Genomic DNA, 144,179 nt, shown 5'->3' on the forward strand with positions numbered 1-144,179 from the left:
AATACTAGTTGTACAGAACTGGAAAGGCTTCGAAGTTTTTGATGTATTAAGTTTAGACTTATCAGCTCTGTATTTTTGGAGTTTTGTTCCTATTTTATAATACAAAGTTGTGTGTTGACTGATGATCATTTGAAGGAGCATTTTGAATTAAGTTAGCAGCTCAACCCAGTCAGTTGTAGAGGGCCCTTGCACTGAAGGAGGTTTTCTTTTCATTTTTTTTTTTTTTTTCTGTTCAGTTTAATTTCATCATTTGCTTTTAGTAGTGTTTGTAACTTAGGTTGATTTCTTATAGTTTAATTTCTTTTAGTTCTGATCAGTTGCATAATGTTAGAATTCAATTGTGTAGTCTTGTTTCTCTGATCCATTACATAAAGTAAATGACTTTGTTTCTAAATAGATTAAGATTGAAAGTAATGAGGATGCATTGTTGATTAGTTTACTCACTGCTTTTGTTATTTATTTCCTAGTTCAAGTTGTTAATGCATTGTATTAGTGAATGTTTTTGGTCACCATTACAAGCTGATATCCATCCTAAACTAAATGGTTAAACATTCACTTTACATAAGGTTTGAAACGAATCAGTTACCTTCCGCATGTTTTTATTTAGTTTTTCTAGATCATGAAGTACAGAAGTTGCTTGAATTCCATCTCAAGGAGGTTATCTTTCAAAATTGAAGGTTAGAGTAACTAGAAGTACTTTAGTTAATTTCCTTCCCTCTATTTATTTCTACATGACTTGAAACTTTACCTTTTGGTTTTAAGAATTAGATTCATGAATTAGGATTAAATGACAAGATAGGATAGATGCTCTATTTTTCTCTTCTTTTAGCTTAGATTTTGACAAGTTTTAAGCTTGTGGGTTCACCTTTAGGAAGTTTAGATTCAGTTTCTCATAGTTCAAATTATACATCATTAGGAATCAAAGAACGGAAACCCCCAAAACAATATAAAATACAAAACAGTGAAGTAAGAAGGGTTAACTAAGAACATACAGTGCACTACACTTCATCAGCTTACGAACCTCGGTTGATAATTTATGCAAAGAAATTTAGGACACTAAATTTACTAAACATTTTGGCGCTGTTTCAGGGGAAGTGTAATTAGGTATCCTTATCTCTTACATTCAAAAAAAATGATGTGCATAGAGAAAGAGACTCTAGGGGTAGATTTATAGCTAGAGGCAGGAGTTCAATTCCTACAACACCACCTACGCCACCAAGAACAAGAATAGATACACCTCCATCTCAAGCTCATACTCCTAGCCATAGAACTCCTAAAATTCTAAGGTCGGAAATCGAATCAAAACAATCTCCTACTTGATCTACCAAGGTAGTCCTAGAGGAGAAAAATCCCGGGTCTCCAATAGCAGGAGTAGCCTTTCACCTCCATAGGGGAGCACATTTTAGTTGAAGAATTAGGAATACCTGGTGAGGAATAAGAAGTATAACCTCTCTCCCATATGCCATTAATAGAAGAACCAGAGGAAGAGAAAGTAAGTTAAGTAACCTTGCAGGTTGAACCTTATACGGACTCTGAAGAAACTATAATGGTAGAAGAAGGAGATGATGGAGAATTCAAACTGTTTGGAGGAGGGGTTAGAGGAAGAGGTAGAGGAAATAATGGAGGAGGTAGAGGAAATAGGGAAATAGATAATTATTTTGGATTCCCTATAGTGGATGAAGAAACAAATGCCACAATGAAAAATATCTCACCTTTTGTCCTCCCAAATTTCCATGGGTTAAAAAGTGAGGATCCTGAAACATTTTTATTTAAGTTTGAAGTCTTGTGCAAAACCTATGATTATTTATAAGACTCTAAAAAACTTAAGTTTCTCCCTTCAACACTGGAAGTAGTTGCTTTGAAGTGGTTCATGGGGTTAGTCACTCAGTCCATTAGAACATGGAATATGTTGAGTCCCTATAATACTAGTGATTACCCCATTACTATTGTGGTTGTACCCCTTATTAATATTGTTGTGTCCCTATTATCCCCATATTTTTATTACTGTGCCCCATAGAATCCCTCTATTGTTATTTTTGGTGCCTTTATATTATTATTGTTAGGTCGGCTGGGTTATATTGTGACTCCTTAGACTCCTATATATAGAAATGAGGTTTTGTCATTTGAATCATCCAAGAATTTTTCATTATGTAATGTAAAGGAGGTTTCCCCCTCGAAGAGGCTGAATTATAAGGCATTGATCTATCTTTTTCTTGAGCTGGTTTCATAACATTTGGTATCAAAGCTTTGGATTCTAGGGTTTCGCTGCTCCAAACAGGTCATCGTGGAATTTTCGCTATAACTTTTTTTCTACGACGTTTTAGAAGTTGCAAAACAAACCCATTTGAGAAAAAATCACGCTGCATCTCGGGTCCAAATTTCAGAGCTGTTCGCACTATATTTGTGGAGATATGATCTGAGGAAGTTGGTATTTTTGCAGACTCCTGAATTACATTCCAAACAGGTGACCTGGGGAAAAGCATCATAACTTTCTCTCTGGGGATCAGATTGAAATTTCATAAGAAGGTATAGAAAGAGGACGGACTTTAGTTTCTTGTATGCATTTTTCAGATCCAAAGGTCGAAATAGTGACTCGTGGCAAGTCGTACAAGTTCGCTCTACTGAACTAGTCTATAATCAAGTCACTGTGGGAGATTTCGCATAACTCTTCCTTGGAGAATCCAATTTGGGTCAAACTTGTGGCATTGGAAAGAGGACACAGAGGACTACTGCAGATCACAAATTCAGATCTAGATGATTGGAAAGTACAGAGATACATCAGAGGCAATATCGAGCTCCTACAAAGTGAAAAAGGGTGTGTAGATTTTCTTAAATTTTTGCTTAAGCTTGGTTTGAAAATTTATTTTGAAGGAATTCAAAGGGCATAGTAGAGCATTATTATCAGTAACTGATGTACCGAGGAAAGAAAATTCAAACACCTAGTAAGGAACCTGAAAGCTCTAGCATGACTCATGAAGAAGAGGAAGAAATGCAACATGATATATCGAAATTACAAGACCAAGTGCAACAACTGTCCCTTGCACAAAAAGGAAGAGAATCTAAGGTGGATGGTTTAAAGAAAGGCGTAGAAGCTAAGATGGATGATTTGAAGTTAGATTTGAAGACAAACATGGAAGAATTGAAGATAAATATGAATAAGTTGCTACAAGAAAGGGTCACTAATGGTGAAAGGGTAGTAAAGGAAACTCATGATGAGAACAAAAGAAATGTTAATCATGATTCCATAGACTCTAATGTTGGATCAAAGACCCACCATATTCCAAAAATCGATATGAGGAAGTTTGATGGCAAGGATCCCGCAACATGGATATTAAAGATGGAGCAATTTTTTGATCTCAATAATGTGCAAAACACACAAAAGATACGTATTGCAACTTTATATTTGGAACCAAATTAGTTTGTATGGTATCAATGGCTTTGCTCTCGTAAACAATTTATCACTTGGGCAATTTTTAGGGAAGAATTGATAGCACATTATGAGGATACAAAAAGCAACACTTTTTTTAGCCAATTGATAAGTCTCAAACAAAAGGGTTCAATAATGGAGCACATTGAGAAGTTCCAAAAATTGAACATAAGGGTAAAAGATATTCCAGAGGAGCATAGGATTGATGTGTTCATAGGGTCTTTAAAGGATAATATCCAACATGATTTTCGCTTGTGGTAACATGATTCATTAGAAAAGGCATTAAGGTTAGCAAGAAAAATGGAAAGAAAAATTATGGCAACCAGGAAGCATACCACTCACAACTATAAAGATGGAAGTGTTGTTGCCGCTAGTCTTCCACAACCTATAAGGTTGACACCACAACAATTGGAAGAAAAAAGAGCAAAAGGGCTTTGTTACAGTTGTGATAGCAAATACACTAAAGGTCATAAGTGTGCTGACAAGAAATTATTCTACATAGATTGTGAAGAGGAAGAAGAAAAGGAGCAATAAAAGTCAAAATAAGAGGATATACTCCAGGAACAAAGCCTAGATAAAGAATAAATGAATCTGACCATATCTTGTAATGCATTGGTAGGAATTACCACTCCTCAAACCATCAAGATAGAAAGACAAATCAAGAAGAAAAAGGTAATAGTGTTGATTGATTCGGGAAGTACCCACAATTTTATTCATTGTAAGGTAGCAAGAGAATTGAATTGCTTCTTATATCCAGCACCAGAGTGTCAAGTGATGGTTACAAATGGAGGAACAACAAATTGCTCGGGAAAGTGCCATAATATCAAACTATCCATGGGAGAATATGTATTGACTAGCCCAATGCTTTCCATTCCAATGGGAGGTGCTGATGTTGTACTGGGAGTCCAATGGCTACAATCCTTGGGTACAATAGCTTTCAATTTTCAAGAACTTTTCATGAATTTTTTGTGGAAGGAAAGGAAGTTGAATTAAGGGGTATTGCAGGGAAATCGGGAAAGATAATCATCTCTAACGGTATGACAAAGCTTCTAAAAAAGGAACAAAGAGGTGTAATTGCACAATTATGTTCGCTAGATATGTCCACAGTGGAATCATCTATTTCTCCAGATCTCCAAAAAGTCTTGGACAATCATTCCAAGGTATTTGAGACTGCCAAATGTCTCCCACCTATTCATGATCATGGTCATGCTATTCATCTGATTCCAGGAAGTGTTCCTCCAAACATCAGGCCGTACAGATATCCCTATGCCCAAAAGAGTGAAATTGAACGTATGGTTGCAGAAATGTTAGAGGCTGGTATAATTCAACCAAGTCAAAGTTCTTTCTCTGCTCTAGTCGTATTGGTGCACAAGAAGGATGGATCATTGCGCATGTGTCAGGATTATAGGGAGCTCAACAAGCTCACTATTAAAGATAAGTTTCCCATTCCTGTCATTGATGAATTACCAGATGAATTGCATGGATCAATTTACTTCACCAAGTTGGATCTTCGTTTAGGATATCATCAAATCAGAATGAAGATTGAAGACATTCCAAAAATAGCATTTAGAACTCATGAGGGTCATTATGAATGTTTGTTCATGCCTTTTGGCCTTACCAATGCACCTTCAACATTTCAAGGTTTGATGAATTCAATTTTTAAACCATTTCTTAGAAAATTTGTGTTAGTATTTTTTGATGATATACTAATCTATAGCAAGTCTTGGAAGGATCATGTTGAACATGTTGACAGGGTGCTACAACTATTGGAGGAGAAACAATTATATGCAAAAAGATCCAAATGTTTCTTTGGAGTACAAGAGGTGGAATATCTGGGTCATATTGTATCTCATGAAGGAGTTAAGGTAGACCCTAGCAAAATTAAAGCCATTAAGGAATGGAAAATTCCCACATCCATAAAGCATCTGCGAGGATTTCTCGGGTTGACAGGGTATTATTGCAAGTTTGTTAAGAATTATGGGAGAATAGTAGCACCTCTAACAACATTATTGAAGAAAGATGCATTTTCATGGACTCCAGAAGCAACAAAGGCATTTGAACATCTTAAAGAGGCAATGTGCCAAGCACCGGTCTTAGCTACACCGGACTTCACAAAAACCTTTATTATGGAATGTGATGCTTCAGGAAATGGAATTGGTGTTGTTTTAATGCAAGATGAAAGACCCATTTCTTTTGAAAGTCGTCAAATCAAGGGAAAGTTTTTACACAAAGCTATTTATGAGAAGGAAACGTTGGCAATACTCCATGCACTTAAGAAATGGCGACCCTACCTAATGGGAGGACACTTCAAGGTAAAAACAGATCATGATAGCCTTAAATACTTTTTAGAACAAAGATTATCCTCTGAAGAGCAACAAAAGTGGGTCACAAAGATGTTGGGTTATGACTTTGAAATCATCTACAAAAAAGGGAAGCAAAATGTGGTGGCAGATGCACTCTCAAGAAAGGATGAGGATGTGGAAGCATTGTTGTGTGCCATTTCTATTATCCAACCAGATTGGATAAACGAAGCAAGGGAGGAATGGAAGAATGATGAAGAAGTGTGGGCACTTATTCCAAAGTTACAACAAGATTCCAGTATGTCTAATACATTTAGTTGGAAAAATGATTCGTTATGGTACAAAGATCGTTTATACCTCTGTAAGAATTCCCAGCTAAAACAAAAGATTCTTATGGAATTGCACACTTCTCCCTTAGGAGGGCACTCAGGATTTTTAAAAACTTACCACAGGGTTAAGAAGGAATTTTTTTGGGATGGCCTTAAAGCAGATATTCAAAAGTTTGTGGCGGAATGTTTGGTTTTCCAAGAAAATAAAGTTGAAACAATTAAGACACCGGGTCTATTACAACCTTTATCCATTCCAAGCCAATGTTGGGAGGAGGTTTCAATGGATTTTATCACAGGTTTATCCAAGTCTGAGGGAAAGAGTGTCATCATGGTGGTAGTTGACAGACTTACCAAGTATGCACACTTTTGTGCATTATCATATCCATTTAAAGCCAGTACAGTTTCTACTACATCTATGGAAACAATTCAAAAGCTACATGGAATCCCAAAGATTATTGTAAGTGACAAAGATCCCATTTTCACTGGAAATTTTTGGACAGAATTATTTTCTTGTCTTGGTACTCAGTTAGCTCATAGCTCATCTTATAATCCTCAATCTGATGGGCAAACTGAGATAGTAAACAAATGTTTGGAAGGATATCTTCGTTGCTTTGTATCTGATAAACAAACACAATGGGTCAAACGGTTGCCTCTGGCTAAATGGTGGTATAACACTTCCTTCCATACAGCAACAAAAATGACCCCATTTATGGCACTTTATGGGTATCAGCCACCATCCATCACGTCATATTTAAGAGAAAATTCTAATGTTCAAGTAGTGGAACATCACATTGAACATCAACAACAAGTCCTCCAACTCTTAAAGGATAACATCGTGTTGGCACATAATAGAATGAAACAACAGGCAGATCAACATCGTAGAGAAAGAAGTTTTGATGTAGGTGATTGGGTATTCCTACGGCTACAACCATATAAGCAAATGTCCCTCAAGCAAGCTAAGAAGGATAATAAATTATCACCAAAGTATTATGGTCCATACAAGGTGTTGCAAAAGATTGGTACTATGGCATACAAATTGGAGCTTCCTGCAGCTTCTCGATTGCACCAAGTTTTCCATGTTTCATGTTTAAAGAAGGTTATAGGCGACAAGCTCCTAGTTCAAAAAATATTTCTAGAACTTGACGAGGAAGGAAAAATTATATTGGAACCAGAAGCAGTCACAGAAACAAGAACTCGACAGCTACGAAATCGATCAATTTCGGAGTATCTTATCAAGTGGAAGAACTTATCTGCTAAAGATTCCACATGGGAGGATGAGAATTTTATACAGAAGCATCTAGAACTTCTCAATCGTTGAGGACAACACTTTTTTGAAGGAGAGGGGCATGTTGGGTCCCTATAATACTAGTGATTACCCCATTACTATTATGTTTGTACCCCTTATTAATATTGTTGTGCCCCTATTATCCCCATATTGTTATTACTGTGCCCCATAGAATCCCTCTATTGTTATTTTTCGTGGCTTTATATTATTATTGTTAGGTAGGCTGGGCTATATTGTGACTCCTTAGACTCCTATATATATAAAGGAGGTTTTGTCAATTGAATCATCCAAGAATTGTTCATTTATGTAATGTAAAGGAGGTTGCCCCCTCGAAGAGGCTGAATTCTAAGGCATTGATCTATCTTTTCTATCTTTTTCTTGAGCTGGTTTCATAACAGAATGACATGAAAAAAGTGTTTTTGGATAGGTATTTGGATTATTGCATGCCTACCAATCACAAATATTAAGTGTTAAAAATGATGCAAACAGAGGATGAAATTTTAGAGGATTTAATTGAGAGATTCAACTATAATTTGAAAATAGCAAAGATGGATAATTTAGATGAAGAAACATTATAAGCTCTTTTATTAAAAGCCATTAGGGATGAGTGGATAGATATCCTTAACATGACGAGGAAGGGAGATATCTCTCAACTCCCATTAAATGTCATGGGAGAATTATGTGTTCATCTCTCAAAACTGGGAAAGGTCGAAGAGATCCTTCTCTTATTAGAGTAAATAAATCTGCAAATGGATCAGTGAGTAGGGCAGAAATTGGTAATATGCTTGATGAATTCAAAACAGATATTCTAGGGAGCCTTAGTGAGAAGATAGACACCCTTAAGTTGCAAAACAAGCAAAAAACTAAGGCTTTTGCTTCAGCGATTTTCTGTCCAAAATGCAGAAAAAACATGCTCTAAGAGAATGCCCTTTGGATGAAAAAATTATAGAGACTTGTATGATTTGCTTAGAAAACCATGAGACCAAGGGTTATCCTTTGATTCCAAGTCTTAAGTTTGTTTTTCAAGAAGAAACAATTCCAAATTCAGCAGAACTTCTTTGCTTTGTCTCTAGAAGACCTTAGCTGGGGCCACAAAATCAGGGATTTAACATTCAAATGTATCTTCAACCCCCACCAAATTGGAATTCTTGGTAGAAACCTTGGCCTCAACCTCAAACTCAATCTCAACCTTGGCCTCAACCTCAATCTCAATCTCAACCTTGGGCTCAAGGAGTAAAAAATCCTTATGGGAGATTTTCTCAATATTATCAATATCCTCCATCATATCAGAATTATCCTCCCTCACACATTCCACAACAAAATCAGCAGCCACAACTTCAAAATCAGAACCCTCAACTTTCATTACCATTTCAGTAACAAATTCCACAACAAAACCAAAATCCTCAACTCTTACTGCCATTTCAGCAAAGACCAAATCAGCTACTTGCCCAACCATTACCAAACTCCAACAATAAAAATCCTCAGAATACTTACATGGTGGAAGGACAACAATTTCCAACTTATATGATCACTCCTTTAGATCTCAATGATGTTCAACTAAGGTCTGGTAGGATATTAGAAAAGGAAAGGCCCTCTGTAGTTATTCAAAATAAGATAATTCTGAGGAAGATTCTCTACATCCCAATAAATGTTTTGAGGGAACATCTCTCCAAAACCAAAATACTGAAAACGAAAAATAGAAAGAACCAGTGAACTCAACTCCTATCATTGAGCAACCAGTATCTACTTCTGCACCTCCTTTTCCTAAAAGATTACAAGTTGATAAAGGAGTAGAAAAGCAGATCATGTTGCCTAATTATGATTTTCTAGATGAATTAAAAAAAGTTTGTATCAGAATCCCTTTGTTACAAGCCATTAAGGAGATTCCAATCCTAGCTAAAAAAATAAAGGAGTTGAGAATAAAGAAACCAAGAAGAAAAGCAAAGGAAACAAAAATAATTCACCTGGTAGGAAAAATAATAGATATAATGACGAGAAAAACTGCCATATAAAAATATGTAGATCCAGGAAGTCCAATTATGAAAACACATATAAATGGAGTTGAAATTCCAAATACATTGATTGATTTAGGAGCAGCAATGAACATGATGAGCAAACAAACCATGGAACAGCTCAAGCTTCCTAATCTTCTTTACACACCTACATTACTGCAATTAGTGGACAGGTCCATAATCAAACTAGATGGAGTGTTAGAAGATATTTCAGTATCCTTAGATTCTTGGGAATATCCTGTTGATTTATGATCTTGACCCCTAAGAACAATCTAGGACGACAACCACTCATATTAGGAAGACCTTGGTTGGTCATAGCTGATGCTTTCATTAGCTGTAGATCTAGTGATATGTATATTTCTGATGGGAATTCAACAAAGAAATTCACTCTATATCCTTCAGCAAGAACAATCATAGAAATAGATGACAAAGAATGGATTGATGATGAAAATGACATTCAGCCTCTCTTTTCTATTTCAGATATTAGTGAAGATAGTCAAATCTTAAATACAATGGAAAATTTTGAATCATCTCCAGAATATGAACATGATCAATTTCAAGAAAAATCCAATATTGAATATTTGTCATCTAGGCAGATGTAGCTTTATTCTATGGAATAATTTGGTAGCTCTATAATTGAAATCTTTCCAGTGAGAGCATTGAACATAAACAATAACTTGGAGAAATTACAATAGGAAAAGCTAATCAAGATATTACAACAACATTCTGCTACATATGCATGGGAATATACTGACATGAAAGGAATTAGTCCTAAGACTTGTATACATCACATCTACATTGAAGAAAATTGTAGACCTATCAAATAACCTCAGAGAAGGATGAATCAAAATATTAGGGTAATTGTGAAAGAAGAGCTGCAAAAACTACTAAATGTAAACTTCATTTACCCAATTTTAGACAGCCATTGGGTTTCTCCTTTAGTCATTGTGCCTAAAAATAATGGTAAATGGTGGGTGTGCATTGATTACTGAAAATTGAATAAATCTACACTTAAAGATCATTTTCCTTTGCCCTTTATAGATCAAGTGTTAGATACATTAACATGTAAGAAGTATTTCTCATTCTTGGATGGTTTTAGTGGTTATAATCAGATTCATGTGGCACCTCAAGATCAAGATAAAACTACATTTACCTGTCCATGGGGAACCTATGCCTACCAAGTACTTCCTTTTGGGTTATGTAATGCACCTGCAACATTCCAAAGAGAAGTACTAGGAGTTTTTTCTTATCTAATACATGATTTTGTAGAGGTATATATGGATGAATTTACAGTCTATGGGAATACATTTGAATAAGCTTTGGAAAATTTGGAAAAAGTTCTTAAAAGATGTAAGGAAACAAACGTTTCACTAAGACATGAAAAATGTTTTATGATGTTTACAGAAGGTAATGTTTTAGGGCATCACATTTCACGAGATGGAATTAAAGTTGATAAATCTAAAGTTGAAGTCATCTCTAAATATCAATTCCAAATTTCCAAAAGGATGTTCAAAGCTTTCTATGATTTACAGGATACTATAGACAATTTATAGAAAATTTCACTAAAATAGCATCCCCACTCTTCAAATTACTCACCAAGGATTGTGAATTCAATTGGAATCCTGACTACCAGTTAGCATTTGACACTTTAAAAACAAAAATTTCTGAAGCACCCATATTGAGAGGTCCAAATTGGAAACTACCTTTTCACATTTCAACAGATGCTTCAGATACAACTCTAGGAGCTGTATTAGGACAAAAATATTTGATTCCCTACGTTATCTACTATACGAGTAAGAATTTGACTCCCACTGAGTTGAATTATACTGTAACTGAAAAGGAATTTTTAGTTGTTGTTCATGCAATCTACAAGTTCAGACATTATATAATAGGCTATGAAACCTTTGTTTATATAGATCACTCTACAATTAGATACTTAATGAATAAACCTATTACTAATGGCAGAGTTACAAGATGGTTTTTACTCTTGCAATAATTCAATATTACTGTGCTAGATAGACCTGGAAAACAAAACACAGTTGCTGATTTCTTGTCCAGAATTCAAAATATCAAAGATGACACTCTGGTTGAAGATAAGTTTCTTGATGAATAGCCTTTTGTAGTGACCACTCAAACTCCTTGGTTTGCACATATTGCTAATTACTTAGTCACAGGGAAATTTCCTTCACATTTGTTTCCTAGAGAGAAAATAAAAATCATTCAGATAAGTGCAAGATACTCATGGATCACTAATGAATTGTATAAAACAGGCCTAGATCTTATGATCAGAAGATGTGTTAGGGAAGATGAAATGCCTAAGATTCTTAAGGCATGTCATTATGAGCCGAGTGGTGGACACTTTGCTGACAAGAGGACAACCTATAGAATCCTTTCTCTAGGATATTATTGGCTGTCCATCTTCAAAGATGCCAAAGAATATGTCAGGAGGTGTGATAGCTGCGAGAGAGTAGGTAAACCTGCTCCTTCAAATGAAATGCCACTACAAATTCAGGTACTCATTGAACCTTTTGAAAAATGGGCCTTTGATTTTTTTGGACCAATTAATTCTCCATCTAAAAAAAAAAGTATATATTGGTATGCATTGATTATGTAACTAAATGGGTAGAGGCCAAAGCATTACCTTTTGCTAATGAAAAATTTGTAGTTAATTTTCTTTTTGAGGACATCTTCAATCGTTTTGGTGTTCCAAGAGAAATTGTGATAGATCATGGATCTTAATTTACATATAAAATGGTGAAGGGTCTTGTGGAAGATTACAATGTGAAACATAGGAAATCTACTTCCTATCATCCACAAGAAAATGGTCAAGTTGAATCTACAAATAAGGTGATTAAAGGAATTCTCACTAAGACTGTGCATCTACATACAAGAGATTGGGCAGAAGGGCTTCCTCAAGCCTTATGGGCCTATAGAACTACATGAAGGAACAAAACAGGACATACACCCTATGAACTTGTTTATGGGAAACAATCCCTATTCCATATAGAGTTTCAAATCAAAACCTTCAAGATGGCAGTCCAATTGGGATTGGATTTATCATAGGCATGGAAACATAGAATGGAGCAACTCAATGAACTTGATGAAATCAGGCGAGATGTAGTTCAAAGAACCGGTATAGTCCAACAACAGAGGGCTAAATGGCATGATAAATATATTAAGGAGAAGAAGTTTCAAGCAGGAGATTGGGCACTGTTGTTCAATTCAAAGTTCAAGGATTTTCAAGAGAAGCTTCAAACTCATTAGCTTGGGCCATATGAGATTGAAGAAGTCTTTAATAACAAAGCAGTAAAGATAAGGACAATAGATGGAAGCACAATACCTCTTCTTGTGAATGGTCATCGGTTGAAGATATATCAGAAACCAATTTCAAGAGAGGAGTTCTTTAAGATTTTCTAGAATAACTCTGAAATGAAGCTAGTGAAGAAGAATTCTTCTTCTCCACTAACTTAGTCTTTATTTTTCCTAGAAAATGATCAATAAAATAATAATAATAATAAATAAATTGTTTGAGGTTGAAAACCAATCAATGATTGGCATACTTATACAGAAAATACAAGGTGAAAATTAGAGATTTCTGACATCCTATATTTTCCATTTCCTTTCTGTAATAAGTAGTGACAAAAATATACATTCATTTGTAGTTTAGAGTCTACAAATTCATCATCTTATTCCATCTCATTCTGTTTTCATTTTTTTACAGTTCCACTTCATTTCACTGTCATATTTCAATTACATTTTATCTTTTTATAGTTTTACCCCATTTCACCCTATTTTTCATTTTATCTTACATCTCATTCCATATCACTGTCATAACTCATTTCCATTTTATTTTTACACTCATATTCCATAGCCATATTTCACTTTTCCTTCTTTTCACATTCTGCAGCTAATTTGATTTTGTAAGCTACAACTTACTTATCAGCTCTGGCACAATTGTACAGCTCACAAATAAATCATGAATTTAGGGAAATTGGATAATCAAGTTTTGGAGATCAACCATGCTCAAAGTACCTACGGATCAACACCAAAAGAATTGTCAAGCAAAAGGTTAAGTTCTAAAGGTAAAATGCAAAATTTATTTCAAACAACAAGTTACAAACATAAGTCATGTATAATATGAATGATCGTATGTCTCCTTAACAAGTCATCATTTGATTTGACTACCACTTCATGATACCACATCTTTCACATTCGGTACCAAACAGTCTATAATAATTTCATCATACCACACCTTCGCTACGTTCTCCATACTCTATACTTAAATGGTCTCTAATAACTCCATCTGTTAACGGTCAAAACTACGATGTGACCAACGTATTCACGTCTCTCCAAACCCTCACCGTTTAGTTATTCCACGCAAACCCATAGTTATTTTCCACCATACCCGCAATAAATCCATTTCATAGAACAAGCGTGTAATTATGAAGGTTAGAAAATTCTACGAAACAGAGGCCATGGGACTCATTGTCAAGGCAGAGCTCGTAGAGGAAAAATATATGGAAGGATACCCACAACTCAAGGAGATGTTGCAAAAGGCTGGATGGCTCAATTTCATTGAAAAATTTGATGGCTATCATAAAGATATCACAAAATATTTTCCTAGATCATTCGATGGCACAGAAGTAGAAATTAGAGACATTAAGTTTGTAGTAACAGAATCTTACATAGTAGAGGCTACAGAACTACCAAGACTTGGTGAGAGATGGTTCAAAAATAAATAATTTCACAGTGAATCATGGAAGGTAATCCTCAGGAACCCAAGTATGGATGTCATTGTGTTTAGAAAAGGAATTCCTATTTTAGCACTTAAAAATAAATGGAGAAGCATGCTTTTGATATTACAAAAATTTATTACCTGTGAGGGAAGATTCAGATGCATGTATGTTTATCATATATGTTTATTGATGAACTTTCTAGGAAATGGGAACATCAACCTCCCTTTCTTCCTTCTAAATAGTTTAAGGAGGATGGCTTCAAATGTACAGAAGAAAATAGAATTCATAGACACAACTATGTACCATCATGGGCAGGTAAAAATACTGGTTGAGTTTCATTTGAAAAAAATAGGAGATACTTGGGAAAACTTCTTGATAAGAAACTATTTCCAAAAGGCACCAGAATCACCTAAAGAGGGTAATGTCAGAAGGAGTAAGAGGAAAAATACCATTATAACCATTCAAAACAAACATGAGTCCTCCACACAGAAAAATGATGAAGAGCCAGTCCCTGAGACAGAGATCAGGGAGAAGATCAAGCAAAAAGGAAGATAAAAAAGAAAGCTAGTGGAATTACTAGAAACAAGCTTGAATCTTCATTACAACAAGATGATGAACAATTAATCTCTGAAAATTTGACAGAGATTAGGAAACAAATCAAAAGAAAGGAAAAGATAGGAAAGGAGAAAAAGGGTACAAAGGAGGAAAACATAAGCCCTCTACAACTCAGAAGGAGCTCTAGACTCTGAGGTATGGTAAAGAAGATATCATCAAAGGGAATAGAATTCATAAATCTAGAAGAAGAAACCATAGTACCATCTGCTGATAATGTTCCATTTACACATAGTCCTCAAAACTCTCCTAAACATTATTTCGAAGGCATCCCCAGTAGAGGATCTCCAAGCATAGACCCAGTGCAACAACAAATTTATGATTACATAGAGTCACTGGAGAAGAAAAGTGCCTCAATGGATCCAGAATCCTCAACCAATCTAGAACAATCTGTCAATCCACAAGAACCTCTAACTGACTCTCTCAAACAGGAAATCTATGAGTTAGAGATATTGAACAAGAATATCAAGAAAGAAAATGAAACCCTAAAGGAACAAAGCAAATTGGATAAAGCCATTCATGATAATACAATACTGCACCTAGGGCTATGGTACAATAAGAAAAAGAAGTTGAAGAGGAAGAACAGAAACTTGAACAGAACAATCATCAACCTAAAATATAGACTTCTCATGAAGAAATTGAGGATGGCAATCACTTCAAAGAGAAACAAGAGAAGAAAGTTAGATGTACTAGTAGAGGTGTTTGAGCAGATGCAATAGGAAAGAAGAGTTCACATTTTTGGTAAAATTGCATGGGGAAATGCAATGATTTTGCAGTGGGGGTATGTTGAACCTCATAATTACCCTCTCCTTGACAAATTTTCTCACTTATTTCCCTTGTTTTCCATAAAAAGACAGATCCCCATCACTGATAAATGATAGATTTTGCCTCAAGGAGGACATTAAATGATTGACATGTTATACTTTTATGTTTTTTCTATTTGACTAAGTTTTTGCAAATTAGCTACGGAACACAGCCTATTCTGCAGATAACTGTGTGTTCCGTAGCTACTTCCATGGTTTAGTAGGGTACAGGTGTTAAATGAATAAATTGGCCACATGGGCATCTCTGGAATCATCTCAACATGGATCCTATCCTAGTCACCCAACCCAGATTGATAAAAAATCTAGCTCAAGACCACAGTGAAAGGTGGAGTCAAAATATGAAACCCAAAAGCAATAGGACTCTTTTTCTACCCTTTCGTGGTTAATTAATAAATCCAACAGTTCTGTTGAAGCATTAAATCAGATTAGCCACCTGTGTCAATGGTTCTGTGCAGCCACCTTGTTCAAATTCAAGTCACCTGTAGCTGATCAAACATTTACGCCATCCGGTTGTGATACATGTAGACCACCTATAGCTAATTTTCCTCAAAAGGGAGATATGAATTTTTTCTTTTAAATACTAGTTGTACAGAACCGGAAAGGGTTTGAAGTTTTTGATGTATTAAGTTTAGACTTATCAGCTTTGTAATTTTTTACTTTTATTCCTGTTTTATAATACAAAGTCATGTGTTGAATGATGATCATTTGAAGGAGTATTTTGAATTAAGTTAGCAGCTCAACCCAGTCAGTTGCAGAGGGCCCCTGCATTGAAGGAGGTTTTCTTTTCATTTGTTTTTCTGTTCAGTTTTAATTTCATCATTTGCTTTTAGCAATGTTTGTAACTTGGGTTGATTTCTTGTAGTTTAATTTCTTTTAGTTTTGATCAGTAGCGTAACGTTAGAATTCAATTGTGTAGTCTTGTTTCTCCAATCCATTTCATAAAGGAAACGACTTTGTTTCTAAACAGAGTAAGATTGAAAGTAATGAGGATGCATTGTTGATTAGTTTACTCACTGTTTTTGTTATTTATTTCCTAGTTCAAGTTGTCAATGCACTGTATTAGTGAATGTTTTTGGTCACCATTTCAAGATGATATCCATCCTAAACTAAATAGTTAAACATTCACTTTACATAAGGATTGAAACCAATCAGTTACCTTCTGCATGTTTTTATTTAGTTTTTCTAGATCATGAAGTACAAAAGTTGCTTGAATTCCATCTCAAGGAGGTTATCTTTCAAAATTTAAGGTTAGATTAACTAGAAGTACTTCAGTTAATTTCATTCCCTATATTTATTTCAACATGAATTACAACTTTACCTTTTGGTTTTAAGAATTAGATTCATGAATTAGGATTAGATGACAAGATAGGACAGATGCTCTGTTTTTTCCTTCTTTTAACTTAGATTTTGACTAGTTTTAAGCTCTTGGGTTCACCTTTAGGAAGTTAAGATTTAGTTTCTCATAGTTCAAATTATACATCATTAGGAATCAAAGAACAGAAACCCCCAAAACAATATAAAATACAAAACAATGAAGTAAGAAGGGTTAACTAAGCACATACAGTGCACTACACTTCATCAGCTTACAAACCTCAGTTGATAATTTATGCAAAGCAATTTAGACACTAAATTGACTAAACAACTCATACGAGGCATGAAATAAATATATTTTTTGTATTTTTATGAGTTTTCTCAAAACAAAATGCAAGACAGAAAGGAAAGAAAGAGTAACATCTATCTAGAAAATGAAAAATAGAAAGAAAAGAAAGGAAATTACATCTACTTAGAAACCTCCCTGGCAACGACGCCAAAAATTGATGAGCCTTAGTATTGCAGCAAGAATGCTACAACTAATAGGGCTACCAACTTTACTTTATCAACCCAGGGTTTCGTACAAACTTGAAGGTGACAGTGCTATATACGCAACAAATGCACCTTTCTACTCATGTCACTTCTCAATTGGGGCACTTGACTATTAGGTTTCTAGATAATTCCTCTATTGGACTAAAGGGAGTCTGACTACTGAAAGTGGAATGTAAAACTAGTTCTAGTGCAGGAAACGTAAATTATTCTCGATTCTGGAAATGGAATTTTGTAACATGTAAATGCTATGAAATGACATAAATAATCTAGATATGAAATGACACAAATCGCTTGTAGGAAGGAAACTATGCTAACCTTGCATTTGATCATATAGCTACCAGAATTTCTTTAAAATAGGAAGTTATTATATCATTTCAAAATCCAAACATGCATTCATTAATTATCTCATTCACACTTGTATAATAGATAAAAAGTCCTAATTGCTAAATTAAGAAGAAAAAAAGGTAATGTTATTTGATCCTGCAGGAGGAAGAGGAATGAAAATGATGGTCTATGTGGCACTTCTAGTCATGGAGTCCAATCTAAGGGGTTAACCTACTCCTACACTAGGCTATAATACCATTTTAGGTCAAAACAGGGTCAAAAATGGTAGCTACATGTTTTCTACAAGAAACTGCTACAGGATGTCCTGAAGTGCTATAGGATGTCATCTACTGCTATAGGATGTCCTGTACTACTACAGGAAGTTGGTTGAGAGATTTTGGAGGACAAGAATGGTGATATGAAGTGTTGGAAGGGAGCATGTTAAGTAACCAACTCACAAAAAGATAGAAAAGATAGATCAACGACTTAAGAATCAGCCTCTTCGAGGGGGAAAACTCCTTTACATTACACAAATGAAAAATTCTTGGATGATATAAATGAAAAAAACTCCTTCCTATATATAGGATTTGAAGGGGTCATAATATAATCAAAGCCAACATAACAATAATAATATAAGGGAACACAAGTAACAATAGTGGGCTTCTATGGGGCATAATAATAACAATGTGGGGACAAAAGGGGCACAACAATAACAATAAGGGCTACAATGAAAATAGTAATGGGGGAATCACTATCCTTCAAAGAACTATTGTTCTCAATGCTTGAGTAGTTTTAGATGCCTCTGTATAAAATTCTCATCCTCCCATGTGGAATCTTCAACAGGTAAGTTCTTCCACTTTACAAGATACTCTGAAATTGATCGATTCTATAGCTGTCAAGTTCTTGTTTCTATGACTGCTTTAGGTTCCAATATGATTTTTCCTTCCTCATCAAGTTTTGGCAATATTATTTGAACTGGTATCTTGTGACCAATAAGTTTCTTTAAGCATGAAACAGGGAAAACTAGGTGCACTTGGGAAGCTACAGGAAGCTCCAATTTGTATGCCATACTACCAATATTTTGCAACACCTTGTATGAACCATAATACTTTGGTGATAATTTATTATCCTTCTTAGATTTCTTGTTGGACATTTTTTTATATGGTTGTAGCTGTAGAAATACCCATTCACCTACATCAAAACTTCTTTCCCTACAATGTTGATCTGCCTGTTGTTTCATTCTATTTTATGCCAAAGTTAGGTTATCCTTTAAGAGTTAGAGAACTTGTTGTTGATGCTCAATGTGATTTTCCACTGCTTGAACCTTAGAATTTTCTCTTAAATATGATGTGATGGATGGTGGGTGATATCCATTAAGTGCCATAAATGGGGTGATTTCTGTTGTAGTATGGAAGGAAGTGTTATACCACCATTCAACCAGAGGCAAAAATTTGACCCATTGCATTTGTTCATCATATACAAAGCAACAAAGATATCCTTCCAAAAATTTGTTTACTATCTCAGTTTTCCCATCAGATTAAGGATGATGAGATGAGCTATGAGCTAACTCAGTACCAAGACAAGAAAATAATTCTATCCAAAAATTTCCAGTGAAAATGGGATCTCTGTCGCTTACAATAATCTTTGGGTTTCCATGTATATTTTGAACTGTCTCCATAAATTCAGTAGAAACTGTACTGGCTTTAAATGGATGAGATAATGCACAAAAGTGTGCATACTTGGTAAGTCTGTCAACTACCACCATGATGACAATAATTCCTTTGGACTTTATGTAAACTTGTGATAAAATCCATTGAAACCTCCTGCCAACATTGACTTGGAATGGATAAAGGTTTTAATAGACCATGGGTCTTAATTGTTTTCAACTTTATTTTATTGGAAGACCAAACATTCCACCACAAAATTTTGAATATTATATTTAAGGCCATCCCAAAAAAATTCCTTCTTAGCCATGTGCTAATTTTTTAAAAATCCTAAGTGCCCTCCTAAGGGAGAGGCGTGCAATTCCATAAGAATCTTTTGTTTGAGTTGGGAATTCTCACGTAGGTACTAGTGATCTTTGTACCATAAGGAATCATTTTTCCAGCTAAATGTATCAGATGTGCTGGGATATTTTTGTAACTTTTTAATGAGTGCCCACACTTCTTCGTCATTCTTCCATTCATCCCTTGCTTTGTTTATCCAAAGTGATTGGATAATAGAAATGGCACAAAGCAATGCTTCCACATCCTCATCCTTTCTTGAGAGTGCATCTGCCACAACATTTTGATTCCCTTTGTTGTAAATGATTTCAAAGTCACAACCCAACATCTTTGTGACCCATTTTTTCTGCTCTTCTGAAGATAATCTTTGTTCTAAAAAGTATTTAAGACTATCATGATCTGTTTTTACCTTGAACCGTCTTCTCATTAGGTAGGGCCACCATTTCCTAAGTGCATGTAGTATTGCCAACATTTCCTTCTCATAAATAGCTTTTTGTAAATAATTTCCTTTGGTTGGAAGACTTTCGAAAGAAATGGGACTTTCTTCTTGCATTAAAAAAATACCAATTCCATTTCCTGAGGCATCACAATCCACAATAAATGTTTTTGTGAAGTATGGTGTAGCTAAGATGGATGCTTGGCACATTTCCTCTTTAAGATGTTCAAAGGCCTTCGTTTCTTCTGGAGTCCATAAAAACGAATCTTTCTTCAATAATGGTGTTATAGGTGCTCCTATTCTCCCATAATTCTTAACAAACTTGTGATAATACTCTCTCAACCTGAGAAATCCTTTCAGATGAATTATGGATGTGGGTATTTTCCATTCATTAATGCCTTTAATTTTCTAGGGTTTACCTTAACACCTTCATGAGATACAATATGACCCAGATATTCAACCTCTTGTACTCCAAAGAAATATTTGGATCTTTTTGCATATAATTGTTTCTCCTCCAATAGTTTGAGCACCTTTTCAACATGTTGAACATGATCCTTCCAAGACTTGCTATAGATTAGTATATCATCAAAAATTACTAACACAAATTTTCTAAGGAAGGGTTTGAAAATGGAATTCATCAAAACTTGAAATGTAGAAGGTGCATCGGTAAGGCCAAAAGGCATGACCAAAAATTCATAACTACCCTCATTAGTTCTAAATATTATTTTTGGAATGTCTTCAGTCTTCATTATGATTTGATGATATCTTAAACGAAGATCCAACTTGGTGAAGTAAATTGATCCATGCAATTCATCCAATAGCTCATTAATGATAGGAATGGGAAATTTATCTTTAATAGTGAGCTTGTTGAGCTCCCTATAATCCGGACACATGTGTCATGATCCATCCTTCTCATGCACCAACACTATTGGAGAAGAGAAATAACTTTGACTAGGTTGAATTATACTAGCCTCTAGCATTTTTGCAACCATATGTTCAATTTCAGTATTTTGGGCATAGGGTATCTGTAGGGCCTGATATTTGGAGGAACACTTCCTGGAATCAAATGAATAGCATGATCATGATCATGAATAGGCGAGTGAGCTTTGGCAGTCTCAAATACCTTGGAATGATTGTCCAATACTTTTTGGATATCTAGAGAAATAGATTTTTTCAATGTGGGAACCTCTAGCAAACACAATTGTGCAATTACACCTCGTTGTTCCTTCTTTAGAAGCTTTGTCATTCCATTAGAGTTGATTATCTTTCCTAGTTTCCCTGCAATACCTCTTAATCAAACTTCCTTTCCTTCCGAAGAAAATTTCATGAAAATTTCTTGAAAATTAAAAGCTATTGTACCCAAGGATTGTAGCCATTGGAATCTTAGTACAACATTAGCACCACCCTTTGGAATGGAAAGCATTGAGCTATTCAGTACATATTCTCTCATGGATAGCTTGATATTATTCTACTTTCTAGAGAAATTTATGGTTCCTCCACTTGCAACCATCACTTGACACTCTGGTGTTGGATATAGGAAGCAATTCAATTCCTTGGCTATCTTACAATGAATAAAATTATGGGTAGTACCCGAATCAATCAACACTATTACCTTTTTCTCCTTGATATGTCTTTCTATCTTGATAGCTTGAGGAGTGGTAACTCCAACCAATTCATTACAAGATATGGTCAGATTCATTTATTATTTCTCTAGGGTTTGTTCCTGGTGTATATCCTCATCTTTGGACATTTCTTGTTCCTTTTCTTCCTCTTCTTCACAATCTATGTAAAATAATTCCTTCTCAACACACTTATGAACTTTAGTGTATTTTCTATCATAACTTTAACAAAGCCCTTTTTCTCTTTTTTCTTCCAATTGTTGGGGTGTCAACCTTGTAGGTTGTGGAAGGCTAGTGGAAACAACACTTCCATCATTATATTTGTGAATGGTAGGCTTCCTTGTTGCCGTAATTTTTCTTTCCATTTTTCTTGCCAACTTGAATGCCTTCTCCAATGAGTCAGGTTCCTAAAGGCTAACCTCATGTTGGATGCTATATTTTAAATTCCCTATGAACATATCAATCCTATGCTCCTCTGGAATATCTTTTACCCTTATATTCAATTTTTGGAAGTCCTCAATGTGCTCCATCACTGAACCCTTTTGTTTGAGGTTTATCAATTGGCTAAAAAAATTATTGCTTTTGTATCCTCATAATGTGCTACCATTTCTTTTGTAAAAACTGCCCAAGTGATAATTTTTTCCAAATATAAAGTTGCAATGCATACCTTTTGTGTGTTTTGCACATTATGGAGATCGAAATATTGCTCCATCTGTAGTATCCATGTTATAGGATCCTTGCCATCAAGCTTCCTCATATCAATCTTTGGAACATGGTGGGTCTTCAATCCAATATCAGATTCTATGAAATCATGATTAACATTTATTTTTTCTCATCATGAGTTTCCTTTACTACCCTTTCACCAGTAGTAAGCAATTCTTCTAGCAACGTAGTCAAATCTATATTCAAATATTCCATGTCGTCTTTCAGTTTTTCTTTTATACCATCCCTCTTAACATCCATGCCATTCATCTTAAATTCCATGCCATTAATCTTAGCATCCATGCCATTCATATTAGCTTCCACGCCTTTCTTTAAACCATCAACCTTAGGTTCTGTTAGTTGTTGTGAGAGTGAAATTTGTTGCACTTCGTCTCGTAATTTTGATATATCATGTTGCATTTCTTCCCCTTCTTCATGAATCATGCTAGAGCTTTCTGGTTGCTTACTAGGTGTTTCCATTTTCTTTCTTTGGGGCATCAATTAATGATAATTATGCTTCATTATTCGCTTTGAACTTAAATCTAATTTTTCAACCCAAACTTATGCAAAATTTTAGAAAGACTACACAACTTTTTTCGCTTTGTAGAAGCTTGATATTGAATCTATTGTATCTATTTAATTGTGGATCTCCAAGGTCTGAAATTTCTTTCTATGGTAGCCCTATGAGTCCTCTTTCCAGTACCACTAGTCTAATCAAAATTAGATTCTCCAATAAATAGTTATGCCCAATCTCCAAAGATGACCTAATTATATTTTTTTTTTTAGTAGAGAAAAATTGTATGACATTCCACATGTGACTGTTTCAACCTTCAGATATGAAAACGGTAGATAGAAAGCTATAGTCTGTCCTCTTTTTGTAACTTCTTACGAAATTTAAATTTGATGCTCAGAGAGAAAGTTATGACGATTTTCCCAAGGTCACCTGTTTTGAATGTAATTTGGGAATCTGCGAAAACCCTAACTTCCCCAAATCATATCTCCAAAAATATAGCGTGACAAGATCTAAAATTTGGACTCGATGTTCTGAACGATTTCGACTCAAATGGGTTTTTTTTTAGCTTCTGAAACTTTGTAGATAAAACTTATAGTGAAAATGACACGATGACCTGTTTGGAGTAGCGAAACCCTAGAATCCAAAGCTCTGATACCAAATGTTAAGAAACCAGCTCACAAAAAGATAGAAAAGATAGATCAATGACTTTAGAATCAACTTCTTTTAGGGTGAAATCTCCTTTAAATTACACAAATGAATAATTCTTGGATGATAAAAATGACAAAACCTCCTTTCTATATATAGGAGTCTAAGGGGTCACAATATAATCAAAGCCTACATAAAAATAATAATATAAGATCCCCAAGGGTTAGCTCAGTTGGTCAAAATTAGTGCCTCGCCATCGGGAGGTCACAGGGTCCAATCTCCCTGAAGCCCTTGGGGGCAGGCCTTGCTAGTCGGCCGTGAGGCTAGATTCCCTTTAGGGTTAATCACCCCATATTTTTCCATGGACGTAGTACCACCCATTGACCAGGGTTTTCGTGAACCACAACCTAAAAAAAAAGACAATAATGATATAAGGGCACAACAATAACAATAGTGGGCTTCTATGGGGAAAAATAATAACAATATGGGGACAATAGGGGCACAACAATAACAATAAGGACTACAATGACAATAGTAATGAAGGAATCACTAGTATTATAGGGACCTAACAGTGCATGATATGTTTGGAAGGTGTAGAGAAGGTGAACATCACCCAAGGTCAAGCCCAACACTTTTAGAAGCCCAGATTTTCCCAAGACGTCTTGCTCATGGTGGCTGGAAAACAGAGGTTCAGAATATGGCCTGGTATGCTTCAACAAAAGGTGGAGAATACCTAGGTGCAATTGGTTGGGGGTGTCCCTTCCTGTAGATCAAAAATCCCTGCAATAAAACTTTTTTTCCTTTTTATTTACAAATTATTACATGTCAACATGGAAAATATTAGTTGAATTTAGGAAGTCTGATTTAACTATTTTTAGAGACTAGATCTATGGAATGGACTACCTTCTAAGCTACAAAAATGTTAAGAAATGAGCTAACAACTGTAAACATTTCCAAGGAATCATAAACAGTTATCTAGATAAGAATGAAGCTTAACCTAGGCAATGAATAAAGGAGAAAATTTGTTTTTGGATTATGAGCATGGGGTCCCCTAATCATGATACCATAAGGGAGATGAGAGGGAGGTAATTGTCACAAGATTTTCTAGTATATCTTCCTTCACTAGTCTAGAACAATAATCTTCTCTTTAAGATAATGAAACCGTCGATAAGCAATAACTTAATCAAATTTCTAAGCTAAATAGAAACATAAATAAAATTCAGCAGTAAATCGGCATTCTATGCTAAGAAAATAGATATAAAGTTGAGGAAATTTTGCTTCTAGGTTTGGGCCCTAACCTAAGAGCTTCAACCCTTTGAGTCAACTCAGTTCTGGATCAAAACAAAATTTCTCATTATCATAAAAATGTCAAATACATCATAAAAATAACATTCAAATGTGTTTCAGCTTAACGGACTGTTGGCTACAATAAAACTTCAAATCTTAATGATTCCCTTAACTTTCTTATTTATACAAAACTAGAGATACCAAAAACCCCCTAGAAAATAGGGATGCTAGGCTCCCTAACTCAAGAATAAATGTTCCTTCACTGGCACTGGCTTGGCTACCATTGACACTGAGCTGATGAGATAGAGTGGGAGAATATTCAAATGATCTGAGGAGTTAAGGATGGAGACCACTTCCTATAATCTCTCTTTCTTGTCTACTCTGAGTCCCTACACTCAAGTCTACTCAAAACTTCTCCAATTTCCCACATTTAATAGACATTAGGCCATATGACATAGTAACTCACTTTTACTCTTCTCACTAAGCAAAACATAATAAAATATGTAAATAAATGTGAGAAAAGAAAATTTAATAAGCTAGAGAGTGTCATTGTGAACCATATAGTTTACCTATTGATGAACCTCATCACTTGGAACATTGCCTCTTTAAGATATTTAAAGGCCTTATTTTCTTCTAGAGTCCAATAAAATGCTAGTTCTTCAGTAATGATGTTAGAGGTGCCACTATTCTCCCATGATTATTAACAAAATTTCGATAACACCCTGCCAACCCGAGAAATCCTTGAATATCATTTATGGTTATGAGGATTTTCCATTCCTTAATGGATTTTCTTTTCTTAGGGTCTACCTTAAAACCCCCATGATATACAATATGACCACAATATTCCACCTCCTATACTCCAAAGAAACATTTGTAGGGTTTTTCATAGAATTGTTTCTGCTCCAATAGTTTCAACATCCTATCAACATGTTGAACATGATCCTTCCAAGACTTGTTTTATATTAGTATATCATCAAAAATACTAATAAAATTTTTCTAAGGAAGGGTTTGAAAATGGAATTCATCAAACCTTGAACTGTGAAAGGTGCATTAGTAAGGCCAAAACGCATGACCAAAAATTCATAATGACCCTCATGAGCTCTAAATGTTGTTTTCAGAATGTCCTTAATATTCATTCTAATTTGATGATATGATGAATGGAGATTCATCTTGGTGAAGTAAATTGCTCCATGTAATTCATCCAACAATTCATTAATGAAAGGGATGGGAAATTTATCTTTAATAGTGAACTTGTTGAGCTCCCTATAATTTGCATACATATGACATGATCTATCCTTGTGCACCAATACTAATGGAGTAGAGAAAGAACTTTGACTATTTTGAATTATACCTACCTCTAGAATTTATTTAACCATACGTTCAATTTCACTCTTTTGGGCATAAGGATATATGTATGGCCTAATGTTTGGAGGAACACTTCATGGAAACAAATGAATAGCATGATCATGATCAGGAATATGTGGGACATCTTTGGGAGTCTCAAACACCTTGGAATGACTTTTCAAGGATTTTTCGAGATCTTGAGAAATAGATGATTTCGATGTTTGAACCTCTAGTGAGCATAATTGTGGAATTATGTCCCATTGTTCTTTCTTCAAAAGATTTTTCATTCCATTAGAGCTGATTATCTTTCCTACTCCCTATGATACCCATTAATTCAATTTCCCTTCCTTCCCAAAACAATTTGATTATAACCATTGGAATCCTAGTACAACATCAACACCACCCATTGAAATGGAAATCTTTGGACTATTCAATACATATTCCCCCATGTTTAGCATGATATTGTGGCACTTTCCTGAGAAATTCATAATTCCTCAATTTGCGACCATCACTTGGCACTCTGGTGTTGGATATAGGAAGCAATTAAATTCATTTGATATCTTACAATGAATTAAATTATGGGTACTATCTGAAACAATAATCAACACTATTACCTTTTTATTCTTGATATATCCTTCTATATTGAGAGTTTGAGGAGTGGTAATTCATGCCAATGCATTAAAATATATGATCGGATTCATTTCTTCTTTATCTAGGGTTGGTTCCTAGTGTATATCCTCCACTTTTGATGTTTCTCATTCCTTTTCTTCTTCCTCTTCAAAATCTATGTAGAATAATTTATCCTCAACACGCTTATGAACTTTAGTGTATTTTCTATCAAAATTTAAAAAATACCTTTTTCTCTTTTTACTCCAACTGTTGTGGTGTCAACCTTGTAGGTTGTGGAAGACTAGGATCAGTAGCAACACTTGCATATTTATCATTGTGAGTGCTAGACTTCCTTGTTGCCATAATTTTTCTTACAACTTTTCTTGCCACCCTAGATGCCTTCTCCAATGAATCAATTTCCCAAAGGCGATCCTCATGTTGGATGTTATCTTTTAAATTCCCTATGAAGAAATCAATCCTATGCTCCTCTAGAATATCGATCACACTAATATTCAATTTTTGGAAGCCTTCAATGTGCTCTGCCATTGAACCCTTTTGTTTGAGATTTATCAATTGGCTAAAGAAGGTGTTTCTCTTTATATATTCATAATGTGCTATTATTTCCTTCTTAAAAGTTCATTAGGTGACAAGTGGTTTACGAGAAAGTATCCATATATACCATAGAAATTGATTAGGTTCTAAATATAAAGATGTAGTACATACCTTTTGTGAGGGTTGCACATCATGTAGATCAAAATAGTTCTCCATCTGTAGTATCCATGTTACCGGATCCTTGTCATCAAACTTCCTCATATCAATATTTGGAATTAGGTGGTTCTTAAACCCCACATTGGATTCTCTAAAGTGATAATTCATATTCCTTTTGTCCTCGTCATAATTTTCATGGATTACCTTGTCACCACCAGGAAGCCTTTCTTGCAAAAACTTTGTCAACGATTCCAAATTGACATTCATCGCATCGATGTCTACTTTAAAAACCTCAATGTTTCCTTTTATACAATCCATATCCCCTTTTAAGCCATCGATGTCCCCTTTTAGTTCATCTTTGGTTGCTCTGTATGAGAGAAAAATTTGTTGCACTTGGTCCTATAATTTTGATATATTATGTTGTAGTTCTTCCTCTTCATGCATCATTAAAGAGCCTTCTCAAGGCTTAATGGGTATAGAATTATTTTGTTTGGGAGGAATTTTAGAACCAAATACTAATATATATTCTTCAATATTCCCTTTGAACCACTTCAAACTGATTTTTGAAACAAATGATATGGAAAATTAAAAAATACACACTTTTTTATTGCATTTTAGGAGCTCGATATTGGAACTATTGTAACTATGTAATTTCATATTTCAAAGGTCTGAAATATGGTCCTATTGTAGATATTTGAGTCTTATTTACAATTCTGCAAGTCAAACCAAATTTTGATTCATCAAGATAAAGCTATGTCCAATCTCCCATGATGACTTGATTAAGGACTAGTTCAGTAGAGTGAACTTGTATGGAGTGCCACGTGTCACTATTTTTAATTTCAAACCTAAAATGATACAAAAGATACTAAAGTCCATGCAATTTTTTCCACCTTTTATGAAATTCAAATCTGATGGTGGTAGAGGAAGATATGATGATTTTCCCAAGGTCACCTATTTTGAATGAAATTATGGAGCATGCAAAAACCCTAAGTTCTTTGGATCATATCTCCAAATATATAGCGAACCAAGATCTAAAATGTTTACATGAAGTTCATTAGGATTTCGTCTCCTCGTGGTAAACATTTCATATTATGAACCTTCGTAGAAAAAACATTATAGTGAAAATTCCATGATGACCTTTTTGTAGTAGCAAAACCCTAGAATCCAAAGCTCTGATACCAAGTTTTATGCAATCATGTCACAGAAAAGATAGAAAAATGACTTAAAAATTATCCTCTTCGAGGGGGAAACCTCCTTTACATTACATAAATGAACAATTCTTGGATGATACAAATGACAAGACCTCCTTTGTATATAGAGGAGTCTAAGGGGTCACAATATAATCAGAGCCTACATAACAATAATAATGTAAGGGCACAACAATTATAACAATAATGGGCTTCTATGGGGAACACCAATAACAATATGGGGGCTACATGGGCAAAACCATAAGAATAAGGGGGCTACATCAAAAATAACAATAAGGGGGCTACATTAACAATAAAAATAAGGGGTCTACACTATTTTTATAGGGACCTAACATGTATCATGTACTTTGTTGCTCAGACCCACATTGTTGGGCACACCATTATTATTTGTACTTAGTTATCTTTGAAGGCATGTGTATGCCTCCCCCGCCTAATTTGAGGTCATGTAATCCAAAATAAAATGAGACTTATATCATATTAGTACATCTTGCCCCCTCCATTATCAATCCTTTATTGTCTTGCTTTATCTCTCTCTCTCTCTCTTTCTCTCTCTGACTCCCCTTCAGTGTCTCATAAAAGTGGAACCTATAATGTATTTCATTCATATGTTATTCTCCTGACAATCTTATGTTGGGAGGCAATCTGTTATCACCCAAAAAATCATCGTCAAGACATTTCTTACTAGGTTGATCGAAATACCCCATGTGGGATTAATTTTATGATGGTAAAGCCACTTTCACCATAGCAAAAATTATTTTTCTTAAATTATTTCTCATTAAAATTCAAAAAATCCATGAGAACAATTAAATAGATCTTTATTTATTTAGTTTTCTCTAGAAATAATTATTTCTTAATTAATTTTGACTCAATCACCATGGAATATTTAAATAAATTAGTATTTTTTTATTATTCCTTATTTATTTCATATTATCCTTATGAGATAATTTTTTTTTTTTGCTAAGTAAATTTAATCTATTATATACAAAAAAGAGAGTAATTACATCCTTGGATAACAGAGAGCCATCAAGCTTGTGGATTAGGCCATTTGTTCATGACAGATTCAGAAACAGAGATATTGAACCTTACTTCCCGCGCAGGGGCGACAGAGTGATACACATAACCGACACTAGACATTCCCTGTGAAGGGTATACAGACACAAGTAACATCGCCACATCAGACACTAGACAGTAGAAAATAGTACAGAAAACATGAAGAAAGATTGACAGACAGAACCATATATAACCAGAAAAAAAGGTGAGAGCTGGAGCCTGGATTACTCATCGGGCTCCTCCTCTACGATCCTACACCAACCCATTTCCGGTTCCTGCATGTCTGGCTGCACATGGGCCTCCATCATGGAGCTAATGGCGCTGGCTGGCTGGGGCTGCTCCTTTTGCATTTCTGAGGTGGGCTTTGGAGAGCTGGGATTATGGACCTCCTCAGAATGAGGAATTGGAGTGCTGGATTCTCCCTCGTGCTGAGCTTCCTCGATGAAGAGAACAGAGACATGAGCCATTATTCGAGGGCGCGTTAGAGAGCAGTTGAACGAGAAAGTGGCTAAACCAAATGAAGACGAATTGGCCGAGTCTGGAGAATTTGGGTCCAAGAAGTTGCTAGGGGTCAGAATGCGCTCTGTTCCCTGATGATGAGAAGGAATCCCCAAGGAACCTGAATCAGCAGGGGGCCGTGAGGGGGTTCCTCTTCCAGAGCCTCTGTGACTCAGCATACGCTAGCGTGGTCTCGGCATCACGCAATGACGAACACAAACAGCAGCAAGAAAGTCTCCAAAAGCCGAGCTACCTTGACCAGTAGTGACACAGGGGCTGTTGCTTGACTCTGTGAGAGAGTTACACCGCCAGAGCATAGCCTCAGGCTCAAATCGAAACCAGCCTCTGACGTCAGACCTTCCCCAGACCCATTCTTCCTCACAGCTCCGAACCTTGCCAAACTTAATGAAACACAGATGCAGATCACTGGCATTGAGGTCACTTAAAACGCAGGTGCCCTTCCCTTGATCCTCACCCGCCATTACTATCGAAATTAAGTTCGCTGCAGACCGATATTCTCCTGAGCAGGCGTGAATGGACAGTGTTGTAATTCCAATGCCGAACATTCGAGCTCCCGTATTGTTAATCAACCTTGCATTTATGGCCGCCCACCTGAAGTTCTGTCCAGCGTGCATGCTGGACATGTGCCAGCCATGCTCTGCCCTCCTCCATCCCATCGTGGGTATTGCGCTACAGGTCACCCGCATCCGGGGATCCTTATGAGATAATTATTAAACCATTATTTAATAATTATTTCATTCTAAATTCTCATAAAGTGATTAGGGAAAATTTTAAGAACCCCCCCTAAATTTACATGTATAATAAATGGGCGAATCTCCATGGTATATAGGAAAAATGGAAGGCAATTTTATCAATAATATGATATGTATATATAATTTTTTGGCGAATCTCTCACCAGGCATGGTGAATATTTTACTCAATTATAAAATCTTGTGTTTATTGAATACACAAATGAAATCATTGCATTTCCTTAAAATATTTGTTGAAATCAAAATTACCGAAATTACATATCGGTAACCTAGTGGGTGTAGGATAAAATTCACTCGTGCCATTCACAGAAAGCATGAGAAAAAACCTAATACTATACATAAAACCAAGAAAAATTCAAATTCATCACTTCTAGAGACCTCGTAACCACCCTACCAATACACAAGTATGTTGTTGTTTGCAATTAGAAAAATGACCCAAATTACAATATGTTTACTCCAACATATGTTGGAAAGTTATAGAAGGATGACTAGTGCAATCAATCCATTCCTTTTAGCACTGGATTTGTTTCCGTTTAAAACAGAAGTATACAAATATACTTGTCCAATGTTTATGCTTTAACCATTCAACTTAAGATGTTTTTACAATAGAAGTATACAAATATACTTGTCCAATGTCTATGCTTTAACCATTCACCTTAAGATGTTTTTACAATATAATTTCCTAAGTCTATTTAATATCTTCATTATCATAAAAACCAACCTATATCCATCTTAACTCCACATCTACCACTCTTAGGGGGATGAAATCTATTTATCCCTCTGAGCACTTCGTAGACCCAGAATTAAGATGGATCTAAGATGATAGAATTTCCCCTTTAAATAGTCTATGCTCACATGAATACCATGGTATTACCATGGGTTATCATAAACCTGGACCTTAAAAATTACTATCTTTAATTTATAAAAATTAATAAAATTAATAGTTGATTTTTATTTTATTTTTTATTTTAACCAAGCTAAAATGTTTAACATACATTAAATTACAAAATCCATTTTTACTCTTGATGGGATCAAATATTTTTTCACTCTATGCTAGTTTGCATATCACGATATTTGATACCTCTCGGGGGTTAGTAGATCCAGAGTAAAGATGGATCTATGCTGGTTTAATTCCCTCATTTAAATAGGCTACATTCCAAGTGAATACCATGGGTCAATACCATATGCCATTTTGGTGAATACCATGGGTCAATACCATGTGCCATTTTTATTTTTATTAATACTAATATTAGGGTTAATAATGTTTTTTTTGCATGGTATTAATAACAATCTAGTCCATGGTATTTGTCTCATAGTATTTTGCCCATAGGTTTCACCTAAATATAACACATTTTTTGAGTGTCCTTAAATATAAGGTGACTTATGGAGTAAATATAAAAAAATGTTTTATTTGTTTACCATACCTCTCGTTTATTTATATTTTTATTAATTTACCATACCTCTTTCACAAATATGGTATTTGGCCCATAGGATTCACTTAAATAAAACCTCTTTCTTGAGCCTTCATAAATAGAACGAGGGTTATGGACTAAATATAAAAAGAGGTTTTATTTATTTACCATGCGTCTAGTTTATTTATATTTTTATTTATTTACCATACCTCCACTTTACTTATATTTTTATTTGTTTACACCCTTCCATGCATATAAGGTGACTTATGGAGTAAATATAAAAAAATGTTTTATTTATTTAGCATACCTCTCATTTATTTATATTTTTATTGATTTACCATACCTCTTTTATAAATATGGTATTTGGGCCTTTGGCCCATAGGATTGGAAGGTTGTAACTCCTAATTTCAAGGGCTAAATTTACCTTTTTTACCCTCTCCCTTAAAATAAGGTGGGCTATTTGAGGTGATTTGTAAAAATGTACTATGATACAAAATATTCGCCCACTAAAAATTTAAAACCCCTTAATTTCGCCAAAGGGCTAACATTCGCCCCTAAACTTTTCTATGAAAGTGATTAATAAATCATTTTATTTTTTAATTACTTCAACCACTTGCTAAATAAAGAGATTTAACCATTTTGAATATCTTTTCCCTCTCTAAAAAATATAATAAAGTATTCTCAACGGCCAGATTTTGATTTTGTCAATAATATTTTATTATTTTCCAATTCCTAATTAAGCTCAACCCTTTGTTATAAATAAGAAGGTTTTACATTTATTATTCACCTTGATCATTCTCATCGTCACCACTATCATCACATCACATTTGAGCTCCCACTTGGGTTCAAGCTATTTTTGTTTTTACCCATTGCAAGCAGAAGGACATCAAAAGGACCCATCCCATAGAGGGGGATCTATATACCTAGGTTTATAAATTATCCTCACTAGGCGTATCATTTATATTAATAAAAATTGTTTATTCATATGATCAATTGGGTTGCTACACTTTCATCTTTGTTGTTATATGTTTCTGGTTGCATATGATCTTTTGCTGCGGGGTTTTCTTCTTTCTTCATTGTAGATATGAAGTGTAAACAACCACATTTTGTTGCTAGGGTCATTGTTGAAATATGGCAATAAGAATATTCCAATTTAATTTGTCCTTGAATTAAATTGTGAATTAAAATCGAATTTAGTCTTAACAGCTACTTGGAAATAATTAATTAATTTACTTTAAATTAATTAGTTGGAGAAATTCAAGTTAGAAGTCTTTCTAAAGTCAAGCAAGAGTTATACCTTAAATTAAGGAGATAAGATTGAGTTATATTTGAGTTGTAATTAGTTAACTCATTTTACTGAGTTAAGTCCAGTTAAATTAGTTCCAAACTGTTTGAGGAATTAATAGTCAGTTAACAGTCAGTCGATGCATTAATGCACTCAACTAGTGCTACTCCTATTAACTGAAGATTCCCTCATCAGAAACTCATGCATGTATATTCTGAGAAAGACCCAGTTGAGATTAATGTTCAAGGACAGTGTACTATCAGTTGCATGTGTTTTATCATGGAGAAAAATCATGCATGCAGTCAGGATTCATCCTTGAGGATTGCGTAGTTTTGAAGGCTTGTTTTTCCACTTGGTAATAGGCTAATCATCCACAAGGAACAGTGCAAAGAAATAGGAGCTTGGAGGGCAGAGAGGAAGGTTGCAGAGAAGCCAAGATTTCCTGTGAGCATCTGGTGAGGATTATACTGAGAGCTAGCTAGCTGTGAGAGCTAAGGCTTTGTATATTTCCTATGTATTTCCACCATGTATGATAATACAATAGTGTGGGGTTTTTATTTGAGACTTTCCCCAAAGTATTTTCATGTCTATTGTGCCATTGATTCTTCTTATGGTTATATTGTTCAACTTGATATTTAAGCTTCCGCAAATTGATAGTAGAAGTAGGTTATAGTATTCTGCTTTGATTTATATTGCATTATCGAGTTAACCTATCATAGATTTTCTACAGTCATGTTGTAGCGGCTGCAACACCCTCAAAAGTTTGGCTCGCACTCAAATTTCAGAGCCTTCCTTGGTATTTCCCTTTATTATGGCAAGCACTTGAGCTCATTTCATGATCTCTCTTAGAGTCTTTTCACCCGTTTCACTCGTTTAGCGAACTATCGTCTTTTGGCATGCTTGATTGTTTTATCAGACTTGCGGTCCTTTTCTGGTGAGTTTGAAGGTTCTTATTTGTGTGTTTGATTTTTCCTAGCTATGTGAATATTGGTCGCACTCATGCACAAAGTTTTACGCATTGTCGCACAAATGTTGTCATAGTTCTCCTAGGGTCTATCTCAATTGTCGCATTTGTCGCTTTTTGTTCTATACAGTCTCACAGTGGTTAATGCTTTGTGTTGTTTTTCTGGTGGCCTATGTTGTTGTGTCATCAAATATGCTAAGTGTGTGATCACAATTTCAATTTCCTCAAAATGTTCACTTGCCTCCCACACGTAGCCCTTTTTAAAGAAATCCTCCCAACCAAGTAACTCTCTTTCATTGGAACCCGACTGAAATGCACACTGTGCAGTATCAACCCTCTATGACACAACCTTGCTACTTGGAATTGTGGAGTGCACAGTCACTATCCTCTAGGGCACTTTCACTGCGAAATTCTCGAGTTGAACAAATTTCCGTCATCCCCAGAATTTCACAATAACTTCCTCAAGCTTGACTTGAACTGCACAATTCACAAGATCAATCACCAAGCTCCCTCCCTACCTGTTGGAACCCTAAAATGCGCAGAGACCAAAGCATCCCTTGCATCCTAGAACTACGTACAAATGTATCTCAATGTCCTCCCTTTGCCGGGACTCACTGATCCCTAAAAGTAAGCAGATTTGTCCTCCCAGGTCCCTCTACTACCCAATCCTGCCTTGTCTCTTAAAATTATACAAACCTTCCTTGCAAGGTCCCACCTTGGAACAACCACTAATGGTATCAACTGCACAATCTTGTCTCCTAGTGGCCTCTATGAAATTTTTCCCAATAGTGAAGTTTGTGCTCAGCAGTTTCTCAGCCAAGTCTAAGTTGCACTCTACGCAGTCTCAGTATATAGTCCCCCTCTTTTTCAGTCGGAATGACGCAATGCAAAGTTACTGGGCCCTCTTTCCAATCTTGTCACATGTCCCGGGCTGAGTTCACAAATAAAAATGCATCATATTAGACTAGGATATTTTTGGATTTGATGTTGTCCAATCATGAGTGAATTGCAGGAACTGTTGGCTTGAGGTTTCTTGGACCTAGGTTCATAGTTAGCTATGCTAACCAAAAAAACCCTACACTATCGGCCCTTTCGGAAATAATCCGTGTAGTGCAGGCTACAATCTCACCCAACGTAGTATTGGGGGATGCTAGAACCAAGTTTCTGCATCCAAAGGACTATGTGATGTGTTTCTGTTAAACTTAGGGCTTTATCCCGACCTTCGTGAACCCTAACCCTTAAAACACATAAATTACATCAACTAACAGTTAAAAGATCTAAACTCTTTGTCGATTGTGATAGATATTCATAAAATCATATAAACAAGTAGATTTACTTCTTTGCACATCTATTAAGTACTTTTCCAGATTAATTGCATTCAATCAAATCAGAAATATAGTAAATTCAAGGATAGACAATAATACATGGATATTCCAATAACTCTTCAAAATAACCTTTATTATGCTTAGATATTCTATTACAGACTCTTCCAACCTTGCGCACTCAGCTGCAGACGTACTAAGGTCTCTGTGCACATAACTGTAGGATCCTTCCCCTTCATCTAAGTACAAAAATCAAACCCAAACTTGCACTTCTTACTTGGATCACAGACTAATTCCTATAATTTTTCTATGACGCCTTTTTATATATTTCTTCATTACAATACCATGGTCTACGAACCATGGGCGGGTCACAAAACAACATGACTCTTAACAAACTAATGGGCTTTGATCTTCCTAAAGCTCTTTTAACCCCTATCTACCTGTGCTACACACACTCTTCTCCTAAAAATGAGGAGAATTTACAATATTAACAAAATTTTTACAAAATTTAACCCTATGGGACCTTGTCCCAACAGGCCCCCAACAAAAAGTCGTGACTCGTCTCAAGTCACTTTGTTGGTGTTTCCTTGATATTTTCCTGTAGATTACTAAACTCTGTCTTCAATGCTTGAAGATATGTTGCTCCCTGCACAACAGCCTGATGGAACTCTTCAATCAATTTCTTTGCGGTTGTAGCTTTGAATGTAAGGCCCATGGTTCTCTATGTTTGTTGCATTGCCTTCAACTTTCTCTCCATTGTCTGTGTCAACTCGCTTACCTCATCATCTCAGGGCTGCATCCTTAAGGATATGATGGAGACCTTATTACGTAGCTCATCAATTTGTAACTGGATGAACTTTCCCTCCTGTATTCTAGTGAAAATTTTCACTGGTACCAAGGTCTGCATTGTAGCCCTAATCTCGTTAAACTGCACCTACTTTTCTCGGATATTTGCTCCAATTTTCTACAAGTGTGTATCCTCTCGAAGCGAGGTCCACATCTCCATTGTTTAGTCAAACAATTGGATGAAATCCTTGACTGCAGCTTTGAGAGTAGCCATATCCTCTTTAATAGCAGTCTCACACTGTTCTCTGACTTCCAGAGGAGTGGTTGGCTGTAGCTTAAGTTGAAGCTTGGATATCTGCAGTTGCAGCTCAAAGCAAACCTTGTCAATTTCCTCCTTTGACTCCTTAAATACAATAGCTAACTTCTTGATTTTCTTTGTGAATGCCACTTCTGCTGGAATTTGGAGCTCAAGAAGCTCACTACAGGCCTACACTATCGTTGCTTCCAGCTATTGACTATGCACAACAACCTCTTCTCGTTGTTTGAGAACCTATGCCTTTTCCTCAAACATTTGTTGGTTGTTAGTCTTGACTTCACTAATAATGAGTAATGTACACTACTTCTGGACCTTGATCTCATATGATACTCCTTGATGCATCTCATGTAATGACTGAATGGGGAGCGCCACAATGTGAAGGCTCAAATTTTTCAGATGCAATAGCCGCGCCCTTTCCTCTTGAGTCTCAACATGCAAGGATCTATCTGGTAACTGCATTGTGCAGAGGTCTGTGGTGATCTCTGTTGTTGAGGTTGTCATGCTCACTTGCTTCAACCTCAGATGTCCTACGCTCGCTTGAATTACCCATGTCTAGACATGCAATTCCCTTAGGCCTTGTTGTACCTTGTCCAATGCCTGATGGTAACGGTCCTTAATGTGTCACCAAATATTTTGCGTGGCGTTGAAAACCACATAACTGATTTCATGCAGGTCCCCCTCTGTGAGGACCAATGGTGTCGCGCTCGCATACTTCTCGGACTTCTACTTCTTGTGAGGTCCCATGGAACTTCTTTTCTGCCTCTTCTTGGGTATGAAGGGGGACTCCAAGTCTGCTCCCCATTCCTCTTCATCTTGAGTCTCAACCTCTACACTGGTGCACTTTGTTTCTAGCTTGTCGAAGTCAATAGTGGCCTACAACATGGTTGTATCTTTCTCCTTCGACGCTTCTGTCTCTTTTGCACAAACCTTTTCTTTCAGTGCCACTTTCTCCTTGGTAGAGGCCTCTTTCTATTGCATGACCTTTTCTTTCTACGTGACCTTTTCATTCCCATAAACCTTTTGTGCTTCTTTCTTCTTGTCTTTCTCTGCTACTGTCGTAGCTGCTCCTTCTGCAGCCTTACTTGTTCCTTTGCCTCTGTCAGATGGGTTGAGCCATTTACTCGGCCACTTGATGATGACCCCCATAATGTCATCCTATGCAACTAAGTATGTAAAATTATGTGATGTGCTCGTGGAATCCATATTTGAGTGGATAGATAGATTATGAAAATCTGCCTTGAAATATGTAGTATTAGAATATTTTGCGTGTACACTTGGTGATAAATATGGTCATTGGTTGATCACTGCCCTCAATTCAGACTCAAACAACACCCAAAAGATCTTTGTTTCCATGATGCGCTCAAGAACCTTCATCGCCCATGACAACACGAATTTCGCAGCCTCGCATAAATCTAGATCATGTTGTGGGAACTGGCTTTCTCCAGGTGTCCACCATGCCACTAGCGCAATCGATAGAAGTAGTCACATGTAGTGGAATGCCTTGCCATCATCCTGGGATTCGTGACAATCCTCTAAGAACTCAGAATAGAGATACATATCCCAATTGTATTTAAGTCCTTTGCTACACTCTACATCCAAAAATACTATTAGTGCTGACACTTCATCAGTGTGACACTTGCGCATGATCTTTCCGGCCAAAATTTGTTCACCAAATTTCACAGGACCATACGATATGGAGTTGATCGCATAGCCATGCGACTTCTTCACCAACCTGAAGTTGCTCTTCATCTAATCTACCAGCTTCTTCTCCTGCGATTTCCCTACAAAATCATCTACAGGGTTTACACCCTAATAAGGAAACAAGTTTATTAAGTGGATCAACATGTTTGTAATTGGAATGGGCCCTCCCAACCAAAGGCACCCATAGTGAAATAACGTCAATAATTTACGCACACAAATACTGTTAGTGGTGTTGTGGGTAGAATGTGGCACCCAAAACATGTCGAGCAACCCTGCACACTCAATTTCGGTCACCCACTTCATTGGCTCAAGTCGTGTAACATCTAACTCCTCATAGTAGACCTTCTTTAGATATTTGCTCGGTTCCAAATATGGAAACTTCATGTGATCACCCAGTCCCAGTCCTACATCTTCAAAAACAGTATTCGGGCCAACAAATTTCCCTCAAAAGGTACATCCTCTAGCAACAATGGTGTAGAGACTTGGAATTTTACCGTATCTGGGTCCTTAATGACTTTGGATATTGATTTCGTAGGGGGTACATAAGGTGGTAGGTGAGTAATCAGGACTGCTTCGTCAGCATCAATCTCTTTAACCCCCATATTTAACTCTTCCTCATCTAAGTCCAAGAGTTTTGTCGACTACTTTCTCTTATCCATCCGACCCTTCTATCTAATCTCCATGGTATTTTTTCATGGTTATTGTCGCACCGACGCTTGTTGCAGATTCTTTTTCTTCTTCTCTCCTACCGTGGAGGCAGTGGGTTTAGGCCTCAGTGACCTCGGTGTTGTGGTAGGTACAAGATAGGCTACAGTCATTCTCTCCCAAAATATTTCTTTCTGCCACTCAGGTAAATCCACCTCCCACGCAAGTCCTTATTGTGAAAACTTCTCTTGTGTCTCTTTCCAATCTTCTTTAGACATGCAGTAATTTCCTTGGTGTAAACTAAAGCACAAAATCTCAAGGCAATTTCTCCCGAAGGAAAGTGTTTGAATGTGGAGCGGGATGCTATATTTATAGCCCATTTTGAATTCAAATTCATCTGTTTCCTCTAGATCTCCATCATTAATGCTCTTTTGGCTGTAGATTTCCAAAGATATGCTCCTTAAATTCTCTCCCCCTACTCCTTTTAATAGAAAAATCACCATCCAATCATCTACAACATTTCCAATGTTCACTTTTTGGCTAGGTTGTGCTGGACCTACCATGCTAGTGCAACTGCTCCATTGTAGCTCCCCTCTACGCCTTTCTCTTAATCATCACGCAGCCCCTTCACTTCACCAAACTCTCCTTCTGGTAGCGTAGCTTATAGTCCCATACTTCCTTGCAACTGCCTGAAGTACTTAGATGGTCCTACCACCATATAGTCATTTCACAAGGGTGGGATCAACCCTATATAGCTTCAATCCACTCCCATTTATTTTTTGTGGAAATAGCTCCCCGATCAACGTCGCAAGATGAACTACACCTCCATCGGTAATCTCCTTGATAATGTATGGCCCCAATGAATGCATCTAAAATTTTCCTGGGAACTTCGTAAACTTACTATCATATAGTAATACTAAATCTCCACTTTTAAAGTTGTGCTTCTTAATGTGGCAATCATGCCACACCTTTTTGTGAGCCTTCTGCACCTGCTGATGAAAACCCGTGAAGAAGTGATCTTTATCTAAATCAACTATTTGTGCGAGGAATTCTTCCATGGCATCATGATTTTCCTTCTCTGTGACTGCAATAATCCTTAATCTAGGCATGACGTACTCCATTGGCATCTCTACCTCTTGTCCATAAACCAGCCTAAACATGTCTATCCAATCAATTTTTACAGGAAGTTCTATATGCCCAAAGAACAGTTAGTATGCACACATCCCAATCATTCCTATTTTCATTACAAATCTTCGTCAAAGAACTTTCTAGGATTTGAATAAAGGGTTCCATTGTATCATTCGCTTGAGGATGATACAACGTGATTTTCTGATGATACATATGGAACTCTTCAAGCAGAGTAGCAATTGTTTAATTTAGGAAGTGAGAACCCCTCTCGCTCATCAAAATCTTAGGATAGTGAAATAGAGACAAAATATATTCAAATATGAACTTTGCAACTATAGCCATGCTGCAGTCCTTCATGGGGTGCACCTCAGCCCACCTAGTCAAGTGTTCGGTTACCGTAATGATGTATCATGCTCCTATCTTCTTTCCTGGTGGCTTAGTCAGTTCCATAAAGTCTACTGCCCATTTATCAAATGCATATAATGCCACTTGTGTGTTTAGAGGCAACTCATCCCTTCATGATGGTGTCCCTATCCTCTGACAAACATCACATGCCCTACAATATTCCTCGGAATCCTTGTGCACAGTGGTCCACCATAGCCCAGCTTGTAGGATCTTCTTCACAGTTTATCTTCCCACATAATGTCTTCCAACCACTCCTCCATGTGCTTCAACAAGGATACGTTGTCTTTCATAATCTGGTACATACCCACTTAGAAGTTCATCTGATCCCATTTTATATGAATACCCTACAATAACAGAAAAATCCGCAGCCCTAACCACCAATTCGTTCTTCTGCTATGTCGTATACCCTTCAAGAGCTATACCTGTAGACAAAAATTGGATTATTAATGCAAAATGTCCATCTGCAACGCACACAACAAAGAGTTGTGCATTACGAAATTCTTCAAAAAGACTTTTAGGCTTGTAGCCATTCCCAATGCGCGAAAGGTGATCTGGTCTACCATTTAATCTCCCCGGCTTCACAACTACTTCAAATTGGTATTCCTAAAATAACAGTAACCACCTACAAATTTTCACCCCAAATACACGCTTGTTGACTAGATACTTCAAAGCTAAATGGTATGTGTACATTTTGAATTGAGCTCCCAACAAATAATACCTGAACATCTAGAGCACATAGACCATCACCAACCCTTCGCGCTTCGTGGTTGAATAAGTCTTCTACACATTAGACAAATTCTTGCCAGTGAATGCAATCAGATGTTTGATATTGCCTGCGCAGTTGATATTGCTTCAGGAAATCATCATCCCAGCAAAATGTCGTGTCCTTCTTCAATAAATTATCCATTGGCGCAATGATCTACGCATATGGCTTGATGAATTTCCTATAGTATCCTGTATGGTCCAATGTTGGGCGTCGTTTTTTTACATTCCTTGGAGGCTCTCAATTGATAATCACTACAATTTTGGCAAGGTCCACCATCAACCCCTGCTTGTAGACAACGTGGCCCAAGAGTATCCCATAAGGTATGTAAAATATGCACTTCTTTAGATTAAGGGATACTTGATACTTCCTACAAGTATCCAACATTAGATGAAGACTGGAAAAATGCTTTTTCGCTAAGCCAAACATTATCCAATCATCAAAGTAAGCCTCCAAAAACTTATGAATAAATTCTTTAAAAGCTGCGACTACCACCCTAGAAACGATCGTAGGGGAATTCTTATGTCCAAAGGGAATAACTTTGTATTGAAAAAAACCCCATTCTATGGTGAAGGTAGTCTTACTTCGATCTTCTGGCGCGATCTTGATCTGGTGATACCTTAAGAACCCATTTGTAAACGAGTAGGCTTATTTACCACCAATGTTCTCTAATACGTCGTCTATGAACGGCGTAGGGAATGGATCATGTACACAAGCATCATTCAATTTCCTTAGGTCTACGTAGATTCAGATTTCACCCTTTGTCTTCTTCTATTGAACTAACATGGGACTAACCCAACCCAATTTTTCTACAGGCTCAATAATTCTTGCTGCAAGCATGTTATCAAGTTCTTTGCACACTTTTTCTTTATACTTAGGATTCAACTGGTATGGGTGGTGCTTTACTAGCTTCACATCTAGCTTTAGATTGATCTTCATAACACCCACATCACCTATTATCCCCTTCAGATCAAAGAACTTAGTTGGAAACAAGTCTTGATATTCCCGTAATAGTTCTGTGACTTTCTCAAATATGTCCTCATCCTAGTAGTCGTTGATATTCACCAACTTTGGCTGTGCTTCCAACCTAATGTTCACTTTCTTGGTTTTCAATGGTTTTAAGATGTCAGGAACTTCTACCTTAGGCCTTGCGACTTCACATTATCCCTCTGTCTCAAGGATACTAATATCCCTGGGACATTCCTCACCTTCCTTTGTGGTCACATTGTAGCATGCCAGAGCATGGCACAACTGTGTACTCTAGTCTGGTTGTACCCATGTGAGAGGTTCTGCCAACATCCTAAATATTGTAGCCTTAATTCCCTGTAATGCTTCATCAATACATTTGAATCCATCCTAAAAACTGAATTTTAACAGAAATCTCTACTTCAAAACATCCCACTCTATGGTTCCATGTCACAACTTTATTTCTAGATACCAGTTCATCAGAATAATATCCAAAGTGTGGTATAATATGCGCACCCATTCAGGTTGTGGTTCCTCTCCCCATGCTTTTGTCCAACGAGAAAAATGCTCACATTGATCATCCTTCCTAATATATATTTCAGTCATGTGGGTATTGCCATATCTAAACCGCAGCTTCATCATCCTACAATATTCCTTCCAGTTTGCAAAGTTGTTCTTGTGCGTACCCCACATTCTGGTAGGTATAGCTCTCAGTGTGATGTCTAGTGCCCAGAATCGATGTTCCTCCAGTACATCCCTTTCAAATTTATCCAGAAATAAATTTACATCCTCTAAGATGTTATAATACGGTAAATTGCATACCTTAGTAGATATACATTGTAGTGACTTAGTAAGGCTGCTGCATCGCAACGTCAATAATTCATCAAATCTATTTTGCCAATGCTCAAGCTCCTCATCCGAATCTGAGTTGCAGGAGTTTTCCTTTTCCTAAGTAATTCACCCATCTACTGTATGGTTGATCCAATCCTCATCTTGCACAATAAGCTTATAGATCTCTTCAATATCGCCCTCCTCATAGTAATCTTAGATTGGTTCACTATACCGCGCACCCTCAGCTGGATCCAATGGAACAATGACTCTCAATTCCTTCTTCTCAAACATCATGTTGTGCTTCTTCAAGTTTATGACCACATTCATATCAAATGCCTAGTCAATTATAAACAATGTCGAGTAGGGATTATTGTCATCCACTATTTTGATTACTTCAAAATCAACTATAGTGTGTGCCACTTCAATATATACAAATATGCCATGTAAGCGCCCCATTGGGATAATATTTTGGTGGTTTTCCATTCATAAATGATTGGGAACTAATGTAGCACCGAATTTCCCATTTTTCCCAAGTTTGTCAAGGCAAAACATTGGCATCATATCCTAGATCAAGGATTACCTATTCCATTTCAAATTCTCTAGTTTGTACAGTCAATCTCATCTCTCGACCAGTCCTTTTCTTACCCTTATCCACTTTATGCATTGCACACTGTTCAGGCAGTGACTTACCCTTGCCAGTGCAGTTGTCTATCAATTATTGCAGTTCCTCTACTGCTTTTTGGTCCCTTAAGAGCTTCATGCAGGTCCATAGGAAATATTTTAACAATGAAGGATATGTTTCTTGTGCAACAATGACTTCTTCGGGCTTCTCCATTCGTGCACCCTAATTTTATTTCTATGGAAGCTCTCCAATATGTAAAACTCTTTTTCACCTCCATAAAAGTTTCCTTTGCCTTATTTAAATCGAATCCAACATCTTTGTCAGAAACCTTACATACCCATATAATTTTTTTGGTTTAAGGGGGCCAGACTGAGGTTTAGAGTTCTTCGCGCCAACCAACAAAAACCTAATTGTTGGCCCTTTCAGCAACAACCTACATAGCGCAGGTTGTAGTCTCACCCGAATCAGTATTGGGGGATGCTAGAACTAGGCTTCTGCATCTAGAGACTGTGTGATGTGTATTCTAAATCCCTTATAGCTCAAATCTACCTTCGTGCAGATATATACCTTTTTACTATCCACTACTGCAATTCTATCCAATTGACCTCCACATATTCGTGAAGGTATATGATTATGCTTTTCAGAAATAAAAGAGGCAGATTCATGATTTCACTCAGTAAATAACAACCCTATACCTGAATTTGCATAGATACACCCTTCCAAATAGTTATAATAACATATCTAGCTAATATCTTCATGAAAATAGTTCATTACACTCTTCAAGCATAGGCATTAAATATCCAATAGATTCGTGCAGTATAACACATTAACTTATAGAAAACGTCTTACAAACAAAAGATATATTAACTTAAGCATAATTAAAGAACAAGGAACATATTCATTCAATCAAAACTGTCTTTGTTAGATTTACTGTTCAAATTACAGACTCTTCTACCCTACGCACTCAGCTATAGGGGCTTGTGCACTCAGCTGCAGACTTGCCAAGGTGTCTATGCACTCAGCTCCAGGAGCCTTCCCCTTTTGCCTAAGTACAGGAAACAGACCTTTCCTGTCTTAGCACCTTTCCCTTTAAATAGATATTCATTAACAATTATCTTCTCCTAGACTCACTATGACTCAAACATTTATATCCTTTCTATTACAATACCATGGCCCGTGGCCTATGGGTCAGTCTCAAAACCATCCTATCACTTATCGATACAAGGGGCTAAAGTCCCTTTGACTCTTATTTAACTGCATTCTCCACTTCCACATTTCATGAAGACTTTACATTCTTTACAAAATTATAACCAAAAATTGCTTAATTTATAAAATTTGACACTAGCGACCCTATCCCAACAGGCCCCCAATGCAAATCTGGTGATTCGCCCTCGAGTCACTCAACTGGCTTCTCTACTTTTTGGTGGAGTTCACTCGACTCTTGCTTCAATGCTTCTAGCTCCGTGATGCTCTATACTATAGCTTGTTTCACCTCTTCGACCATTTTTTCTGTAGTTTGTCCCTCCACTGCAAGGTGCATGGTCCTTTGAGTCTATTGAAAAGCTTTCAGCTTTTCCTTAATAGTCTGAGAGATTTGGCTTGCCTTCTTTGTCCATGATTGAATTCAAGCCTTGAACACTAATTCTTTTCACTGCAATTTCTCAACTTGTGATTGTATCATCTCCCCTTCCTGTAATTGCACAAAGCGCTGAACTAGTTGTTATGGGGATGGGTTCGCCTAACCATAAACACCCATAATTCACTGACATGATCAACTAGCACACACAAACCATATTGATAATTGACCGGTGAAAGTGTGGTGCATACAATATATTTAGTAATCTGGTATGCTCGAAACCTTTAACCCATTTCATTGGCTCTAGCATTGTGACCCTAGTCTCTTCATAGTAAATCTTGGTCATGTATTTATTGGTGGCCAAGTGAGGGAATTTCTCGTGGTCGGTGAGATCCAAATATTCTAATTTAAACACCGTTATACGCACTAAGAGCACGCCTTCAAATACTACTTCTTCTGGTAGCAGCGGTGTAGAGACCATGAATTTACCTGGATCTGGGTCCTTGATTACTTTCGCTTTCCATTTCTGCAAAGGGATATACACTGTGAGCCTAGTGAGAGGGTCACCCTCCTCAGCATCTAATTCCTCAACTCCATTGAAGAGTTCCCCTTCTTCTAAATCCAATGGTTTCTCCATTTTCTAATCACAAATTCCTCGTTGGTGGAAGATCTCTAAAGATTTTCACCATAAATGTTGCCTACTTTCTCCTCCTAATGGGATTTTTGCTATCTAATCATGAACAATGACTTTAATGGCTAGTTTTGGACCTGGCTGTGCAGAACCACCATCTATGGTGCATCTTGTTCATCACATCTTCTTCTGCTGCAGTTCCTTCTATCACATATTTTTCTGTCACACTACTCGCGTCCATCGTGCAACCACCTTACTACATTTTCCTCTGCTTCGGGCAGTGTAGTTTATAGTCATGCTCTCCCTTGCAACTACTTGGAGTGCTAAGATTGTCCTGCGACCATGTAGTCATTGCATGGGGCTTATCAACCTATCAACCACAACCATTATTGAATCATGATATTTAGATGTCCTTGACATACCTATAATAAACTCCATGGAAATGAACTCCCATTTCCACTCTGGGATGAAAATCGAATGTAGTAGACCACATGGATGCTTTCACTCCGCTTTTAACTATCGAGAATCTAAACACCTATAAACAAAATGAACTACCTATTTCTTTAGATTTGGCCAGTAGTAAATCTTATTCACAAATATTAGAGTCTTCTGATATCCCATATGACCTAAATATGGCTTAACATGAAATTCCAATAAGATAAGCTTCTTAATCTCACTCTTGTCTGACACATATATCCTACCCCTAAATCTCACCAAACCAGCTACCGTAAGATGATAATCCACATCCTGATCACCTGTAGCCTACTGTTGTAACTTATGCCTAAGATCCCTATACCTATCATCCTATTGTCCTACCTACAAGATATGATCTTGTAAATATGTACCATAAGAACTCATAGTTTCTATATGATTCAACTGCACTCTTCTGCTAAGAGCATCTGCATCCCTATTCTCCTTACTGATCCAAAATGGATCCTAAAACCCTCTAAGTCTTCATATAATCAAAAACTATTGCAAGGGATGAACCTTTAAAAATGGTGGAAAAAACTATCAAGAGATAAAAACATGAAGAAAATGATGAAAGAAAAGCTATCGGCGGCTTGAATAACTTTGCAGAGGATCCGTTGAATCTAGTTGATCAACAATCTAGATCTGATCAGCATATCACAATTGACGGTGGCAAGCGGAGGTTATCGAAGGCGTCCATATGACATTTGTGATAGCAATCAGCACGGATCAACAAGGACAATCAATCAAGTTCACAGATCGACGACCCAGGTTAACTCGCGATATCGCATCAGCAGAATACAAAGGATCACTTACCAATAGCCCGGGGAATGTGTGATGTGCGATTCCGATGTATTGCATCATGTTATCACATTGGAGCGATACAATGGAGCGGGGTCGTTACACTTGTGACTTAAGATAGCTGGACCTGATGGAGTTATAAATGGAATTCAATATATTTTAAGTTTCGGTAAATGGGTTGTTTCCATGTATTTTTGCATTTTTGTTAAGTCAACAAAATACAAAGGAAATGCAACGATGCGATATAATCGGACCCGATAAGGTTTATATATGTGACTATATAATATTTGAAGTCCAATATTATGAGATTTTCTTTGTATTTGGAGTTTTTTGTTAAAAGCACAAATACAAAGAAACCACGACCCAATGACTTGCGATAGAGATTTAAAGGCGGACCCGATAAGAATCTAGGGCGAAATTTAGATCAAGTGGTATCAGAGCTTTAGGTTTTTTAAGGTTAGAGAAGCTCGTGCTGGATATTTTTCGTATGATAACTAGGTCAAAGCTCAAACTGGGAAAAGGAGAACTTGTTGAGGCTAATCTAGAGATTGGGAGAGTCTATGCTCAGAGGAGAATGGCAGAAGAAACTCCACACGAATCAGAAGCCCAATTCATGGAAATCTTTATGGCCATGCGAACCATGGTGGAAGAGATGTATCAGGAGTTTAAGAAAGGGTGAGGTGAATGCACTTTAGCACCTCAACCAGATAAAGGAGTAGAGGAACCTCTTCTAGTTTCCCATCCAGAAGGCAAAGGAAAAGAAGAGATACCTTCTCCACCATCGACTCCATCATCACCATCCTCATCATCTTCTTCACATAAAACTAGCCGTGAAAAGAAAAAGAAGAAAAAATCTTTGATTAAATTAGATGTAAAGTTTGATTTGCCAATTTATGATGGGGAATTAAATGCAAAAAAATCTAGATAGCTGGATTACGCAGATTGATGTATATTGCAGGGTGTAGAACATTGATTCAGAGAGGAGAAAGATTCAGCTGGCTATCCTTCGCCTTGGAGGAACTGCACTAGTGTGGTGGGAAGGCAAGACACAAGCTGACTTGAAGAAGCATGGTAAAATTCTTTCTACCTAGAATGAATTTTTTTCCGCCATTAAAAAATAATTCTACCCACTAGCTTATATGCAGCACACAATGATGAGTTAGCAAACCCTTAAGCAATTAAAGGGCCAAAGTGTACAAAGCTATACCCAGGAATTTAGAAAAAGAGCTTTAACTTTAGGCATTTCTCTAGACTCACCTGAAACTTTGCTGAAGTATATAGGTGGTCTGCATAGCTATTTGAAGCACACCATTCTCATGTTTAATCCCACTAGCCTAGATTATGTATCAGTTCAGGCTACAAATCTAGAGGCTAGAGGTAAGAATGTGAACCCATAGAATGGGGAATCATAAAAACCCTCTGCAAGCAAGAACAAGGAAAAGAAGAAGCTGAAATGGAAAGAGAGGAAGGCAAACGTTGTACAGAAAGACAAACCTTCATGCACTCACTACAAGAAGGATGGACATGATGATTAACACTACTAGTCTTTGCATCCGAAGCTGAAACCAAAGAATTTCGGTGGTAAAAAGAAGAAGATTGCTACTGCTATTCAGAAGGACTTGGGTTCAGACTCAGGTGATGAGACAACAGTCACAACCACAGGTATAAAAGGTAAAAATTCTGAATCACCAATGAGTAATTCTACAAAATCTATTGATAATGAAGATAATGAGAGGAAAAGGCATGAGCTTTTTCATATTAGAGTTATTTCCAAGCACCAAAAGATTGATACTTTATTTGATAGTGGTTCACAAGTAAACTTGATTTCTAAAACAGTTGTAAAGAAGTTGGGCTTACCAACAACACCTCACAAGAAGCCATACCCCTTAGGTTGGGTATGTGATAAAGCAAAGCTACAAGTGACTAGACATGTAAACTTAGGTTTGCTATTGGGTCAACTTTTGTAGATGAGGTTGAGTTGGATATAGTTCCCTTGGATATATGTGATATTGTTTTAGGAAGTCCTTACTTGTATGATAGAAAATTTATTTTCTATAGAATTGAAAATAAGTATCAACTCACAAAAGATGGAATAGAATATATTGTAAGAGCTCATCAACTCAAAAATAACTATTCTCTCATAAATTTAGGGCAGAGAAAGCTACATTCAACAATATGCTCAAGATGTAGATTTTAAAGATGCATATGCAACTTTAAGTCAGGGCAAACAAGTAGAAGAATTGGATTACGATGTTAAGGACCAACTCTTATATCATTTGGGAAAGTTATGCATTCCTCAAACTGAAAGAGTCAACATAATTCAAGAAGAATGTACTTCTCTAATATCAGGTCATTTTGGTGTAAGTAAAACAGTTGCACAACTGCAAAGGTTCTGTTATTGGCCAAGAATGCATGAAACAATTTCTAGATATATTAAAGGGTGTACTATGTGTGCTAAACACAAGCCTAGTAATAGAAAAGTAGGCTTGTACACTCCACTCCCAATTCCTTCTCGTCCTTGGGAAAGTGTTTCCATGGACATTGTTAGGGGATTGCCAAAATCTAGGAAAGGTCATGATTATTTATATGTTATTGTGGACAGGTTCAGCAAAATGTGTATTTTAATACCTTGTAACAAGAAAATTACAGCTGAACAAACAACAAAGTTGTTCTTTTAGCATGCATGGGTTCATTTTGAGTTATGAACTTCCATTACATCTGATCAAGATTCCTGATTTGTTAGGAATTTTTGGTCAAGTCTGTGGGAACTGATGGACACCAGATTGAAGAAGAGCACAACATTTCATCCACAAATAGATGGCCAAACAGAGGTAGTCAATAGGACAGTGATCCAGTTGCTCAGAGGCTATTGCAACAAGCATCCCAAGCTTTGGGATGAACATTTGTGTTATGTGCAACATGCTTACAACCGTGCCAAGCACTCTTCTACTCAAAGATCTCATTTTGAGACTTGTTTTAGTTTTACACCAAAGTCTCCCTTGGATTTTGTCTTTAGTAAAGACATAGCAGTTGATGGACAGAGTGATGTGGAAAAAGAAACCAAGTTCATTGAACAGATCCAAGAAATTCACCAAGCAGTATAGGAACAACTGGAAAGAAGCCAAGCCATGTACAAAGCAAGGCATGGCAAGAATCGAATTCAGCATAGATTCCAAGTTGGTGATCAAGTCTGGCTGTACATCAGCAAAGATAGAATGCAAGGTGAAGGCAAGAAGCTGAAGCCAATAAGGTATGGGCCTTTCAAGATACTTGAGAAAATTGGTGAAAACACTTTTCGCCTTGAATTTCCAACTTATATGCACATCTATTCAGTCATTAATGCACAGAACTTGAGACTATATGAACCTTCATTGATTGAAGATCCCGAATAGCAAAGTTAGTTGCCTTCTATTGATGATCTATTGCTTGAATATCTCAATGAGTTGCAGGAAGACATAGTTCTGGACAGGAAGGTGAGAACTATGCGCAGAGGGGACATTGAGTACTTGAGAATCAGACTCAAAGGTTCAAAACCAAGCAGTGAAAGATGGATAGAGATTGGACAAGTGAGGAAGTTGTAGCCTCACTTGATCGATGCTTAAAAACCAAATTTTAGTGGTCCAAATTTTTTTTTAGTGTGAAGGCATGATCCAAAATGGATCCTACAACCATCTAAGTCTTCATATAATAAAAAACTATCACAAGGATGAACCTTTAAAAATGGTGGAAAATACTATTTGGAGATAAAAACATGAAGAAAATGATGAAAACAGAGCTATCGGCGGCTTGAATAAATTTGCACAGGAGTTGTCAGATCTGGCTGATCAATGGTCTAGATTTGATTGGTATATTGCAATCGGTGGTGGCAAGAGGAGGTTATCAGAGGCAGCCATATGACAGTTGTGATAGCAATCAGTGCAGGTCAACAAGGACCGTAGATCAAGTGCGCAGATCGATGGCCTATGTTAACTCGTGATATCGCATCGGAAGAATACAAAGGAGTGCTTACCGACGGCCCGGGGACTGTGCGATGTGTAATTGCGATATATCACCTCGCGTTATCACATCAGAGTGATACAATGGAGTGGGGCCGTTACACTTGTAACTTGTGATAGATGGACCCGACAGAGTTATAAATGGAATTCAATGTATTTTGAGTTTTAGTAAATGGGTTATTTCCATGTATTTTCGGATTTTGGTTAAGTCAATGAAATACAAAGTAAATGAAACAATGCAATATAACTGGACCTGATAAGATTTATATATGCGACTATATAATATTTGAAGTCTGATATGACGAGATTTCCTTTGTATTTGGAGTTTTTCATTAAAAACCCAAATAAAAAGAAACCATGACCCAGTAACTTGTGATAGAAATTTAAAGGCGGACCCGATAAGAATGTAGGGTGGAATTAATAATATTTCAAGTCTGTAAAGAGGCATTTTGGCAAATTTTTACAGTTTCACATGTATTTCTCTGTGTAAACAGAGAACAACCATTTTGGGGATTTCGACTGCGTTGATGGTCCCTTCCATTGCTGAACAGATGGCCACCTTCACTAAAGGTGTTAACAAATGATTCCTTAATGCTTAGAGGAGATTTGAGCAAACAGAGGCTGGGAGCCAGAGAGCCCAAATGGGAAACCGAACAGACAAGCATTTATTGGCTTAAAAAGTCATTGAATGAAAGAGACAATAGCAAGGAGAGTAGGAGAGCTAAGACAGAGAGGAGAATAGAGACAGAGATTCAGTGAGGAGAGTCTGTGTACTCAGAAAAAATTGGGGGATCCAGGTAAAGCCTTGTTTTTTTATACCTATTGTGTGAGACTCAAACTGAGCTCACTTTTGTAAAACTCTACTCTTGAAAGACATAATAGAGAGGTCACCACTGAAGGCTGGAGTAGGAGATGTAGCCCAAGAGTTTTGGGTGAACTCCATATTAAACTTGTTGTGTTATGTGTGTTTGTCTATTATGTTTCTCTAATTTCTCATTGTCTATATTATTCACAATCTTATCGATTTGTTGCACTAAGTAATATACACAAATCCATGCACATGAGTCTATAATACCTTAATATTAGTCTAAGATCTCAATTTCATATCACTTACCCTTAATGTACTTGATCTCAAAGTCAAACTCACTAAGCATGGCCAACCACCTAGACTACCTAGAATTCAGATTAGGTTGGTCAAACAATTATATCAACCCACTATGATCACTCATAAGAATAAAACTCCTAACGAGATGATAGTACCTCCACATATTTAATGCATGAATTATCACTTCCAAATCAAGATCATGTGTCACATAGTTCTACTCATGCTCATTGATTTTCTTTGATTTGTAGCATAGAACCTATCCCTCCTGCATCAAGGCTCCACTAAGTGCTCTCTTGCAAGCATATGTACAAACCAAAAACTCTTTATCCGGATCTATAATCTTGGGAATCGGAGCATTTTTCAACAATTGCTTCAACTCCTCAAAACATGCTACACATTCCTATGTCCTCTCAAATTTCTTTCCTTTCCTCTACAATGATGTAGTACGATAGACAATCTGTGAGAAGTTCCTAGTGAACCTCCTATAGTAACCTGATAACCCCTTGAATGATCTAACCTCATCGACATTCCTAGGAGTTTCCCATTCCATGATAGAGTTCATATTTTCCAGATCCACTGCTAGGCCTTAATTGGAGACAACATGTCTGAAGAGATTTACCTTTGGATGAAAGAAACTACACTTACTAGGCTTGGCATACAACTGATTCTCTCTTAAAAATCTCAATATTGTTTCTAAGGTTTCTTCGTGATCTTCCTCATTCATAAAATATATCAATATATCATCAATAAATACAATCAAAAACATGTCTGGGTAAGGGTGCGACACACTATTCATCAAAAACATGAAAGTAGCTTGAGAATTAGTCAAACCAAGAGGAACTACAACAAACTCATAATTCTGATACCTAGTCTGGAAAGAAATATTGTAGATGTCCTCTTCTTTAATGTGTACCATATGGTATCTTGATCTCAAATCAATCTTCTATAACACTGTTTCTCCCTTCAACTGGTCAAATAAGTCATCGATCCTAAAAAACGGATACATGTTATTCATGGTTACCTTGTTCAACTTCTTGTAATCAAAAGATAACCTGAAAGTACCATCCTTCCTCTTCACAAACATTATTGATGCACCCAACGATGATACACTTTGCCTAATGTATCCCTTTTCAAGCATTTCCTTCAACTGCAAATTCAATTCCACTAGCTCTAGAGTTCTCGTCATGTACAATGACTTTTATGTTGGTGTGGCCCCTAGTACCAACTCAATAGAAAATTACACTTCCCTATGAGGCCAAAAATATGATATCTTTAATGGGAATACATCCTGAAAGTGTTGCAAGACTGGATACTTCTTGAATACTTTCACATCCTCAACATCCTTACCTTTATCACTAGAAATATGCACTGCAAATAATACACGCCCTTTCCTATGATTGTGCTTTTCCTGCATAGTTGTAACCATTCTAACTGATGTTGCCTTCTTACCCTCTAAGATTCTTTATTCTCCATTGTGATCCAAGAACTAAATAGCCTTTTCATAAGAATCCACCTTAGTCTTGTGAAGATACAGCCAATCCATACTTAGAAGCATATTGTATGATCCCACTGGAACTACATTTAGAAGTGGTGATGTAGGCATACCATTCAACTCAAATGCACAAGATATTACCAATGATGAACTCTTTTCTTAGTACGTGTAGTCAGCTATGCTAACCAGGACTCTGCATGAACTTATTTTCTCAAACCACACTTATCCACCAGGTCTTGGTCAATATAACTATAATTAGATCCAGGGTAATTCAAAATAGAAACAACTTGATGACAAATCTTAGCATCCTTCTCCATAATAGATGCTTGGTGATTTTCTTGCTTATTATCAAATGTCGCATAGATCCACGAAATTCTTTGTCCAATATTCCCAACTGTCTGCACTTCTTGACCACTATAGATTGTTCAACCCTACCACCCTGATATGACAAACAATCCTTCTTGAGATGTTCCTTACCACATACTGAAACTATCTCCTACCATCACCTATGTTATGTTGCTCTTTAGGATGCTACCCATGTGGCTTCTCAACTACATCAAACTTCTTGTAATGATCAACATTCTATTTCTCACCTACATCTTAAGGTATTGTTTGCATCGGTGGAAATTTACCTTTAGTATCATCATTCCCTTTCCAACCGTGGTTAGATTAGTTCTTATGCTTTGATTTTTCATAATAGTGCTTCAACCTCCAAATGACTTCTTCTAGTGATTGAGGCTCATCATACTCAATTTGATACTTAAATTCTAATGGAAATACATTGACATACCTTTTAACCTTGGCCATCTCATCCTTAAATATGATACATGTTATAGACATTTTTGGGCCCTACAACCCCAAGCATGAAATGTCCATAAATCAAGGGCTCCTAAGTCCCTAAAAGTGTTGTTCTAACACCTAAAGGAACAAGGTCAAGAGATTACAGCTTCTCCCAGAAGTTCTCCATGAAAAACTGCTTAGAATTGGTCAAAACAGGATCATTTCAGCTGCTCCACTGGCCAAGTGCGTTGCATCTCACCTAAATACACTGTGTGGGTGCGTTTCATTTCAAAAATACCTTATATGGGGTGCGATGGGTGAGAAATGACAAATGGCAGTGTCATTCCGCGAGGTGGAGAGGCAATGGAAGCTTCCAGAATCTTCTCCTGTGACACTTGCCTCACTGAATTCGACCAAGGATGAGTAAGAGATCATCAATCTCCAAGTGGAAGCAAGAACTATCAGAGAGAAGACACTAATCAAATCACAAGCTGACTCATCCCCCTTACAGATATCTATATATGGATCCCTCATCCCAGAGATCCAAAGGCTAGAATTTTGCATATTGTAAGGAATTGCTGTTGGTTTCTTGAGACAAACATCATATTGTTGGGTGATCTAAGCTTTGTTTGAGGTGAAGAGGGGCTTTTTAGCTGGGAGGTTGATGTTGGGTCAGAACAACTAGTTGTAACTCCTCTTGGCTCTTTCTTGTTTATCAATAAAAGCTATTCAAGCTTTCCTCCATGCTCTTGTGTCATTGATGCTTGCTACATTTGTATGGTCAATTTACATCTAATCCTAGATTGTTTTATGATTATAGATCCATGTCTTTGTATAGTGCCATGCTAATATGATCTTATAGGTACTTTTTGAACCTGGGCGTGCAAGGGAGCAGGTAGCTAAAGACTATCAAAGAAGAGAGGAATCAAATCAAGAGATTAGCGCAAGACAGAGGTTGGTCTTTCTATTCCTCTCTATCTATAATTCATAAAGGAAAAACGAAAGTAGCTTTTCTCTATTTGTTTCTAAGGCACCTCTCACACCTTAGTGGGATAGAGCAATTCTATATAGACACTTTTCCTTGTAACAAAATGGCGACTCCGCTGGGGACGAATTAGTTTGTTTGTTTATCATTCCTTGTTGTCTATTTCATAAACTTACACGTAGTATTCGAACTACATTTGCCATAGCAAATGCAAAGTAGATAACTGCTATTTCAATCCATCTACTGGATCTGTTTATGATTTAAACAACTGATTCACAAACTATCTGATTTCCCTTGTGATAGCTCTTAGATCCTCCTTAGATCTACCCCTGATTGTTGCATTACTGATTGCTTTTTGCTCGGCCAAAACCTAAGAACTGAACTGCAAACTGTGACTCGGAACCAAAACAAAGTCTCGTTTCTGGCCTAGCGCAGGTACTGCTCAGAGAATCTAAACTTCAGCGCACTTCTCAAGTGGACAAGGTGTGCTGCATTTCAAATTCTATGTGTTACAGGTGCGCTGATCAGACTAGGCTCTGTGCAGTTTTGATTTCTGTGATTCATTCTTTCCAGTTCTATTCCTGAATTTTGCTGCCTGTGATCAGTATATGTCTGTTTGAAACCCATTTTCCTTGCTGTTATTCCGCCTCCTTTGTACAAAAGAACTGTAGATGTTTTTGTGTGTTTGTTGAGTCATTTTCAGTTCTCCTTTGCAAAAGTAGCATAATCGTACTGTCATCCTTTAATTTGAAACTGTCGCAAGTGTCAATTTCAATCATAGTAAAGAGTTTGATTGCTGTTGATGGTCGATTATCCTGTTACTATTGCTTTTGGTCTGAATTTGTAATTTTCTAGTGTCAAGAACAAGTATTCATTTCAAAATTGTAAGGTGTTGTGATCATCTCCATTTTTGATTTCGAAAAGAAACTTGTTGATATTTGTCGCTTGAAAAGAAATTCAGATTTGTGCATCAACTTTCTTTTTAGCATTCATATACTAAGAAAGTCGAAAACAAATACATGCATGTGCATTTGCATATAGACAGTCTGATTGGCTTGATTTAGGAAAGTGCATTTAGAGTGTGCTCTTTGCTCTTTGTGAAAAGATTATGTCTTTCTTTTCCTTAGTAGCTAGGATTTTCATTGCACAAAGAAGATTAAAAGTTTGTTTATCATCTTAGATTGCATTTTAGGAATTACATCTACATCTCGTGGTGAACCTGAAAGGAAAACTTCATAAATAAGATCAACTTAAAATAAATTCAATGAATCTAACAACGCTTTGGAACTTAACGCACAACATTTAGAAGTCTAGGCTAGAGACGTATTCCGGCATCGTAAAGCCTGGTAACTGTTGTTCTTACTGATGGTTGGGTGATTCCTCCACTTTGAGACGATAAGTGCTAGTACGGACTTGTGCTCCCACGTACCGTCGAGTATATTTTGGGAGACCCCAATAGGCTTAATCCTTTATCCATAGGAAGCCATCTCTGCCGCCCTATCGATCGCAATGCACTGAACACAGCATTCAGGAAGATTGACTGCCGTACCATAAAAATTATTCTGCAGTTTTGCGATTGGTTTGGTAATCCCTCTACCTAGATTTCCAGAGCAGTCCCTTTCATTCCTTTTCAGACTCCTTAACAGAAGAGGTCTATCTGAGCACTTGTCACTTCATGCTCATTAAAAATCGAAGGCGACTAGAGTCATATTTTGTTTTTTCTCGACTCTTAAAAACTGAAAAAACAAGTTGTGTCAAAGTGTCTAAAATTTATTTTAAACGGAATATTCATTACCCTTTCCTACATTGATCTTGGGTTGAGAAAATGGAATCCACCAACCAAGGAATTCCCCTTGGAGGAAATCCTAGTCCCTTCTCCTCTTAGGGAGATATTGGTGCACCCCATATGGCCACATTGTCGCTTCCAGGACTGACAATTGGTTTGCCTGTATGGCTCTTCTCAACCTCTGTCATTCAGAACACCGCAATTCCTGAACAATCAAATCAGCAACTAGACGAGTCCAGAGTTACCCACCAACCTTCTACTTCCTCTAATTCTTCCTCTCCCCCTTCCTCTTCACTTGATGGGGCTGGTAAAGCCAAAAGTCAAATACCTAAGAAGAAGAAGGAAAAGAAGAAGAAAGAGAAGAAGAAGAAGGAGCCAAAAGCGAATGGGGGCAAACTAGCATCGTCTAACGAAAATCCACACACTGCACCGACCAGGCCTAAATCGCCATGTGTCATTTGCAAAGGAGACCACTATCACAGAGATTGTCCTTGCATCCCTCGGATCTTAAGGGACTGGTCTCCTCGTTTGCACAACCTGGTGTCGTCAACCTCTGATGATCATGTTGAAAACACATCCTTAACTAGTGAAAGTGAAGCCCCAGGACAAAAAGGAAAATATAGATTTCCTTGTAAACTGTGCGAAGGCGATCATGTCGTCCACCGTTTTCCCTTCTTAGACGAAGCTAAAAGAGTTTTGGACGATCGTCCGGTTTCACTATTACGACTTCCTCCTGGATATAAAAAACTCTTGCCGAGTCCGTCACTAGTTGAAAATCCGGCTGGCCCACTCAGGTGGTCGGCTGAGGTATCTATCATTGAAGACAAACCATCTGAATCCATACCAGACGAAAGTCAAAAGGTCGAGGCGGCAGTTGACCCGATCTTGCCTTCAGAGGTTCTATCTTCAGATGATACCGTCACCGAAGAGAACAAGGATGACACCGTCCAAATTCTTTTCAAAAGCACAGAGTCCAACGAACATGGGGGAAATTTACCCATTCCTTTACCGCAGGAAGGAAGTTCATCAGAGTCATACCCGGCCGTCTATTGGGTCCCACCTCCAAGCAACCTAGTTGTCTCCTTCGACTGGAATCAACTAGGCAGACCCCGTTTACCAGCTAGCGTACCATTCCGAATCATTGTTCAAATATATAGAATGGTTATGGTTGGTACCATCATAAATGAGGGGGCTTCTATGAGTATCCTTTCCTCAACTGCTTGGAAAGCGCTTGGTTCGCCATCGCTTTTGCTTGAGATGAGAAATCTAACAGGCTTTGACAAAGGAACTGGTAGACCATTAGGGATCCTTCCCAATGTGTCCATAACATTGAGAGGGAAAACCGTTCACATGAACGTAATGGTAGTTCAAGGACCCCTGGATTATAATCTACTCCTTGGACGAGACTATATTTATTGCATGGGAGCAATTGTCTCCTCACTCTTTAGAGTAATGTGTTTTCCACATGAAGGAAGAGTGGTCAAGCTCGTAGACCAGCTTTCATTCCCTGGTTCACGCATAGCAAATAGTCATATACCATCCTTAAATGGTCTTTTCACGCAAGAAATGTCTCAATCCCCAGTCCATCCACCCGATGAGCGCGAGTGATTCGGGGGGACATGACTGAAACCCAGGGGACATGCACCCTAGTCTGCTTCGGCAGGAAAACTTTACGTATAGGGTAGGTTTCCATGAGAGAATATGACTAGTCTTTACTCCCATCCGTGATTGGAAGACGGGGTTATTCTAGAACAAGATTCTCTTGTCAAAGTTACGTGAGTGGAGTAGCCTCCTTCACTCACCTTTGTCTATTTCGGTAAACATCGCCGAAGAAGTGTTTTGTTTGCACTGTGAATAGAACAATCTTTGGGTAACCTGTAAGAGGTAGGCCTCTCCCGGTAAAACAAATGTTTTAACGGAATAAAGAAGGGGTAACCTTGAAATTCTGTTTTATACTTGGGGGCATGCAAACCTTTTGGCGTGCAAGCGAAGAGCGACTATTTATTTTTTAAATTTGTAGGTCCTCTAACCCTTTAAACTCGTAGGATTGGTCGTTTCCTAACTTGCATAAAGAAAGGATGTGGGGAAAAACTCTAAAAATTGCCATTTTTATATGAGACATTCTTATCACACGACTGGATTAATCGAGCAGTGTTACCGCAAGGTTCAAGCTCGTTAAAAAATAAACCCGCATCGAGCAGTGTTACCACAAGGTTCAAGCTCGTTAAAAAATAAACCCGCATCGAGCAGTTTTAGCACATAGTTCAAGCTCATTAAAAAATAAACATAAGCCATGAGCAAATGTTTCCTCCCGCATTTAAGCTTGTTAAAACATGAACTATTCCCCTGTAAATAACCATCGTGAATGTAGTACTTCAGCCATTAAAGCCTTGGTCGTGTTTGCACCATCACCTCCACTTTTGCATTGGCCGATCATTCACCTCCATTTGATTGTTTACCCATTTTGAGGAACAGCTGCGAAGAGTGATTTCACTAGCCATCCTTGTAACACTGCCGTGATTGGAAAATTCCAAACCTTACCTGGAATCAGTTGCTATCCATTTTATCACTCGTTCCTCAAAAGACGAGTCTCCTTTAAGCTCTTTTCAACTGACTCATAAAATATGAAAAGATTACCGAGCCATTGGCCTCTCCAGCTCGTTAAAGGGACCGGAAGTGCTATCTCTCCTCTAGTTTTTAATCTTTTTGGACCTGAGGGATCATTACACAAAAAGATCGAGCACTTGTTTTGTTCAGCTCGTTAAAAGTATCGAAAATTCATCCCTTCTCTATTGTTTTATACTTTTTCGGACTTAAGGGATTATATGACGAAAAAGGAATTTTGGAGTTACCTTTATGTTCCTTTTCAGACTCTCTAAAATTGAAAAGGACGGAGTTATCTTTGTCGTTAAACTCGTTAAAAGTTTAATAGCGACAAACTTGTCTATAGAAGAGAACGCGTTTCACTATTGCTAGGCTCGTTAAAACATAGCGATGGGTTTGCCCGAAGGGAAAATTATAGAACAAGCATATGTTATCCTCCTCAAGCTTGACAAAAATAAAGAGGTATTGGTCAGCAATGACTGGGGAAAATTGGGAAGAAAACTTGAAGAAACTTTGTTGGTAGCAAGTCGCTCTTGAACATGACACTTCCACTCTATGTCCGAGTCGGGTTGGGTTGTTTCATTCACCGGCCACATCACCATGGTCCCATCATACCATCCACATTTGGGGTTAATGCTACCAATCCATCACATCAGTGTCACCGATATGTTCAAGAGAAGTCATTCAGAGAATTCACCTGTGTCTCACCCACTACCATACATTTATACTCCATTCTTTCATGACCGCCACCCTGAACCTTATATCACCAGATCATTTTCACCTCCATTAAAGTCATTTGCTCCGTTCTGTGTCATTGATGTGGGATTCATTAAGGCCCTCCTGTGACGGATCACTTCTTGTTGACATCAGCTCATTATCCAAGAAGTTGATCTAGGAACACCCCATTCAGTACTTTGAAGCTTGCATGCCTCAATGGCAAGTTTCTCACTTCCGGCGACAGGTTTACATCAATGGCATTCGACTGAAAGATTTTGCGTGGTGTTCAACACCAAGTCCTTTATTCACACCACGTGAATTGTACTGCAGTACCTTGAGGGTCATTATCATTATCGGTGATTCCTCTCACACTTGTTAACAGTTTACATCATTGGCTGGTAATCAAGCGATGTCTTTCCATGTTCGACTTCAGAACATTTCTCACATGGATCGACTTGTACTTCGAGTGAAGATCGAACGAGATTGAAGACCTCGGATCTAGTTTCATCCATCCGGGCTGCAATATATATTCAGGGAAATAAAGACATCAAATGTACATCATTGCCGCACAGATAATCATCCAATCAAAAGGATGATGGCTCTATCAGAATCATCAGTCTACACTCAGACGATTGTCTGTCCTATGTACATGAAAATGAATTTATAGAGCTGAGCATGGGAATGCCCGCCTCAGCTAGATCATGAAAATATTATGAAGATAATGTATTGTATTGTATCTTATTACAGGTCCCCTCCCAGCTTGAAAGAACTTCGGATCCTCATAATAAAGCATTTCACCCGACATCAAAAGATTAAAGACCTCATGCTTTAGGGGGCAACTGTTATAGACATTTTTGGGGCCTACAACCCCAAGCATGAAATGTCCATAAATCAAGGGATCCTAAGTCCCTAAAAGTGTTGTTCTAACACCTAAAGGAACAAGGTCAATAGATTACAACTTCTCCCAGAAGTTCTCCATGAAAAACTGCTCAGAATTGGTCAAAACAGGATCATTTCAGCTGCTCCAATGGCCAAGTGCGTTGCATCTCACCTAAATACACTGTGTGGGTGTGTTGCATTTCAAAAATCCCTTCTATGGGGTGCGATGGGTGAGAAATGACAAATGGCAGTGTCATTCCGTGAGGTGGAGAGGCAATGGAAGCTTCTAGAATCTTCTCCTGTGACACTTCCCTCACTGAATTCGACCAAGGATGAGTAAGAGATCATCAATCTCCAAGTGGAAGCAAGAACTATCAAAGAGAAGACACTAATCAAATCACAAGCTGACTCATCCCCCTTACAGATATCTATATATGGATCCCTCATCCCAGAGATCCAGAGGCTGGAATTTTGCATATTGTAAGGAATTGTTGTTGGTTTCTTGAGACAAACATCAAATTGTTGGGTGATCTAAGCTTTGTTTGTGGTGAAGAGGGGCTTTTTAGCTGGGAGGTTGATGTTGGGTCAGAACAACTGGTTGTAACTCCTCTTGGCTCTTTCTTGTTTATCAATAAAAGCTATTCAAGCTTTCCTCCATGCTCTTGTGTCATTGATGCTTGCTACAATTGTATGGTCAATTTACATCCGATCCTAGATTGTTTATGATTATAGATCCATGTCTTTGTATAGTGCCATGCTACTGTGATCTTACAGGTACTTTGTGAAGCTGGGCGTGGAAGGGAGCAGGTAGCTAAGGACTATCAAAGAAGAGAGGAATCAAATCAGGAGATTAGCGCAAGATAGAGGTTGGTCTTTCTATTCCTCTCTATCTATAATTCATAAAGGAAAAACGAAAGTAGCTTTTCTCTGTTTGTTTCTAAGGCAGCTGTCACACCTTAGTGGGATAGAGCAGTTCTATATAGACACTTTTCCCTGTAACAATACATACCTCAATAACTGCATGAACTTAGTCATGTACTCCTCTTTTATCATCGATACCATATTCAACTCATATAACTCCTTGGCTTTACTATCATAGTACCTCTTTGGCAAGTACTTATTCTTGAAGAGTCTCTTGAATTCATGTCAAAGTAGCTACTCTATCTTGATGTCTCTGAACCACTTCACATATTCCCACTAGATGTATTCTTTCCCTTTGAGGCAAAAAATAGCTTTCTATTGATGGTGTTGGACCTACCAACATGTCAAGGGATGTCCCTAGTAAGAAGTCCCAACTAGACCTCAGACTGTTTGGAGTAGGAGTCCTAACAGTGGATAGTAAAGTAGTGCCTTGAATGCGGTAGCACGCAAAGGTAAGTGTGATAACTTTGTCAGAAGAAAGTATGTGACCTTGCAGTGAGTCAAGTGAGATGCATGGGGGTTCTGACACACAGAAGGGCAAAGGAAGTGTGTCCCTTAGAAGCCTGTAATAGTCACAACCTGAAAAGAACACATGAGCGGAATGACATCACACAATGTAAAACGGAATAGTCCACAAAATAAATTGACAGGTTAAACCAACAACATGTTCACAACAAGATTCATATAATTACAAAAAAAATAGTTCATACATAAATGCGTAAGTTAAATAAGCTACATTTCCAAAGCAACCAGAATAGTCCAACTACAATAACAACATATGCATGAAAACGTGTTGGCTCTGTTATATATTATTAAGTGAATGTTCCATCCATACATACACCATTGACAACCACTAGCCCCAATAGTGGAAAATTAGAGTCAACACTGCCTGCTCCTCCAAAGAGATGTACTCACTCTACGTTGTGGAGAAGCCAAGGCTCGTCACAATACTTTCCAAGAATTTTCTAAGCAATGCCTAGCCAAAATCTTGGCTCCCAAAATCCTGTACTATGAGTTATGAGGTTCTATATATAGCAAAGGGTGTGGTGACCCTTGACATTCCCCTTTGACTCTTGGACTACCCTCATGAATCTTCACATTGCATAGTGACTATTCATATTCCACTAGTGACACTTGGAATTTCACTTACAACATATTTACAATAATACAGTTTCCACATATACCCATGTGGGACAAAATAGGCTTAACTCAGCCTAACAAGACAAAACACTATGACTCCGAGGTTTTGGGGAAAGACCAACTCGGAAACATCCATTTTATGCTTCTCGGTCATGTACTCATGCCAGGCTTGGTACTACGTTGTGATGTCCCAAAACTACTTGATATTGTCTTGCTGAAAGCGGACTCTTACATTCATGGAATCTAGACATGTCATCTTGTAACCTGTGTCTGTATGTTCCTGAAGCATGTGAAACATTGTTCTAAGTGTGGTTGGACCACCAATGTACTTCTATATGTTTTCTATGCTCAGCTATACATCATCACTGGTGGCCTTGCGCATCAACCACTGCATGTATCTTTCAACCTCCAACCAAACTTGGTTCTAGTGCTTAGATTTTGTGAGGGAACCTGCATTTTTCCACTTTCTTCCTCAGTTGTTGGTTGTTCCATCTCATCAACGGGTATTAGCGCTATTTCTCCATCATTAAGCCTTGACTTTTTTCTTCTTCCTATTTTTGCTTCTCAACTCCTGTTCTTCCTTCGACTCTCGTTCTTCTTGCCACGATCTCAGTTTTGCTACCTACAAGCTCTGTTATTTTCTCTTTCTCTGCTTTTTTGTTTGTGTTGTTTCCTTCTTTTTTCTTCTGCCACCAAAGCTACCTACATGATAATTGAATGACATTTCGCTTTGCAACTTTGTCCTCGCTCTATTATGTCAGGGATTTCCTCTTTCCCTGATCCTGTATTGGCTTGCAGACTTCTTCCACTGCTATTGGTTTTGCTGCCATGTTAGTGCTGATTACTTTTCTGTAAATATTTAGGCATTTGCATATATTGGGAAGAAAAATGGCACTTTCTCAACTACTTCCCTAGTACTGCTTTTAGTGATCGCTCTGGAAGAAGCTCTATCTAGTGCCATGGTACAATGGCTGTTGAAGAGAACCACTTCACGAGTGTTGTACCTATGGGAGAGAACAAACCCTCATGGAAAGAAAACATTAGCTCTTACAAATCTAACTTTACAACATGATCAATCAGTAGCCAAGGCATTTGGTGAGAGGAAATGTGCAGTTTTGATTGATAAGGGATGACTGACTGATTGTGGGAATTGACTAGCTGCCAGGACTACACAGACTAACCCACACTGAACTGTGTAGTTCTGGATCAGAAGCTCAATGCTAGGTTTCACTGTGCAATTCTTGAGAGAAAAGGTCACTGCTGGGTTACACTGTACAATGTTTGAGAACAAGTCTCACTACTGGGCTACACTATGCAATTCCTTAGAGCAACTCTAACTTCCCTCTAGGATTGTGCAGTTTACAAAGGAAGTGCAAGAATCAGATGCAACTAAGTCATGGGGGGTCAACTTGTTGTTATACATCAAAGCAAGTAAGCGAACACAAGTTGTAAATTGATAGATAAATTCAGATGGAAACATAAGTACCTAAGTAATACAAGACAAGCTGCTAATATTTAAGGAGGGAGGCTCCAAAACGAAGCAAAGGAAAAATTTTGGAGGGTGGTTGTAGATGCTAGAACACTATCCTAGCCTTCATGTTCTCTTTGTAATCATGAAACTCAAATAACTTCTTCATTCCAAGAAACCATGCCTCTGCATCTTATGGCTTCTTCAAATCTCCATCAAATGTAGGTTCCCTGGCTTTTCTGAACTCATCTAACAAATATCCCTTGTTACTCCTCCTGTAAGGATTATAATGATGATGACCATGATACCTGCCTAAACCAAACTAGAGTAGAACCCATTTCCACTACCTCTCCTATCATGTGTGTCCAAGAACCTTCCATCTATGACAGTGTCATCCATGTCCAACCTCTGCCCACCATGAGACCTCCTACCAAACACCCCATTAGTCTTGTCCGCAAATGAATTATGGTTGTCTGTATCTACAAATTTGACAAGAGCTGAAGGATGACTGCATTAACCTCCGCTTGTTTCTCCTATGCCTTAGTAAGTCTCTGTTGTGACTAAATGATCCCGTCATTATCTGCTTTGAAAATTCTTATCTCTACCTTCAAACTTCTCAAAGTGTCTACTATGTCTACAGAGTAATCATATCTTGCCTACTCATTTTATTTGTAAGGGGAGAATCAAGAACTGTACTCTACCATTTTTCTAGTCATATGTGATCTTCTTCTTCCTACAAGTATATCATGTCAGCTAAACAAAAATATAAACATAATCAACATACCTCAATGAATTTCAAGGGAGGCTATCTCCTCTATAAAATCAATCCCGATTAGAACGATACATGTAAAATCTTAACCACATTAGTATATTGACATCATCTCAATCATCATCCCAGTTACCATGCATAATGTCACAAACTATAATACTAACTATATACAATGTATGCATAATAAACACATCCCACCCATGTAGTCCAAGTATTGAACCATGCTCTGATACCAATTTGGTATCAGAGACCACCCAAAGAGAACATAAACCTACTTTGATACCAATCTGTAACGAACCTCCCACATTTACCCACTTTCCCTGGGATGTCAAGGTAAACACGAGCTAAGGGCTAGTGTGACATGACTCAACTCCCTAAGTATAGTTAATGAAGTGGAATCAATAATCTGAAACCTTACTGACTTCCCTTAGGTGCTACAAGACCCCAAGAAGCTAAACAACCACTCCAAGTGCCCATACCCTCAAATAACTTTATTTTTTGTGATCTAGGACCCTAGTCACTCTGATGACAAGGCAAGCCAATCACTGTAACCCTCTAGTAACTTTGATGACCCTACATCTGAGTGACTCCAGTCTAGATTTCCCATTTCTAAGTTTGCGACCCCGAAATTTGAGCCACATTTTTAGGGCTTGACTCCCAACTACTACCTAGAACTTAATGAGACTTTAAGTAATGATAAATGACACAAGGAAAAAGTGTTTAACATAAAAATTGATTAAGGACTTCACCTAATCTAACCTAACTGTTGAGTCCCAAACCTGCACTTCCCTATATGCCCTTTCAGCCTTCTTTTTCCATTTACTTCATCCACCAAGCTGTCAAATCATTGCATATTAGTCTAAAAAGAGCTTATGGAATGGTTTCCTAACTATGTTTATGACTGTTGTTTGATTTAGATTTTTGTTCAAACAACTGCGGAAACTTGTCACTTTCTGCAGCCAGCCCAAGTTTCCGCAGCCATTTTGTTAAAGGCTATGTTACAGGTGTCCAGTGGAGAAACCGGCCACATGGGTAAGCTGCAAGTGACGTGTACATGGAGTGTGTCCCCTCAGTTCAACCAAATCACTCATAAACAGTCGTGGTCAATGATGGTCAAAGGAAGGGCCAAATGACGAGTTTTGCGGTGGCACGGCTCTGTTTTGCCCACGTGAAGGTTTGTGTGGAATGATCCTTAGTTTCCGGAGGTACTGGAACACCTGTAGAGCAGCCCGTGAACTGAATCGAGTAGCCACCACTCGATGGATTCAACTGTCATGATGACCATCACGCTAGATCTCAGGTCAAGGAGATTTACGTGTCTCTTGGCGGCATAAAATCTAGGAATTAGTTGCAGCACCTTTACTTATAAATAACGCATTGATATACGCTGGATAGTTAGTTTTTGAAATGTAATTTTGACTATTGTTATCAGCCCACTGTACTGTGCTTCACTTTGTTTTATTACAGCACTTTAAATACATGAGAAGACAACATTCCTGAATTTGATTTGTGACTAAGTGATTGACTGACCGAGGTTGCAGAGGGCCCCTGTACACCAAAGCTTTGTATAGTTTCTTACTTGCTTTCATTTACTGTTTTATAATCATTGCTTGTATATATATTGCGTTGTTCTGATGTTCATTGCTGTCCATATTTCCTTTATGTTTTCTTTTATAACTGTTCGCTGATCAGTGCTTCTTTTACAGGTTTTTGTAGGTAGCCTAGGAAAATTTACATATTTTTTATAACTACTGACATGAGATCATCTTGTCCTTTCCGCTGATTTTCATTTCCTGAGTTTAATTCCAGCACTGTCATTTTTTAAGTTTTGTTTTGCTTATTTACTTTTCTGCTACTTAGACATCATATTACTCATCTGTTTATGATTTCCTTTCTATAGTCAAGCGACTTAATTAGTAAGGAATCGGAATATTACTTGTTCTAGTATGATTTAGTTTGCTTTCCTGCAAGTTAGAGATTGGATTACTTATGTCATTTTCAAGAGTTGAAATATGGATGAGTAGTTAAATCTTAGTTTCCTTTTATGCAATTTAATTTCCTGCAATTTAGATATCATATTACTCAGCTTGTTTATGATTACTTCCTATAGACAGAGTGAGTCAAAAGGTGAAAGGTCAGAATGGGGGTTGAAGTAGTGTGATTTAGTTTGCTTTGCTTTCAGTCTTTGAGTTGCGTTAAGTTCAGTTTTTACTTTCTTTTTCATACAGTAGTAAGGATACTGGGCCATTGTCACTAGTTCACTATTTTGGTACATCTACTTCCTTTTGAGAATTGATTTCATTACAGTCAGTTTGAAACTTTCTTTTTGAAAACTTTTAAGTTTGGGAAATCACTGTAGAAATCTCCATTACCATCCATACTTAACTTTCAATTTCGCCATCACACACTAGGGAATCCATAGAAGATAAACCCAAAAACAAACTAAAAAACTCAAAAACGACAAAAGACTAAGAAAATGGTTATCTTGTACATATAGTGCACTTCACTTCATCAATTTATGAATCCCGGATTGACATTTTAAATAGCAATTTAGGACACACTAAATTGGCACCGTTGCTGGGGAAGTGAAACTAGGTAGCCAATTTCTTAAAAAAAAAAAAAAAAATTTCAAGGAAGGAAAATTGATAACCTCTCAAAGTATGCTCTCCTCTTGCACTTAATGTGATCTGGAGGATCAGAAAAGAGAAAGTTATTGGTTTAGTAGTTTCTTGAGTATGCTCTCTTCTTGCACCTAGAGTGACCTGGAAGATCAGAAAGAGAATTATTAGCCTGACTTGAAGAAAAATAAAAATGACATGCATAGAGCAAGAGATTCTAGGGGAAGGCTTTTAGCTAGAACCAAGAGTTCGATTTTCACAACTCCATCTACTTCAAGGAATAGACAAGATACACCTCCATCATCTCCAACCCACACTCCTAGCCCTAGGATTCCTAGAATTCAAGAGGCAGTAGTTGAATTAGGAGACTCTTCCACACCATCCATCGAATCTGAATTAGGAAAAGATCATTTCTTTCCTTCTACAGGGAGACACATTGTAATTGAAGAAGTAGAATCACCTGAGGAAGAAGAGGGAGAAATTCCTCCTCGTTCGCCATTAGTATAGGAACCAGAGGACTCTAAAATCTCTGAGGAAGCTATCATGACAGAGGAGGTAGTTAACGGATTTGGTAGAGGTAGAGGTAGAGGAGGGGGAGGAGGAAACAATGGAGGAGGTAGAGGTAACAATGGGGGAAATAGGGATGGAGATAACTCATTCAGATTTCCTATAGTCGATGAGGATTCTTGAGCAACAATGAAAAATATTTCACCATCTGTCCTCCCAAACTTTCATGGGTTAAGAAATGAGGATCCTGAAACATTTCTATTTGAGTTTGAGGTCATGTGTCGAACTTATGATTATCTGGAAGACTCTCAAAAACTCAAACTGTTTCCTTCAACATTGAAAGGAGCTACTTTGAAATGGTTCATGGGATTACTCACTCAATCCATTAGGACTTGGAATGATATGAAACAAACATTTTTGGATAGATACATGGACTATTGTATGCCCACCAATCACAAGGATGAAGTATTCAAAATGGTGCAAAGAGAAGATGAAAACTTAGAGGATTTACTTGAAAGATTCCAATACAACCTGAAAAGAGCAAAAATGAGTAACTTAGATGAGGAAACCCTGAAATCCCTTCTATTAAAATCCATTAGAGATGAATGGATAGATATTTTGAACATGATGGGAAAAGGAGACATATCTCAACTTCCACTTCATGATATAGCAGAGCTATGTGTCCATCTCTCAAGAGGAAAATCCAAAATTGGAAAAGGGCCTAGAGATCCTTCTCTCATTAGAGCAAACAAATTTGCAACTGGATCAATAAGTAGGGCTGAGATTGGAAATATGCTTGATGAATTCAAAACTGATATCTTAGGGAGTCTTAGTGAGAAACTAGACACTCTTAAGATACACAATAAGTAGAAAGCAGAAGCTGAAGCTTTGGCCATCTTTTGCCCAAAATGTAGAAAGAAACATGCTCTAAGGGAATGTCCCTTGGATGCAAGAGTTGTAGAAACATGTGTGATTTGTCCGGAGAATCATGAGACCAAGGATTGTCCTTCAATTCCTGGACTCAAAGTTGTCTTCCAAGAAGATCCAAATACGATTGAGTCTCTCTATTTTGTTGCAAGGAGACCTTGGCAGGGGCAACAAAACCAAGGGTTTAACAACTCTATGAACTTTCAAACCCCACCAAATTGGAATCCTTGGCAACAACCTTGGTCCCAACCTCAAAATCCTTTTCAATCATGGGTACAAGCCATGCAAAATCCTTATGGGAGATTTGCTCTATTTTATCAATATCCTCCATCTTTTCAAAACCAACAATCTCCACAACTTCCAAAGCAAAATCCACAACTATCATTTCCATTTCAACAACAACAACCTTTTCAACAGAATCCAAATTCTCAACTCTTGCTTCCATTCCAACATAAGTCAAATCAACTTCCTTCCCAGCCATTGCCAAACCCCAATAATAAAAACCCTCAAAATGCTTACATGGTAGAAGGTCAACAATTTTCTACCTATATGATTGTTCCTCTCAATGATGTACAACTCAGATCTGGTAGAGTTTTAGATAAACCTTCTATAGATGCCGAAAAGAAAAGCATTTTTGAGGAAGATTCTCTTGAAGCCAATAAAGGTTCTGAAGCATCTCTTCAAAAGCCAAGCACTCAGAAAGAAAAAGAAAAAGAGCTAACCCCCACAACTCCTATAGTTGAGCAACCTGCATCTTCATCCACACCTCCTTTTCCTGAAAGATTACAAATTGACAAACGGGTGGAAAAACAAATCTTGTTGCCTGACTATAATTTTCTAGATGAATTGAAGAATGTCTGTATCAAGATTCCCTTGTTACAAGCCATTAGAGAGATTCCTATTCTAGAAAAAACAATAAAGGAGTTGAGTCTTAAAAGACCAGGAAGGAAACCTAGAGATACAAGAAGAATCCACCTGGTAGGAAAAATTGCAGATATCATGATGGGAAAAATTACTATGCAGAAGTATGTAGACACCGGTAGTCCAATTGTCAAAACACATATCAATGGGGTAGAAATTCCAAATACTTTGATTGATTTAGGGGCTGCTATCAACATTATGAGTAGACAGACTATGGAACAGCTGAAACTTCCTAATCTTCTTTTTGCACCTACTTTACTGCAACTTGCAGATCGATCAATTATCAAACCAGATGGTGTATTAGAAGAAATTTTGGTCTCCTTAGACTCTTGGGAATATCCAGTAGATTTCATGATTTTAAATCCCAAGAGTAATTTAGGAGGACACCCTCTCATCTTAGGAAGACCTTGGCTAGCCACAGCTGATGCTTTCATTAGTTGTAGGTCTGGGGATATGTATATTTCTGATGGTAATTCGACAAAAAAATTCAATCTGTATCCTCCAGCAAAAGCGATTACAGAAATAGGAGATAATGAGTGGGTTGATGATGAGGATACTATACAACCTGTCTTTACCATTTCTGAAGTCAGTGAAGATAGTCAAATTCTGAACACATTAGAAAACTTTGAAACATCTTCAGAATATGACCACACACAATTTCAGTTAGATTCTGACATTGAGTATCTATCATCTAGACAAATGTCTCTTTTCTCTATGGAAGAGTTTGGTAGTTCTGGCATTGAGATCTTTCTAGGTAAAACATTGAATATCAACAAAAACTTGGAAAGATAACAACAGGAAGAACTAATCAAAATCTTGCAAAAACATTCTACTGCATTTGCATGGGAATATACTGATATGAAAGGTATTGACCCTAAGACTTTCATTCATCACATCTACATCGAGGAAAACAGTAGACCAATCAGACAACCTCAGAGAAGGATGAATCCAAACCTTAGTGAGATAGTGAAAGAAGAACTCCAAAAACTACTCAATGTAAACTTCATTTATCCAATTTCAGATAGCCGATGGGTTTCTCTTTTGGTTATAGTACCTAAAAAGAATGGTAAATGGAGGGTATGCATTGATTACAGGGAATTGAACAAAGCAACTTTGAAGGATCACTTTCCTTTACCTTTTATCGATCAGGTATTAGATACTTTAGCAGGCAAAAAATATTTTTCATTTTTGGATGGTTTTAGTGGCTATAATCAGATTCAGGTAGCACCTGAAGATCAGGATAAGACCACATATACCTGTCCATGGGGAACTTTTGCTTACCAAGTACTTCCTTTTGGATTATGTAATGCACCCGCAACATTTCAAAGGGCAGTAATAGGAATATTTTCATATCTAATCCATGATTGTGTAGAGGTTTATATGGATGATTTTAGAGTTTATGGTAATTCGTTTGAAGAGGCATTAGAGAATTTGGAAAACATCCTTATAATATGTAAAGAAACAAACCTATCATTGAGTCATGAAAAATGCTTTATGATTTTTACTGAAGGGATTGTTTTAGGACATCATATTTCAGGGGATGGGATTAAAGTTGATAGATCAAAAGTTGAAGTCATCTCAAAGTTTCCTATTCCAAATTGTCAAAAAGATGTTAGAAATTTTCTTGGATTTACTGGATACTATAGAAGATTTATTAAAAAGTTCACCAAAATAGCATCTCCACTCTTCAAATTACTTATAAAAGACTGTGAATTCAAATGGGATCCTGATTGTCAATCTGCATTTGAAAATATTTGAAGCACCCATTTTGAGAGGGCCAAATTGGAAACTTCCTTTCCATATTTCCACAGATGCTTCAGATATAGCTCTAGGAGCTATGTTGGGTCAAAAGGATTTAGTTCCTTATGCCATTTACTACACCAGTAAAAATTTGACTCCCACCGAGTTAAACTATACTATGACTGAAAAAGAGTTCTTAGTTGTTGTTCATGCAATCAATAAGTTTAGACATTATATAACAGGCTATGAAACTTTTGTCCATATTCATCATTCTGCAATTAGATATCTAATGAACAAACCTGTTACTAATGGCAGAGTTAAAAGATGGCTCTTACTTTTACAAGAATTCAATATTAATGTGTTGGATAGACCAGGGAAACAAAATACAGTAGCTGATTTCTTGTCTAGAATCCAAAATACTAATGAGGATTCTCCTGTAGAGGATAAGTTTCCAGATGAGTATTTATTTGAAGTAACTACTAAGACTCCTTGGTATGCAGATATTGCTAGCTATTTGGTTACAGGAAAGCTACCTCCACATTTATTTCCTAGTGAAAAAAGAATAATTATTCAGGAGAGTTCAAGTTATTCATGGATTTCTAATGAATTGCTTAAAACAGGGCTAGATTGCGTGATCAAAAGATGTGTTTGGGAAGATGAAATGCCTAACATCTTCAAGGCACGTCATGATGAACCATGCGGTGGACACTTTCCTGACAAAAGGACGGCCTATAAAATCCTTTCTTTAGGATATTATTGGCCTTCCCTTTTCAAAGATGCAAAACAATATGTCAGAAGGTGTGACAACTGCCAAAGAGTTGGGAGACCGACTCTTTCAAATGAAATGTTGTTACAACCACAGGTACTCATCGAACCCTTTGAAAAATGGGCTTTATATTTCATTGGACCCATTAGTCCACCATCTAAACAGAAAACGTATATATTGGTATGCACTGATTATGTTACTAAATAGGTAGAAGCCAAAGCATTGCCTTCTGCCATTGAAAATTCAGTTGTTCAATTTCGTTTTGAGGATATTTTTACTTGTTTTGGTGTCCCAAGAGAAATTGTGACAGATCAGGGAAGTCAATTTACATCTAACTTGATGGAGAAGCTGATGGAAGAATACAAAATCAAGCACAGAAAATCTACTCCTTACCATCCGCAAGCAAATGGCCATGTGGAGTCTACAAACAAAGTTCTTGAGAGCATCATCACCAAAACTGTTCATCTGCACATAAAAGATTGGGCAGAAAGGCTTCCTGAAGCCTTATGGGCCTACAGAACTACATGGAGGAATACAACAGGACATTCTCCCTATGAACTTGTTTATGGGAAAGAAGTCCTGCTCCCCATTGAGTTTCAAGTCAAGACTTTCAAGATGGCAGTCCAGTTGGGGATGAATCTATCAGAAGCCCAAAAGCACAGAATGGAGCAGCTGAATGAGCTAGATGAGATTAGACAAGAAGCAATTTTAAGGACTGATCTAGTTCAACATCAAAGAGCTAAGTGGCATGACAGATACATCAAAGAGAGAAAGTTTCAAGAGGCGGATTGGGCGTTACTGTTTGATTCCAAGTTCAAAGACTTTAAAGGTAAATTTCAGACCCATTGGCTTGGGCCATATGAAATTGACAAAGTCTTTAACAATGGAGCGGTAAGAATCAAGACCATTGATGAATTTCAGATTTCTCTTATTGTGAATGGCCACCGATTGAAAATTTATCATAAGCCACTCTCAAAAGAAGAATTTTTCAAGATTTTCCAAGAGAATTCTGCAATAAGGCTGATGGAGAAGAATCCTTCTTCCCCACCAGCCTAGCCTTTGTTTCTTTCAGTTAAAAAAAAAAATTAAAAAATTGTATAAGCTTGAAAACCAATCATAGATTGGCAGTCTTATACAGAAAATATAGAGTGAAAATCAGGGACACTTGACACTCTATATTTTCCAAAAAAAAAAAAATCTCATCTCCTTCTTTTGCCATCTTCACTCCACCTCATTTGCCATTCCATTCCATCTCCATCTCATTCACATTTTCTCTTCACTTCACTCCGCTTCATTTTCACTCCATTCCACTCATTTCATTTTCATTTCATCAATAAAAGTTCCTTTCAGGACTATTTTCACTCAGTTAGTTGTTTTCTAACTATATTTGTTCAGCTAAGTGGGTGTCGTCCCAGTTTCTGCAGTTGGAAGCAGTTTCCGCAGCCAGAAACAGTTTCCGCAGCTAGAAACGATTTCTGCAGCTACCACCACTCTGTTTTTCAAATTCATAGTCAAAATGTTAGTACAAAAATCATGAAAATACAGGTGTAAGTGAGAAAATTCCATGAAGACATGGAGCATCTCCAAGACATCAAGAAAGAACAGTTGGTTAAAAGCTATGAGCAAGAAATGACAAAGTTTCCAAAGGTATGAGCAATTTTTTTTATCAAATAGCAATTAAAGTCATGATTATGCATAGTTATCAAACCATAAAAAGTTCTACTATCTGCAATGATTCGATATGATAGCTCCATTACCCACTCCTATCCCACAATATTACTCCATACACCATGCATTCATTTCTTAACGGTCTCATGATGGGTTTTCGGGTTTAAACTCAAGTTGACTGCACTTTCATTTGCCACCTGCGATCATAAGATGTGACCAATCCCTTTACGGCTCTTCTCCGCCATATTTCCCGCAACCATCTATCAAAACGTGTGATCTCTCGTACACAGCCGTTAATTCAAAAAAAAGGTCTCGCCTCCACTACTGTTCACTTACCATTTCATTTAAGATCTTCCTTTTCATACACACGCATTTCAATTTGTGAACTCATTCACTACTGCTTATCCTTTGTTTCACCTATAATCTGAAGCATTCTTGTTACCTGCTACTGATTGCAGCCACTGCATTTTACCATAAACCTTGCAATCGAGCTACCTTCCCTCTGCTAAAATCCTCATACGCAATTGCATCCTCAGTTGAAATTTAAAACAGAGAAAGGAATGGGAAAACTACTAAGGGCAGAGCCAGAAGGACTGAAATATCTAGAAGGTTACCCTCAAGCCAAGGATTTACTGAAGAAACAAAAATGGTTATGCTTCATTCAAAAGTTTAAAGGCTATAACAAAGAAGTAACCAAGGATTTTGCACGGTCTTTCGATGGTCAAATGGTGGAGATTGGAGATTTGAAGCTCACAGTGACCGAAACAACAGTAGCAGCTGCCACAGGCTTACCCCAGGAAGGTGAGAGATGGTTCAAAAATAAAAGCGTGGATGAACAGGCATGGAGAATTATGCTAAGAAACCCAGGTATGGATACCACTATGTTTACTAAAGGAATTTCTGTTCATGTATTGAAGGAAGAATGGGCTAGTCTATTGTTAGTTATCCAAAAATTTGTCACTTGTGAAGGACGCTTTGGTTCGATGTACATGTACCATGCTAGACTGTTGATGAATTTCTTAGAGAATCAGACTCTTAATTTGCCTTATTTCTTACTGTTGAGTTTGAAGAAGATGAGTATTACAGTCCAAAAACACATGGGCAATATAGACCCTCATCTATACCATCATGGACTTATAAAAATTCTTATTGAAGACCAACTAAAGAAAAAAAAAGATACATGGGAACAATTCTTCATAAGAAACTACTTCCAAGAGCCATCTGAGGCCTCTGAAAGTAGTACACCAAAGACACCAAGAAAAAGTAGGAGAAGAGAAAAGAGCACCATAGTCCAAGACTCCCCTACTACAGAAACTCAAGAAATTGGTCAAAAAGAAGAAGAAGACAGAACTAAAGACAAGAAACAAGAGAAAGAAGAAGGCAAAAGGACCATCCAAGAAGTCTACCAATCACCTGAGCCATCCATAGAGGAGGATTATCAACCACTGTCAGAAAGATTAGTACATCTTCAGGCTGCTGCTATAGCAAAGAAAAAGGAAAAAGGAAAACAGAGTATACAAGAAAAGAGTACTAGTCCACCATACTTAAGGAGAAGCACAAGGCTAAGAGGAAAGGGGAGTAAAACACAAATAAAACGGCCCCACTTCATTGACTTGGGTGGAGAGACACCTGAGAAAACTCCAGCTGGCCGTAGTCCACCTCGTCCTCAGCCAAGCATTGAAACCAGTCCTCCACATGATGAAAGCCCTTCTCGGCCAGAGCTAGAGAGCAGTCCTCCTCCTCCACCAGATTTTGAACTCAGTCCAAGAAAGACACCTGAAGTAGATCCCAATCAACAGGAAGTATATGACTACTTGGAATCATTAGAAAAATCAGCTGCAGGTCCAAGTACCACTCTGCCACTAGATGCACAAGTTTAGTCCTTAAAGCAGGAGGTATTTGAATTAGAGGTCCTAAACAGGCATATCAAGCAGGAAAATGAAGCACTCAAAGAGCAGAGCAAAGTAGATAAAATTATTCATGATAACACTATGCTCCATTTAGGACTATGGCAAAAGAAAAACAAGAAACTGAAGAAAAAGTGCAAAAAGTTGAGCAGAGCATTGATCAATCTCAAATTCAGATGTCTAATAAGGAAACCAAGAATGGTGGTAGCACCAAAGAAGAAGAAAAGAGGGCTAGATGTCCTAGCAGAAGCATCAGAACATATGGATTAGAGGGGAGTGACTAAATTTTGGTTGCATGAGGACATGCAACACCTTCACAGTGGGGGTATGTTGAGTCCCAAACCTGCACTTCCCTATATACCCTTTCAGCCTTCTTTTTCCATTTACTTCATCCACCAAGCTGTCAAATCATTGCATATTAGTCTAAAAAGAGATTATGAAATGGTTTCCTAACTATGTTTATGACTGTTGTTTTATTTAGATTTTTGTTCAAGCAGCTGCGGAAACTTGTCACTTTCCGTAGCCAGCCTAAGTTTCCGTAGCCATTTTGTTAAAGGCTATGTTACAGGTGTCCAATGGAGAAACTAGCCACATGGGTAAGCTGCAAGTGACATGTACATGGAGTGTGTCCCCTCAGTTCAGCCAAATCACTCATAAACAGTCATGGTCAACGACAGTCAAAGGAAGGGCCAAATGAGGAGTTTTATGGTCGCACGGCTCTGTTTTGCCCATGTGAAGGTTTGCATGGCACGATCCTTAGTTTCCGGAGTTACTAACACACCTGTATAGCAGCTCGTGAACTAAATCGAGCAGCCACCACTCCATGGATTCAACTGTCATGATGACCATCACGCTAGATCATAGGTCAAGGAGATTTACGTGTCTCTTGGCAGCATAAAATCTAGGAATTAGTTGCAGCACCTTTACTTATAAATAACGCATTGATATACACTGGATAGTTAGTTTTTGAAATGTAATTTTGACTGTTGTTATCAGCCCACTGTACTGTGCTTCACTTTGTTTTATTACTGCACTTTAAATACATGAGAAGACAACATTCCTGAATTTGATTTGTGACTAAATGATTGACTGACCGAGGTTGCAGAGGGCCCCTGTACACCAAAGCTTTGTATAGTTTCTTACTTGCTTTCATTTACTGTTTTTATAATCATTGCTTGTATATATATTGTGTTGTTCTGATGTTCATTGCTGTCCATATTTCCTTTATGTTTTCTTTTATAACTGTTAGCTGATCAGTGCTTCTTTTACAGGTTTTTGTAGGTAGCCCGGGCAAATTTACATATTTTTGATAACTACTAACATGAGATCATCTTGTCCTTTTTGCTGATTTTCATTTCCTGAGTTTAATTCCAGCACTGTCATTTTTTAAGTTTTGTATTTCTTATTTACTTTTCTGCTACTTAGACATCATATTACTTATCTGTTTATGATTTCCTTTCTATAGTCAAGCGACCTAATTAGTAATGAATCAGAATATTACTTGTTTTAGTATGATTTAGTTTTCTTTCCTGCAAGTTAGAGATTGGATTACTTATGTCATTTTCAAGAGTTGAAATATGGATGAGTAATTAAATCTTAGTTTCCTTTTATGCAATTTAATTTCTTGCAATTTTGATATCATATTAATCATCTTGTTTATGATTACTTCCTATAGACAGAGTGAGTCGAAAGGTGAAGGGTCAGAATGGGGGTTGAAGTAGTGTGATTTAGTTTGCTTTGCTTTCAGTCTTTGAGTTGCTTTAAGTTCAGTTTTTACTTTCTTTTTCATACAGCAGTAAGGATATTGGGCCATTGTCACTAGTTCACTGATTTGGTACATTTACTTCCTTTTGAGAATTGATTTCATTGCAGTCAATTTGAAACATTCTTTTTGAAAACTTTTAAGTTTGGAAAATCACTGTAGAAATCACCATTACCATCCATACTTAACTTTCCATTTCGCCATCACACACTAGGGAATCCATAGAAGATAAACTCAAAGACAAACTAAAAAACTCAAATGTGACAAAAGACTAAGAAAACAATTATCTTGTACATATAATGCACTTCACTTCATCAGTTTACGAATCCCGGATTGACAATTTAAATAGCAATTTAGGACACACTAAATTGACCAAACACTAACCATGCCAAACATTTTGTCAAACACATTATCGCGAACTTGGCATCCGTCGCAACATAAATCCCTCATATGTTCTCCGTGTCTCCCGTCCATCGGACAACACATTTCCCCTAATTTGATTCCTTCAATCATCAAAGCATATCCGTAACTGGCAGGTTATAAATGAATATCTGAACATAGGAATCTCATACTTATCTGATTATCATCAAGAAGGTTTGATGACTGCTCATAATAGTTGCAATAACATATATTAGGTCATGAATTCAGTAACCATTCATATACAAATCAAAACATCATAAGATCCATAACTAAAATTTTCCACGAAACCATGCTTATAACTTGCATATAACCAAAATAATAACAATGATAGAACAACCATCATAGCCACATAATAACAAGTATAATTACTCATGAAATACAAGAGGAAAGAGCTCTTATTAACACATGAAAAATCCAACCAAGTTAGGGACTTCCACATACCACCTGACCATAGATTAGGTTGAACCAAATATTTATTTCAACCAGGCAGCCCAATTCCATATTCCAAGCATGAATGTGAGACTCACAAAAAATAAACCAGGGTTTCGTCAAGATTTGTCGCAATCTCGTCTAAATCAGTTAAGGGAATCCTAGGGCTAAAACCATCACCTATAAAACTAGGCTTTATCGTAATCCCACCATTACTAGTCAATGGGTTCCTAGGTCCAAACAATAAACATATACTACTAGGCTTTACTACACTCCCACCATTATCGGTCAGGGGATCACTAGGATCTAAACAAGCTTGGATGCCTTCAGAGTTCTTCACTAATACCTTGAGTAATTTTCTCGTCTCCACCCTCAGGCTTTACCACGATCCCGCCATTACTTGTCAAGGGATTACTAGGCCTTTGGGAATTTTCCGGAGACCACCTCACCCAGTTCCAAAACCATTCGGTAATCCAAATCTCAACCACATTAAATAACCCCATTACACCATGGTTATCCAGAAATGGTAAGGAAAATATGAAGCCATTATCACACTTAGAAAAACCCATACCAATCACAGCAAGAGAACCAAACACACACATGCATGTATCATGCATGCCAAATGTGGCAAGGAAGTCATACAAGCAACTCAATACATGCAAGTAATCCCTCCATAATTGTTTGATCCAACTCTTCCTTGCTTGATCCTTGATTCCTTTTTATTTCTTGTCCTTCCTTTTCCTTCCTTTCTCGAATGCTATAGTGCTCCAAGAATGTTGTAAGTCTGAAAGACTGTGTGAGAAAGAGAATAGAGAGAGAGCTCTAAAACTAAACTGAAAAAAGCCATGAACTCATCCTCATAAACCTTTTTAGCATTGAGGCCTCTATTTACTTCAATTTCCTCTGAACATGAAACATGTGACCTTTCACCTTCATTTTCTCCTATTTTCCATTCTTTTCATAAATGAAATGTCAATTAATGCCACTTTTCCTTTTCAAAGCCTTTGCCAATTTCCCCTTAGCCATAATAAACCAAATGAACACCCACTAGGATGGTTTTCCCAACATTCAACTTGGAATATGTGTCCCATGACCTTTGTCTTATTTTTCTTTTATTAACTTTATTACGTGAACTTTTAACCAGAGGATGTTTCCAGAATTATATATATCCATGTCCTAACACTACTTTGTAAGACATCAAATATGATTGTATTGTATGAAGATCTTTAGGCCTATTCGTAAGGTCTAAAGCAAGCCCTAATCATATGATCTCTTTCTCCACACACAGACACAAATATATATATATATATATATATATATATATATATATATATATATATATATAAAGCTCTATAGTACCTAGTACACATCTTTTGAACTTGTCAGAATCAACCCTATTGACAACAACAATAAAGGAAGAAGTCCTTCTTGTTGAAGATGTTGGCATTATGGCTAACGTGTTGTCCTTGATGGCAACCTACTTGATAAAGATGTCGACATTGAGATAACAATATGATTATGTAGATTGATACAAATACTACATGTCATGTGGACAAAGGAATGTTAGTTCAGATACATATGGATGATAAAAGCATAGTTTGAGAAAGTATACGTGGGTCCTGAGAAGAAAGTTCGCGTACATATGCAGATATTGTGAAGAAAAGTAAAAATCTGTACCAAGGTAATCTCGATTCTAGGGGACTTTACTATGGTATTGCCCCATAGTAAGGCATGCGACAATGGCTATTTTATCCTATCAAAGAATACCATCGACATTACTAAGGGATTGGCCTAAGGTATTGACTAAGGATAAATCTATATAAAGAGTTGGAGATCAAGGTGTTTGGTGTGCAAGTATTGGGTTGTCTATGAATGAATTCATCTGAAATAGGTGTGCACCAGGGAGCAATAAGAAGACTCAGATCTGAAAGTTCTAAAATATGTTGACATGTGTGCTTGATTTATTTACTTACCGCAAATGTCTAAGTAGCTAACATTCATGACCAACCATTTTCTATAAACAGTTAGGAATTTGCATATATTGGCAAAAAAACTGGTGGTTTCTCAACTACTTCCCTGGTACTGCATTCAGTGGTCACTCTAGAAGAAGCTCTCTCTGGTGCCATGGTACAATGGCTACTGGAGAGAACCAATTCACGCGTGTTGTACCTGTGGGATAGAACAAACACTCATGGAAAGAAAACATTAGCTCTTACAAATCTAACTTTACAACATGATCAATCAATAGCCAAGGCATCTAGTGAGAGGAAATGTGCAGTTTTGACTGACTGACTGTGGGAATTGACTGGCTACCAGGACTACACAGACGGACCCACATTGAACTACGTAATCCTGGAGTCGAAGCTCACTGCTAGGTTGCATTGCACAATTCTTGAGAGAAAAGGTCACTTCTGGGTTACACTACACAATCATTGAGAACAGGTCTCACTACTGGGCTACACTACGTAATTCCTGAGAAAAACTCTGACTACCATCTAGGATTATGCAGTTTACAAATGAAGTGCAAGAACTAGATGCAACTAAGTCATGGGGGGTCAACTTGTTGTTAGACATCAAATAAAGTAAGAAAACACAAGTTGTAAATCGATGGATAAATTCAAATGGAAACATAAGTACCTGAGTAATACAAGAAAAGATGCTAATATTTGAGGAGGTAGGCTCCAAAATGAAGCGAAGGAAAAATTTTAGAGGGTGGTTGTAACCGCTAGAACACTATCCCAGCTTTCATGTTCTCTTTGTAATCATGAAACTCAAATAACTTCTTCATTCCAAGAAACCATGCCTCTACATCTTATGGCTTCTTCAAATCTCCATCAAATGTAGGTGCCTTGGCTTTTTTGAACTCATCTAACAAATATCCCTTGTCACTCCTCCTGTAAGGATGATAACGATGATGACCATGAAACTTGCCTAAACCAAACTAGAGTAGAACGCATTTCCACTACCTCTCCTATCATGTGTGTCCAAGAACCTTCCATTTATGACTATGTCATCCATGTCTGACCTTTGCCCACCATGAGACCTCCTACAAGACACCCCATTAGTCTTGTCCTCTTATCCACAAATAAACTGTGGTTGTCTATATCTACAAATTTGACAAGCTCTGAAGGATAACTACATTAACCTCTGCTTATTTCTCCTACGCCTTGGTAAGTCTCTCTTGTGACTAAATGATCCCGTCATTATCTACTTTCCAAATTCTTATCTCTACCTTCAATCTTCTCAAAGTGTTTTCTATGTCTACAAAGTAATCATATCTTGGCTACTCATTTTATTTTTAAGGGGAGACTCAAGAACTGTACTCCACCATTTTTCTAGTCATATTTGATATTCTTCTTCCTACAAGTATACCATGTCAGCTAAAGAAAAATACAAACATAATCAACATACCTCAATGAATTTCAGGGGAGGCTATCTCATCTATAAAATCAATCCCAATTAGAATGATACATGTATAATCATAACCACATTAGTATATTGACATCATCTCAATCATCATCCCAGTTACCATGCATAATGTCACAAACTATAACACTAACCAGATACAATGCATGCATAATAAACACATTCCACCCACGTAGTCCAAGTATTGAACCATGCTCTAATACCAATCTAGTATCAGAGAGCACCCAAAGAGAACATAAACCTGCTTTGATACCAATCAGTAACCAACCTCCAACATTTACCCTCTTTCACGGGATGTTAGGGTAAGCACGAGCTGAGGGCTAGTATGACATGACTCCAAATACTGTTAAGGAAGTGGAATCGATAATTTGAAACCTTACTGACTTCCCTTAGGTGCTACAAGACCCCAAGAAGCTAAACAACCACTCCAAGTGCCCATACCCTGAGTTAACTTTAATTTTTGTGATCTAGGACCCTAGTCACTTTGATGACAAGGCAAGCCAATAACTGTAACCCTCTAGTAACTCTGATGACCCTGCATCTTAGCAACTCTAGTCTAGATTTCCCATTTCTATGTTTCTGACCTCGAAATTTGAGCCACCTTTTTAGGGCTTGATTCCCAACGACTGCCCAAAACTTAATGAGACTTTAAGAAATAATAAATGACACAAGGAAAAGTGTTTAACATAAAAATTGATCAAGGACCTAACTTAATCTAACCTAACCATGCCAAACATTTTGTCAAACACATTGTGAACATATAATCTATAGGTTATAAATGAATATTTGAACATAGGGATCTCATACTTATCTGATAATCATCAAGAAGGTTTGATGACTACTCATAATAGCTGCAATAACATATATTAGGTCATGTATTCAACAACCATTCATATACAAATCAAAACATGATAAGATCCATAACTAAAATTTTCCATGAAACCATGCTTATAACTAGCATATAACCAAAATAATAACAATGATATAAAAACCATCATAGCCACATAATAACAAGTATAATTACTTATGAAATACAAGAGGAAAGAGCTCTTATTAACATAGGAAAAATCCAGCCAAGTTAGGGACTTCCACGTACCACCTAACCATAGATTATGCTGAACCAAATCTTTATTTCGGCCAAGCACCCCAGTTCCATATTCCAAGCATGAATGTGAGGCTCACAAAAAAAAAAACCAAGGTTTCCTCAAGATTTACTTCAATCTCATCTAAATCAGTTAAGGGAATCCTAGGGCTAAAACCATAACCTATAAAACTAGGCTTCACCGCAATCCCACCATTACTAGTCAATGGATTGCTAGTTCCAAATAATAAACATACACTACCAGGCTTTACTACACTCCCACCATTATCGGTCAAGGGATCACTAGGACCTAAACAAGATTGGATGCCTTCAGATTTCTTCACCAATACCTTGAGGAATTTTCCCATCTCCAACCTCAGGCTTTACCGCAATCCCGCCATTACTGGTCAAGGGATTCCTAGGCCTTTGGGAATTTTCCTAAGACCACCTCACCCAGTTCCAAAACCATTCGGTAATCCAAATATCAAACACATGAAAGAACCCCATCACACCATGGCTATCCAGAAATGGCAAGGAAAAGATGAAACCACTATCACACCTGGAAAAGCCATACCAATCACAGTAAGAGAACCAAATACACACATGCATGTATCGTGCATGCCAAAACTAGCAAGGAAGTCATACATGCAACTCGATACTTGCAAGTAATCCCTCCATAATTGTTTGATCCAACTCTTCCTTGCTTGATCCTTGATTCCCTTTTCTTTATTGTCCTTCCTTTTCCTTCCTTTCTCGAATGCTAGAGTGCTCTAAGAATGTTGTAAGTGTGCAAGAGTGTGTGAGAAAGAGATTAGAGAGAGAGCTCCAAAACTGAACTGACAAAAGCCGTGAACGGATCCTAATAAACCTTTTTAGCATTGAGGCCTCTATTTACTTCAATTTCCTCTGATTTTCCTTCAATTTCCTCCTCACATGAAACATGTGACCTTTCACCTTAATTTTCTCCTATTTTCCATTGTTTTCATAAATAAAATGTCAATTAATGTCTCTTTTCCTTTTCAAAGCCTTTTCCAATTTACCCTTAGCCATAATAAACAAAATGGACACCCACTAGGATGGTTTTCCCAACATTCAAATTGGAATATGTGTCCCATAACCTTTGTCTTATTTTTCCTTTATTAACTTTATTACGTGAACTTTTAACCCGGGGATGTTATAGACTTATATATATCCATGCTCGAACAGTACTTTCCAAGACATAAAATATGAATGTATTGTATGAAGATATTTACGCCTATTTGTAAGGTCTAAAGCAAGCCCTAATTATATGATGTTTTCTTCCACACACACACACACAGATATATCTATATCTATATCTATATATATATATATATATATATATATATATATATATATATATATATATATATATATATATATATATATATATATATATATATATATAGATATATATAGATATAGATATATATATATATATATATATATATGTATGTATATATGTATGTATGTATATATATATCAAGCTCTCTAGTACCTAGTACACATCTTTTGAACTTGTCAGAATCAACCCTATTAACAAGAACAATAAAGGAAGAAGTCCTTCTTGTTGAAGATATTGGCATTATGGCTAACATGTTGTCCTTGATGGCGACCTACTTGATAAATATGTCAACATTGAGATAACAATATGATTATGTAGATTGATACAAATACTACATGTCATGTGGACAAAGGAATGTTAGTTCAGATACATATGGATGATAAAGGAAAAGTTTGAGAAAGTATACATGGGTCCTGAGAAGAAAGTTCGTGTACATATGCATATATTGTGAAGAAAAGTAAAAATCCGTACCATGGTAATCTCGATTCTAGGGGACTTTCCTATGGTATTGGCCCATAGTAATGCATGCGACGATGGCCATTTTATCCCATCAAATAATACCATTGACATTACTAAGGGATTGGCCTAAGGTATTGACTAAGGATAAATCTATATAGGGAGATGGAGATTAAGGTGGTTGGTGTGCAAGTATTGGGTTGTCTATGAATGAATTCATCTGAAGTAGGTGTGCACCAGGGAGCAAGAAGAAGACTCAGATCTGAAAGTTCTAAAATATGTTGACATGTGTGCTTGATTTATTTAATTACTGCAAATGTCTAAGTAGCTAACATTCATGATCAACCATTTTCTGTAAATAGTTAGGCATTTGCATATATTGGCAAGAAAACTGGCGCTTTGTCAACTACTTCCCTGGTACTGATTTTAGTGGTTGCTCTAGAAGAAGCTCTCTCTGGTGCCATGGTACGATGGCTGTTGGAGAGAACCACTTCATGAGTGTTGTACTTGTGGGATAGAACAAACACTCGTGGAAAGGAAACATTAGATTTTACAAACCTAACTTTACAACATGATCAATCAGCAGCCAAGGCATCTGGTGAGAGGAAATGTGCAGTTTTGACTAAAAAGTGATGACTGACTAATTGTGGGGATTGACTGGCTACCAAGACTATACAAACTGACCCACACTGAACTGCACAGTCCTGGAGCCGAAGCTCACTTCTAGGTTGCACTGTGAAATTCTTGAGAGAAAAGGTCACTGTTGGGTTACACTGCACAATCTTTGAGAACAATTCTCACTACTGAGCTACACTACGCAATTCCTGAGAGCATCTCTGGCTACCCTCTAGGATTGTGCAGTTTACGAAGGAAGTGCAAGAACCAGATGCAACTAAGTCATGGGGGATCAACTTGTTGTTAGAAATCAAACCAAGTAAGCGAACACAAGTTCTAATTCGACTGATAAATTCAGATAAAACCATAAGTATCTGAGCAATACAATACAAGCCACTAATATTTGAGGAGGGAGGCTCTAAAACGAAGTGAAAGAAAAATTTTGGAGGGTGGATGTAGCTGCTAGAACACTATCTTAGCCTTCATGTTCTCTTTCTAATCATGAAACTCAAATAACTTCTTCATTCCAAGAAACCATGCCTCTACATCTTATGCCTTCTTCAAATCTCCATCAAATTTAGGTGCCTTGGCTTTTTCGAAGTCATCTAACAAATATCCCTTGTCACTCCTCCTGTAAGGATGATAAAGATGATGACCATGATACCTGCCTAAACCAAAGTAAAGTAGAACCCATTTCCACTACCTCTCCTATCATGTGTGTCCAAGAACCTTCCATCTATGACTGTGTCATCCATGTCCGACTTTTGCCCACCATGAGACCTCCTACCAAACACCCCATTAGTCTTGTCCTCTTGTCCGCAAATGAATTGTGGTGTCTGTATCTATAAATTTGACAAGCTCTGAAGGATGACTACATTAACCTCTGCTTGTTTCTCCTATGCCTTGGTAAGTCTCTCTTGTGACTAAATGATCCCATCAATATCTACTTTGCAAATTATTATCTCTACCTTCAAACTTCTGAAAGTGTTTTCTATGTCTACAGAGCAATCATATCTTGGCTTCTCAGTTTATTTGTAAGGGGAGACTCAAGAGCTGTACTCCATCATTTTTCTAGTCATATTTGATCTTCTTCTTCCTACAAGTATACCATGTCAGCTAAACAAAAATATAAACATAATCAACATACCTCAATGAATTTCAGGGCAGGCTATCTCATCTATAAAATCAATCCCGATTAGAATGATACATGTATAATCATAGCCACATTAGTATACTGACATCATCTCAATCATCATCCTAGTTACCATGTGTAATGTCACAAACTATAACACTAACTAGAAACTAGATACAATGCATGCATAATAAACAAATTCCACCCACGTAGTCCGAGTATTGAACCATGCTCTGATACCAATCTGGTATCAGAGATCACCCAAAGAGAACATAAACCTACTTTGATACCAATCTGTAACCAACCTCCCACATTTACCCACTTTCACCTGGGAGTCAGGGTAAACACGAGCTAAGGGCTAGTATGACATGACTTAACTCCCTAAGTACAGTTAAGGAAGTGGAATCAATAATCTGAAACCTTACTAACTTCCCTTAGGTGCTACAAGACCCCAAGAAGCTAAAAAACCACTCTAAGTGCCCATACCCTGAGCTAACTTTATTTTTTGTGATCTAGGACCCTAGTTACTCTAATGACAAGGCAAGCCAATAACTATAACCCTCTAGTAACTCTGATGACCCTACATCTGACTGACTCCAGACTATATTTCCCATTTATAAGCTTGCGACCCTGAAATTCGAGCCACCTTTTCAGGGCTTGACTCCCAACGACTGCACAGAACTTAATGAGATGTTAATAAATGATAAATGATACAAGGAAAAAGTGTTTAACATAAAAATTGATCAAGGACTTGACCTAATCTGACCTGACCAAGCAAAACATTTTTTCAAACACATTGTGAACATATAATCTATAGGTTATAAATGAATATATGAAAATAGGGATCTCATAATTATCTGATAATCATCAAGAAGGTTTGATTACTGCTCATAATAGCTACAATAACATATATTAGATCAAGCATTCAATAACCATTCATATATAAATCAAAACATGATAAGATCCATAAATAAAATTTGCCATGAAACAATGCTTATAACTAGCATATAACCAAAATAATAACAATGATAGAACAACCATCATAGCCACATAATAACAAGTATAATTACTCATGAAATACAACAAGAAATATCTCTTATTAACACAAGAAAAATCAAACCAAGTTAGGGACTTCCACGTACCACCTGACCATACATTGGGCTGAACCAAATCTTTATTTCAGCCAAGCACCTCGGTTCCATATTCCAAGCATGAATGTGAGATTCACAAAAAAGAAACCAGGGTTTCCTCAAGATTTAGAGGAAATCTTGTCTAAATCAGTTAAGGGAATCCTACGGCTAAAACCATCACCTATAAAACTATGCTTTACGCAATCCCACCATTACTAGTCAATGGGTTCCTAGGTCCAAACAATAAACATACACTACCGGGCTTTACTACACTACCACCATTATCGGTCAAGGGATCACTAGGACCTAAAAAAGTTGGATGCTTTCAAAGTTCTTCACCAATAACTTGAGAAATTTTCCTGTCTCCACCCTCAGGCTTTACTACAATCCCACTATTACTAGTCAAGGGATTCTAGGCCTTTGTGAATTTTCCTAAGACCACCTCACCCAGTTCCAGAACCATTTGATAATCCAAATCTCAACCACATGAAACAACCCCATCACACCATGGCTATCTAGAAATGGCAAGGAAAAGATGAAACCACTCTCACACCTGGTAAAACCCATACCAATCATAGCAAGAGAACCAAATACACACATGCATGTGTCATGCATGCAAAAACAGGAAAGGAAGTCATACATGCAACTCAATACTTGCAAATAATCCCTCCATAATTGCTTGATCCAACTCTTCCTTGCTTGATCCTTAATTCCCTTTTCTTTCTTGTCCTTCCTTTTCCTTCCTTTCTCGAATGTTAGAGTGCTCCAAGAATGTTGTAAGTGTGCAAGAGTGTGTGAGAGAGAATAGAGAGAGAGCTCCAAAACTAAACTAACAAAATTTGTGAACTAATCCTCATAAGGCTTTTTAGCATTGAGGCCTATATTTAATTCAATTTCCTCTAATTTTCCTTCAATTTCCTCCTCACATGAAACATGTGACCTTTCACCTTCATTTTCTCCTATTTTCCATTGTTTTCATAAATAAAATGTCAATTAGTGCCTCTTTTCCTTTTCAAAGCCTTTTCCAATTTCCCCTTACCATAATAAACCAAATGAACACCCACTAGGATGGTTTTCCCAACATTAAACTTGGAATATGTGTCCCATGACCTTTGTCTTATTTTTCCTTTATTAACTTTATTCCATGAACTTTTAACATGGGGATGTTATAGACTTATATATATCCATGTCCTAACAGTACTTTGCAAGACATCAAATATGACTGTATTGTATGAAGATCTTTAGGCCTATTTGTAAGGTCTAAAGCAAGACCTAATCATATGATCTCTTCCTCCACACACACACACACACACACACACACACACACACACACACACACACACACACACACACACACACACACACACACATATATATATATATATATATATATATATATATATATATATATATATATCAAGCTCTCTAGTTCCTAGTACACATCTTTTGAACTTGTCAGAGTCAATCTTATTAACAAGAACAATAAAGGAAGAACTCCTTCTTGTTGAAGATGTTGGCATTATGGCTAATGTGTTGTCCTTGATGGTGACCTACTTGATAAAGATGGCAACACTAAGATAACAATATGATTATGTAGATTGATACAAATACTACATTTCATGTGGACAAAGGAATGTTAGTTCAGATACATATGGATGATAAAGGAAAAGTTTGAGAAAGTATACGTGGGTCCTGAGAAGAAAGTTCGTGTACATATGCATATATTGTGAAGAAAAGTAAAAATCCATACCATGGTAATCTCGATTCTAGGGGACTTTACTATGGTATTGGCCCATAGTAATGCATGTGACAATGGCTATTTTATCCCATCAAATAATACCATCGACATTACTAAGGGATTGGCCTAAGGTATTGACTAAGGATAAATCTATATAGGGAGATGGAGATCAAGGTGGTTGTTGTGCAAGTATTGGGTTGTCTATGAATGAATTCATCTGAAATAGGTGTGCACCAGGGAGCAAGAAGAAGACTCAGATCTGAAAGTTCTAAAATATGTTGACATGTGTTCTTGATTTATTTACTTACTGCAAATGTCTAAGTAGCTAACGTTTATGAAACTGTGATATAAATATTTATTCAGAAGTCTGTACTACTACCAATAAATGTTGCATAAAGTAAAATTTTGTTTGCAACAAAAAAAATCATATTTGTATGCAGGTATGCTTGGACATAGTTGAGTACATATAAAGATCCATGTTTGGAGGTTTTTGTATATATTCTAAAAAATAATTTTCAGTATGTGCAGATATGTACATGTGTGTTGTGCATAATAAGCACATACATACACTGATATTCCTCATGGAATTCACATACAAAAACTAGGTTTTGACTTGATAATTGATGTTTACAGTTGATGTTGTCTATTTTATCTTTTGTTGTTTGTCAATGATGATCTATGTATGATTGTGAAAATTGAGGTGATTTGGTTAAATTGATTAGTTTTAAGGATACAGAAATTTGACTAGTTATATGATCTATGGTTTGTAATTGGTTTAGAAATCTGTGATTGGTTCAGTAATCTGTAAATGGTGAAATGGTCTATGTATGGTTCTTCAGTTTTCAATATTCTAACATTTGTACAGAGGTGTTATACAAGGAAGGCACGTATATATGTGAGTCTTATTCATTATAGTTGCATACATAATTTGATGTTTGTTATTTCTAGTTGGGTTCCACATTTAGTGATTTGAAGCTTCATAATTTCAGTTGATTTGCAGTGTGACAATTTCTGAGGTTCATTGCTTCAATTTGTTTGGGTTTATGGTTGATATGGGTCTTGTTTGAAAATTTGATAAAAGGTGGCCTATAGGTTTTGTGATGATTATTTGACAGGTGGATCTAGTTTTTAATATTATGAAAAGTGGTCCACAAGAAGTTGAGGGTTGCATCCTTCAGAAAGGAGGTAAGGGATTCCTTCCAGTAGGATTCGGTAAAGGAGTTCAGGAAGGTTGTAGCTCCCTTTCAGTGGTTTCTGGAGAGCGTGAAAAGGTTGTAGCCTTCTAAAGGTGGGTTCTTGCATACTAACAAGAGTCTGTATAAGTACAAATGTAGTATTTTTATTTATAGCATAAGAAAGAAGACAGAGACAACATTGGCGATGGTTCTCTCCCACACTAGGTTTCCACCTAAAATTTTGGTGTTCTATGTTTTATTTATGTTCTTTACCACATATTGAAAAGTAATTAATTTAGTGAAGCACTGATTGAAGATAATTATTTGATAAAATAAATAAAAATTAGTAAATTAGATATACGTTGGTTTTCTTCTCTGAGGTAGCGTACATACGCAGGTTTCCTTAATAACAGTAGCATATATTTTTTTGAATATAAAATTTGGAAGTTTGAATAGAAAATAATGATTCACCCCCCAGTATTTTTCCCGACAATTGGTATTAGAGCAGGTCCCTTCGAAGAATCTTGATCGCTTAAAAGGTGATCCATCAAGATGAGTAGTCAAGAGGGAGTATCTTCTATGAGACTACCTTTCATTAATGGAACTAACTTGGTATCATGGAAAGTCAGAATGAGAGAATATTTGCAGTGACTTGGAGCTGATGTATGGGAAATCGTTGAAGGAGGATATTAATATCAATCCTCCATTCCCACAAATGATCCAGGGAAGAAACAATCTGAGGACAATGCAAAGGAAGTTAATGCACTCTTAGGAAGCTTGGCATAGCTAGAATTTGTGAAGCTTATGAAGTTAAATATCGCAAAATATATATGGGACAATATTATCCAAAGCTATGAAGGTGACATTAAGGTAAAGATCCCTAAACTTCAAACATTTAGAATTCAATCTAAGACTCTTAGAATGCATAATGATGTAAGCATTTCAAGTGTTTTCCTTAGGGTAGATGAGATCATTAAATCAATGAAAAATCTTGGTAATGAAGTAAAAGATTCAATTTTTTTTGAGAAATTCTAAGATATCTAACCCCAAACTTTGATCCCAAAGTCTCTTCCATTGAAGAAATGTAAGATTTGAAGAACCTCACAATTGAACAACTCCATGGGATTTTAATAGCTTATGAAATGAGAAAAGGGGGCCTATCAGGTATCAAAGAAGAAACATTCAAAGCTACATACAAAGGGAAGGAAAAGTAGGAGATTAAGGAAACATGTTACATTTTAGATGAAGAACAAGCAAATTTCGTGAAGAAACTCCAAGTAGGAGCTAGAAAATTTAGAGGTAAGATTCCCTTCAAATGTTTTGCCTGTGGAAGGGTTGGTAACTATTCTTCTAAATTTCCTTGTGAAGAAAATCATGAGAAACAGAATAATTGTTTAAAGGGAATGTTAAGGGAAGGTTTGATAAGAAGAAAACATTTTATACTCACGAAGACAACGAATATTCTTCCAATAATGAGGATTTTTAATTTGATCAAGATTGTCAATTGCTTATGGCATATGAAGAAAAATTTGTAGATGAATCTAATGGTTTTTTTATGGATTCTCTAGAATAAAAGGATATCTATAAGGAAACTACTCTTGTTGAAGAAATAACTCAGCTAAAACTCCATCTAAAATAAGTTAAATTAGCTGAGGAAGTTTTGAAGAAATAAGTTCTATAAAAATAAAGGCACTGTGAAAATTTAGAACTTGAAATAGTGGGTCTAAGAAAGGAACTTGAGAAAAAAGGGTTCTAAATATTATATTTCCTAAAGGATGTGATACTTTAGAAGAAATCATCAAAGTGAAATGCTCTCCTCTAATCAACAAAATTCTTGGATACAATTCAAACGGTGAATCATCAAAAAATATAAAATCTTCTGAAATAGGTACATGAAGCTACCTTATTGCAGTAAAAGGAAGTAGTCAACAAAATTATAGTTCTCAACAAATGAATGAAGGATCAAATATCTCTCAAGGAAAAAAACCTTACCATAATCAAAGGGAAAGCTAATCCAAAAGGTATTGTACTCCCAAGTGCTCCTACTTCAATGGTCAATGCTTCACTTGTTCTAATTTTGGTCACAAAGATTTTTAGCGTGTTGCTTATAAAACTATTATGACTATAGAAGTAAGAAAACAAAAGAATGAGATCAGAACAAAGAAATATTCTTATAAGGTTTTCTCACCTCTTCAAGATGAAAATGAATGTTCTCTTTGCAATAACTTTTGTTATAAATAAATTGAATGCAGAAGTAGAATGGGGCCATCTTACTAGCCTGAGCAAAATACAATAACACCCAAGGTGTGGAAAAAGAAAACTACAGACTCTAAAAATTGTGGTCTAACTTTATATGTAGGAGATCAAGAAAATGTGTGGTAAATTTATAGAATATGTTTGAAGCATATGACAAGTGACAAAGATAATTTTCTTTCTTTTAATGAAATAAAGAAAGAAAAGAATGTAACTTTTGGTAATAACTCACATGTTGTGATCAAAAGAAAAGGAATTGTGACGTTAAAGAAAAAGGTCAAGGCTGGAAATATTTTATTTGTTTATGGATTAAGACATAACTTGTTAAGTGTTAGTTAAATGTGTGACCAAGGGCATGAATTTGTTTTCAGACCAAATAATTCCATGGTACAAAATCTAAACAGAGGTAAGATCATAATAAAGGGAACAAGAACTCTAGGCAATATCTATGCCTTGGAAGGCAACCAAGAACATTATTACTTAAGAAAATCTGAAGAAAGTTGGCTTTGGAACAAAAGGTTAGGACACCTTATCTTTTCTCAATTATACAAATCAAGCATAACTAGAGGAGTTCGTGACTTGCCTAACATATCTCCACTGGAAAATAGCATTTATAAATCATGTTAATTTGGTAAGAAAACTAATGTTTAGTTTAATTCTCAGCAAGGTACTTGAAATAAGCCACTTTAACTTATTCATACTAATTTGTGTGGTCATATGCGAAAGAATTCTCCTCATGGTGAATAGAACTTCACATTATTCATTGGTGATTTTACAAGAATGTGTTGGATTGGCTTACTAAAACATAAAGATGAATCATTTGATAAATTAAAAGTTTTGAAGGCTTTGGTAGAAAATGAGTGAGATTTGAAAATCAAATGTCTTAGATATAATAGTGGAGGAGAGTATATAATATGAGTTTTTCTAGTTCTATGAACAACATGGCATCAAAAGAAAATTTTCTATAGCTAAGACTCCTCAACAAAATGGAGTAGCAGAAATTATGAACAAATCAATCCAACAAATGGCATGTTCCATGCTTGATGAGATAGGAACATCGCAAACCTTTTGGGGGGAAGTAACATATACAACTGTGAATATTCTTAACAATCTCATGTTTGCATAAATAGTGATAAAACTACATATGAATTATGGTATGGTAAGCCTAGAACTATCAAACACTTTAGAATTTTTGGAAGAAAATGTTACATAAAGAAAAATGATGATAAGCTTGGAAAATTTGAATCTATAGTTCATGAAGGAATCCTTCTTGGATACTCTTCTAAAACCATGGGATCTAAATTCTATAACAAAAGGCTTCAAAATATTTTGAATTCCTAGATTTTGTAATTGATGAAGCATCGACAAGTACCAAAAAATAAGAAGAAGAAGATGACGAACCTCTCCATACTACAAGCTAAAAGGTTGTAAGAGAAGGAAATAGAGAAGCATCTGCTGGACATTTTATGGTATGAAGGTGGCTGGCTGTGTTAGTGTTGGCATTGATGTCAAACAAGGCTCAGCCTGATGATGGGGCTTCATGCCTTGGTGGTTGTTATTCTAGCTAGGTAGAGACTTTGGAGCCATATTTTGAGGTAGAATATAGGCTTAGTGGATAATTGGACTCCTTTCATTGGAAATTTCTCTGTAATATCTTTCCAATGGTATGTTGAAGTCCATAAATGGACTTGTGGTTCAAGAGATATGGCCTGATGAAGTTCAGGATGATTTAGGCCTTGTGCAGTGAGGATTATCAGAGAATGGAGGTCCTGAAAAATCAAAGGTCCTGACAAATTACATATGATAGGTCCCGAAAAATCGCAATCAGCGATTGGAGGATTAGTGGTGCAGCACAATAGTGTATGGATTTCATCGACTAGCGACTTGCAATATCGGCAATCAAAGGTCGTAGCATATCAGAGATCGGAGATTGGAGGGCATGCCATATTTGTGATCACACATCGATGAGCCAAATAAATCAATGATCGCAATTAGAGGTCCCGCATATCGAAACTCCCGCAAACCAGAAATTTGAGCCTCTAGTGTTAAATCACTGGGATTTGAGCCTCTAGTGTTAAGTCGCCAGGAGAGCCAAAAAGGAAAACACAAAGGAATTCATTGCAAAACAAAGGTTAGCGGGCCTCTTTCTCTCTCCTCCACAAGGACACGTGGAGGCATATTATTGGGTCCAATAAGCACAGAAGGCAACATTGGAGGAGCTCTGAGGAGTACAAGTGGCCGGATCTAGTTGGCTCTAATAACGACAAAAGGCAGCATTAGAGGAGCTCCGATGAGGAAAAGTGGCAAGATCTAATTGGTTCCGATAAGGGACACATGGTCGCTTGCATCAGCATCATGTCACGGTATAGAGGGACAAGTGGTAGGTTGTTTTAGTGTTTATTGACGGCATAATGGGTAATATCTGAGTGACACATGTAACTGGTCAGAAGATTCCACGTGGCATGAGATGACGTCACTTCGGCAATTGGCGATTAGATCTTTGCAATGGTTGGCTCATGTGCCACAATGAAATTTCATCGGGATGCAGGATAGCAAGTGGTCATGAAGGCTTAAGGGAACCAAGGGCCAAGACTTAAAAGATGAGGCCTATCACCTATTGGCAATCGACGATCGGTGATCCTTGGTGGCTGGCATTGGTGCAACAAACAAAAAAACGTCGATAAAGGGCCTCCATGTGTATTTAGTGCCGGTTTCATGAAACACACATGAAATCATGTGTAAAGGGTTAACAAAGAAAATATAGCCCCTTATCGAGGGTCTGGAGGCCTTAGTGCCTTGAGGATGAGCCCTCGGTCATATCCCTCAGTCCTATGGATAAAAACATGAAAAAGGGGCTTATACATAAGGGGCTAAGGACTATCGAAGTTTATTGTTTTGTATGGCTTTTATGTGTAAAAGCACCAATTTGAAAAAATCCCCAATAGTGTTCTACAGTGTAAATCCACCAATAGAACAACAGTACAGAGGTGTATTAAATATGTATGAATCAGTAGTTCTGGTCTTGAATGAAAAATATATATTCCATGATGATGTGCAAGTAGATCTTTGTGAACCATAAAGAAGCATGGGGAGCCTCTGTGAAATATGTAAGGGGGGCTGAGAGTTAATACACAACATTGATAGTTTGTTGTATAAGAGATAAGTGATCTTTGCCCATCCTTATGGGTTTAATGCAATGACGGAACTGGAGTTAGAGTAAATCAACAGAAGTATGGGATGCCATGCTTGGGCTACATGCATGGGTGGCATTGATGATGATAGTGACTACATCGAGCGAAGAGTAGCACAGGAACAAAAGTGTGAACATCCATTGAGCTAATGGGGTGTGTGAGCATACTTGTGAGTGTGTAGAGTAGTGAGTTGTGGATTGGAGTAGATTATTGCATGGGTAGAGGTGTGGTGAAACAGTGGAGAACCCTGAGTAGAGAAAGCAGAGCAGTGAGTTGTGGATTGGAGTAGATTGTTGCAAGGGTAGTGTTGTGGTGAAATAATGGAGAGCCCTGAGAAGAGAAAGTAGAGCACAGAGCAAGTGTTGCAATGGGCAGTAAGAGGAAGACTACCACAAGTGTTCAGAAAGTAGAGTGCAGAAGTTGAATCTGCAGACATCCATTAAGTTGGTATTCTACTTGTAATTTGTATGCATCTTTAATATGAAAATTGTATGAAATAGTAAAATAGTGTCACTGACAGGTTGGTGCCTCTACGAAAGTTGGTGCTTGCTAAACAAAAGAGGATGGTGCCTCCAGGAAATTTGGTTCTTGCTAAACGAAAGAGGTTGTGCCTGTAGGCAAGTTGGGGCATGCTAAACAAAAGAGGTTGGTGCCTCTTGGCAAGTTGGTGGTTACTAAACAAAGAGGGTTGGTGCCTCCAGTGAGTGGGTGCTCACAAACAAACATATGTAATTAAGTTGGTGCTTAAATTACATCACAAAACAAACAATAAATTGGTGGTTGTTTCCCTTTGGATTTCCACGTGAAAATACTGTGTCGAATGCATGTTGTTCATGAGATTTTTGTTTGAGTATGCCTTCTAAAAGTTTATAGATTTACTACATGAATGAATTCTTTCACATATGAAATACCATATGAAGGAACTATAAGTGCAGAATGAAAAAAAAATTAAGAGTTTCATAAATTATTGATTCACACCCCAGCCCCTGAGAAATTCCTTAATTCCAACAATTGGTAGTAGCTCTATTCCTTCAATAACATTTTAACCACTGGAAGGTATATCCTTAAGGAATTATGAATAGGCAAGAGAGTCAAGAAGTTTACTTGAGCAGGGTACCAGTCTTTGATGGAGCCAACTATGCCTTTTGGAAAGTAATAATGGAGACATATCTTATGTCCCTGGGGATATCTGTACTAGTAAATTACAATGTCCCATATACTCCCCCAAAAGATGTATATGGAAAGAAACTGTATCTAAGCAATGGTAAAGCCAAGCATGCCATTCTCGCTCTTTCATTCAGTTAGAACTTGTGAAGGTTATGCACTATAAGTCTTCCTATGAGATGTGGGAGAATATTAACCAATGTAATGAAGGAGAAGACAAAGTGAAGAAAGAAAAACTTCATACCTTTAGAATGATGTTTGAAATCTTGAAGATGATTGAGAATGAAATCATAGTTGAGTACTTCCTTAGATTTGATGAAGTAGTTAATATGATTAGAGGACTTGGTGAGGAAGTCAAGGAAGATTTTATCATTCAAAAGGTATTAAGATCTCTACCCATGAGCTTTAATGCCAAAATATCAGCTATAGAGGAATGGTCAACCTAAAGCATCTCAAGATGGCTACATGGTACTCTCATAGCCTATGAGGTGAGAGTAGGAATGGAGAAATCTGAACCAAAGGAAGCTGCACTCACAGTATCCAATAAGGGCATGGAACACAGAGTTCATGAAGACTGCTCTAACAATGAATCTGATCAGGATCTGGATCAACTAGCCAAAAAACTGAAGCGTGGCTCTGGTAAATATAAAGGGAAGTTTCATTTTAATTGTTTGAACTATGGAAGACTTGGACATTTTTCTTCCAAATTCCGTTATGAAGAGTGGGTTGAAAGAGAAGAAGGTCTGAAATTTAGAAATAAGTCTCAGACATTTTAGAAGAAGAAACCTTACAAGAAGAATGGGTTCTATTCCAAAGAGGGTAGTTCGGACTCGAAATCAGACTGTGAAGACTCATCGAAAAATGAGTTAAATTAGTATCTTCTTATGGTCCTCAAATCAGACTCCAAGAAATAGGGTCTTATGGACTCTGAAGAGGAAGAAGAGGAAGGAGTGGTAGATCTTGATGGAGAACTCATCAGTGCCCTTGATGAGTTGAAGAAAGCAAGGAATAAAAACAAGCAACCAAAGGAACAATTGTAGCATGCAAAAGAAGGAAAGTATAACTTAGATAATGAGGTATCAGAAAGAAAAGATTGAAGAAACTATCAAGAGTAAGGATAGTCTAGCTCTTCTACTGAAAAAAGAACAAAGAAATCGTGAGAAGATAGAAGAGGAGAACAATCAGTTGAAACAAGAGCTTCTCAAGTTGAAAAGGGAAATGACCTCAAAAATATGCAAAGATGATTTTTTGTCTTTAAAGGTTGAGCTGGAGGAAGCCAAATGAAAAGAAGAGGTACTTCAAGATATGATTCAAGAATGGGAAGAAAATTGCCAGTATCTTGAAGTAGAGGTGGTCTCTCTAAGAACTAACCTTGAGAAAGAAAATACTGAGAAGGGTCTAAGTGAGATATTTTCTAAAGGGACAAGAAGACTAAATAAAATTTTGAGTTGTCAAAGGCCCTCAGGAATCAGAATCGGAATTGTGTAGTCAAGGTAATAGGAATCTCCTATCGATAATAAGAAGATAAACTTCATGTCCATAGGAGTTGAAGAACCACAGAGTCATAGGAGGAATCATCATGAAAGAGTTCATGAAGACAAAAGAGTAGTTAGACAAAGAGGAGACCATCAATGGAGGACGAGTCAAACAAAAAATTGACCAAGCTATTTCTCTGCAAAACCTCATAATGTTTTTGACAATAGGGGTGCCTACTTATTTTATGGTCACTTCTACAAGTATCATAAATATTTGGACACAAGGCTATTAATTGTAGAAGTGTCAAAGTTGAAAGAGATGAAAATATTAGGTTTAATTCACACTAGACTACTAAGTCACAAGATTCCTCTTTTAGGAATCAGAATTCCTTCACTCCCCTACAAAGTGAAGTTGAATTTTTTAAATGTAATAATTTCAAGCACAAGGCTAGTGAGTGTAGAATCAAGTTTTAATAGTTGTCTAAATATCAAACTGACAGATAGACTCACATACAAAAGGATAAAAGAATCTGGAAATAAAAGACCAAAAAGAGCATGCCATGTGTTATCACCTTATCAGCACATGATAAAGAAAACAAATGGTATGTACATAGTGCTTGTTCCAAACACATGACTGGAGATAAGAGAAAGCTTCTATCACTAAAAGAAAAGAAATAGAGGATGCAATGCCACCTTTCGCAACAACTCTACAACAAGAATCAAAGGAAAAGGAGTGGCCAGTGTTGATCAAAAGACAAAAGCACTAAATGTGATGTATGTGGAAGGCCTCAAACACAATCTACAACGTGTTATCCATATGCGTGACAATGACTATGACGTGACAATCCGATATAAATATTGTGAGATCCATAATATAAAAAATGGAAAACTAGTGGGGTAGGCAGTCAGGACTCACAATAATGTTTATATGTTCGATGTTATGAAAGCAGCAAAGGCCTTTGTTGCTTCCAGAGTCCATGAAAATGAATTTTTCTTCAATAATGTTGTTAGAGGTGCTACTATTCTCCCATAATTCTTAACAAACTTGCGATAATACCCTGTCAACCCAAGAAATCCTCGCAAATGCTTTATGGATGTGGGGATTTTCCATTCCTTAATGGCTTTAATTTTGCTAGGGTCTACCTTAACTCCTTCATGAGATACAATATGACCCAAATATTCCACCTCCTGGACTCCAAAGAAACATTTGGATCTTTTTGCATATAATTGTTTCTCCTCCAATAGTTGTAGCACCCTGTCGACATGTTCAACATGATCCTTCCAAGACTTGTTGTAGATTAGTATATCATCAAAAAATACTAACACAAATTTTCTAAGGAATGGTTTGAAAATTGAATTCATCAAACCTTGAAATGTTGAAGGTGCATTGGTAAGGCCAAAAGGCATGACAAAAAATTCATAATGACCCTCATGAGTTTTCGGAATGTCTTCAATCTTCATCTGATTTGATGATATCCCGAACGAAGATCCAACTTGGTGAAGTAAATTGATCCATGCAATTCATCCAGTAATTCATTAATGACAAGAATGGGGAACTTATCTTTAATAGTGAGCTTGTTGAGCTCCCTATAATCCAGACACATGTGCCATGATCCATCCTTCTTGTGCACCAATACTACTGGAGCTGAGAAAGAACTTTGACTTGGTTGAATTATACCAACCTCTAGAATTTCTGCAACCATACGTTCAATTTCACTTTTCTAGACATAGGGATATTTGTACGACCTGATGTTTGGAGGAACACTTCCTGGAATCAGATGAATAGCATGATCATGATCACACATAGGTGGGAGGCCTTTGGGAGTCTCAAATACCTTAGAATGATTGTCCAGGACTTTTTGGAGATCTGGAGAAATAGATGATTCCAATGTGGAAACATCTAGCGAACATAATTGTGCATTTACACCTCTTTGATCCTTTTTTAGAAGCTTTGCCATGCCATTAGAGCTGATTATATTTCCTGGTTTCCCTGCAATACCCCTTAATTAAACTTCCTTTCCTTTTGGAGAAAATTTGATGAAATGTTCTTGAAAATTAAAAGCTATTGTACCCAAGGATTGTAGCCACTGGACTCCTAGTACAACATTAGCACCTCCCATTGGAATGGAAAGCATTGGGCTAGTCAATACATATTCTCCCATGGATAGCTTGATATTATGGCACTTTCCAGAGCAATTTATTGTTCCTCCATTTGCAATCATCACTTGACACTCTGGTGCTGGATATAGGAAGCAATTCAATTCTTTTGCTACCCTACAATGAATAAAATTGTGGGTGCTTCCTGAATCAATCAATACTATTACCTTTTTCTTCTTGATTTGTCCTTCTATCTTGATGGTTTGAGGAGTGGTAATTCCCGCCAATGCATTACAAGATATGGTCGGATTTATTTGTTCTTCATCTAGGCTTTGTTCCTAGAGTATATCCTCTTCTTTTGACCTTTCTTGCTCCTTTTCTTCTTCCTCTTCACAATCTATGTAGAATAATTTCTTCTCAGCACACTTATGACCTTTTGTGTATTTGCTATCACAATTGTAACAAAGCCCTTTTGCTCTTTTTTCTTCCAATTGTTGTGGTGTCAACCTTGTAGGTTGTGGAAGACTAGGGGCAACAACACTTCTATATTTATAGTTGTGAATGGTATGCTTCCTAGTTGCCATAATTTTGCTTTCCATTTTTCTTGCTAACCTGAATGCCTTCTCAAATGAATCAGGTTCCCAAAGGCGAACATCATGTTGGATATTATCCTTTAAAGACCCTATGAACACATCAATCCTATGCTCCGCTGGAATATCTTTTACCCTTATGTTCAATTTTTGGAACTCCTCAATGTGCTCCATTATTGAACCCTTTTGTTTGAGACTTATCAATTGGCTAAAAAAGTGTTTCTTTTTGTATCCTCATAATGTGCTATCAATTCTTCCGTAAAAATTGCCCAAGTGATAAATTGTTTACGAGAACAAAGCCATTGATACCATACAAACTGAATTGGTTCCAAATATACAGTTGCCATACGTACCTTTTGTGCGTTTTGCACATTATTGAGATCGAAGAATTGCTCCATCTGTAATATCCATGTGGCGGGATCCTTGCCATCAAACTTCCTCATATCGATTTTTGGAATATGATGATTCTTCGATCCAACATTAGTGTCTATGGAATCATGATTAACATTTCTTTTGTTCTCGTCATGAGTTTCCTTTACTACCTTTTCACCATTAGTAAGTATTTCTTGTAGAAAATTTGTCAAATCTGTCTTCAAATCTGCCATGCCTGTCTTCAAATTTGTGTTCAAATCTATCTTCAAATTCTCCATCTTAGCTTCCATGCCATTCATCTTAGCTTCCACACCATTTATCTTAGCTTCTGTTAACTTTTGTGAGCGTGACATTTGTTGCACTTGTTCTTGTAATTTTGATATATCATGTAGCATTTCTTCCTCTTCTTCATGAGTCATGCTAGAGCTTTCAGGTTCCTTACTAGGTGTTTGCATTTTCTTTCCTCGGGTCATCAGTTACCGATAATAATTCTCTACTATTCCCTTTGAATTCCTTCAAAATAAATTTTCAAACCAAGCTTAAGAAAAAATTTAGAAAAATCTACACACCTTTTTTTACTTTGTAGGAGCTTGATATTGCCTCTGATGTATCTCTATACTTTCCAATCATCTAGTTCTGAATTTGTGATCTATAGTAGCTCTCTGTGTCCTCTTTCCAATGCCACCAGTCTGATCCAAATTGGATTCTCCAAGAAAGGGTTATGCACAATCTCCCAAGATGACCTGATTATAGACCTTTCCAGAAGAGCGAACTTGTATGAAGTGCCACGTGTACAATTTTCGATCTTTGGTTCTAAAAAAGATATACAAGAAACTACAGTCCATCCTATTTCTGTACCTTCTTATGAAATTTCAATTTGATTCCCAGAGAGAAATTTATGATGATTTTCCCCAGGTCACTTGTTTTGAATGTAATTCAGGAGTCTGCAAAAAGACCAACTTCCTCAGATCATATCTCCGCAAATATCGCGCGAAAAGCTCTGAAATTCGGACCCAAGGTTTAACGCAATTTCTTCTCAAAAGTTTTTTTTGCAACTTCTGAAACGTCATAGAAAAAAAGTTATAGCGAAAATGCCACGATGACCTGTTTGGAGCAGCGATACCCTAGAATCCAAAGCTCTGATACCAAATGTTATGAAACCAGCTCAAGAAAAGATAGAAAAGATAGATCAACGCCTCAGAATTCAGCCTCTTCGAGGGGGAAACCTCCTTTACATTACATAAATGAACAATTATTGGATGATACAAATGACAAAACCTCCTTTCTATATATAGGATTCTAAGGAGTCACAATATAATCCAACCGACCTAACAATAATAATATAAAGCCACAAAAATAACAATAGAGGGATTCTAGGGGGCACAGAAATAACAATATGGGGGTAATAGGGGCACAACAATATAAATAAGGGGTATAACTACAATAGTAATGGGGTAATCATTAGTATTATAGGGACCCAACGTTAGATGACTTAAGGGTCAATTTTTACTTGAGAAAAAACCAACAAAGCATGACTGTGGCATAAGAGGCTCAAACACATGAATTTTGATAGCTTGATAAGGATAAGAAAGATAGGTGTGGTAAAAGGATTACCTAGATTTTCAAGGCCTGATAACACCATCTGCAAGTCATGTTAGTTTGGCAAGAAGACTAGGACTCATTTCAAAACAAAAGAGTTCTCCTCATCCAAACCTCTGGAGCTTATTCACACAGATATATGTGGCCCCACAAGAACAAAAACATCAAAAGGAGAAAGGTACTTCCTATTGTTCATTGATGATTACACGAGGGCTACTTGGATTCTCCTCCTAAAAGAAAATTCGGAAGCATTTGAGCACTTCAAGAAGTTTAAGGCTTAGGTAGAGAATGGGAAATATTTGAAGGTAAAATGATTGAGATTAGACAGATGGACAGAGTTCACCTCAAAAGAGTTTAAAGAATTATTTGAAGAGAAAGGTATTAGAAGGAAGTTCTCAGTGGCTAGAACTCCTCAGCAAAATGGAGTTGTGGAGAGGAAGAACTGAACAATCCAGGAAATGGCCAAAGCGATGTTAGATGAAGCAGGAGTGGCTCACCACTTCTGGGGAGAAGCAACTCAGGTAGTATTATACTTGTCAAATAGAACTCATCTCAGGCCTGACAGTGAAAAAACTCCATATGAGTTATGGAAGGGTATAACTGCATCAGTTAAACACCTCAAGGTGTTTGGGAGAAAGTGCTTCATTAAAATAAATGAAAATAACCTTGGGAAGCTTGAATCATGCGTTGATGAAGGAATACTGCTTGGATACTGTATTCGAAGCAAAGGGTACAAATGCTACAACAAGAGGACAAGGAAGATAGAAGACTGCATTGACATAGTGGTTGATGAAGTAGGCTCACAACCTAAACCCTCTAAAAGTAACTTGGTCTTGGATGATTAAGAGAGTTCAGAGTTGAGGGACGTAGATCTAAATGAAAAAAAAATCAGTAAGGAAGGTGAGGAAGTAAGCACATCTTCAAAGCCAAAATCACCTTCCAGGTATGTGTAAAAGGAACACCCTGAGAGTCAAATTCTTGGAGATCAAATAAAGGGTGTCCAAACCATAAGGAGACTTGTGGGAAATAAAAATCATGAAAATTTAGCTCTACTATCCAAAATAGAACCAAAAAACCTCTATCAAGTAAGTAAAGATAATTTTTGGGTGAAATCCATGAATGAAGAGCTAGACCAAATTGAAAGAATGAAACATGGGAACTTATCCCAAGACCAAAAGAGAAAAAATTTATTTGAAGCAAGTGGATTTTCAAGAATGAGTTGAATGAAAAAGGTCAAGTAATCTGGAACAAAGCTCGGTTCGTTTGCAAAAGGGTATGCCTAGATAGAAGGGGTAGACTTTGAAGAAAGCTTTGCACGAGTAGCCTGACTAGAAGCCATAATAATATCCCTTGCTCTTGCCACTCACAAGAACATCAAAGTTTATCATATGGATGTAAAGTCTGCCTTTCTCAATGGAGACTTAGAAGAGGAGGTTTACATTGAGCAGCCTGAAGTTTTTCTTCTCTCCTCTGATGAAGGGCTTGTATGCAAATTAAAGAAGGCTCTATATGGTTTGAAACATGCCTCCAGAGTCTGGTATAAAAGGTTGGATAAGTATCTCCAACAACAAGGATTTAAGGAAGGCTCCATTGACAACAATCTCTATTAAAAATCTAAACATTATCATCTATTAATAGTGGTTGTGTATGTGGATGACATCATATTTGGTAGTGATGTGGAGCAGTTGGGGCATCGGTTTGCAAACTATATGCAAACAAAGTTTGAAATTTCCATGATTGGTGAGTTGTCCTTCTTCTTGGGTCTGCAAATTATTCAGTCGCCACAAGGAGTGTTTATATCTCAATCCAAATTCCTCAAGGAAACTTTTAAGAAATTTGGAATCGAGGACTACAAACCTGTCAACACACCCATGACTATAGCTTGTAAACTATGCAAGGCAGATGCAACACCACAAGTGAATCAGACTGAATATGATAAATGATAGGAACCTTACTGTATCTAACAAATTGAAGGCCAGATATCATGCAAGTAGTGGGAATTGTGGAAATATTTCAAGCTTGTCCATGAGAAATTCATGTGGTGGTTGTTAAGAGGATTTTCAAATATATTCAAGGTACAAAAGAGTATGGGTTGTGGTATCCCAAGAGTGAAGACTTCAATCTAAAGGCCTACACATATGCAAATTGGGTTGGAAGTCTAGATGACAGGAAGTGTACTTTTGGTGCAACTTTCCTTTTGGATGACTTCTTGGTATCATGGGTTAGAAAGAAGCAGGGCTCCATTGCTCTATCGACTACTGAAGTAGATTATATTACTACTGCAACTTGTTGTACACATATTCTATGGATGAAGAAAACCTTAAAGGATATACATGTAGAGTTTCCTAATCCCATTCCAATAATGTGTGACAACACTAGTGTAATCAGCCTCTCAAAAAATACATTTATGTATTCAAAAATCAAGCACATTCCTATCAAGTATCATTTCTTGAGGGAACAAGTTGCAGCCAATATTGTTAAACTTGTATATATGCCTAGTAAAGAGAAACTGATAGATATATTTACCAAGCCACTTGTAAGAGAACCATTTGAGTATCTCAGGCAGAAGATAGGAGTTGTGACTCCTCCCTCCAAATGACTTCATTTTGGTAGGAGGTGGTAGCTACTCAGCGAGAGGAACTCATGGAAGAGTAGGTTGCATTGGTTCAGGGGGAGTGCAAGTGAAGTTTTCTTTGCCATTGATGTCAAAGGGGGAGAAATTTAGCATCAAAGTAGACCATGCCAAGCTGAGGGGGAGTCTGTAGTGTTTCCATCAATGCCAAAGGGGGAGATTGTTGGACATTTGATGGTATGAAGGTGGTTGGTTGTGTAAGTGTTGGAATTAATGTCAAACAAGGCTCAACCTCATGATGGGGTTTCATGCCTTGGTGGTTGTGATTCCAGCTAGTTATAGACTTTCGAGCCATCGTTTGAGTCAAAATATGGGCTTAGTGGCTAACCAGACCCATTTCATTGGAAAGTGCTCTAGAAGAGATTTCCAATGGTATGCGGAAGTCCATAAATGGACTTGTGATTCAAGAGATATGGCCTGCTGAAGTTTAGGATGATTAAGGACTTGTGTAGTGAGGAATATCAAAGATCAGAGGTCTTGGCGAATTGGAGGTCCAGGTGAATCGTATATTGGAGGTCCTAGTGAATTGAAATAGATGATTAGAGGAACAGTGGTGCAGAGCAACAACGTATGCATTTCATTGATTAGTGACTTCGATATCAGTAATCGAAGGTCTTGACATATCAAAGATCGGTGATTAGAGTGCATGCAATACCGACGATTGCACGTCGACAATCCAGGAAAATCGGCGATCACAATCAAAGGTCCCACATATCGGAACTCATGAAAATCATAGATTTGAGCCTCTAGTGTTAAATCGTTGGGATTTGAGCCTCTAATGTTAAATCACTGGGAGAGCCAAAAAGGAAAACACAATGGAATTCATTGAAATAAAATGTTGTTGGGCCTCCTTCTCTCTCCTCCATGAGGACATGTGGAGGCATCCGATTGGGTCCGATGAGGATAGAAGGTAGCATCATAGGAGCTCTGATGAGGACAAGTGGTAGGATCTAGTTGGCTTCGATAAGGACAGAAGGCAACATCAGAAGAGCTATGATGAGGACAAGTGGCAGGATCTGATTAGTTCTGATAAGGGACACGTGGTCGCTTGCGTCAACATGAGATCACAGTATGGAGGGACACTTGGCAAGCTATTTCAATGTTTATGGAGGGCCTAATGGGCCATATCTGATTGACACATGTCACTTGTCAGAAGATTCCATGTGGTATGAGATGACATCACTTTGGAAATCAACAATCAGATGTTTGTAATGGTTGGCTCATGCGCCACAATGAAATTTCGCTAGGATGTGGGATAGAAAGTGGTCACAAAGGCTTAAGTGAAACAAGGTCCAAGGCTTAAAATACAAGGCCTATCACGTATCAACAATCAGTGTCAATGATCCTTGGTGGCTAGAATCGCTGCAACAAACAAAAAAATGCCGATAAAGGTCCTCCATGTGTATTTAGCGTTGGTTTCATGAAACACACGTGAAACCATGTGTAAAGGGACAAAGAAGAAAATATAGACCCTATCGAGATTCTAGAGGCCTTAGCACCTTGATTTTGAGCCCTCGGTCCTATGGAGAAAAACACAAAAGATGGGCTTATACACAAGGGGCTAAGGACAATTGGAGTTCATTGTTTTGTATGCCTTTTATGTGTATAAGTGCCAATTTGAACAAATTCCTAATAATGTTCTGTAGTGTAGATCCATTGATAGAACAATAGTAAAGAGGTGTATTAAAGATGTATGAATTAGCAGTTCTGGTCTTGAATGCAAAACAAAGACTCCATGACAATGTACAAGTAGATCTATGAAAACCATAAAGAAGCATGGGGAGCCTCTGTGAAATATGTAAGGGGGACTGAGAGTTAATACACAACATGGAGAGTCAATTGTATGACAGAGAAGTGATCGTCACCCATCCTTATGAGTTTAATGCAACGACTAAACTGGAATTAGCGTAAATCCACAGAAGTATGGGCTGCCATGCCTTGGGTACATGCATGTGAAGAATTGATGATGGTAGTGACTACATTGAGCCAAGAGAAAAATAAGAACAAAATTTTGAACCTCCATTGAGCTAATGGGGTGTCTGAGCATAGTTGCGAGAGTGCAAAGTAGTGAGATGTGGATTCGAGAAGAGTGCTGCAAGGGTAGTGCTATGGTGGAACAGTGGAGAGCCCTGAGAAGAGAAGGAAGAGAATTGAGTTATGGATTGGAGCAGAGTGTTGCAAGGGTAGTGTTGTGGTGAAACAGTGGAGAACCCTTAGCAGAGAAAGAAAATCACACAACAAGTGTTGTAGTGGGGAGCAACAAGAAGATTACCACAAGTGTTCAGAATGCAGAGTGCAGAAGTCGAATATGCAAACAACCATTAAGTTGGTATTTTACTTTTAATTTGTATGCCTATGTTTTCAATATGAAAATTGTATCAAATAGTAAAACAATGGTAGTGACAGGATGGTGCCTCTAGGAAATTTGGTGCTTGTTAAACAAAAGAGGTTGGTGCCTCTAGGCAAGTTGGTGCTTGCTAAACAAAAGAGGTTGGTGGCTATAGGAAATTTGGTGCTTGCTAAATAAAGGAGGTTGGTGCCTCTTGGCAAGTTGGTTCTTGCTAAACAAAGGGGGTTGGTCCATCCAATGACTAGGTTCTCAAAAACAAACATATGTAATTAAGTTGGTGCTTAAATTACATCATAGAACAAACAACAAATTGGTATTTTTTTCCCTCTTAGTTTCCACATGAAAACATTGTGTCAAATATACGTTTTTCATGAGATTGTTGTTTTAGTATGTGCTCTAAAATTTTATAGATTTATTGATTCATGAATGAATTCTTTCACATATGAAGGAACGTAAGAAGGAACTATAAGCACAATAAGAAAAGAAAATTAAGAGTTTCTTAAATTACTGATTCACACCCCCCCTCCCAGCAATTCCTTAGTTCCAACAACATCAGAAGAAGGAAATGAAGTTATAGATACATCAGAAAAGACTCCTTCAAGGTATGTTCAGAAAAATCACCTTGAATCTCAAATTATAGGTGAAAAGGATGTAGGAATACAAACTAGAAGAAGTATTGTTGGAACTTCTAGTTACTTAGCCTTACTATCCAAAATTCAACCACAAAATGTGAACCAAGCAAGAAAGGATGAGTGTTGGGTTACTGAAATGCATGAATAAATTGATCAAATAGAAAATAAATATACATGGGAATTAGTACCAAGTCATCATCATAAAAATGTTATTTGGACAAAATGGGTGTTCAAGAACAAACTAAATGAAAATGGAGAAGTGATTCAAAACAAAGAAAGAACTATATGCAAAGACTATGCTCAACAAGAAGTGATAAACTTTGAAGAAACATTTTCACCTATAGCTAGACTTGAAGCCATAAGAATGTTTCTTGCATTTTCAAGTTTTCATAACTTTAAAGTATATCAAATGGATGTTAAATCTGCATTCTTGAATGGAAATCTAGAAGAAGAAGTCTATATTGAACAACCTGAAGGATTAATTCTTGGCAATGATAAAAATTTTGTGTGAAAACTTAAGAAGGCATTGTATGGATTAAAACAAGCTCCTCATGCATGGTATTATCGTCTTGATAGGTATCTTCAGTAACAAGGCTTCAAAAAGGGGTCTGCAGATAGAAAACTATATATCAAAATTGATAAAGATAATCTTTTGATTGTTTTTGTTTATGTAGATGACATCATATTTAGAAGCAATGTAGAATCTATGAATCAAGGATTTGCTTCAGTTATGCATCAAGAATTTGAAATGTCTCCACTTGGTGAACTAACATGCTTTATTTCTCTTCAATTTCAACAAACTAAGAATGTTATCTTTCTTTCTCAAACCAAGTATCTCAAACAGATTTTGAAGAAATATGGAATGGAAGACTGCAAGCCGGTATGTGCACCAATGGTAACAAGTTGCAATCTTAGTCAAAGTGATGGTTCTCCTTCAGTCAATCAACTAGAATACAAATCTATGATTGGTAGCTTTCTCTACCTTATAGGTACAAGACCAAACATTATGGATGTAGTTGGAATTGCTAGATGATTTCAAGAAAATCCTAAGGAAAATCATCTCCAAGTTGTTAAGAGAATGTTGAAGTATCTACCAGGAACTAAACATTTTGGTCTAAGGTACACCAAAAATGAAAATTTTACACTTCATTCTACACAAATGTAGATTGGGAAGGTAATATTGATGACCACAAGAGTACTAGTGGAGGAGCATTTTATTTGGGACCTCGCTTGATTTCATGGTTTAGTAAGAAACAAAGCTCCGTCGATTTATCTAATGCTAAGGCATAATATGTTGTTGTTGGATCTTATTGTACTCAACTTCAATGGATGATCCAAACATTGCAAGAAATTCAAGTCACTTGTCCTCAACCAGTACCTATTCTCCGTGAAAATACTAATGCCATACGTATCTCTAAGAATCCTATCATGCAATAAAAAACGAAGCACATCCCAATTAGGTATCATTTTTTGAGAGAACATGTGCTTGAACAAAAGGTCAAACTAGAGTATGTTACTTCAAAAGAACAAGTTGCAGATATATTTACAAAGCCACATCCATGTGATTTTTGAATATCTTAGACAAAAAATAGGAATGATTCCTATTTCATCACTATGCTAATTATTATGATGGGTATGTCATGTTCAGGGGGATTTGTGACTCCAAAATACTATAGTTTACTTTATGTATGTGGATGATGTGAAGAACAATCCTGTATGTATGTAGTTTTATGTTAGGTAGACATGTATACATTGCAGAGATTGATAAACATTTCTCAGAGTCAGGGGGAGCCTCCTATAGGAATTCACCATTTCATGTGTGGTATTCTTTTCTGACTTTGGTTTGTTGTAGTCTATTGGTCAAGGGGGGGAAACTATTATAACCACAAAGTCCTTTATTGGCATTATGGTTGCATAAGAATGTCTTTTTGCATATAGTTACTAATGTTTGGATGCTTCTACTATTACTGTTGGAGATTTATATGCTCACAACACTTGATGTTTTGTCACTAGTTATCAGTGATGCATGGACTCCAAATGATAAAGTTATCTATTGACATGCTTAATGGAGATGATGTGTCTCCTATGATCAATATTGATGATTGGTACCATGATTATAAGGATGTTCATGTTTCTTTTATGTTTTTTCTATCAATTATTCATGTTGCAGGTTCCTATATAGTAAATGGTGGTTGCTAATGACTATCATGATCTTACAACTGCATTTTCATGGTCCTTTTTTTTGTTATATATGTCATAAAGGTCATGTAAAGTCACATGATGTAGTCATTGTAATATTCAGTCATGTATGGGCTATTGGGATCAAGTCATGATTTGTATGTAATCCCATTATTTTTTGCAATTGATGTAATGTTTTGTCAAATATGTAACCCCACTGTGTTAGGTTATTGATATAATCATGAGTCATTGGTCATAAGAATGGTCATTTTTTAGTCATCAAGTCATGTACTCTATTGAATATTTTCAGCAGGTTCAACATGTGCTCAGGGGGAGCATGGTGACCATGTAGTTCCCATATTTAACAGATCAAACCTACAGTGATCCCCTCTACACAAGAGGAAGAGAATTCTTTATTCAACATTGGTTAGTTATTTCCCTTGATGTCAAAGGGGGAGAGAAACTTGGTGTTTGGAGAATAATTCTTGTAGAAGCTTGGTAACAAGTATTGGTATTTTTTACAGATGGTGACCAGACACCAAAGTCATTGCCATCAAGTCCAAAGGGGGAGATTGTTGGCATTATGGCTAATATGTTGTCCTTGATGGAAACCTACTTGATAAATATGTCAACATTGTGATAACAGGATGATTATGCATATCAATAAAAATGTTACAAGTGATATGGACAAAGGAATGCTACTTCAGAGATATATGGATGATAAAAGAAAATCTTGAGAAAGTATATGCGGGTCCTAAGAAGCAAGGTCATGTACATATGTAGGTATTTTAAAGAAAAATCGCATATAAAATCTGCACCATGGTAATTTGGATACCAGGGGTCTTTACCATGGTATTGGCCCATAGTAAAGGGTGTGACAATGGTTATTTGATCTTATCAAATAAAACCATCGAAATTTCTAAGGGATTGGCCTAAGGTATTGACTAAGGGTAAATCTATATAAAGAGACAGAGATCAAGGTGTTGGGTGCACAGCTATTGGGTGGTCTATGAATGAATTGGCCTGAAACTTGTGTGCACCAGGGAGAAAGGAGAAGACTCAGATATGAAAGGTTTGAAATATGTTGACATATGTACTTAATTGATTTACTTACTGCAAATGTCCAAGTAGCTAACATTGATGAAACTATGATACCGTGATCTAAATTATTTATTTAGAATTATGTAGTATTGATAGTAAAGGTTTCAAAAAGTAAAATTGTGTTTGCAGCAAAAGTTTTTCAAATCTGTACACTGGTATGCTTGGGCATAGTTGTGTACATACATGGATCCATATCTATAGGGTTGTGTATATATTCTGACATTCTGTGAAATAATTTTAAGTATGTGAAAATCTATATGTGGTTGTTGTGCATAATAAGAGTGCACACATGTTGATATTCCTTGTGGAAGTCACATACACAAAATGGGGGTTGATCTGATGATTAATGTTTACAATTGATGTTATTTGGTTTACTTGTTGGTGTTTTCCGATGATGTATCTCTCATGATGATCTATATCTACAAGTGAAAGTTGGTCAATTTTAAGTGACTTAGTTGAATTGATCAATTTTAATGATAGATAAGTTTGACTGGGTATATGATCTATGGTTTGTAATTGATTCAAAAATATGTGATTGGTTAGGTAATCTATAAATGGTGAAATGTTATATGTATGGTTCTTCAGGTTTTAATTTTCTGAGATTTGTATGTAGGTGTTATATAGATAAGACGTGTGTATACGTGACTCTTATTCAATACAAGTACGTACATAATTTGATGTTTTTATTTATGGTTGGGTTCTGCATTCGGGGATTTGATGCTTAAGAATTTCATTTGATTTACCATGTGACAATGTCGTAGATTTAGTGATTCAATTTGTTTGGGTTTATGGTTGATATGGTTCTAGTTTAAAAATTTGATAATAGGTGGCCTACAGGTTCTGTGATGATTTTTTGATAGGTGGATCCAGTCTGAAATATTCTAAAAAGTGGTCCACAAGAAATTGAGGGTTGCAACCTTCAGAAAGGAGGCAGGGGCTTCCTTCCAGTAGGAGTCAGTAAATGAGTTCAATGGGGTTGTAGCTCCCTTTCAGTCGTAGCTTGAGAAAGAGAAAAGGTTGTAGCCTTCCTCGGGTGGGTGTTTGCGTAATGAAAAGAGTCCGCATTAGTACAAATGTAATATTTTTCTTTATAACATAAGAAAGAAGATAGAGACAAAAACAACAGTGGTTTTCTCCCACATTAGTTTGCCACCTAAAATCTTGGTGTTGTATGTGTGTTTGTTGTGATTTCTTTATGTTCTTTACTGCATATTGAAAAGTAATTAATCTACTAATGTAGTATGTTAGAGCCTAGATTTGCCTCAGGCTGAAAAGGCAAGGTTCTAGGTCCACATCAAACCACACTCAGCCTCGTAGCTAGCCCTACAAGGACAGGAGAGGGCCCTCTTCGGGCCAATCTCAGCGAAAGATAATCAATGGGACTGGAGATGACTGATTTAACAAATAATCTTAGGCTAGGTATGAAGTGCAAGGATTTGATTTCAGTTTTAAGGGCTTTGTTGGAAAAACGGGACAGGCAAATTTTGGGTCTGGGGATGAGGCCTTGTTTTTGCAGAGTTCTGATTGGGGCAAGGAAGGCACTCATTTTGATGCTTTGGATTGAATGAATGGATGGATCAGACCGGTGAGGGGCTAAGGAGGGCAAGAAATTCTCAAGAGTCCTCCTCAAACAGATGAAAACATGTGGAATTAAACAAAATTTCAAGGTAGAGCATAGCAATCCAATGAATTCTACCTTAATCACTCATTTGTTTAATTGCAGAAGAAAAGAGAAGGGAAAATGATACACATAAACATCAGTGAACTTACAAATACATAGAGAAAAACACCATCAAAACATAGAGCCACATGGATCCCAACAAGTGCTGCAAAACCCTAGTCTTTCCTTAGCCAAAAATGCAGAAATGAAATGTACAGTAGGGTGCCAAGCAATCCCAAGTATCCAACCCTGAAAATGACTGAGAAATTACATAATATAGACAAGCCTAACTCCTTCCCATGCCTCTAGGGGTCGACCTCATCATTCTAGGAGCTGTTTGAACTAATTCTAAACAAGGAACTGAAATCTAGGTAGTGAAACAACTTACCCCTATATGCTAGGAAACTAATTCATTCAGTTGTTTTTCACTTTTTGGTGAATGAATCTTCTAGAACAAGTAAAAATGTGCCAAAATTACATCATGGTTATCAAATTACATCATGAAAGGTCAAGAGTAACATCAAAAAGAAAAACTGGTCAAAACTGGGTGAATTTCTGAGCTGAATAGTGAAAAATAGGCAAAAAACCTCTATGCGCTGCCCCTGATTCTCTATGTGTTGCGCCACTTTGGAGCTGATTTTGAGGCACTTTCTGAAGTCGAAATTGAGCCCAAGTGTACTTGTTGGAAAGCCCTGCCTATCTACTTTCCAACCCAAGTGGAATTTCTGAATTTGGATGTCATTTTCCCCTCCAAAAATTCAATCTCCCAAGACGGCTTCCTGTGTGTCAAAATAAGGGAAATGAGGTCATTTTTTGAGTTTTTTTGGCCTCTTGAGGACTCAAAACTTGCCCAAATTTCTTGGCCATGCACCAGAAACCATGATATTTCATGCCAAATCTATAAATGCAAATTTTTTTTCATTTGGAGCTCCATAGCAAAAGCGTGCACCACGTGGCGCGGCGCATAGGGAGGAAAACTATGTTTTTTAGTGCAAAAAATTTTCAAAATGCAAAAATTGCTCCAAATTTCTTGAAATTTGGGCTGGAGCTTCTTCAGCAAGAGCTATGGTGGGCCAAGGATTGCCTCAGCCAATATCTAGAGTCGATCATGCTCTTTTTGCCTCTTTTTCCTTTTTGAGCCTTTCTTAGGTTTGCCTTTAAATTTCTTATTCGTGCCTTGCAAACATGATTTCGTGCCAAATAATGGTTTCTCATGTGCCTGAGCATGTCCTTGTCCTTTTTTTCTTTCATCAAAAACTTCTCTAAGTGGATGTTGATCCTCTCAAGCCAAATCTCTCGATCAGCCTTTATCTCCTGCTGAATGGGTGTCCTCTCATTTAGGCTTCTTTGGGCAGCTTGCTAATCTTCATAGATGTTTTTCCACCTCTATGAGGCCTCCGGGGTGCATTTTCCTCCATGGGTGAGTCACTTTGGGTCTCCACTCCATAATCATATGAATGGCCGGATGACATAACTGCTGCTATACAAATTTCTTTAGAGAAATAGATGCTGGTGTATGAAATTGTGTTGGACTACTCTTTAGTGATGTGCTTGACCTCCGTCACCAAGGGGAAAAAAGTGAAAAAATGGATTGGAAAGGGAGGGGAGAATAGTGAGGGATTAGGGATTGTTGGGATAAAAATAGTTAGGGAAATATGGAAGAGTTTGGGAATTGATGTATAGGGTTGGGAATTTACAATTGAGATTTTGGAAAAGGGCATTTGGGATAGGGGAAGAATGAATTTAAAGGGTAGTTGAACTTAGGGAACAATGAAAACAACGGAAAAGTGAGATGAGGGAGTGAACTTGGTGACAAAACAGTGATTTGAAACCCTAGCAGCAAGTTTCCTTGAGGTATTTTAAAAGATAGGGTTTGATGTTTTTGTTTTAACCATTACCATCCATCAACCACCATACCCTAGCACAAAATTGGATGAAACACAAAAATGGAGGCTCTACCTACTTGTGGAATGAATAATTTGCAATTTGGAGGAAGCTTTCAATGAATTTCAGGCTTTTTAGCCCAATGCGCCGCGCCTTCCCTATGCGTAGCGCTTTTTCCAAGAGACTTTTGGAGGCCTTCCCCGTGTCCAAATTGGGCGCAGGATAGCTCATTAGAAATTTATTTGAGCCTAATTTCCAACCCAACTAGAATTTTTCAATTTTTAGTTCATTTTCCCTATCAAATGTCAAATCTTTCAAGACTGTTTAAAATATGCCAAATGAGGTTGCCTAAAGGAAGAGTGCTGTTGTAGTCAACTTTTTAATGCCTTCCTCAACTCCAAATTGAGCTCATGATATCTCATTAGAAATATATTTGTGTCTAGTTATCATTTGACTCATCAAGAAAGTCATTTGGCCAACCAAGCTAGGAGAAAACTTGATTTTCCCAAGGTCACTTTAGAGGTGCATCCATTCTCTCAAGGCAACTATAACTTTGACATTTCTATAAAACCAAGACACCTGTGTAAAAATTGAAGGAGTTTTTTATTCCTTGGCCTACTGTGGACAAAAACCTCTCTCAGTTTTCCAAATTCATCTTTTATTGCTCAGAAACTCATTTGAGTAGAACCTACCCCGATGTGTGGAACAGGGGATTTGTCGAAATGAAGCGAAATGAAGGGGATAAGGGGCTTCTAAATTCTTGAGAAAATTTTGGGGAGTAGGGAGGGATGTTAGGAAGTAGGGGAAAGTGGAATCTTAGAAATTGAGTTAGGGGAAGGGGTCCAAAAGGGCAAAACACAAGCCTAGCCTAGAAAATTGCCAAGTTGTAGCAAGAAACTAGGGTTTGTGGAAAAATGAGGAATTTGGGGGATTTGAGTGATGGGAAGTGTTTGATAAGGTACTTTAAGGATAGGGGGAGGTGTATGAACATCCGAATACAAGTTTTGCTGATGATTTGACCATTCAAGAGAAATTGCCTTCAAAACCCTAGGAGAGGGAAATGAACCTTACCTAGGCACAACTGAAGCATGAAAAATGTGTAAAATGACCTAGTGGAACTTGACATGGTGAAGAAAACCCTCTGAATGATGGTACACTCAGCTGGATGGTGACATGGACTGACATTTGGACAACTTTGAAAGGAGTAAAGCAAACCCTAGACCTAATACCTAATGACCAAATTTTGCTTGAAGACTCACTGAAATGACAAAATTTGACCTTGACACCTTAAAATCACTTTGTAAGAGAATGTTTGATCACTGGAGGAAGGCTGGAAAGACTGACACTAACATAGTGATTGGAAATAATTATCTGATAGAATACATAAAAATCATTAAAATGGATATATGTTGGTTTCCTTCTCTAAAGTAGTGTATATACGCGGGTTTCCTTAATAAAAATAGCATATATTTTTTACAATATAAAATTTTGAATTTTGAATTGGAAATACTAATTCACCCTCCCTCACCCCCCCAGTATTTTTCCCAACAGAAGATAGTATATGTAGTATACAATTATGACCTAACTAGAATTAAAGGAGCAATGAGATTATTTCAGTTATAAATGAATCATTATATATCAGTTAGAAGTGTATGAAATGAATCAGTCTATAGAAAGGAATAAATCTACATCAATTAGCAGTGTATGAAAGGAATTAGTTTATAGAAATGAATCGGTCTACATCAGTAAGTAGTGTATGAAAAATTGTAGTACCTCTTCAAGGCAAACTTCAACAACCTTGAAAAACAGTAAGGAAAATATAGGCTGATAAAGGACTTAGGTACATATTTGAGAGGCATGGCATGTTCATTTAAGAAGGATCTAAGATGAATTGTCTTAGGATTTAGTGGTTCATATGAATCTGCGTTTGTATTTTCCATTACATTAAATATTCTTATCTAGGATTGGATAACTCTAAATAGCACATGAAAACCTCTAGTCATATATTACTCATTACTCAACTTATAAAGTTTGCAAGTATTCTAGGGTATATAATAAACCCTAGTCTTAATTAAAGAAGTAGATAAATTGATTTTTGTTATGTCTAGGGTTTGTTCTTGAAAACTGTTAAAATTATGCAACTAAGGTCCAATTCCACTTTGGACATCTCGTATGATGAAGATAATAGTTGGAATAGATTGCTATTTTCAAGAGGACCAAATTGACCTAATGATCACCTTATTTGGACAAGATGAAGTTGGTTTTTGAATTTATTTATATATTCATGTATATTGGATTAGGTCATCCCTAAGAACATGTTCAATTACACAGGTCAGCCTCAACATCATGTGGACCCTCATGAAAGCCTATAAATAGAAGAGACCTCATAAACAAATAGAAGAGGTCTCTACATTTGGGTTATTGCATTAGATATCTTTATTGTTGTTTTCTATTCTAGATCATCTATACTTTTGTTACAAGTTTTCCATTTTTATTTCATATTTTAATTGCAAGCAACGATCAAGTTGTTGTTAGGGTCACTTGTCACCTAATGACTTAAGTGAAGTGTTTTTGGTACACCTTCCAAGAAATTTCACACTAACAAATGGCGACTCCACTGGTGTAATAATAACATTCTTGGGCGATTGAAGTTTCAGAAAATTTCAGGGTTTCTTACAACAATTTTTGGTCTCTAAATTTCTATTTATAGTATTAAGCCCCTTTTTGTCAAATTTTTGGATTCTGATGGTTTTCTAGTTCTTTCCATAGGTCACAAATACTAGTCGAGGAGGAGATGGACAAATTTGTGTGACATATGCTAAACGAGATTGTAGAATTTCCTATAAATTCTCTACAAAACTATCTCTGAGATCTATGTATAAATTCTGACTGTAGATTAACCCGATAATGCAATATACCAAAGCAAAATACTATAATCTACTTCTACTATCAAACTTGTGGAAGCTTAAAGATCGAGCTGAATCAGAGCTGAACACATATAACCATAAGAAGAGGAATCAATACACATGAAACATAGAAAATACTCAGGGGAAAGCCTCAGCTAAAAATCCCACTATTTGTATTATCATACAAGGTGGAAATATCAAGATTACACAAGGCTTTAGCTCTCACAACTAGCGAGCTCTTAGTACAATCCTCCTGGATGTTCACAGGAAAACAAGGCTTCTCACAAACATTTTCCTTTGCCCTCCAAGCATCCTATTTCCTTGTGTTGTTTCTCATGGGTGATCCTACTGTTACCAAGCGTAACACTGATCACTCACACTGATCTCACACCTTGTAAAACTGCACAATCCTCAAGGAACCTTTTTCCTTTTGCATGGATGAGTTTCCTTTATAGGAAAACTCATGCAACTGATAGTAACTTGTCCCTGAAATTTAGCTCAACTGGGTCTTTCTATGAATAGACATGCATGAGTTACTAATGAGAGAATCTTTAGTTATCTGGAGTACACTAGTTTCATGCATGCATGCATTAACTGACTGAACTCACAATTAGTTCCTCAAATTGTTTGGAACTAATTTAACTGGACATAAATCAGTTAACTGAGATAACTAATTACAACTCAAATACAACTCATCCTTATCTCCTTAATTAAGGGATAATATCCTTACTTTAAGGGATAATTGTTGCATGACTTCACAAAGGATTCTAGCTTGAATTTCTCCAACTAATTAATCCAAGATGAATTAATTAATTATTTTTCAAGCAGCTAGTGAGACTAAATTCGAATTTTAATTCTCAATTTTAATTCAAGGACAAATTAAAATTGGAATATTCTGAATGCTACTTTCAACATTTCTTGTTGCTATTCTCAATAGAGAGTCCCAACAGAAAAGTGCACTTCTTAGCCGTAGATTTGTGTTCTAGACCAAACTATTTGGCGCAAAAATTGTGTTTTCTACTGTTTCAGGTCAGTACCTGCATTTTACATTTTTTTCGGATTTTTTTTAGAATTTCCAAGAGTGTTGTCTAGAGAATCGGTTGTGTACTTCATCTTTATTTTCAGTCTCCCTTAGGTCTGGATCCACTTTATTTGTCTCTTTGAGGAAGGAAAAAGACCCCTAGGGTTTAGAGTACACCTCCATATTATTAGGAAGAGATTTGTTGAGTGAGGAGTCTAGGGTTTTCATCATTTTCAGCCACTGATTCTTAGAGTCCGATTCATTACTTTGCAGCTCTTTTGGATAGGTTTATTTTAATTTTTCTCCCTTTAGAGTTTGGGTTTGCCTTCCCCCTTGGGATCCCTTTGAGCATCCTATGTTTTAGAGCTTCACTCCTATAATTTACAACATTTTTAACCTATAATTTTTGTTGTTTGTCTACACCATTTACAACAGATTAGTGCCTCTAGATCTCAGTCCATTGACATTAGATCATTTAGGCCTTTTGATGTGTCTTTGAGTATCTTTTTTTCCCTCTCTTGGTTAGGTTCTTAGTAGCTTTTGTGGGTGGGGTATTGTGTGCTTGATTGGCTATTTATTTTCTACCATTTTCATATTTATTTAAAGTATTTCAACACTTTGCTTTCAACATCACATGGCATCATGAAATGTGCTTAATTAACTCATCCACTTGACACATTATTTTCACACACTCACACCATAAGTGAATGTGAGCTTGGTTAACACCATGAAGCCAAGACTTGAAAAATTACACCTTAATAAATCAACAGACATATATTATGCCTAGTTGGGCACCAGGGCCAAACAATATTTGTAGTGTAGGTGTAGGATCAGTGGGATAGGCTTCCAATAACACCCATTGATTTCTTTCATTAAGACACATAAGTTGACATATTAGGGAGCTTAAAATGATTCATCATCCCATGGTCCAAAGCCAGAGTGCATCAGAAACCCGATTTAGAGGGCATTAGGATAGCTCATTGTGCAAGCCATTCTCCTCAGGGCTATACAATCTATGGTAGGGAATCTCGTGTGGAGGCTAACTACCAAGAAGCTCAAGACTCGACCACCCCTGTGGGGTGAAGGTAAAAGTAGTGACCAGTCTTAGGAAAACACCCTATAGGACTAGTTATGGGAAGTAGTCGGTTCTTTACCCACCTTTCTCTAGACTACTCTGATTGCGGGGATCAGATTACGTCAAGTAAGAAGTTTTTTGGAAGGCCATGTGAAACAATAGATATAGCATTGTTTGAGGATTTAGATCACCTATAGGTTAGAGGCATTTTTATTTGATACAATGTGTTTTCTTGTATTAGAGTAACATCGTTAAGATAGTTATTTTACACTTGCCACCACTGCACTAGGTGTTTTCTTGTTGTTTGTTTCTCTTTTATTCATATTATCTCCCTTTAGTTCCTAGATCATTATTCGCTTGACATCATTGTTCCCCTAAGCATTTTTCACATTGAATTCGAGGTATTCACCCTCAATTCTCGTTACGACATATTACTCCTCCTCGTCGAGTTAGAGTTCATCCTCCCATTCCTCCATCAAGTCATCATTCAGATTCCCATTCTACTAATTCATCTAGTTCCTCCTTTGATTATGCGTCATCTCAACCCCGTATCGCCACCATGTAAGACACCAACATGGGTGTGGGAAACTAGGGTGGTATCCCAGCTACCAACCAAGGTACCCCCACTAATGGAACCCCCACTGGTTTGGTCACTCCTACTCCCTTGCTTCCTTTTATGGCTAGTTTGAGTCTCTTAGATTTTAGCCAACTTATCAATGATCCTCTTCTCCATGATCCCACATGGCCAACTATGCCTACTAAACTCCCTTTAGACATCCCAAATTTTGAAGGTAATCCTGGAGAAGATCCAACTAATCATGTTTGCTCATTCCACATGTGGTGTTCATCAAATTCCATTACTAAAGACTCCATCCGTCTTCATCTGTTCCAACGCACACTCACTAGAGCTACTGCTAAGTGGTATGTCAATCAATCCAAAGCCACTCATTTCACTTTTGTGACTCTTTCCACAATGTTTCTTTCATATTTCCACTTATCTCTCCATTATGACACTAATACCAAAATTTTTACTTCTTTCCATCAGACTTATACCACCTGTCTTTTCGACCAAATTCATGAATGGAAAATAAAGAAGAATGTATGTAAAGCTCCTAAATTCGAAGACTGAGTCTATATGGATTGGCTCCTTAAATTGATTTTGGCCCCCATTGCTAAATATGTCATGTCAAACTTCTCGAGTCTAATTAATATGCACTCCAAGTAGCCTTAAAATTTGATCTGATCTATGCACAGTCTGTTTATGTTTACATTTCCATCCTCAATCTACCTTAGCCTGGTGTTGATAATGCACCAGGGCAATATCATGCCATGGATGGCATAGTTGGAACCATTTCACACCCTCAACTATATTCTCCACCTCAAATGAGTTATGGTCAACCTTAGGGAGGGACCAATTCCACTTACAATTATCCCTCTCCCAATCCTCCACAAAGCAACCCTTATCCAGGTCCTAGCATGCCATATGCATATCCCCATCCGCATCAATAGATGCCAAGGCCAACATTTTCACCGCCTATTTATCCCAATGTTTCCCCACATCCTTATTATCAATATTCACCACCTAGCACTCCATCCCCTCAGACAACAGTGTCCCAAATCCCCATGCCTTCTCCTCCTCTGTCACATCAACCACCTTCTCCACAACGTCAAGTGTATGCTCAACAGGCTGAATACAATCCCCCTAACCCAAAGAAAAGTAGTAAGGGGAAAGGTAATTGGAACCAGTAGTCTCAAGGTAATCAAGGAAACTAGGGTCCTCCATCTAATCCCATAACCCAGCAATAGGGAAGTCAAGCCAAGCAAAACAAGGGTCTTTGTACGAACAAAACTTATGCGTGTTGTGAGGTATATGGTCATTATACCCATGATTGTCCTCTTTTACCTTATATCTGTCATGCATGGGAAGCTCAAGAAACTTCTTGAGGATCGCAGTCCAATGCTCCTTGTCCCTCTTCTGCTTCATCTCAACTCGCAGTGCTTACCAATCCTTTCCCTCACCAAGGATACATAACTACGCAAACTACACAAGATCAGATAGCTCAACCAGCTCCACTATAAGAATCCTAGTGAAAATTCATCTAATAAAAGTTAATAAATGCAAAACAAGACCATAGGTAAGGGACACATATTCCAAGTTTAATGTTCAGCAAAGATATCCTAGTGGGCATCACTGGATGTGTGTTTTGGCTAAGGAAAATTCGCAAAGGCTAAGGCAAAGGAATTAAAAGGAAAAAAGGCATTTCTGGAACATTTATTTATGAAAATAAAGGAAATTAGGAGAAAAGTAACATGAAAGGTCACAGGTTGCATGTGAGGAGGAAATTGAAGGAAAATAATGGAAAATGAAAAAATTATAGGCCTCATTAATAAAATGGTAACCTTTTTCGAGTTATAGTTTGGAGCTCTCTCATTATTCTCTCTCTTTCTCACTCTTGGCCACTTAGAGTTTTCTTGGAGCACTCTAGCTTTGGATCAAGGAAGGAAGATCAAGAAAAGGGAAATGAAGGAAAGAAATGATCAAGGAAAGGAAAGAAGCATCAAGCAACTTGAACAAGAATACTTGCAGTTAACCTTTTGCATGTGTGCTTTCCTAGTTGGTTTGGATATGCATGGCTTTTCATGATGATGTATAGTTCTCTTGTTGTTGGTGGCATAGTTTTGTCAGGTTATGACAATGTTTTTCAGCATAGCCTTCCCTTTTCCCAGATGCGATGGTATGTTTGGATGTTTAGCTCAATTTTGAGCTTTGGTTTTCTGGATGGATTTCAGAATTTGGGGTAGACGTGGTCTCAAGTTTCACTCCCAAAGGCCTAGAAATCCCTTAACTGGTTTTGGCAGGATACATGTTAAATCTTGAGGGAGAAGTCTCAGTTTAGGGCCTAGATATTTGGATTTGGATTGTGGTAAAGCTTGAGAGACTAGTCTCGAATTAGGGCGTAATGATCTTGGATCAGATTGTGGTAAAGCCTGAGATATAAGGAGACATAAAATTCCTCAAGGATAGTGATAGATTCCATATGGCATTCCATGTTAGGCTTGGTTGTGATCAGAGCACTAGTTTTGGTGTGCTCATGGTTTGATGAGTGTGGAGGTGGTTTAACCTCTGGATTCCCTTGGTTTTTCTTGGATTGGTTGTTCTATGAGATCCCACATTCATACTTGGAATATGACCTAGGGGTCACTGGCTAAAAGAAATATTTGGTTCAGCCACGTTTATGGTCAGGTGGTACGTGGAAGTCCCGAACCTAGTCAGGTTTTTCTATGATTAATAAAAGTTAAGTTCTCTTACTTTTTCACTTTTTATATGTGTATTTAATGGTTGTCATAACTCTAATAATTATAGGGTTTTATGTTGGTTATAACCATGGTTATATGACTGGTTCATGTCATGGTTATTTCATGTATTTACTTGTAATTGTTAAATGGATGGATGCAAGACCTAATTGATGATATAAAATTTCAATGGAGAATGTGATGATCCTTATGGGTATGTTTCATAAGTTCTTTCAGTCATTTATGCTATTTCTTGTATCCTAGACCTATAGGTTTCATTGATGCAAAGTGTTTGAAAGAATGTCAGTTCTAGTTGGGGATGCTCTGGCCTAGTCCCGAGGTTGATTTTTTATTTGTTTATATTGTCATAATGTCTTTGATGGATTTTGGAGGTTGTGACAGGTTCTAGGTAGAGGTCAGGATTCTGGGCTAGAAAAGTGGCTCAATTCTCAGGGACACTGGCACAGGTCTCTTGAAAAGAGTCTAGGAACACTAGCACGTAGACCTGTGAGAGCAACTTTGGCTTCTAGATGTTGTCTTTCCCATAGCATGTGAGAGAACAAGGGTTAAAATGCTTAAATCATCAATGGTACTCAGGGACAAGGTGTCTGAGTGGCTGACATGTCTTATTAAGGTGTTGTTGTTGATGTGGAGGGGTTTTCTTAAGGTGTCCTATCGATTCCACTTCCTTAAGGTCACCAAGGATGTTGAATCCCTTATAGTAGCCTCTCTCATTGCATGTTTACCCCAGCTGGTCGATTGATTGGGTGGACCTGGGAGGAAGGGGTGTTACACCAAGACCCTCAAAGCCCTTTTGTATAATTTACTTTTCTTCTTTTCACTTCTTATTCACATGCATCTTTTGTTCTTATTTTTCTTATTTCTGCATTTCGTATTGATTATTTTTTGTTGTACGATTGAATGGTTGAAGTGAGTTCTTCTACAGGTTATTTACAGAGTCACAAGAAATATTTCATCCTTGGAACAACTTTGGAAGGTCATAGTCATCATTGAGATACTTGGATTAGTTTACTTATTTACAAATATAAAATTTCTGGAAGTCCCTTATAACAAAGAGTAGTAATTCTCTACTTTTTTTTAGAACATATTAATGAGTTTCATTTGTGCCATTCCACTTGGATTATGTCATAAAAACATTCAAGTTAGGAATTGGATAGGTTAACTAACTCACTAGTTCTCGAATTTCCAAATTTTAGAGTAGTGATTTTTCCTATTTTTGAGCACATGTGAGCAAGGATATTTTGGAGTAATTCCACTTGGAATGGAGAGCTGATACATCTTAATCAATAAAAAAAATTGTCTCATCCCATTTTAATTTTATTTCCTTGGTCACTTAGTGACCTATATCTTCCTCTAGAAAACCTGTAACTTCATGTAGCAAACCTACAACTTCCTATAGCAAACCCATAACTTCCTCTAGAAAACTTATAACACCATTTTATTTCATACATTTTGATTCCCACTACAAATGTGACTTATTCTAGATGAATAATGACCCCCAACTATGGTTTTATGATCTGGGGAAGCTCCTAAGCCACTCCAACCCTTCCTTTTATTCACTGCAAAAACATAGTAGACTTAGCTTCTTTATCACAAGTATGATGCAAGTAGGTTACTAATTTAAAAGCAAGTGTGAACTAGGTAGATGGTGGATGCAATTATGATTGGCATTTTGGTGAATTATGCAAGATAAAATAACTTTCTTTCTACAAGTAGATTAACATTTGTCCTTTAATAAATTGATAGTTAGCATTTACAAGTTGAGAAAGTAGCATTTCCATTTCTTGCAAATCAAGTAACAATTCCTTTTTTGCAATTAGTTTAGGCTTTGATTTCATTAAATTCACTCCATTACATCAAATAAACAAAATAAGGGCACGTTGTATGTTTCACATATAATGCCAACACCTCTTAAGTTTGTGTGAACCTCAACTTCGTAATTAAAGTTGGTAGCCTTGGGAGTTGCAGCATTCTTGTTGCAATACTGGAGCTCATCAGATATACTATTAGAAAGGTATCAATGAGTACTATAAAATCATGTTTTTAGTAGCTTCATTAGGCCATCATAACCTTGTTGGAAACTCAATAAACTTCATACTTGTTTTGTATTCATGTGATAAGGCCACACAAGAGATCTAGTTGTCATACTGCTTTCTTTGATTCATGAATGATATTGTTGTTGTCTTGGATATCGCTTTAGACATCCTACCATGTTTTTAATAGGTTAATTAGGGAATCATATCATATATAAAAACTCAATAAAACTCATACCTCTTTTGACTTCATGTGATGAGGGCATCCAAGAGATATAACTATCATATTGCTTTCTTTGATTCATGAATGACACTATTGTTGTCTCAAACATCCCCTTTGACATCAATGACACTTGTTTCCATTAGTAGAAACACTATGTGCAATAATCTCTCCCATTGTCATTGATGGAAACACTACAAGACATTGATAGTCATTATGTCAATAGGCCAAGTTCTCCTTGACATGCATCAAACTCCTCATCACATAGTGTTGAGGACTCCCCTTGTCTATGTGTAAAGATGTTTCCTTCAATCAATATATGCATTTTATCTCCAATTTTCTTTCTCAATATATATCATTATCTCCTACTCCTCAATATATGTCAATGTCTGTATCAATGTCTGCATTTTCTCCCCCTTTGACATCAATGGAAAAGGGGAATGGTTTTCTACTATTGATTTCATAGTTATGTGTGAACCTAATCCTATTATAAGTAGAGTCCCATTGATATTACCTTCCTATTCCTGTAAATACCTTCCATATTTTTCAATGTTTGCATTCTATACATGTTGTTAAACTTACTTGTAAATATGGTGAATTCCACCCCTGAGGATATGCTTACATTATCTATGACTGCCTGCAACTATTCATGAATATTTCTATGGACTTGATAGAGCCTACCTCGCCCTAAGGCAATACTTATCAAAATGTTTGTGTACTTTCCTATGGACTTGATAAAGGCTTCCACTGAGACAATGCTTCTTGTTAATGTATTTTTGTGAACCTGATGGAGTCTCCCCTTAAGACTATGTTTTTCTTGGACTACTCTTCTTCTTCATTGATTTTTCCTATCTTCGAAGTCAACTCGGATAAGCTCTCTACATGTACATGTTTGCCATCATCTTCACCTATCCTTACACTACTTTACATATGAGATACCATCATCAAGTTATATTTTCCAATGTAAATGGAATATCCCTTTGTCATATGCTACATTTATTCTTGCAATTGCTCATTATTTCTATATAATATTGCTTATTCAAGTTTTGATTCAAAAATCTATGATCTTGAAGAAGCCTTCACTAAGGGATTAGATCTAAGGGACTATATCTAACCACAAATCTCCTTGTGTCATGCTCCATCTCATAGTGTTTCTTCATAGATTAAAGGCAAGTGCTTCTCTCTTTAGTCTATAAACACATGTTGTGTCCTTCATCGTGACATATACAACACACAATATTAGGATTCAAAACTTGCAGAAAGGGATGATGTGTTCTTCTAACTTAATACATATGCCTCAATCTATGCACCTAATCATATCCTCTATATTTGATCATATCATAGGTCCAACAATATTGTTCTTTTCTTCCCAATTTATTTACATGAAAAACAATAACAAAAGAACTTATTTTGATACCTTGAGGTATAAGGTAATCTTGATCTTCTAAATTTATTCCTTGGAGGAGCCCCATTCATTCCCGAATTTTGAACACCTACGTCATTGATGCTTGTGGATCCTTTATCAAGATTCCTTTACATGGGAGGTTCCCTTCCTTCATTTTGTTTCCTTTCCTTTTGTGAATTTAATTTACCTTGTTTCTTCTTGGGATCATCTTGAGAACCATTGAAATGAACATGCTTGGGTTGATTCATTATTGTTTTGGGATCTGCAAAGGATTTGCTACTGGATGGAATGAATATATAGTCGAGCTTCTTGGAATTTTCTTCTTTTGATGTGATTGGGAGGCCTTTTCTCATGGATGCTTCAAAACCTCCATCATAACCAAAATTTTCTTTAATGTGGGGAGGCCTTTGCATGTTGAGAGTGTGATCTAGAGAATCTATCCATTAATGAAGCTTTAAGTTGTGTTTTATATGCCCTTATTATTTTTTAAAAAGTAAAACTTCTTCTTATAATATTACACAAATTTGTTCTTTCTCCTGTAGTTCTCCTAACAAAACTTCATCTATCCTTTAATATTCTTCTAGCTCAATCTTGAGAGCAATAATGATATCTTCATTCAATTCTTAGTCTAAGAGTTTCTACATTAGTATCCCTTCCCTCTTTCTAAGGGTCTTTATTTCCTTAAATGCACTTCTAAGTTCTCCTTCATAATATTTTTCTAGGTTGTCTTCTTTTGTCATGGAAATGAACAATATTTCACCTCTTTCATCATCGGTTACACTTTTATTGTTTTCATAATCACTTTATTCCTTTGAGTGGAAAATTATTCTTCTTGTTGGCTTGATTATTCTTTTGATGCATAGAATTGAATCTTGGCTCATCATTATTATCATTCATTTTACCATAAGGGAATTTAGAAGCATAATGTTTTGTCCTTTCAATTTCAATGTACTTAAAAGAGAACTTACCTTCGAAATCTCTAGTTCCTATTATGAGCTTCCACACAAACTTAGATTCTTCTTCATTAGAGTTAGAGTCTTCTTGATTTTCATTATTTCTCTCTTAATTGGATGCTTGAAATTATGCTTCCTTAATTCTGGATCCATCCTCCTTTATCCTTAATTCATATGTTGAGAATTTTCCATGAAGTACACCCATATTCATTTTATCTACATCTATTATTTCTTCAAGGAATGATACTTTGGGATTGAATCTTGATGGAAGAGATCTTCATAACTTATGAAAAATAGCACGTTCATTAAAATATTCATCAATAACTACAATGGATTTGACAAAATTGTCCACTCGAAGAAAATATGAAGTGATTTTCTCCTCTTCTTCCATCTTTAAACTTTCAAATTGGGCGCTCAGAGATTATACCCTTTCTTCTTTTATCCTCATATCCCCTTCATAATAAGTTTTGAGATTATTTCATACCTCATGAGTTGACTTACATTTCATTGATTTGACAAACCTTGTTTGATAAACCACTTAGAATAACATCCTTAGCTTGTACATTGGATGCTTAGAGTGCATCATCAACTACATCTATCACAATAGAATTGGGAACACTCAACTCGGTCCCTACAAATGCCAAAATATCAACTCTGAAGGAAATGAAATAGGTCTGCATCCTTATCTTTTAGAAATCATAGTTGGATCCATCAAACAACATGGGCTTTCCTGCTACTCTAACTGTGGCCATATTTTCTTTAAATAAACCTTCTAGTAGTTAACTATTCATGAAGTTGCCTACTCTGAAATCACTTATTAGACCAAAGATCACACATGTGGGGGGTGTGAATCAATGTGGAAGAAATTTTATTATTTCACAACATCTTATCAATGAAAAATTATGTAGCAATGAATCTTAACTATTTGCAACATATAAATAAATAGAGTAATGCATCAAGAATCCATCAGATCAACACAAGAGGACAAATCACTTATTAGACCAAAGATCACACATGTGGGGGGTGTGAATCAATGTGGAAGAAATTTTATTATTTCACAACATCTTATCAATGAAAAATTATGTAGCAATGAATCTTAACTATTTGCAACATATAAATAAACAGAGTAATGCATCAAGAATCCATCAGATCAACACAAGAGGACACACGATTTTACGTGCAAACCCATACACGAGAAAAAAAAATATTCTTCTTCTTCAATTCAATTCATTACATATATTTGTAGGCTTCAACCTGCTATAGGCACCCACCCACAATGTATGAAAGAAACCACTTGTGGTAGGCTACAATCATATTGATGCACCAACCTAGAAAATGTGCAAGAAGCTACTCACTATAAGCTACAATATGATTGAGGCACCAAACTCATACATGAGTAAGCTTAGACTTGTTCTATGCTTTGACATAATTGAGAAATTAACCTTATTGTAGGCAACCACCTCCTCTTTCAACTTCTTGTGGACCACTTTTTCAAATCTTTCAAACTGGATCCACATGCTCTTCAATCAATATAAGTCTTCAAACCAAACAAGTTAATATTTTCAATCTATTTTCATTAACCTATCATACCCTCTCCAAACTCTATTCCAACTTGTTTATAAATTTGGCCACATAAACCCTACTCAAAACTTGTTTTTGCCATATACACAACATCAACTGCAACTTTCTTATAAGCTTCCAAAACACATACCTCTAATTTTGAACATCAAGAAAACATCATCAAGGCTTTTTGTACCTTTAGAACTATTCATCATTGAACCATTATCACCATGCTTCTTTTGAAATCTAATTTGGATTAGAAATGAGCCCAGAAATGCCCAAAATCCATATATAATCAAATATTGAATTAAATGTTATAAAAAAAATTAGCTGAGTCTAGTTGGACTTGAATCCATGACCATCACTGAAAAAACTATACCACAAAACCAACTAACCTATTTTCTAAGTCATGACTGGTGGCAGAGAATTACTATACGTATTTAGATTGTAGCATACAAAAAGAAATTGGGTATCAACCCACCCGCAGGACCAACCATCAACACATGTTATATGTATGAAAAAAAAACATTTGAAGTCTCAAACCCTCCACACATTATTACATAAGCATACCACTATAACAGAACTCAGGCTCTATTAAATCCATCCATATAACTCATGGTCAACTCGCGTGCCCTTGACTGAGAGCCACATCACCAAAACAAAACAAAAAAAGGTATAACTAGAACAGTGAACAACCTCCACTGTCGACTTTCAAGCCACTCAAATGTTAGCCTTTGGCATTGCTCCAAGCTCAAAAGCAATGACTTATCAACCTCAGATGTATATCATTTTTGCTTCTTCACTAACTCACTTTTGTTCCACACACACACACACAGATATATATATATATATATATATATATATATATATATATATATATATATATATATATATATATATATATATATATATATATATATATATATATATATCAGTTTAGCAATCCCAAGCATATGAAGCTAACAAGGGAGGGCATAATATGCACCAATAGTCCCATATATTAATTCATATGAACACACAAATGTGACGACCTTATGACATATGTCGTGACTCAAGGGCTCAACTCTTTGTTTAGTGTGACCAAGTTTTATCACAATATGACCTTCATTGTGGCATCAAGGGCTCAATTGTTTGTTCAATGTGACCATCTGCATGTGACCCTATCCTAGAGGGCCATGATCACATGAATGATTACATCAACATGACATCATCATGCCATATGGTAGTCCATGGTAGGTGTCATGTGTTGCCCATTTTTATCGTTTGAACAACCATAAAATACTATTCGGACATGTCGCATGGAAGTACCTAGAGGTGCCACACCATCATGTTGATGTCACCTCATCCAACCAAAATGCACCATGTCATCCTTGTTGCTGCATCATGGATGAATGTGTAGGGGGCATGTCATTGCCAAGTCATCCAACCAAATGCTGACAAGTTTCATCCTTTCTACCATGTCATGGGTGATTATGTACGGGGGCCTAATTATTCCTAAAACATCTAAACAAATACCGTGCCTTTCATAATGGGATTTGCCACTATTGTGAGGTCGCTCTTGGTTAACTAGTAGACATGTTGGCATACACTCATCATTATATATGAGCAAGGTGCATGACCTTTAACCACCTTAAACATCATGCATATCTAGTCACCATCCATGATTCAATTAATGATCCACAGACTCTTCCAAAATTTGTGCACTATTTAAGAGATTGACATTAGTGGGATTTTTTCCCTATAGTTTTGGTCCTTTATAAGTGTTAATTTTCAAATGGCCATAGCCTCTTATTCGAGAGGTGCTTTTCAGAGTGGGATATACCATTGGAAAGGTATGGATAAGAGTTACCCAACCATTTTGTTCATAGGTTCATCAGTGCATGATAACCTTATGAAAATCACAATAAACCTCATATATCTTTTGTCTTCACATGATGAGGGTATGCAAGAGATATATCTTTCATAATCCTTTATTTGATTCATGAATGACATTGTTATTGTCTTCGACATATATTTTGAAATCCTAGCATGCTATCCAAAGGTTATTTAGTGCATCATAGCCTCGTGAAAAACTCACTAAACCTCATACCTCTTCTAATTTCACGTTGATGGCATGCAAAATACCTAGCTATTATATTGCATTCCTTGATTCATGAATGACATTGCTATTATCTTAGACATCCCCTTTGACATAAATGACACTTGTTGTAATTAATGACAACACTATTACAACAAAAGTTGGTTGTAAGTGAGCATGGAGGCTCAATTAGTTTGAAATCCTTCACTCGCTGAATATTTGTTACTCATTTCATGTGTTGAGAGTTAAGTGTTATTCGTGTGTTCTATTCCTAGAAAGCATTTAGCAAATTGACTTTTTTCTACCTATATTGAAGGAAATATGAAGGTTGGAATATCTCTACGATGAGTTATAAGAGAAAAGGAAAGAATACCCGAGAGGGACTCCAAGAAGAGAAAGGGATTACCTTCTTCTTATTTTGAGGGGTGGAATATATATTAGATCCTTATGGTTGTGAGGATTCAAATTGCTCATTTACAAGTAGTTTCTTAGACTATATTTTGTTAAAAATATGAATGCTCTATTGTTATTTATAGATATGTTATTATTTACTTCTGGAAATATATATGGATATTGTATATTATGTATATTTAATTGAGGTCGCGCGCATGTGGTTTCCATGAAAAATCTTAATCCATCTTTGTGCATTTCATTTTATTTTTAATATTTTGTATTGTAAATGCACTTAATTAATTTTGAGGTTAAATGGACACATTCTCTATTGGAATTTTGGAGAAATGGACTTTTAAAAGAATTGTTTTCATGCATTATTTCGTGGCTACCTATTGGATCATGGAATGGAGACACTAAGTTGTCTTTTGAAATCCTACAAACCTCTGAATCATAGACACATTAGCCTAGTAATCAACTATAAATACAATAATGTTAAAATATGTTAAGTTTCCATAATCTTAAAGGTTCATAAAACAAAAGAATTAGTCATAGAGTGTTTTGATAAAAATTTTTCCCTCTAGCAAATGTCTCAATGTGTACTATAATTTTTCTTTCATAATGGTATCTACAATTAAGCTAATTAGCCCGATAGGCCTTCCTTTGAAAGGGGCTTTCGTCGTCCTTTTGACTCTCACGCTGACACCTGGCGGACTGGGCAATTTGCTTAGTGTTTGTTCACGCTTGATTCTCACGCTGACACCTGGTCGATCGCCTCTTCTCGCTCCATCGTTTCAATTCCCTCTGCAACGGCTTCGTTCGCATAAGCAGCATGAATTCCCGTAATTTTTCCGATGTTTTCGTTGGGAGTGGGCGGTGGTGGACAGTGGAAAGGGATATGGCACATCTGGAACATTACAGAATTAATTGATAAACCATTTGGATGGCTACCTTCAGCGGAGGCAAAGAGATAATGTGCAGACTTACAGTATAGCTGGCTCTGTTTTTGCTCCTCCGTTTTACGGTGTGCGGATAAACCGCTGGATTTACCGGTGAATTCCGCGGAATTGAGGCCGTCGTCGCTCTGCAGCTCGCAGGGCTTGATTTTTGGTTTTATTTTCTGTCAGGTCTGCTCCTCGTACAATTCTTTGGCTTTGGCGGCAGAAAATGCAAGTTTCTTTGTCGGTTTGGCATTTTCTTTTTCTAAATTCTGCAAAAGATCAATCGGAAGTTGAGCTGTCGGTTTAATTTCTGAGGTAGAGCTATCGTTTTGATTTGTGAGGTCGAATGCTCTTCGTACCGCAGGAGCTGCTTTAGTTATTATTTTGTCTGTTTATTGATAACGATAATGGTTAAAGATTTAAACGTGTCGATGGGTTTCTTGCAGGTTGCGGCTGGGGTTCAATGCGGGCGGTTCCCGCAGGATGGACTGCTTTCCCGCAGGATGGACTGCTTTCTTTAATTGCCGGTACATTGAAGCTTTAAATAAAGTGCAAAAAGGCGTTTCCTTTGAAGTCTTCTTTGCTGAATTCTTTCACAGCTAGAAATTTCGGCTTTGTCTGAAAGGTAATTTGCTTTATGGCTGAGAATTTGGTAGGTTTTCTGTTAACATTTTCGAGATTTTGAAGTTCAGTATGTGTTTGAAGCGACAGCTGGTTCCGGTCTCTTGAAGGCACTGTAAAGAATATTTGGCACCGCTTTTTACTCTGTGAAATTTAAGAAGCTTCGGTTCGCGAACCGGCTTGAGAAATTTTGCCTTGGGAAAATTGCTGAAGGCTGTACACGCATTCCTGGACTCTGTGTATGCATCTTTTTCATATAATTATATCACGAAGTTGGCTGCGGTGCTTTGACATGCCTTTGAATATTGTTGTAGGTTAGAAGACATTTCAGGCCAGAGTTATTGAATAGACTTGATGAGATAGTTGTATTTGATCCTCTTTCTCATGATGAGCTCAAGAAAGTTGCTAGACTACAGATGAAAGATGTAGCAATTCGTCCTGCAGAGAGAGGTGTTGCTTTAGGGTTTACAGATGCCGCTCTGGATCTTGTTGTTCACGAAGCCTATGATCCTTGGGTAATAACATTGAAATATGTTTATTATGGCTGTTGTTGCCATTTACATTAATCTGTAAGTGAGAGGTACGCATGGTCATAACAACTTACAAGGGCATGGTCATTCCATGCCAGCTGCTAAAAGTCCTCTATTTAGCCCTGCTGATCCTAATGACCCGAAATTTCTTCAAATCGCACACAAATATTTTTTCTTATGTATCTGATGAATGGATGCCTGGTGAGACTTATATGTCAAATGTACACTCTGAACTTATTAGGTTCCCACATTCCAGTTTGGTTGGATTCTGATTTTGACTCAGGGCTCAGATTCAACAAGTTTTCATGTTCTCTCGGTGACTTGGGAGGCCTACTCATGCTATGCTATGTAACACGGGCATCATAATGGTGAGGATAATGCCAATGATTAGAAGTCCTCTATTTAGCCTTGGTGATCCCAATGACCTGAGAATTCTTTACATTACTTTTTTTCTGTGTTTGGCGGAAGCATACCTGCATATTCACCTAAGGAGATCTGCCATTCTCATCATTTTGAACTGGCGAGACTCATGGTTGAAATGCATGAATGCAGATCTGACATTTAGGCTCCTATTTAGTCCCAGCAATCCCAGTGGATTAAAAATTTCTGCAAACCAAACTTGGATACTTTTCCAAGCATTGACTTGATGCGGCTCTAAATTATTTTTGTAATGGATCTTACTTACTCTCTTACTTAAAAGTGTTCTTTGCAAATTTATCTATGCAGCTCTGATTCATGTCCTGCAATAACAGAAGAGCATCCTACAGAAAAGCACCTATAAATTTTCTTTTATTTTCCTAAAAGACTATCCAGTTACTTTATTTAACCTGCTATCCAGTTACTTTATTTAACCTGCCTCAGTTCTCAAGTTCTCAACAAACCATCAGTTCTACCTTGGATTAGATAGATAGAACCACATTTGCAGGTCGACCATTCACAATCAAAGATATTGCAGATTGGCTTTTAACTGTTTTGAGACGAACCTAAATGGTTTCTATTTTGGGGTAATGTTGGGTTTTTCAGGCTTTCTTTGGTGTGTATGCCGGACACGGAGGTCGTAGAGCTGCTGATTTTGTTGCTGAGAAACTTGGACAAAAGATTGTGGATTTGATGCTCAAGTCAGAAAAAGAAGATTGTGAGATAGAGCAGGCAGTTAAAGCTGGGTACTTGGAAACAGATAAAGAATTTTTGGAGCAGGTAAAGTCATAGAGGTTGCAATATTTGAGTGTAGTATGGGTTCTTGTTTAAAGCTTATTTGATTGGTGGACAATTTGGTATTCTAACCATTTGATGCATTAAATATGCTGACATTTTTTTTTAATGATTCTTTATGTTTATTTCATTGCTTGACAAGTTGGGCAAGGAAATTTCTTAGGCCTAAATAGGAAAAACTGATTTTTTAGGATTGAATCTCGTTGACTTAACAAAATCCTCAGGCTTGCAATTTTGGAAGCCATGAGTTTCTTGTTATGAATTGAATCTGACTGAGTTATTTGACACAGGGTGTAAGCAGTGGGGCTTGTTGTGTGACTGCCTTGATAAAAAATGGTTGCTTAGTTGTGGCCAATGCGGGTGACTGCCGGGCAGTTCTCAGCAGGAATGGTAACGCTGAATCAATTACCTGTGATCATAGACCTGGAAGGCAGGAAGAGAGGGAGAGGATTGAAAATCTGGTTATGACTCAACCAAATGCTAGACGCATCATTAATCTATTCGTCCATTCTTTAACGGGTTTACTAATATACTTTTGGTGCTGTGGCAGGGTGGTTACGTGGATATTCACGGGGGAGCTTGGCGAGTACAGGGAACCTTAGCTGTGTCGAGAAGTATAGGAGATATACACTTGAAACGGTGGATATCAGCAGAACCGGAGATTAGAAAGCTGCCCATTACATCTGACTCTGAATTTTTAATAATGGCATCTGATGGACTTTGGGAGAAGGTATGCTTAAGTTTTTCAAATTGCTTTCACACTTATGTTTCAATTTCAAGGCACATGAAAGCTTGTTAATCCGGCCTCAAAGTTTGCACTCTTATGAATTTTCTATGAAGAAACAAAATTGTCAAACACTGCAAGTGGATTTTTCAGAACAGACTCTCTGTAATTTTGATTTTGCATACATTCAAAAGGGACCAATTTAGAAATAGGAGCTCATGGAGCTTTTTCAAAACTGGCACTTGGAGGGAACGTGGTTTCCCAACTTCCTAGTAAGCATGGATTCCTTTGAACAGAGTTGCGCCACCAAAAAACCAAAAAAAATTGTATCAGAACTGACACATTTCTCCATTAATTCTGTGTGAATTTTAGCTGAATTTTGTTCTTCGTAGGCAGGGCACTTTAGTAATGCACATTATTCATCTAAATCTTGATGGGAACATGGGTTCCCAGTAACATGAGCTACCTTTGAAACCCTGAGTCTTCACCAGCTCAAAACCAAAACAATGTTGTGTCAGAACTGACACGTTTCTCCATTAATTGTCTATGAACTCTAGCTGCCTTTTGTACTTCTTAGGCAGGGCACCTAGTATTGCAAATTCTCCATCTAAGATCTTGATGGGAACATGCGTTCCCAGTAAGCACGAAGCTATCTTTGAACCCTGAGTTTCACCATCTCAAACCAACAAATTTGTTAGAACTGACACTGTAGGAAAGTATCCTGCCTGTTTCCGTGCTTTCTCTTTTAGTAATGTTTGTTCATCATCTAAGCTCATGGATTGTGTTTACACGTTAATTTTATCTTCACATACTCGCAATATGGAGTCCCTTGTATCTTCTTCCCCTGAATTCTGTAGTGGACTTGAGCACTTCACAAAAAAGTATTTTTTTTCCTCTGAATTCTGTACTTTCATAAACAGTGAACTTTTTAAATGTATTTCTTCATCTAAATTGTAAGCATGACTGTTTCAATCAGCTGATTCTGTTTCCCCTAATACTTCTATCAGGTCACTAATCAGGAGGCAGTAGACATTGTCAGGACTGTTTGCACAGAAAAAAAGCAAGGAGCTATTAGTCCTCCTGAACTTTTCGAAGGAGGAGAAGCATGGAATGAAGATGCTAGCCCACCACCTAAGGCAAGGAAAATTTCTTTGGGAGACGTACCTAAGGTCATGAAAGTCAGGAGTCTATGGGATGGCAACTTTAACACTATGGGATGCTATGACAAATATTTCAAAGAGAATACAAAAAGCCCCGGGTTGCAGTACATGCCTTTGCGACGTCCCATGGCAGCATGCAAAGAGCTTGTGGAGCTTTCTGCAGCTAGAGGCACACGAGATGACATTAGTGTAATGATTGTTGACCTCAGGCATTTCTTCCCAAGTGGCTGATGTAAGAGGAGCCCAAATGTTCGCTTAATGCACCATTTTCAACACCATCTTGCACATACCCCCATGTCAAAGACCCTCTGCTAAGCTGATCATGGTTGGAATTTCAAAACAAAACCATTTGTCAAATTTGACGGTTCTCACACAACCCCACCCATCTTCACACTTTCAACAAAAGATCTGGAAGATTTTGCAAATTTTTTAACTATATTGGCCCTCTATTCCATCCCTGAAGCTGATTCACTAGTCATATTGTTATTACAAATCCAACAGGTTGGACTGGTTCAAAGTCAGGCGGTAAGAGGAAAAAGAAATTGAGAATAACAGGAAAAAATAAGAAACAAAGGGACCAGTGTTGGCACATTTGATGTATGATAATAAAATTCCCATTCTTAGATTTGTGTAATTCGTTGGATGTTTTTAATAGGTTGTCATGGTTGGATACACCATGAGTTTTGTATATAGGAGAGCTAATTCAATTGACTGTTTTGTTCTAACAAGAAGTTATAAATATATCTAACACTGAAGCACTGAAGCATTGGTGGGTGATCCTCATCACGATTAGAACGAAGCCGAGATGTCAGTATAGAGCTCCTTGAAGGTGAAAGACCATGGTTGGCACTGCTCAAGCCCAGATTCTCCTGAACTTGCTGCCTGAGACAGGCTTGGAGAAACTGTAACATTGCTCAATGGAGATATCATCACTGGTGACCCTGCATGCATCTCTTTTCCTGATTCCACTTCACTGCAGTGAAGGGGATCTGCAGGAACCCAATACAGGGGAGCTGACAATGGCAGCCATACAAAATGCAATGAGGGACTAATAAACACTGCAAAAGTACAATGAGGCTAAGGCCTTACACAACTGTTAAGGCCTTACACAACTGTTCATTTGCACTATGATAAAAAAACTGTAGTTTGTGAACATGTCAGAGACAATACTCTGTGCATAACATTGGAAATATCAGGTACTGCTCTGTAGATGGGACAAAGCGACTGGTGTAACGAGTCACCCACCCGTTAAGCGTTAATTTAGCATACAATATTGATGGGTGCATGAGACCCTTTATAATCCTATCGACCTCTCTTTGTACCTTTTGGGACAATTGTTAGTTAGTATTCTCTCAAAATTAAACACATAATAACTTGAAAAACTTAGGTGTAGTTTGCGCAAAAAAAAAATTATGTACGTAAAATTTGTATGGCTAAAAAACATGACAATTATATGATAATCCTTTATAGTGTGATTCTAATGTTCCTTAAAAAAAAGTCAATATTTTTGTTTGGAAAAATAAAATAATATATTATTATGAATAATTGATAATATTTTTTTTTATAGACAATATTATAATTTTTTTAAAACTTTTTTAATATATTAAAAAGGTCATCTTCATATGATTATAGAAATTTTGAAGCCTATCAAACATACCAAAGTTGACAATCATCCCCATCTTAAAATGTATAAAAAACAATCAAAATTATGAAAATCAAAGAAACAAAATCATGAGAATCGACCATTTTAAAATTAGGAAAACCAAACTTCACAAACAAATAATGGAATCTTTTCCTTTCGATAAAACACATCTGCACACTACTGCACGCTAATTTTTATTTGGGCTTTACGCATCAATTGACGTGGCTCCGTACTTGTCTTCGTTAAGATACCAATCTAATTTTCAATTGTGCACATGTGCGAGTTTTTAACTTTTTTCTATTATTTAAATGTATTCGGTCACAGTGATATAAATTATGGCATCTCTATCTTCTTATGTCATGTCATGGTAAGTGAGCAATTATATATATATAGATATAGTCACTTGATGTTGGGATCCGGAGCTCTACTCGGTCAAGGGAGTATTTTTTTAATCATTATTTGATCATATTAATCTCCGGTTTTAATGCAACCTCTTAAATTTAATATTAGGGTTTGTTGAATAGTCAAGGTCGCCACCTAATTCTGAAAGTCTGAGGTGATAAACCTAACATGCGGTCAATTTACACACGTACGAAGCCACCGACATGTTCCAATTTCCATAGAAAACACTCACACAAAACCCCTGATATCCAATTTGCCATCCTGCGCCCCTGCATTTATAATATCTTCCCCATACATTGAAATTATACTCATCATCCTCGATACCGTCCCATCCCATCTGCCTACAAATATTCTTCGTCGCCCCTCGATCCTTAGAAGGTGATTTGAATATCATCTGATATCTTCTCTGTATTCTTCCTCTGAGGCTATACATTCAATAACCATGGCAGCTGTTCCAGCAATGAAATTCTCTTTCTTTTTCGCCATTTTGTTTATGGCAGTTCTTGCTACAGCGAGGCCGATCGTCAACAAGGAACGGCCCTGCGAGGAGATATACATCGTTGGAAAAGGAGAAACTCTGCAGACAATCAGCGTGAAATGTAAAGCCGACTTTATTCTCATCGACAATCCTCACATCCAAGATACCGACGATATCTACGAAGGCTTGCCACTACAAATTTCTTATTAGAGATAACGTAATGGAGACACTAAGCGGTAAGAGAGAATCTAAGCTTGGCTTAGTTACAGGATGGCCAGAAATTTGATTATTATGTACATGTTGGATCATTAATACTTTTTATTTTCCCAATAAATTTATGTAAAACAGGAATTTCAACTATCTCCTGAACTTCCTTCAATAAAGAAATGCCATGCTTATATTATTGCAGAAGAATAACCATCACTCTAAAGGCCATTGTATAGATGAATCTGAACTTACACTTTTTCATCTCCATTTCTTCTATTTTTTCTTTGTAAATGACAAATATGCTTTCTGCTCTGCAGACATGTTCAATATACATATAAAGTAATTCCTCTTTTGCTTCAATATGGGAAGAGGGTAACCTGTAATTAACACAGTAAGACTGTGGTCAGTGATATTTCAATCAGAACTCTTTGAATATCAACTCTGTTTTACTGGAAGATTTAGGTTTCGCTTTCAATATCAAATCTGTTTTATTGGAAGATTCAGGTTTGGCTTTACTGAAGGAACATGTGTAGGCATTATTGGCTCCTGTTATTCGAAATGAAACGTGTTACTGAAAGGATTTTGGACTTCATGTAGTTAGGGTGCTATTTTCTTATGTTCTGTTAAAAATTGTAAAAGTAAAAATGATTAAGACTATAATTAAACATGCAGGTTGTTATGGAGTTGGTTCGAGCTTTACATGCAGTTTGTTATAGACTCGTTATTTTTTATGGATAATATTGTGTCTAAGTATCTGTTTTAAGATCAAAACAATTATTTAAAGATTCCAATAATATTAACCAACTATCATTTTTTTAAAGTCTAACGATAGTGATCGAAAAGTACTCAAAACGATCCAACATGTGAGAGAAAAGTTTTTTATAAATTAAGTATAATGCTTAAAGTTTATGTTAGGAAAAAAATAGATTTTTAAAATAATGATATTTCGATTAATGCTATAATGCTATTATTTTTATTTAGTTTAATTTCTTTTTATTTAATTTAATTTATTGAATTTTACGAAAGTGTGGATGAGGATAATATATTTTGAGGAATGTTATGATATTATTACTATTTATTTATTTATTTATTTTTTATGTTAAAAATCAATTTATAAATATTAAAAAAAATCATAATTATTTTTTAAAAAGTCATCAAGTTATTTTATTTTAGAAAACTTATTTTTATATATGTATGCTATTTTATTAAAAAAAAATATTTTTATATAATTATAATGTTTAAATTTTATAATTAAAAATAAATCTAAATTCTTTGAATAATGATATTTTGATTAATGTTATGATTTTTATTTTTATTTAATTTAAATTATTAAATTTAATGAAATTGAAAATGATAAGAATATTTGATAAATAGATAAACTTTATTAATTATAATATGGAATTTATTTGATATTAAGTTGTTATAAATATATGTTATACTAAAATTATGTGTAATTTGTTAATCTTAACTAACAATTATTTAGGTATAAAATAATCGAATTGAAAATAAAAAATTACTATTATTTTAAATAAATATATGTTAATTTATGTTAATTGAAGTTACTTAGGGCAACTGGAAATAATGGATGTTATATTCTACTCTTGATAAGGAAACTCAAATATTGTTGTCTTCATTTCTATCTTTTGAGTTTGGACATGATTCCTTAGTCTTCATTTCTTTAAAATGTTATGTGGTACATTGTTATGATTCTAATTATCTTTAGACTTTGAGGATAGTTGTTCCCATAATTACCAACTATTATATTTTGGCTTATCTCTTTTATTTCAATTTCAGTGATATTATGCTTCAAGAAAAATATCCTAAATATACCAAAAATTGGTATTCTCATAATCCAAAAGATGAGATAGGTTTGAATTGTACATTTTTAATATCATCTCATTTCATAGCCTTGCACTAATGTCAATTTGAATGAGTATTCTCACATATGTAAAAAAGCATCAATATTTATATTTTGACTGA

The 144,179-nt window shown here is 36.8% G+C and overlaps 1 protein-coding gene across 7 annotated transcripts; it reads left to right on the plus strand.

Annotated features, from left to right (window-relative positions):
- The first annotated feature begins 135,722 nt into the window (after positions 1-135,722).
- Positions 135,723-140,396, plus strand: LOC149219794 (putative protein phosphatase 2C 14). 7 transcript variants are annotated; one of them, XM_089384490.1, is made up of 6 exons: positions 135,783-135,848; positions 136,159-136,359; positions 137,398-137,571; positions 137,877-138,047; positions 138,137-138,316; positions 139,318-140,396. In XM_089384490.1, the coding sequence occupies exons 2-6, from the start codon at positions 136,261-136,263 to the stop codon at positions 139,699-139,701; spliced, it is 1,008 nt and encodes a 335-aa protein (XP_089240616.1). In that variant the 5' UTR covers positions 135,783-135,848; positions 136,159-136,260; the 3' UTR covers positions 139,702-140,396. The 7 variants fall into 7 exon arrangements, with proteins under 7 accessions (XP_089240623.1, XP_089240616.1, XP_089240622.1 ...); XM_089384496.1 differs by lacking the exon at positions 136,159-136,359 and adding an exon at positions 135,935-136,083 and having other exon boundaries at positions 135,788-135,848; XM_089384493.1 differs by lacking the exon at positions 135,783-135,848 and adding an exon at positions 136,616-136,742 and having other exon boundaries at positions 136,341-136,359.
- Positions 140,397-144,179: the final 3,783 nt, after the last annotated feature.

Source organism: Pinus tabuliformis, chromosome Q (assembly GCF_031772625.1).
Source record: "Pinus tabuliformis cultivar Carrire ecotype Pingquan chromosome Q, CPIR1, whole genome shotgun sequence".
Lineage (NCBI taxonomy): Eukaryota > Viridiplantae > Streptophyta > Pinopsida > Pinales > Pinaceae > Pinus > Pinus tabuliformis.

What these genes read in the sequence shown, in the direction of transcription:
- LOC149219794 (XM_089384490.1), top strand. Translation starts at nt 136,261, where the DNA reads ATGAAAGATGTAGCAATTCGTCCTGCAGAGAGAGGTGTTGCTTTAGGG. An exon ending in GGGAGAGGATTGAAAATCTG is followed by an intron (nt 138,048 to 138,136) that starts GTTATGACTCAA and finishes GTGCTGTGGCAG; the next exon opens with GGTGGTTACGTGGATATTCA. An exon ending in CTGATGGACTTTGGGAGAAG is followed by an intron (nt 138,317 to 139,317) that starts GTATGCTTAAGT and finishes TACTTCTATCAG; the next exon opens with GTCACTAATCAGGAGGCAGT.